Raw genomic sequence first — 144,179 nt, 5'->3', positions numbered from 1 at the left:
CATTCTGTGTGTCTATGGACTGTACTTTCCCTTCTAGCGTACGTCTTTACTGCCATAGACAATTTTTCCCTTTAAAAAAGTTTATCTTTTTTTTTAACAATGAAGGCCTGGATGCTAGTCATTTTAGCCAAGTATACTTTCAATTTTTTAATGAAAAGAAACATTTAAATGTCGGTAAATACACGCTAGAGGGACGTAATACAATCTGGGATACCATAAACAAATAGTACTAGATGAATTTAGAGACAACGACACAATCGAACACACACGAGAGCTTCGACACACGCCAATATTCTTTTATCATAGATATATTATGTACGTTATATGTTCTACGTTACTCGCAGTATAGAGAGAATTTTTAAATGTAAAGAACTGATTGTAAAAGTGCCACACACATTACGCGCTTCTTTTATTCTCTATATTGTTTTTTTTTTCAGATAAAATGAGGCACAGGTAAATGGGTGGATGGTAAACTGCCACAGCGAAAGCTGATTTATTATCTGTATAGCAAAATTTTGTCCGCCTATTTTCCTATGCACTTATTTTTTTTAGAATAGTTATTCGCCAAGTTCACTGATAGAAGGTTAGTTTTTAATATTAGTGACAACTAGTGTTAAATCGCAAGTTTACCGTAACTAAAAAAAAGTGTAAAGACATGTAGTGTGCACTGTACGTCACACACACGTTCACGTAATCTGTCTATTCGACTAACAAGTTGTTTTCCTCAATGCTCCTGCTTACATGGCGACCTTGCCAGGATCGCCAGCGAGTAGCGTTGATGCAAACAACTTGTAGGTTTAACGTATGATTTATTACCTTAACCTACGGATTATATAGAGAGATTACGTGAATGTGTGTATAAAGTACAGTGCACACTACAGACAAAAAAATCTTTGATCGACCACGAGTGGTCTGGCATGTTGTATTGTTATAAAACGATTAAAGAGAGGTTAGTAGTTTATCCACGATTACATTTAACTTAGAGTTATGGTAAAACGAAAAAGGGGTTAATAATATTGTTGAAAATGTTTTTAGGTAATTGATAATTGAGCTTTTGTGGAACCGCGTTGTTGAGAATAAGTTAGGTTTTTTTGCTGTTGGCTGTACAAACTGCCAATCGTCTCTATTGTTAAGATTATTGGGGACGAACGATTCTACATAGGTACACTGTACACTCGAGTTCATAAATACGTGTACAGTCAGAAATACACCTATGAATACAGCCAAAGTGCCAAAAGTATGTACACAGGACTTTATTGCTTGTACATTAAGGTAATGTATAGGTACATATTACTTAGGCTGTATTCATAGATGTGTTGCTGATAGTACATGTCTTCACCATAACTGATCGCAATAAGATGAAAAAAATTATACATATTTATAAACTCGATCGTACATTTTCATTTTTCTCTCTCGATTTTGACACGACACTGGAACATAATTTTAATGTATTTCAATCAGAGCTACGTTCCTACGTTTAATTTGTTTCAAACATTTGATTATTAATAGAATTAGGAGCAACAAAAAAATATAAAAAAATCAGTTTTTTGCTCCCAATTTTTACAATAATCCAAAAATATCAAACGAAAGGCGTAGCTATGACTAGAACTACATTAACATACATTAAATCATGTTAACCTCCAACCTATCTGGTGTTTCGGGTGTCCTTGGGAAGCTGTGACCACTTACAATTTGTCCACTCGTTTGCTTATCTTACCTATAAAAAATTCAACTATGTCAATATCAGGTAAAAGTACCAGTGCTCGACAGTGAACCAGTAAATCGTCACTACTTTTAAAAAATCTCGTATCTCATGCTGCTTCTCAAAGTTAAAACGCAGTAAGTCTATATGCATTCCATACATATACATACTTACTACAATTTTCTTTTCATTGACAGACGAAGATACAAGTTTTTTTTTAAGTAGTGACGAGATGCCATTTTAAATCTTAAATGATTGTCAATAAATGTGACATAAGGGTGTCTTACTGGGCATTAAGGTGTCGAGCACTAGTACTTTTACCTTAGGCACTGGTCTCACTAAAATCGAGTAAGCAATGAGCAGTCGGCAATAGACATATACATAACCCGGCAACCTTCAAATCAAGAGTGAACAGTCATCTTCTGGGCGAGCGCACTCCATCGTAGGCCACGTCTTTGCTTTTGGCTAGTCTGTGGCCAAGAGTAAGCCCATTTATAATAAAAAAAAATAGAAACGAACAAAAGATACTCACTGCCGGCGACGAACTATAACCACAGAATATCGTCACTACTTTTAAAAAATCTCGTATCTCACGCTGTTCCTCAAAGTTAAAACGCAGTAAGTCTATATGCATTCCATGTATGGAATGCATATAGACTACAATTTACTTATTACACTACAATTTATTTATTTACACTATTAGACTACAATTTATTTATTTATTTTTTTTTACTTACTACAATTTTCTTTTCATTGACAGACGAAGATACAAGTTTTTTTAAAAGTAGTGACGATATATAATAGTACAAGTACAGAAGGCCCACTGCTTTGATGTTCACGAAATGCCGCCTTTTTAAATGCCTACAGTTTTTTTACGAAGAAACCAGCCGCACGTGCGCAGCGTCGGATGATAGGGTTGCCTATGGATTAAAACGAATTAATTACTCAGATAAAATTTGATACTATTATATTTAAGTCTGGGTACTTTCTAGGTATAATATATATACAGTATTTTGATTTAAGTTCCAACATCACAAGCCTTATTGAACTTTTTCGTGGGACTTAATCAATAGTAGATCTGTGTATTTTATTCATGATGTCTATTTAAGTTAGTGTTGTTAGCCATTCCACACGCGGACATCGCATATGAACCTTAAAAAAAACTCGCGACGTAAAATAACAATAAAAGTGCGAACGTGCGTTCCGTGAGAACGTGCGCCACCCCTTATTAGGCCGCGAACTCGCGGCCACCGACATGTACTTGTAGCACGGCGATAGAATCGCGGAGTGAGCCGTCCCTGCTATAACGCTATTATCGCGTCTCTTCGGAGCGGCTATTTTTGCTCGTTTCTCTCTTTCGCTGGGACTTGGTGGGACCAGTGCCTTACATGGAGAAAAATGAAAATTTGAAAAACTAGTTTGAATTCGATCATCCCCTTTTATCTTAATCGGTTTAGTTCACAGTTCACGTAGTATGTAGGCTTCGCCTTTTTGTGTCCCGAGCTGTTATGTTTCAGAGGTCCGATTATTAGTTATGTATAAAGTTTAGAGGTAGACGTTTTGCCGCGGGTGAAAATGTTCTACCTAACATGTTGTTAAATAATAAATAACTACATTGTACCACCATGCTGTTGTTTCATTTACCCCTTTGGACACTAATATGTGAGCCTTTTTTTTTTCAAAGTTATCCACCCCACTTTTTTTGTAACTTGGGTATCTTTTACGCGATTCATACTAAGAATCGAGAGGTATTTCGATCCTGATAGGAGAAAAAAAATGCGCCAAGACGTCCATGCATTTTTCGAACCTTCCATTCCGTTACCTCCATACAAAATGTATTTAAAAAATGGTAACGGAATGGGAAAAAACCTTGGGACACTTTTCTCCTATTAGAATTGAAAGAGCTCGCGATTCTGAGTGGAAACCACATAAAAGTTTACAAATCCAAAAAAGTGGGGGGACAATTTTGAAAAAAAAGGCTCATCTACAGTTAGTTATGAATGTTATGATGGTATAACCGCTCTTAGTATAACCCACGTAATATATTGACTGGGAATCAACAAAACCGAATAGAAATAGTAGTTTAAGATACAAGTGCGGAAAAGAGGAAATTCAAAACGAGGGGCGATATATTAAAACACGTCCAAAGGGAGTGTTTTAAATCGACACGAGTTACGAATTACGTAGGGCGCAACTTTTACCAGATGCTTGAAAGCCTGCACTACTGCACTGCAATGCTGCATTTCTTATGAGACTGCGTCCATTGGCGACGCGTCGAATCACATTCAAATGTATGAGAACTCGATTCGACGCGACTCGAATCCGCCTTAGTGGACGCCAGGCTTAACTTACCTTATTTTCTTAAGCTGCGGCCAGTGAAAATAGTCTGACAATGATGATTATCAATTCATAACAGTATTATTATCTAACACATACATACAAATCATTCTTGAGAATTTCAGGAAAGCTAGTGTAATAGTTTAACCTATTGGCTTTTGCAGAAATTAAATGTCGATACTGACTCTACATGGTTGCAAAGTTTCATCATTGAGAAAATTATTAGGAAGGTCTGGGGCCAGGTTCTCGAAAGGTACAAGCCTTGTATTACAAGTGCGCGAACTGTCAAATCGTATGGGTTGTCATGGAAACACACTTGTAATACAAGACTTGTACCTTTCGAGAAACGGGCCACTGGTAGTTCTGGGCCATTAGCACAGTATAATAAAGAGTACTCCCGCTCCCCGCTGAAAGTGCCGCCCACCCCCTCTCGGTTACCTGACAGTTACCGCCTGTCAAAAACGCGAACAATCGACCTGTCATATCTCACTCATACAAGCATGTTACGCGTTCACCTACACGAACTTAGAATGTTTGCTAGCGCGCCTCTTTCATATATTTCATCGCCAGTGTCCGAGATGTGCCATTAGGTATAACTGGTTACGTAGCCGAATGGCACAAACGCTCACGAAATGCTCGTAGATATCTATCTCTTTCACTCGTGGGTATTGGCGCGACAGAGCCAGACTACCTTTCGCGGCATTTCGTTTTCGTTTCGAGTCGCAGAAATGCCATTCGGCTGCGCCACCTACAAAATGTAGTACTTAGGCCCACTTGCACCAACCTCTTAACTCAGGGTTAGTGGGCTGTCAACTGTCAAATTCCATATAAAATGGTGGGTTAACCCTCCATTTTCGTTGGTGCAAGTGGCCCTTAGTGTTTAAATAAGATAGCAAACAAAATCTTGCTGACCAAAAGTTTTATTAACTGAGTCTAAAAAAAACGTGGTGAGAATGTTCTATAACTTCACTATAGACACTTACTACAACATTTTCACTGAAGACAGTTCGATTATTTAATCATATTGCAGTTTCATTTCAATCGTCGGCGTTTGGCACCACTTCGCCGACAACAGAAACATGGGGGTAAACGGCGTCGGCGGCGAAGCATACATCGGCGTCGCCGACGCCGCGCGCGCCGATTCTTACTAGGTACTTGAATTCCTTCATTAGATTCTTTTCCTTCTACACTTACCGACTTTTCCTGTGTCGGTCGGTATTTCTCATCCTCAGAGTCACACTGCGTCTTCAAACGTTTTACCAAGGTTCCGAGAGAGAAGCGTTTACTATTACGACAGCTTAGTAAATATTGGACGACTATGTGTCCGATCGGTGTAACCAGGTTTTCTAAGTCTTCTAAATCGAGTTTTAGGTTTTCAGATATGTCTGTACTGGTGGTTTTTGCTGTTAGATTGACTTGGGAATGCGGGTTTGAAGTGGAAGTCATAATTTTGGTTTTTATGTTTTGCGATTTTTTTTGTCAGATGATAAATTCATTTTACATCTTGTGACGGATTAAAGTGACATTTTGATGACAGAAAGAAATATAAAAGAATATAAGGCTAGCCACACATGTCCGGTTAAGATGATCGAGTTATCTTCACAATTACTAAACTTGCTCGCCATGTTGCGGATTTTCTGGCAAAGACTTAGTATAATATATATGAGATTTTCTGGACGATTTTTTTTTACTGGCAAGGACGACTTTGACAACAGACGTCGAAAGTCATCGAAAGTCTAGAATTAAATATTGTAGATGTTCTAATAATGGATTTATCGGAAATACGCTCAAAATAATACATAAATAATAATTCTGAACGTGATAAATTGCTTTCCATAAAAAGGATCACAGCATTTCGATAACAATGTTCCGAAATCGGTTGTTGATATGAATACAACACAGACACTGACACTATAGTGCGGTTCTCCTGTATTGGTTAGTTGGTTTCGATTACGTAAAATTTTTTGTTTGTTCCTATTTAAAGGTGTAAAGGTGTAAGGTGTAGTTCTGTAATATATATGGAACGGCTTTCCATCATTGCCATACAAATTAAAAACAGATTAGAGAAAATAAATAAAAGTACCATCTTATAATAATATTTCTTTATTTTGTACAAAAGTATAAAAAATAATTACTACGACTAATAACATATTTAACAGCATTATTTCATACCCTCTTACCATCCAAAAACGTATAAAACTTCCTAAAACTTATCGTACTTATTGAGCAAAGTTCCGATGTTTTTCTAGAAATCTGATCTATAATTTGTATCACTTTGTATTTAACTATTTACTACCTATCTAGATACCATTTTAGTCTAAAAATGATAGCGATGACCAAACTTTACTCAAATTGTGATTTAATTCATCTAACAACGAGAGAACGTTTTCAAGAGCAGTTTCCAACAAGCCATGGTCAGTATTCTCACTTATTTTAATTTCTGCATCGTCCTCTGTTATTTTAGTATTTATTTCTATCCCTCCATCTTTGTGAGACTTGTGATTATCATGATCATAATCTGAAGACTTATCGTCATCATTATCGATAGCGTTTTGCATTTCTTTATGCTTCTTCAAAATTTTGCCGTATTTCCCATGTATTTCTCCATCCAAATCTATTTCATTTTTCTCAGTCTTGTCTTTTCCATGATTTTTATTGCTAACCAATAAACTTCTTTTCTTTCTCGAGTGAGAATCTTCTTCATCTGCTTCACTGAGATCTTCTCTGTTTCTGTAATTCCTTGAATTTCTTTTAGTATGTTTACTCATATTATTCTTACCTAATTTTCTTTGTTTCAGTCCTTTAATGCTTTTGGTTAAGTTCAGTTTCGGAATTTTACCCTGGATGTTGTTCATAATTTTCTCAAAAATGCCAGAACCAACTAGTTTATGTTCATGTTTGAACTTCCTGTCACCTTTTCTTAACGATTGTTTTCTCTGCTTCCTTCGGCTATCGAATTCTTCTCCAGAAATTTGACGTTTGACTCTGTTCGTTATCAGACTATCTTTCAGGTCAATCAAACCTTGAACATCTCTTAACCCTCTGTTTATGCCATCGATCCTGTTTCTTAAAGCTTCATTATTATTGATATCGTCAAATTCATTGATATCGATATCAAGATCAAAATCGCTTAAGTTAATCGATCTTTTCATTCTAATCTTCTTTTTAGTCTCATCAAGCTCTATTTCCTGTTTTGATTCGTATTCCTCACTGACCTCCTTTGTTTTGATTTCCTCACTGGCCTCCTTTGTTTGGTTTTCCTCGCTGATCTCTTTTGTTTTGTTTTCCTCGTGTACCTCTTTTGTTTTGTTTTCCTCGTGTGCCTCTTTTGTTTCGTTTTCCTCATGTGCCTCTTTTCTTTTGTTTTCCTCGCTGGCCTCTTTTCTTGTTTTTGCTACCTCACTCTTATTTTCTTCTACATCTATTTCCTTACTTTCTTTAACCTTGACAGGTTTAGCTTCAACTAGAGTCTCGTCCTTACTTTCGTCATCAAAGCAAGCGTTAACCTTGGTGTTGGCCAGGACCCAGAAGCCGAAAGACTTGGGTGGTAGATTGAGGAGCAGGGTCTTGAAGGGACGGACGCGCTTCACAACTGGTCGGATGTTGCCTTCGTAGAACATTGGGCGGCCGTTTACGACGATGTTGCTGAAATTGTAAAAAAAATGTTAATAGCACAATTTTTATTCATAAATTTCAGACCAGGAATTAAAATAAAAACAGTTAAATTACATAAGTATTATGTGAATGAACTATAAGAAACGATATTTTATCTTCTGATATACAATAGGAATCAGTTCTGATTCTTATTTGTGTTTGTTTTTAAGCCAAAACCTTGGTTTTTTTTGTAAAAATCTTGACAGTACAGGTGGATAACAAACTTGAAAGTACTTGAAGACTTGGTACCTAGTGACTGATGATGATAATGGTGACAAAAACTTATACAAAATTGACGTTGCATAAACACAGTACACCAAATATAAAGAATGCCGGGAGAATTTATTGAGAATTTAATCCAAATAATCTAACATCACCCTCAACAGGTAAAGCCTTGTAAATGTAAACCCAAGATAATCTCCCAACTCCGGATACATTACCCGCTATGATCATGCCCCAATATAAACTGCATGATATCACCCTCCTCCTCCCGCTTCGCCAGTTTCACCGAGAATCTCGCCGGTTCGCTATCCATGTTCACTCCGTAAAGGGTGACCGCGCCTGGTACGGGCTTGTGACGCAGCGATGTACAGTGTGCGAAGAGGGCCGCTTGCCCGTCGGATGGTTCCATGGTGAGTTCTAGAACGCGCTCGCCGACTAGGTTTTTGAAGAGTAGGGCCATGTAGAAACTCTGGAAGGCAAATGCAACAAGTGAGAATAGAATGTTGTATTTCTGTTGAGTTTATGTGTGAAGATACAAGAAAAGAAACATTTCAAAATTATTTCCTAAGATAGGGAGGGTTTGTTAGACAGGTAAATAAAAAAAAAACGTTTATTCAGAACGTAAAGCTTACAACCAAGCAAGCTTAACCCTATTACATATCTTCTGCCAAACCACTTTGTGGTTTGTTGGCAGACGAGGCTCCCATACACTTATCAAGCTAAAATACCTCATAGTTTTTAGATATATGTATAATATTTATAAATTGGGTTGGCACAAAAGTAATGACACACTCTACAAAACTCTATACATTTCCTTTCTTAAGTTAATTGTTTTCGATAATATTCTAGTATGTTGTAGAACATTCTAGGTACTTCTAATGTGAGGGTATATAAATCCGCCCTCGTGATTGGTTTAGTTAGATTGAAATAAAATGGACGAGCGACAAGTTCGAACACTTTACTTATACGAGTACTTGTTAGGCCACAGTGCGCGGGCTGCGGCTGACAATATCAACACTGCATTGGGCGCTGGAAGTACAAGCCATGCCACGGTGTCCAGATGGTTTGACCGTTTTAAATCAGGAGACAGGAGCCTTGAAATTCAGTCACGCTCAGGGCGACCACCTGCATTCAATGATGACGATTTACGCCGCGAACTACAGTCGAATCCTAATGCTACTACTCGTGAATTAGCGGAAGCACTTAACTGCAGTCACCACGCTGTGGAATACCATCTGCATGAGCTTGGGTATCGAAAAGTTTTGACTCGATGGGTACCGCACATCCTTACCGACGCCAGTCGTGCAGTCCGTGTCGCCATCTGTCAATCACTTTTGCTGCGACCCCGACGTCAAGAGTTTTTGACTGATCTGGTTACGGGAGATGAATCATGAATTTATTATGAGAACGATACACGTCGTGCTTTTTGGCTGCCTCGAGAAGAAGCGCCACCAACTCAACCGAAGCTGAGTCAAAAAACCGCTTAAAAGTTTTGTTTTGTTGTTTCTGGGACTCGCAAGGCATGCTGTTTCATGAACTATTACACAATGAAACTGTAAACGCTAACAAATATTCAACACAGCTCACCGAACTATCTTCTGCTATCAAGAAAAAACGAAGAAGACGAGCCACTGTAATTTTACTACATGATAACGCCCGACCTCATGTCGCATCTACCGTTCGCCAACAGCTTCAGAACTTGGGCTGGGAGACGATACCCCACCCACCTTATTCTCCAGACCTCGCACCATCAGACTTTCATTTGTTTAGAGCCCTGAAACGACATTTGCGGGGTAAACAATTCAATGATTTCCATGATGTACAGGTGGAGTTGAACAACTTTTTCGAGGCACAGCCATCAGGGTTCTGGGCGAAAGGCATCCAAACTTTGCCGGATCGTTGGCAAGAAGTCATAGATGCTAATGGTGATTACATCATCGACTAAGCTTTTTGTATTGTAATAACAATAAAAAATATAAAACGTAAACCAAGTGTCTCATTACTTTTGTGCCAACCCAATATATAAGTTTTTGCTATGCATACACACACATGTACATATATGTATACGATGCATGTATGCGTAGCCAAAACCTAGCTTACCTTAACCCTTTACTTCATGCGCTTTATGAGCGATTACCTCTTAATCTAGCAATTATGCGTTTCAGCGTTTACCTTACACTTACAGCGTTTACTTTACAAAAATAAAGCTATTACTTTAAATTAAATTCTATTTGCTTACCAAAGTGGGCTCAAACAGCTCGTTCTCAAGCAGTTCTCTGAAGTGCACATGGAACCCGTTCCTGGCAGAGTAGCCGAGGCTGGTCAGCCAATCTGCCGCACGAGCCTGGGAAATAAATAGAAATATTAAATATTACCCAATTAACCTCTAGCGACCCACCATACAAAAAATTTGCCAGTCAAATTTGAATCAATGGTAACTATAAAACAGGGCTGATTTTTTTTTTTAAATCGAACGAATCAAAACAAAAGCAACTCAATTCTATTTAACATAGATTCAAATTCCATCGTAGGTATTTTGTCCTAGTATTAGGACATAGAACCCCAGGAGGTTAAAGTTTCTGCAATAGCATGTAAAAAATGTTAAATGTTCAAGTATAGCGTCAAAGGGCTACTTATAAGTTTATAAGTGAGGTAGTTACCTCGGACGAATTTTCTAAATAGTGAGCCCACTGACTAAAGCCGTCGTATGTGCAAGGCGGTCATGGCCCCAAGGCCACTCATATCACCCTTTGAGGGGTTTCAAGGTAGTCTCAAAGCTCAAGATTTTTAAGGGTTTGGTCAAAAAAGGTCTTTTCCTTTACATTATTTAAGTTTTGACGTTATGTTCTCCCTTTTGCCCTTTGAGCCTCATCATCGCAATGTCCTGGCCGACTTCGACCACGTTTAACACTGGTAATTAGAGCGATGCTCATGAGTTCTCATGAGGTGGTGTCAGCCCTTTAGCAGTAAATGTGTGCACATTCGCTGTAGGTCAGCATCCCTCTGTACCTCAAAGAGCAAAGGACAGCATTATATGTTTATTAAGTAAGTAGATCTATCGATAACTGACCTGTTCGCTATGCTGCTGAGGTCGCTCCGTAAGCCAGAGGGCGTTACTGGTGCTGAGGACTCGTAGCAAAGATAGGCGAGAGGCTTCAGACATACGTGCTAACTCGTGAGAGGATGAGTTGCTGAAACCAATCAGAATTTTAGGTCAAAATCGCTCTAGAAAATGGTGTTATTTCCTGTGGATTTATAAAGGAAGTTTGAGTTTTCGATACATTTTCCTTCAATCCGTTTACATTCATTCATTCAGTCATCATCAGTTCATTCATTCATTTGGGGGTATGTCAAATGGCTTACCAATCTTACCATATTTCAGGTTGAGGTATGGTAAGGCACTTGCAGAGACAGGGATACCATCTAGAGATAAGGGGATACATACTGGAACTAGCTTACCCATTCAGTAGTACAGCATCCATACTGTCAGCAGACAGCGTCACATAGTCCTTAAAGTCGCTTTTAGAACCAGCTTCAAGACACGCCGAAATGTCTCCACCAACAACCTTCCAGTGTCGAGCGTCAAAAGTGTCTACCATCATGCGAAGGGTTTGAAGGTCGTTGAGGTAGTCTTCGAGGGTCTGGTTGTTGCATTCTGGAAGAAGTTTGTTGATTGAGGTTGGAAGAAGTCAGATAAAAAGCGTTTAAAACAGCCGGCTTAACGAAGGCATCAATCGCGAATTTGTGTATCTTTCTTCTATATTAGTGTGTCAGTGGCTAAATATTGTCTGACATTTTTATCACACTTGCTTAAATATCACAGTATTTAATCATGAAATTTCTTGTACCAAAATTTATCTTTTTACAAATTATTTTTATTGCAAGAGTGATGTGATGAAAAACATGGAGACTAAGAATATTGGAAAAGAGTCTTTAAATCGCTCCAGCGAGACGTCCCAATACAACTGTATTCTCGTTTGCAATATTTAACTTACGCCCCAGGTTGCACAATATAGGTATTATTTCTGTATTTATCAGAGTACCTATGAGAATCCTAATTATTACTAATAAATAAGTAAAAAAAACTTACCATAACCCAATTGCCAATAGATCTCTTGCATATCGTCCTTATCAGCAATAGTCAGCATGTTCAACGCAGGATTAGGATCCCACATACCATTCTCAGTCTTCTCACCATTATTTACAGCAAACACTAAACTAAAACCAGTATCTTTAGCCCATTTGGCGAACCTCTTCCATTGTCTATGACTCACTTCTAAATTATCTTTGGACAACCTTCTTAATCTTTTAGGCCGTTCTTCACTCTCTTCTTTATTGGACTTTAGTTTTGATAAGCGTCTAGATTTTAGTTTCGTTAATAAACTTTCATGGCTTTCATCTGCAGTTTCTCTTTCTTTGTCATAGTCTTTTGAAATCTTTTTATGTTTAGCTAAGGCATGAATCTTTGACTTCTTCAGTTTCGGTTTTAATTTTTCTTCATCTTCATCTAATGTTCCTTCTTGGCTGCCAGAGATTAACTGCCTCCTATGTCTTTTAAGTAGTTTTTCACTTGATCTTCTCAGTTTCGTAAGAATATCTTCATTGCTATCTTCATAATCGTAGTCTTCTTCTGTTTCTTTTTTGATTAGGTGTCTCTTTTGCTTATTAGGTTCTGGAAGGTATGTATCTAGATGTTCAATGGTCATGCTTTTATTATTGAAGGTTATGTGAGAGGTGGAGGGGCCGGCTATTCGGAGATACGCTGGAGCTAGTGAGGCGGCCATGCAAGTTGATTCTTTGCTGAAAATAGTATTAATAGTTAATAAAATATCGACTTTTTCTAAATGTTGACAAGCGTGCAAACAAAAATTGCATAGGCTGACTTAGGAAATATAAAAATAAATCACGTCATAATTTTGAAAAATGGCTTTCTGTTCCAAAAGCGAACTTAAACTTTTCCTCCCGCTAGGAGAGGGTGACAGTTTTTTGTTTAAGTATAGAACATTTTTTTGCTCAATTCTTTTTTTATGGTGTGAATCATTTAGAGAATCAGTACATTCAACTGCTTAAATCAGATCCATATACGGAGTTTCCGGATTTCCTAACTTTAAAGATGATTATAATACAAAATTCTACTTATGTCGTTTAGCAATAATTTAAACCAAAGATTATTTATTTAGGATTTACAGTCTTCATACTAAGAACCTCATTTTTTTAGCGCCACGTATTATATACTATCATAACTACACTGATGATGCCTACAAATTTATTTATTTTCAAAATGTGTATTGACGTGATATTATGATATTAAACTAAAGAATCATAATTATCATTTGTTTTTATAAAAAGTAAAAACACGCAAAAATATTTCGTTAAAATATGATTTTGGCCACTTCCAGGCTGCGAACAGCGCCATCTAGTTTTAAGCCTAAAAGGCCCATACATTTCAGAGGTACGCTTTTTTGTATGAGCTTTGTCGGTCCCGTATTATATGGTCCTTGATTTAAATCAATATCTCTCAAATATAAACAAACCTAAAAGACAGAAGTTAAAAGTTAAAAGTCTTAGTTTCTTATATAATTATGTAAATATGTTCATGTAAATAAAGAACCCAAGGTTAAAAAAAAAAAGTTCGATAAACTCACGCCCAATTCAGTTCCAAACACTAGAAGCAATGCACATAACGTACAGCAAATATAAATCATAACTCGATATCGAAATCGCTGGGCGAATAAATTTTATAAAGTGTGCATATATCGTGAGCGTTTGACTCAATTCTGAGTATTTGGTTGAAAAACTTTGCCTACATTTATTTATTGGCAATAGATGCTAATATGATGTTGTTTCTTGTTTTAGACGTGGAATTTGTATTGAACAAGCGAAAAACTCTTAAATTGAATCATGAGCGTAGTGAATGGGTCTAACTAAAATCTCCAGTCGAGCCGTATGCTTGTTTGCCACCATGTGGTATAAAAGAAGTTGGAATCTTGAGTATTGTGAGCGTTTTAAATCACGAGGGTTAAAATAAACTTTGCTATCGAGCGAAACATAATATAAAAACTCAATAGGTAAAATAATACCAACGCATTTAAAACGTTCTTATTAAAATCCAGATGATCGGTATCAATAACAATAAATTCTACCAGCCTATATCAACAAGAGGAAGCGACAAAAACGTTTCTTGCAATATTAACTTAGTCATTTTCTACTTTTGTGTTAATGACTCAAATAATATTAAAAATAGATAGAAAATAAAACACTCACCTGCTCAAATCATCGCTGCTACCAAACAAATACTTAGGATCTATCGTAAAACTAACGAATCTACTATCAACCTCGTTCACATGATTCTCCGTCGCTATTCTAACACTGAACGCTTCTCCGTCCACTTTACTAACTAAAAACAATAAAGCTGAAACTAAAAACCGCGCTAAGCCGCTCATTTTTTACTAAAAACTAAACTTTGAAACTAAAAACAGGCACTTGCAAACCAATACTGCTTCGAAAATGGAACTACAAAAACACGACGATGAAATGTAAAATTGTAAATGCAGTGTTAACAGAATGTGATGAGTGTGTTACTTTTTATATTCATAAATAAGGAAGTGTTATGGCATGTTGCGGTAAATATAAGAATTTAGAAGATCATGTGATAAATTGTCTAATCTAGGTTTTCTTTTTATAACAGGGGTATTTTTGTAGGTAAGTTTTAGTTTGTTATTTAGTTTTATTTATAGGTTAAATTTTATTCATAGGTTTAGTTTAGTTTTCATGTTATTGTTTTAGGTGTTACTAGTTTATATGGTTTTGTGTTTAATTTAATATTTAATAAATAAATTGAATAGATAATATCTAATTCTAAACAATAGTGTGTAAACTTAATGGAAGCGCTGGTGGCCTAGCGGTAAGAGCGTGCGACTTTCGATCCGGAGGACGCGGGTTCGAACCCCGGCTCGTACCAATGAGTTTTACGAAACTTATGTGCAAAATGTCATTTGATATTTGCCAGTCGCTTTTCGGTGAAGGAAAATATCGTGAGGAAACCGGACTAATTTCAATAAGGCTTAGTTACTCTTCGGGTTGGAAAGATGGCAGTCGCTTTCGTAAAACTACAGCCTACGCCAAATCTTGGGATTAGTTGTCAAAGCGGACCCTAGGCTCCCATGAGCCATGGCCAATGCCGGGATAACGCAAGGAGGATGATGAATGTGTAAACTTAGTACCATGGCCCAGTGGAAGATTTTAAAAACGCAGCGAGCGCAGCCATCACCTACTTGGAGGAATGTAAATTTAGATTATGAACTAGCTTATAGTGTATATACAGTGTATTGTAGTCTTAATTGCCATACGATAAATAAATAATACACCGGGATTATGGTTAGTATAGGGGTCAATCCGCGGTGAGAGTAACACGAGTCACGATTTTATGGCATGTTCCATTTATTCGCAATGCAAATTCAAGGGATAATCTATCTCTAAATAAGTGTTACTTTCCCGATATATGCATAGATCCTTTCATTTGCAGTTGTAGTTCAAATAAACACTCAATGAAGTCGTGAGTTCGTGACTCATGTTACTTTTACGTGGATTCACCCATAATACCTGTAGGACATGAGATAAAATTGATAACAACTAGGGAACAAATCAAGGGGGCAAAGTAGTTGTTTAACCGCACGTGCCAATATTGATACCCGAGCGAGCGAAAGATTCCAATATTGAACCGCGAGCGTAGCGAGTGGTTCAAAAAGTGGAATCATGAGCATTGCGAGGGTTTCAAGGCACGAAGGTTAAACAAACTTTGCCACCGAGTGAAACACAAAATTTTTCACCACACCAACTCAAACAAAATACTGACTATAAAACATGAAACTAAATCAAATCCATCAATTTATTCAATATTTATGATTCAAAATCATCATTTATAGGTAAATTCTACCTGCCAGCATAAGACATCAAGTTAAAATTTGTATGAAATTACTTTGCACTCTTGTGGATAAAATGCAATTTTGCTATCCGTTTTCGAATAGCAAAGAATGCCTTTATTAGTTGGTGTGGTGAAAATGATTTTATTGAATATTTTTGGATTTCTTCTTTTATCGAGTAGTCATATCTTATACTTTTAAACGAGCAATTCTTGTATATTTATTTATTTATTTATTTATATACACCGACGATCTCGGAAACCGCTCTAACGATTTCGCTGAAATTTGTTATGTGGGGGTTTTCGGGGGTGAAAAGTCGATCTAACTTGTCCTTAGGTCCCGGAAAACGCGAATTTTCGAGTTTTCATGAGTTTTTCTTCGCGCGCCATCTCGTGTGGAGTAGTTGCATTATTAAGACAGAATTCTTTCGCTCGATGTAGGTACTATTTATTGCAAAAACTAGATGGCGACACAGGTCAAGGCCCCGTATACGAAGCAACAAACATTGAGTAACTTATGAATCGCGGGTGAGGTGTAATAATTTTTTCAAGTCATTTCATATTACTGAAAAAAATACTTACCACGAATAGAAAATTACACAATTTTTTTTAATGACATTTTTTGTGGCGGAAGCGCGCCATCTCGTGTGGAGTAGTTGTATTGTTAAGACTGAGGTACTATTTATTATCAAACTAGATGGCGACACAGGTCAAGGATACGAAACAACAAACATTGACTAACTTATGATTCGCGGATGACAAAACTTGCGTATTCATTTAAGTGCTTTAATTATTATTACGAATTTTAAGCTTCTTCCGTTATCTCAGTAGTATTTTTAAAATTAAATACTTCAAACAGAAGTGCATTCTAGAATTATCCGGAAATAATAGGCACATACCGCCATCTGTTAATTGTAATCCGTACTAGCAAGTACTGTTATTTTAGAACTATGAACAAGTAAAAACGAGCAATTCTTGTATATTCCTTTATTTATTTATATAGACGTTCGCGGAAACCGCTCTAACGATTTCGCTGAAATTTGTTATGTGGGGGTTTTTGGGGGTGAAAAATCGATCTAGCGAAGCCTTATCGCCATCTCGTGTGGAGTAGTTGTATTGTTAAGAGAGAATTCTCGGGCGGCGAAATTAACGACCATATAGCTGCGCTTAGCTCAGCGATGAGGTCGATCTAATAATGTTCACAGACAGATCGCATGTGTCAGGGTTTCGAATTTCGGCCAGAAATTAAGTTTTTGTTTTTATTTTTTTTACAACAGTTTTTTTTATATAAAGACGTGATATAATAAAATAGAACCGAGCGAAGCTCGGTCACCCAGATATTAAATTATAAATTGAAATAGATATCATACACTAAAAAAACCGGCCAAGAGCGTGTCGGGCCACGCTCAGTGTAGGGTTCCGTAGTTTCCCGTATTTTTCTCAAAAACTACTAAACCTATCAAGTTCAAAACTATTTTCCTAGAAAGTCTTTATAAAGTTCTATTTTTGTGATTTTTTTCATATTTTTTAAACATATGGTTCAAAAGTTAGAGGGGGGGACGCACTTTTTTTTCCTTTAGGAGCGATTATTTCCGAAAATATTAATATTATCAGAAAACGATCTTAGTAAACCCTTATTTATTTTTAAATACCTATCCAACAATATATCACACGTTGGGGTTGGAATGAAAAAAAAAATCCGCCCCCACTTTACATGTAGGGGGGGTACCCTAATAAAACATTTTTATCCATTTTTTATTTGTGCACTTTGTTGGCGTGATTGATATACATATTAGTACCAAATTTCAGCTTTCTAGTGATAACGGTTACTGAGATTATCCGCGAACGGACGGACGGACGGACGGACGGACGGACGGACAGACAGACATGGCGAAACTATAAGGGTTCCTAGTTGACTACGGAACCCTAAAAACGGCAAGGCCCACTGGTGACCGAGCCGGGAATCGAACCCGGGTCTTCAGCTTACGCGGCTAACATCTTTACCACCAGACCACACGCCCGCCACCAGTGGGCCTTGCCGTTTTTTCTTTCGTGTACGATATCTACTTATTTCAATTTTAAATTGATAATTTGAAGGGATGCGAGAGTAGGTAGGTATAGGTAAATTGTGTCACAAGGGAACAAAACGAATTTTACGATGAGAGCATTGAATCCTGAACGCAGCGAAGTATTCTATAGTTAAATAGACGTCTAGAATTCAGAGCGTAGTGAGTGATTGACGAATAATAGTATGTTTATCCTTCAGAGAACAAAAAATTGCAAAATAGTGATATAATTAGTAATTTTGACATGGAAATCGGCATTATACGCAAAGTCGTCAACCAAAGTGGATTTATAAATTCCATTTCATTTTACATTGCAGTTAAATTCGATGTTTGAATGAACTTACAAATTGTACCGCTTTAAATTGTTGTAATGAAGTGATCCCGTTCCCGTTGCGTCACACCCGCAATGCGACGGAACGGCTTACATCGCTAGTTTACACAAACTCGCACAACAACAAAGAATTCAAATACATACATACATATAATCACGTATCCCATAAACGGACAGGCAGAGCACATTATACTACTAAGTTTCAGTGCCACTCTTGGCAAAAAGGGGTTAAAAAAGTCCAAATTGTGACATTGCATTGCAATATATAAATTAGTAGCTTTTGCCCGCGGCTTCGCTCGCGTTAGAAAGAGACAAAAAGTAGCCTATGTCACTCTCCATCCCTTCAACTATCTCCACTAAAAAAATCACGACATTTCGTAGCTCCATTTTGCCGTGAAGGACGGACAAACAAACAGACACACACGCTTTCCCATTTATAATGCTAGTATCACAGAACTAAATTATTTCTGTGGTTAGTATGGATAAACTGAAATACATACCATACACTAAAGAAAAAGCTATCAAGCCCACCGGTGGCGAAGCCGGGAATCGAACCCGAATCCCCCGAATCGGGCGGTCGTGGTGGTGTAGCGGTTTATCACGTCAGCCGCGTTAGCTGGAGAGTGGAGACCCGGATTCGATTCCCGGCTTCGCCACCAGTGGGCTTGATCGCTTTTTCTTAAGTGTATGGCCGTTTTCACACTATCCGATCCGATATCGGATGTCGGAAGTATTTCAATAGAAAAAATCCAAGATGGCGTCTGTAATGTATGGGTTATCGGTCCGACATCCGATATCGGATCGGATAATTTGAAAACGCACTATGGGTGTGTGGGTGGATGTGTGTGTGTGTGTGTGTGTGTGTGTTTCAGTTTATAATCTCCTATACTTATAACTCAGACGAAATGGCTTCTCAGCTCAGGTCAAATCTGGTTCAAAGCTGTAATACCTACCTATGTATTTTCATTTTTTTTTGTATTTATTGATTTTTGTGTAGGCCCCAGAACTCAACGCAAAAAATCGGTCAATCAAGCATTTAACCAATAATTTACATGAACAGTAACTGACAATAAAATAAGAGTAAGTAAATAATCTGCTGACTACGCTGCATGCCACGGTGTCTAGTGACGTGACTTCATGACGCGCGAATATTGTCACGTAAATATTGTTAGTCATGTACGCCAACCAATTGGAACCCTTACCTAGGCCACTGTAGAACTATGTCATAGTGACGTTATAAATCAGATTGTAAGAAATCTCTTACTGCTTGTCATTTTGACATGGTTGTAGAGCGGCCTAGGGTTCTAATTGGTTGACTATAGAGTCGCCGTCAACTATATCTGAGCCAAGGTGATCAATAATATCTGAACATGCATTGAAGACCGGTTGGCCTAGTGGATAGTGAGTATAGTGACCCTATATGCTAAGCTCCTGGTCCCGGGTTCTAATGGTAATTTAAGGGTGTTTTCACACAATCCGATCCGATATCGGATAATGTGAATACGCACTAAGGCACTCAATTTTGTTTGATGAGCAATTGACCACAGAGGTTTGTTCCCGATTCATCGGTATTTGCTATTTAATTTATGTTACATATATCGTTAGTCTTTGTACCCACAACACAAGCCTTCAAGTGTAACAAACAATGTGCTATTTTTTATTGTTCATCACACCAACTAGTAAAATCGAATGGCCGAGATTCAAAAATCTTTGAATCTTCGGCTATTCGATTTCGTGAAATTCGTTCAATAATATCTCCACTACTTGCGATTTAAATTCTACTAATAGAATCGAAAAGAGTGGTCATTACCACTAGTTTTAAAATTACTAGCCGTCCTTTTTCAAAAATAGCATTACGTCGTTTTCCTCAGACTTTCGAACGGCGAATTCGTGCGTTCGAAATTCAGAAATCGATCCCCAGGCTTTATTCTTCAAAACGGATGAAAACGTTGCATTTTATTTTATACACAAGAGTTTCGACACGGGAGACCAACGGGAGACTCTCTCAAAACGCTCAAGGTTCAACTTTTCGTTCATTCGGTGACAAAATTTGTTTAACCTTCGTGTCTTGAAACCCTCTCAACGCCTAACGCCTAAGATTCTACTTTTCGAACCACTCGCTATGCTCGTGGTGCAATATTGGAATCTTTCGCATGGTACGTCAAAAAGTAGTTAGGTATTTATCGGGACCCCAGAATTATTTTCTCATTTTCATATTTCACATTTGCAATAAGGTGCATTAGGGTAATTCCGAAAGTCGTCTAATTAGGAAAGTCGCATAAAAATCACCATTATTTCCATCATATCAAGATTCCCCTTTCGGATTTATCCGAGCATTTCTGTCATTCGGAATTACCCTAATGCACCTTAATTATATTTTCCTCATGTTAGTACAGTAAAATATCTTCCACTCGGAGCAAAGTTTATTGTCCAACCAACTTGCGTAGGTACTAATCCTCGCAACGCTCAAGATTCCAGTTTTCGAACAACTGGCTGCACTCGTTGTTAAATCGTCGAATAATTCAGCTTCATTGATAACTCCGGACTCTTTCACTTTCTTGGGGGGGTTTGTTGGGTTGATTCACTGCTCCGTAAAAATATCATCGTCATCAAAAACCATGTCATCGGGATCGAAGAAATTAAATGTTTTATCGTATAAGATCGGGGTACGTAGAAACGAAGGAGAGAGTTTGCCCAGCAGAGTGACCACAGAGGGACACTCTAGGCTCGTATAAAAAAAATGGTAGGTGTAAGATTAATAAGTTTCTACGCTTTCTCGAATGAAATGAAGTAGATTGCGTAACATAACAGTTACTTGGTGTCAGAATCATAACCCACGCTAATCAGACGAATGGAATGAATCATCGTCACGCTTGATAACGGTGATCAAATGTATCAGTAATTTTAATTTACAGTGCAAGATTGAAACATAAAAACTTTCTACTCAAACTTTGTCATATTATTTGGCTACTTAAACCGAACTAAGCGATTGAAAAAAAAATGACAGCTCGAGTTTCAAATTTCAATATGTTCGAACTACGTTATGTGTGTTGCTATTTTACAAATATTTCTTAAGCAAATAAGTACCTTATTGTATAGACATAAAATTGAATGTAGTCTCTTTGCAAATCCACGCAAATTATTAGAAATAATCAAATTTATTCTCTGACTAACATCAAAACGAGTCATACGATACGATTCTATGTACTCAAGCAATTATTTTTATCAAAACATTAACAAATTATCATCTTATCGACCCTTACCAACAATATTCGCGATCTCTGGATATCAGTGTTAATTACTATGACGTCACACGACCCTAACATGTGCATATTATGACAATTTTGCAATGCAAACTACTTAGTTTGTTGTCTAGCTAATTTTAGCTAGTTTCATAGCATGTTTATCTCTCCAAGCGTGGAAGTGCAGTGTTTTTCAATACAACATGGATAGTAGTAGTGAAACAAGTGATAAAAAAGTGGAGGAAGAACAAAGAAAGGAGTTGGCGCCGCATCAGAAAATTTGTCTAGTTTGTGGCGACAGAGCGTTAGGATATAATTTCAACGCGATATCCTGCGAGAGCTGTAAGGCGTTTTTCCGTCGCAACGCATTAACTAGTAAGGAATTTAAATGCCCTTTCTCTAATAACTGCGATATTACTGTTATAACTCGACGGTTCTGCCAGAAATGCCGCCTAGAAAAATGCCTGGCTATTGGCATGGTGAAGGAGTTTATCATGTCAGACGAGGACAAAGCAGAAAAGCGAAGGAAAATAGAAGAGAATAGAGCTAAGAAAAGACAGCGGGACCCGGACGAGGATATAAGTAGTTCGAAAAACTTTAAGCGGGATGATGATGGTAGAAGCAATTTTACGCCCCAAGAGTCTGTGATACAATATGACGTCCTTAACAGTACTACGTGTAGTCCTAACAGTACGGTACAATCTCCATTGAGCAATGAGGTTGATTCGTTAAGTTCGCCTCCGGGCTACGGGTCATATGTACCGGTGCAGAGCGCAGATCACCCGTACACGATGAAGGTGTACCCAATGGATGAGAAAACTCAATACGATCCGAGGATGATCGAGTCATACAATATGTGTGATAGTATGATGTCTATTGAGAGTACTATGTATGAACAGCCAAAACAGAATAGTATAAGGTAAGATTATGTGAATGTTTGTTTTGCAAGGGGACGTTTTTTGAATTACATTCAGGCAGCGTGGCGGAGACGTCCGTTGCACTCCGCGAGACATGCGTCTTATGAGTGTGGATGATAGCTTACATTTCAATGAAGAAGTGTTAAAAGTTTCATACACAAAATTATTTCCTGCGGTTTCTATGATGTCATCATTCCATCTTTTTCTTTGTTTCCGTATCACATCATACACACATCTTACATACATCTTTGGTAACAGTGAACTCTTTTAAAAACAGACTCGACAAATATTTATTGAATGGACAAAACACAAGTGCATCAGGACATTGACGTGCACGTATCAGCTTTAAGCTGCCTGTGCATTAGCAAATAATAAAAAAAAAAAATATACTTCACAAATGTAATTTTTTTATGATATAGGAAACAAGACAAACAGACAGATCGCCTGATGTTACGTGATGTATTTTTTAAAAATAATTATATTTAATATACATGTTTCAGGTCAATATTAACAAACGGCGACGCAATCAACCGGGAAGCGAAGCCGCTACACATGTGTGAAGAGCTGCCGTCCACAAGCACTGATCCGGATATTAATAAAGCTAGGGATATACTGCAGGATGTGGAAAGGTGAGCAGAAGACTAGCAAGAGTCATTCGAGAAACATTTTATATTCAGTGTTATTTATCATTTTGGGGCTTTTTTTGTCACAATGTATGTACAGTATGGCTCAAATTTTGCAAGTTAAATTTGACTGAGTTCCCGGTTTCTGAGGAAGCATAAAATTTGCAATATAATATTATTTAACATGTAACGCAGTCCCATTATGTTTGGGTTTTGTTAGAACTACTTTGATAAGACAAGGTAGACTGATGACCTGGTGAAGGTCGCAGGAGTCCGCTGGATGCGGGTGGCGCAGGGCAGGTCATTGTGGCAATTTTTGGGGGAGGCCTATGTCCAGCAGTGGACGTCTTTCGGCTGATATGATGATGATGATGACTTTGATAAGTGTACAGCCACACGCTAAGGCCGAGTACCTGGGTTACTAAATGGACTGAAATGATATGGAATCAAATGGTACTTAGGCGTTGCATGTGCCTGCACAGACTGCATAAAATAAGGTGGGAGGCGATAGCAAGGGATCCTATTGGCCTAAGTCCCTACTTCCCTAGCCCTAACTTATTCTATGACAAGGATGTCTGTACCGGGAGACCTATCGGTAACAGACGGATTCCCTACGGGGGGGGATCAAGGTGGTTGGATGGATACTTGCTGCCGATCGCCCAGGCTCAGACGACCGATTAAGGCTAAAGGAGTCTTATGCCACAGCAAGGGTACCTGTAGAAAGGTGGTGGATGGGAGTCTCTACTCTCAGAGTGTCGCCCTGAGCAAGCAGAGGTTTTAGGTATGGAGGTAGTGAAACACCAACGGACAATTGGTATCTGGTTATTATAAGAACAGTACAGTCAGCCAAAAAATCTTCTACTAATATGAAAATTTTAAAAAACTAATATATATCTTTTGATTATTTTTAACAGAATAGAGCCAAATTCCATGGAGTCCATATTATGCGAGGCGATAAAACTGGAATTCGAAGCATACACCTCCGTTAACAACTGCAGCGGGTCATCCAGAGAACTTAATGAGGTATCTATATTTTATCCTTTTATATAAAGCAAAGACATATATCGTCACTACTTTTAAAAAAACTTGTATCTTCGTCTGTCAATGAAAAGAAAATTGTAGTAAGTATGTATGGAATGCATATAGACTTACTGCGTTTTAACTTTGAGGAACAGCGTGAGATACGAGATTTTTTAAAAGTAGTGACGATATGTTTTTTTTTTTTAATTTATTTATTTAAAGGTAACATACATTTTACATTTTTAAAGTTCCTCGCCAAACTGCTCATGCAGTTTGTTGGCGAGACAGCGCTCATTTTTTACAAAGCTATGTACCGTTCTTAAGTTGCTATAATTCTAAATAATGCTTACCCTAAATTTAACATTAAATACAACAATTTAACATTAATACTCCGTATAGACGGATAACGTCTAAGAAAATAACGTACCTCAAAGCCCTAGACAAAAAGGTACAGTGGCCTAGATGGCGTTACACCTTTGGGGAACGCTCAGCTAGATGGCACTAATATTAATATTTGTCATTTTAACACATATCAAGCTAACAATATGGGCCGAATTGTCAAAACTGAGGTTCAAAAGTTTTAAGCTTGTGTCGAGAAATGGCAGTCTATGCACTGTGATTAAACATTTTACTTTGACAGTAACTCTCTATAATACTCGATCCTCTTTGATATAAAGTGATACAGTGGCATTGACCTCCAGCATTATGGACTATTTCGCGAAACTATCATAAATCGACATCTTCTGGGCGAGTTCACTTCATCGTAGGCCACGTCTTTGCTTTTGGCTAGTCTATGGCCAAGAATAAGCCCATTTATAATTTAAAAAAAAATGAAATTATTATATTTCATTAAAATCTCAACTCAACTCAAGGAAATAGATTAATTACTATTAATGATATTTTTTGAACTTCGACTCGCGTTTAATTTCAACTATCTAAATATTTTCCATGAATTACGCTTCCATTATTACACTTGAATATTAATTTACTTAAGGTTCATATACACCGTGTTTTGAATTCCGATAATTTTATTGGAAGATTATTTAGTTCAAATACAATCAATTTCTCTAAAAAAACTAGCGTCTTAATTTGGGATTAGTTGTCAAAGCGGACCCCAGGTTCCCATGAGCTGTGGCAAATGCCGGGATAACGCAAGGAGGATGATGATTATGTATGTAAAGGAAAAAAAAAATCGAATACAAAAAGCGATATATATCGTCACTACTTTTTAAAAATCTCGTATCTCACGCTGTTCCTCAAAGTTAAAACGCAGTAAGTTTATATACATTCCATACATACTTACTACAATTTTCTTTTCATTGACAGACGAAGATACAAGTTTTTTTTAAAGTCGTGACGATATACAGGCTGGTTCCTGATGATGAACCTAACTGCGTGTCGAATTTAACGGAAAACAAAAAAAACACGGTGTATTATGCCCAGTGAAGACGAGGGTCATATGTGACCAGTGGACATTCTATTTAATAATGTAAAAATTAAAAAAAAAAAAACAATAAGTTTCAATTACTGTACTTTAAATTACATGACTTTGATACCCCTTAAAAATGATATATATTCAGTGATTTCAGTAATAAAACTTCAGAAAAGCAAAAATATTTTAAAACAGAATTTTGTTTGTTCTAGGTGGAGCGAGCAAAGCTAAACGAGCTTATAGTAGCAAATAAGGCTCTAAATGCACCTATAGATGACGACATGTCACAACTTATAGCTGCCGACTGTACTTCCAACCTCAAGGTAATAAAGTAAGCTACCTAATACTGCTAAGCTAATAGTTTTGCTGATTGTACAAGCTCATCATCATCATCCTTGCGTTTTCCCGGCATTTGCCACGGCTCATGGGAGCCTGGGGTCCGCTTTTTGACAACTAATCCCAAGATTTGGCGTAGGCACTAGTTTTTACGAAAGCGACTGCCATCTGACCTTCCAACCCGAAGGAAGGCAATTTTAATTTTTCTTTCAGCCCATTATTTGCCAACAGGGGCACTGAAACTTGAGTAGTTTCATGTGCTCTGCCTACCTCTTTATGGGATACAGGCGTGATTGTATGTATGTCAACGATTAATTAATTATTTTACATTATTTGTTTTATCAGGACGGTGACGGAGTACACGACCCGCGTCTAGTAACCATTGTGAACCTTACGGCCATAGCAATAAGGAGGTTCATCAAGATGGCCAAGAAAATCAACGCTTTTAAAAATATGTGTGAAGAGGATCAGGTATGATTGTGCCAAATGTGGCACATTATGAATAATGTGCCACATTAGGAACACTTATATGAAAATGTTTAAAAAAATTCACTGTTAATACAAATATCGATACTTCTAGTTTTTATATTAAAGGAAAACTCAGTCAATCACAAACGGTTAAGACCGGCCGCAGATTCTACGGTTGATGCGGGTTCGAGTCCCGCCAGAAGCGTCATTAGTTTATTTTTTTCCTTTAATATGAAAACTAGGAATTATTGTATTGCAAGATACTTTCTTCAAAGAATGTCTATAATGTTATCGATATTTTTTCTAATGATTTTGAACCTGGTGTGTCTTTATAGATGGCGTTTTAACTTTTCTGTTTTTATAGGTGGCGCTTTTAAAAGGAGGTTGTATAGAGATGATGGTGCTGAGAAGTACAATGACATATGACGGCCAAATGAATCAATGGAAGGTAAGCCTAACTATCACTTTTGGAGACCACAGTATTCGTAGCTTCAAAACTAGTAGTACCTAAATATTATTTAGGCTTCTCCCTTCATTACCAAATAACCACAAAATAAAAATTTAGAAAAACCCCCGACCGCGATATCTAAGAACACTCCCGACTAACTCAGCTTTCAAACAAAAAAAAATCGAAATTGGTTCATCCGTTGGGGAGCTACGATGACACAGAAAGACACAGACACACAGAGAGACAGACAGACACGTCAAACTTATAACACCCCGTCGTTTTTGCGTCGGGGGTTAAAAAAGGTTACTTTAAAAAATGACGTCCGTTGCCATGCAAAATAGGGTTAGACCGAGCTGTATAACATGTGCAATTTAACACGTTCAATGCGGTAGGGAGTCTAAAAAATATGGCTACTGGAGCGATATATTGAGCTTACCCCGGGACTCAGTCCATCTGTGTGAGAATGCCCTATAATATTTATTTATGTATAAGGTATAGCAGCGCGAACATACATGTATGAAATTATGACGTTTAAAAACACTTATAACAACGAAACGATTAAAATCGCTACAAAAGTATCCAAGTGTAAAACTTATTAAAACCGAAATAAATTACGCATATGAAAAAAGCCATGTGGCGATGCCACCTATATGTATATACTTATAAATACGTATTATTTACTTATATACATAAATATCACATATAAATTACATATATACTTATATAGTACACGATACCTAATAAATACATCACATAAACATAATTACATAATTAAATATAACACTAAATTCATAATAGACACATACATAATAATTTACACATATACATACATACATACGCATTAATGTGGATAGATAAAATACATACTTAATCCTATAAATAACATAAACATCAATACCTACCAAATACCTACTCGTTCGAGTGCCCGGCCGGCCCGCCGGCACCGGCCGTGTCGGCTGCAGTCAGCTATCACCGCGCGCCGCTTCAACCGGTCCTGGATAGTCGCGGCCTTGGACGCCGCCCGATGCGCCGGCGCTCCCCGCCGCGCAGTGCAGATCTCGATCCCACGCTGAACGCACGTCGCTTGGCGCTCCGCCCGTCTTCGTATCTATCGCATCCCCGGTGAGTTCGCTTTCATTTTTAAGTGTTTACCACGTCGGGTGCCTTCCATCACTTCACTGGTGACCCCTTGTTTGAATATTGATCGCAACCTGTCTGAGAAACAGATATGGGTGATGGCAAAGGCGGTCCAAGCGGGGAGAGTGCAAACGCAGTACCACAAGCGAATGTGCAAGTCATGCAACCGGCCGCGCAGCCGTCTCTGGAATTTTCCACTGACCCGTTATCCACTGGCGCCGACACATTCCGCGTCGGAGTACGATTACCGCCATTTTATCGTCAAGATCCGGCGGTTTGGTTTGCGCAAGTAGAAGGCCACTTTATTTTATCTAAAATAACATCCGATGCTACCAAATATTATTATATACTGTCACAGCTAGATCACGAGTACGCCGCTGAGGTGAAGGACGTCATTGTCAACCCGCCGGCGGAGGGCAAATATGAGAAGCTGAAGGCAGAGCTGATCTCAAGGCTGTCAGCGTCCCGAGAAAAGGAACTGAAGAGGCTGTTGGTGCATGAGGAGTTAGGTGATCGCAAGCCATCCCAATTCTTGCGTCATCTTCAGCATCTAGCAGGCCCGCAGGTACATGAGGAACTTTTAAGGTCTATTTGGATTAATCGTTTACCAATGAACATCCAGGCAGCAATAGCGTCGCAGCCGACCCCACAGACGTTGGACACGTTGGCAAACACCGCGGATCGAGTATGGGACCTCGCACCCCCCAACCCCCAGGTAGCAAGTACGTCACAAACTTGTTCTGCGCCGGGGCCGCAAACCGCTTCAATGGACTACTTAGCTCAGCAGATAGCGGAATTAACCAAGGAAATCCATGAAATGCGCGCAGAAAGGAACACCAGATCGCGACCAAGAACCAGGGGTAAGGGATCGCAGAGGTATGGTCGCAGCCGTAGCCGTGGAACCAGTCAAGGTCGTTCGCAGTCCAGCTACCGTAGATGGCCTGTGTGTTGGTACCATTCCAAATTCCAGTCTCAAGCAACGAAGTGCTTGAAGCCTTGCGATTTTGTGTCGGGAAACGGTCAGGGCAATCTGTGATGGCGGCCAACAATTGCTCGAGACCAGGTCGCCTGTTCGTTACAGACCGACGTACCAAAATGCAGTTTCTCGTGGATACAGGAAGCGATCTCTGTGTTTTTCCGCACTCGGCTCTTCGTGAACATCGACCCAAAAGCAAGTATGAACTGTTCGCCGCGAATGGATCTGTAATCAATACTTACGGATATGTACAGCTACACCTGGATTTAGGTCTTCGTCGTGAGTACGGCTGGCAATTTACTGTAGCCGACGTCACCAAGCCAATCATAGGCGTCGACTTTCTGTCTTTCTACTATTTACTCGTCGACAGCCGTAACAAACGCCTAATTGATAATACGACCTCTCTGTCTGTGGCAGCCATGTCAGCTGAAAACACAAGCAACATAGCATCCATCAAGACGTCAATCGGAGAATCGAGGTATGATAGCATAGTACAAGAGTTCCCAGACATCACGCGGCCTCCAGGAGTTCATCGTGAGATCAAACACAGCACGGTTCACTACATAAAGACGACGGATGGTCCTCCAGTCCACTGCACACCTAGAAGGTTAGCACCTGACAAGCTTAAGATAGCCAAGCAGGAGTTTGAGTCCATGCTCAAATGTGGAACAGCCAGACCATCACTGAGCCCTTGGTCTTCGCCACTACATCTAGCGCCCAAGAAAGATAATGGCTGGAGACCATGCGGCGACTATAGGCAACTGAACGCGAGAACTGTTCCAGATCGCTACCCGATTCGTCACATCCATGACTTTTCTCACCAGCTCGCCGGATGTAAGGTCTTCTCGACAATAGACTTGGTTAAGGCCTACAACCAAATTCCAGTGCACGAGCAGGACATCCCTAAGACAGCGATTTCAACTCCGTTCGGGTTATATGAATTCCCGTTCATGACCTTCGGCCTCAGGAACGCAGGACAAACGTTCCAGCGCTTTGTCGACGAGGTCACGAGGGGCATGGACTTCGTTTACGCATATCTAGACGACTTTCTTATCTTTTCACCTGATGAAGCAACGCACGAAGACCACTTGCGACAGCTCTTCACAAAGTTGAGAGAATACGGTATGGTCATCAACCCATCGAAGTGTGTCTTCGGAGTTCCAGATGTCAAATTCTTGGGATACCACATCTCAGCCGACGGCACCAAGCCCCTGGAGACGAAGGTAGAAGCTATCCAATCATTCCCTACGCCCAAAACCGTAAAAGAACTGAGGAGGTTTCTAGGGATGATTAATTTTTATCGTCGGTTCATACCTCAAGCCGCCCAGCTTCAAGCTCCATTGCACGAGTTGCTCACTGGCTCAGTCAGAGGATCAGAGCCAATCAACCTGGCAGACCGTCAGACTAAAGCCTTCCTCGACTGCAAGGCCAGCCTCTGCCAGGCGGCAATGTTAGCGCACCCAGATCCTGAAGCCCATCTCGCGCTCGTCTGTGATGCTTCCGACACAGCTGTTGGTGGAGTACTGCAGCAATGGAAAGGTGATGCATGGCAACCACTAGCGTTCTACTCAAAGAAGCTCAGCTCGGCTCAACAGAAATACTCGCCCTATGACCGCGAACTGCTATCAATCTACAATTCTATCAGGTATTTTAGGCACATGCTGGAGGCGCGAGTATTTACTGTCTTCACAGACCACAAGCCGCTGTGCTTTGCGTTCGCAAACAACAAAGCAAATTGTTCTCCAAGGCAGTTCCGACACCTCGACTACATCTCTCAATTTACCACGGACATTAGACACATTTCCGGGAAGAATAACGTCGTGGCAGACACCTTGTCCAGAATCGAGGAGCTCCAGCAACCAGTAGATTTAACGATCCTCGCCAAGGCGCAAGAAACCGACCAGGAGCTTAAACAGATCTTGGAAGGAGACACCGGGTACAGCATCAGCCTGAAGAAGCTGACAATACCAGGTTCATCGACAGCGCTCTACTGTGACGACAGCACCACGACCATCAGACCCTATGTGACTCCAGAGTATAGACGGCAGGTATTCAACAGCCTACACTCACTCAGCCATCCGGGCACTAAGGCCTCCGCAAAATTAGTGGCCGAGCGATTCATATGGCCCGGTTTAAATAAAGATTGTCGTGAATGGGCTCGAGGTTGCTTAGCCTGTCAGAAGGCGAAGGTAACGAGGCACGTTCAAGCACCTTTGGGTACGTACCAGTTGCCAAAAGCTAGGTTTACCCACGTGCATATTGACCTGGTAGGGCCTCTGCCTCCTTCTCAAGGATACCGGTACTGCCTCACAGCCATAGACCGCTTTACGCGATGGCCTGAGGCGATACCAATCATGGATATAACTGCTGAAACGGTGGCGAAAGCACTACTCTCTACGTGGATCTCAAGATTTGGTTGCCCTATAGATATAGTGACCGATCGAGGGGCACAATTCGAATCGGCTCTGTTTAGTTACCTGGCGAAGGTCATCGGGTTCAAGCATCGACGCACAACTGCTTACCATCCAGCCTGCAACGGATTGATCGAGAGGTTCCACAGACAGCTGAAAGCGGCGATCATATGCCATGCGCATGACAGCTGGACAGAAGCCTTACCGTTGGTGCTCATGGGAGTAAGGAGCGCTTTTAAGGAAGAGCTGCAAACATCCTCTGCAGAATTGGTTTATGGTGAACCGCTCCGACTGCCTGGGGAATTTTTCCAGCCCAGCACTGACACCACAAATGACCTCACCGACTTCACAGCACGCCTGAAGAATATAACTACCAAACTTCAACCTGTGCCTACCTCAAGGCATGGTCAGAAGAAGACGTTCATATTCAAGGACTTGGCATCATCCACCCACGTCTTCTTGAGGGAAGACGCTGTGCGTGGAGCGCTAAAGCCAGCATACACAGGCCCACATGCAGTGCTGGAAAGAGGAGAGAAGATTTTTAAAATACGGGTCAACGGGAAGATCATCACCGTAACCATTGATCGCTTGAAACCAGCATACCTGTTAGACGAGTCGACACCTGGAAAAGAAAAAGAGCCTGAAAAAGAAAACACGCTGAAACCTGTGAGAAGAAAAAGAACAGTTAGTAAGAAAGAAATAGAAAAAGAACCACAGAAGGAAAATATAGTAAGAAATACTAGATCAGGCCGCCGTGTTACCTTCCCAGATTATTATCGCCCGTGAGACGGTCTCTGGGGGGGACTGATGTGGCGATGCCACCTATATGTATATACTTATAAATACGTATTATTTACTTATATACATAAATATCACATATAAATTACATATATACTTATATAGTACACGATACCTAATAAATACATCACATAAACATAATTACATAATTAAATATAACACTAAATTCATAATAGACACATACATAATAATTTACACATATACATACATACATACGCATTAATGTGGATAGATAAAATACATACTTAATCCTATAAATAACATAAACATCAATACCTACCAAATACCTACTCGTTCGAGTGCCCGGCCGGCCCGCCGGCACCGGCCGTGTCGGCTGCAGTCAGCTATCACCGCGCGCCGCTTCAACCGGTCCTGGATAGTCGCGGCCTTGGACGCCGCCCGATGCGCCGGCGCTCCCCGCCGCGCAGTGCAGATCTCGATCCCACGCTGAACGCACGTCGCTTGGCGCTCCGCCCGTCTTCGTATCTATCGCATCCCCCGGTGAGTTCGCTTTCATTTTTAAGTGTTTACCACGTCGGGTGCCTTCCATCACTTCACTTGAACTGTTTGCGCACTAGGGATGTTACTCTGTCGACATACAACACTGACGATGTTCGATTTAACGACTGTCGATATTTTTATATGTAGTTATACGCGATTAAGTCCCGATTTTAAAAATAATTATGTGTAATATTCGTGAAAGTTTAAATCAGTGTGTTGATCATCATCGCTTTTGGTGGGACGAGTGTTTAAGTAGCTGGTTCAAAGTTTCAAACAACTGTCAGCAATATGGTATAAATAAATGATGGTATTTTTGTTTAAATAGCGGAGAAGTTTGAACGAAATGAAGGCGTGAATGATGTCATTGTTTATTTATATATAGTTTTGATATCGTGTTTACGTTCGAATTTGCCTATAAGTTATTTTATGATAAATATAAAGTCTGGCAAAAAAATAATAAAGTGGCAACATTTTAGCGTCCCATTTTTTTATGTAAGATTTCTTAAATTAATTTTAAAGAAACGACATTACAGTGTTGCCACTTTTTAACTTTTACTTTTTTGTCTGTCTGTAGATAAAGTAATGTACAGTCAACCAATTGAAACCCTAGGCCACTCTCATCATCATCATTGGCCACGACATCTTAGCAGATGATTGTTGCAGTGATTTTATTGTGTGGTGCCGGTACATCGTCTTCGGTGGCTTAGTAGTCCGATGGCAGCCCGACACCTTTTGCCACATCTGTCACAGGTGAAACGCGAGTCAAGAGGTGGAGGAGCTCTGGAACGGAGCCTTTTCTGCTTAAGGTTGTCGAGCCAGGCTTTGTCGTGCTCCGTCACCCCGTCGGATAAGTCCCGGCGCCATTCAGGTCTCATGCTAGCGCGTGTCTCCCAACTGTCTAGGTTTATACTAAAAGATTGCATATCCCGTTTACAGGAATCTTTGAACCTTAACATTGGGCGGCCCACAGGTCTTTTGGCGTCAGCAATTTCCCCAAGCAAGACTTCACGCGGCAGTCTCTCGGGACCCATCCGGTAAACATGTCCCAGCCAGCGGAGTCGTCTCTGTTTTAAGATTGCTGTGATGCTGCTGCAGTTGGTCTTCAAGAGAACGGCTTCGTTGGTCATTCTGTCCTTCCACGTGACTCCCAGGATGTATCTTAGGCATCGCATATGGTAGGCATTAAGACGACGCTCTTGTTTGGCGTATGTAGTCAGCGTTTCCGAGGCGTACAGGAGAATACTTAGAACGCAAGTCTGGTATACGAGGACTTTGGTAGCAATCGTTAGTTTATTGTTCTTCCAAACACGTGAGGCAAGTTTGCCGAACGTCGCCGCAGCCTTGCCAATACGTGCATCCAGTTCCTTATTATTAGACAGGTTTGACTCTGTTATGGAGCCCAGATAGCAGAAGCTATCCACAGCCTGAAGAGTAGCACCATCGAAAACGATACTCGGCATCGCGTCTATGCCCTGAACCATAACAACGATCTTCTTGGTGTTAACACTCATTGAGAATAGGTCACACGCGCGACCAAATCTGGTTATTAGCTCCTGTAAGTCTTCCTCCGAGTTCGCAACTAGTGCAGCATCATCCGCATACAGGAGTTCACGGGCAATAACATCGTGGCGTTTTCTCCTCGACTTTAAGAGGCTGATGTTAAAAAGTCTTCCGTCTTTCCTCGAATGCAGGTGAACCCCGACTTCGCATTCTTTAAAGGCCACTAACAGTAAAGCGGAAAAGAAAATCCCGAAGAGCGTAGGCGCCAACACACAGCCCTCTACAACCATGTCAAAATGACAAGCAGTAAGAGATTTCTTACAATCTGATTTATAACGTCACTATGACATAGTTCTACAGTGGCCTAGTGGTTCCAATTGGTTCACTGTACGCGGAATGCTTACTTTTTACATAGCTCTGCCTAATTTCTTTGTAATTTTCTTATTATATAAAAAAAATGTTGTATGAGTATAAAACTTGGTAAACGAATCGATAAAGTGTAACGGTTGGGCATAGCTGTTTAAAATACACAAAGTAGGCTAGTTTCCTACTAGTCAAATCAGCTTCTTTTTAAGAACTGTCAAAACGATTTGCTAGTATGGAGTTACTATGAAATACTGAGGAGTGACGTCACGGTCAATTCATTTACTTTATATCTTTCTCTTTGACTTATTAAATAGAAATTATGTTTAAACATAACTACTGTCCATATTTTTCTTCTAATTATGTGGTGCTTTATTTCGTGCACTGCATAAAATATTTTATTTTAATTATAGGAAACTAGCCTATTGTGTAAAATTATTTTTTATAATGTCAATGGGAGGAAAGGAGAACTGTTTGTATGGAGAGTCCCCTTTCCTCTAAATATTCTTGTCTATTAAGGTCAATATTATGTATATCAGGGTTTTTAACTAATTTGTTACTTAATGTAAGTTATATATTATATGTTTACTTTTTTTTTTATACTACGTCGGTGGCAAACAAGTATACGGCCCGCCTGATGTAAAGCGGTCACCGTAACCTATGGACGCCTGCAACTCAAACAGTGTCACATGCGCGTTGCCACCCCATTAGAAACTTGTACATTCCCTTTTGCTGTGTTAAGTACACAGCAAAAAGGAGTGTACAAGTTCCAAGGAGGGTTCGGGTTGCCGACGACTCAAAGGACAATAAACGGAACAAGTTAGTTCCATAAGTCCTCCCGTCATCAGCACACCACACCCTCGTTGAGCTCTGGCAGCCTTACTCACCGACAGGAACACAACACTATGAGTAGGGTCTAGTGCTATTTGGCTGCGGTCTTCTGTAAGGCGGAGGTACTACCCCAGTTGGGCTCTGCTCTAGATTCGAGCGAGACGATATCCGCTGTGCTGTGCCCTACCACACAAAGCGGAATATCATTCGCTATGCCCTACCTCCTACAAACCTCCTACATATCGTAACATTACATCATGTTAAATGCTATTTTGATAGCAATTCAGTTATTTTATAAATTTAATTAACATATTACCGACTGTTTAATTAAATATTTTTTTACTACCTATCACATATAATATTCTTTGAATATACTTCATAATATTTCATAATATTCTTTGAATATACTTCTTTCCGACCGAAAGGTTTTTTTTTACCGAAACCGACGGTTCGGTATTGACTCTGTTTCGGCAAGAACCGAAACTTTTATGTCATTTGCCTTTTTAGGGTTCCGTAGTCAACTAGGAACCCTTATAGTTTCGCCATGTCTGTCTGTCCGTCCGTCCGTCCGTCCGTCCGCGGATAATCTCAGTAACCGTAAGCACTAGAAAGCTGAAATTTGGTACCAATTATGTGTATCAATCACGCCAACAAAGTGCAAAAATAAAAAATGAAAAAAATGTTTTATTAGGGTACTCCCCCCCTACATGTAAAGTGGGGGCTAATATTTTTTTTTCATTCCAACACCAACGTGTGATATATTGTTGGATAGGTATTTAAAAATGAATAAGGGTTTACTCAGATCGTTTTTTGATAATATTCATATTTTCGGAAATAATCGCTCCTAAAGGAAAAAAAGTGCGCCCCCCCTCCCCCCCCCCCTCTAACTTTTGAACCATATGTTTAAAAAATATGAAAAAAATCACAAAAGTAGAACTTTATAAAGACTTTCTAGGAAAATTGTTTTGAACTTGATAGGTTCAGTAGTTTTTGAGAAAAATACGGAAAACTACGGAACCCTACACTGAGCGTGGCCCGACACGCTCTTGGCCGGTTTTTAGTCATATGTACTATTTAATTCGACCAAATGCGTGTTGAATCTTATTTAAATGTATTTATCAATATTATCATTATATCGTGATAGCTGTAATTACGAAATAATTTATATTTGTAAATATAACCTTCATTCATTAACGTATTGAAATTACTAATAAAACTATGTGAAAAATACTACATATATCATTGGCCAAATGACATATTTTTACCGGCAGATTCCCATTTTTTTTCTACGTTATTAAGGTCCATTAAGAAATAGATCATATTTATGGCTATCAAGATCTCATGAGACAAATCACAGTTAAAATAAGATAAATTCATTATTTTATTAACGCTCACTATTTTTAAATTTCTATATTATTTTATATTAATGTTAATTCATTTACTCATATCACATTAAATACCTAAGTTATAGTTGTAATTGGCTTATGTTTATTTTTTATAGTTTTTGTAAGTTTATCTGTAACTAAAAAACATGTTATTGGACTATCTAAAAACATTTTAATTAATTAGTTATTAAAACAATTCTTTACATAAATTATACTTGAAGTCAATTACTAAAAATAAGTACATGGAGATGAAAATGCCAAAAATATATTAATGTTATTCTTAATTCGATTTCAATCAAAAAGAAAAAGTATTTCAATTTGGTTGAATGAAGTACATAGTTAATTGCTTATTTTAATTTTATTGTTGTGCCTATAACTTGTGTTGGACCGATTTTCTACCGAAACCGAAAGTTCGTTTCGGTCGAAAGCGAAATCTTCGGCTCAAACATATTTTTTATACTAAAATATAAGCTTTCATCATAATACCAGGGACTTGAACAAGTGATTATAAAAGATTCCTTAATTATATAATTTAGGATATTTTTATATTCAATTACATTCATTTTGTCTTTAATATTCAAGTCACATCGCGAGGACGCAATTTTAATGCAATTACGTATATGGGCTAGTAAATATTATTTATCACGTCTTTGAAGTTTAAGTAACGTACTTTTCAGTACAGATAGTGTTTTTTTACGCAGTAGTGCGAGAAGTGGTTCATTATATGCCAGGTCGAAACCACGGAGGGCTATCTGTACTGAAAAACGTCGTACGATACACGTGCGAAAAGGAAATTCCTTTTTAACGCACTTGTATCGTAATGTACTATTTCAGTACAGATGGTGCGTTTTTAACGCACTAGTGAGAGAAGTGGTTAATTTCATGTCAAGTCGAAACTTCGGAGGAATCGGAGGGCCATCTATACTGAAAAACGTCGTACGATACACGTGCGAAATGGAAATTCGTAACTCGTGTCGATTTAAAACACCCATCGGTCGTGTTTTAATTTATCGTCACCCGTTTCTAACTTCCTCTTTTTCGCGTTTGTATCGTAATATAATACGTATATTACACAATATTTATTTGAACTTGTATAATGTATAGTTGTCAGTAGAGTTTATATTTATAATTTAAAGAATATACCATTATACATATATATATTTATATATATATATGTATAATGGTCATATATGGAACAATAGGCGGCATAGGGTTTAAAGGCATATTTTTAGCAAATTTATCAAAAGGTTGATAAAGCCACATGAGAAAAAAATTGAGAAATGTTTTGGTTCGAATTAAATGATTGTAATTTTATTTTTTGACATTTTGTAAAACGTGATAAAAAATGTGCGTATTTTTAATCGTCTACATATTTGTAGTCATTGGAAAAAGCAGAGTCGTGAAATGTATGGGGTCCAACATTCCACGACTCTTCTCTTTCCGAGCTCTTAAGGTACAGCGGGGCAATTCCGACTGGGGGACAGATGCAACTGATCTAATTTTTCCATGTTTTACAATGTTTACATTATTAAGGCTGCTTTCAAAAAAAACGTCAAAATAATGTAAAATTGTTAGTTTTAGTCGGTGAAATACTACACTTTCCGTTATCCAATAGATTTATTTAATTCAAATTTCCGTTAGAGCATCTTACTATCTTGATTTTATAAGACTGGATTTTTGAAAACCAAGTCACTAAATTAATTATGAATTTTTCTCTAAAGCACGTTTAGAAAAACTCACGTATAGAGCTGAATTAGTCGATCTTATTTGTAAAATTTGGACAGTTTTGATTACTAAAACAGGTAAATTTATAATTCGTATACCCTGTACTACAAACTTCTCAGACTACATTTTTATTATAAGGTCATAAAAAAGAGTAAACGAGGCTAAGACGAAATCATTTTTTTTTTCAGAAATTACCTAAAATTAAGTGACAATTTCTTTGAAACTCTACATCACATCGAAATAATTTTTGTATTTAATGAATGAATCTGCAACGTTTACTTAAATTGCTGTTATGCCTTAGTGATTATAAATTGCTATTATTTATTTTTGGCAATTTTTTGAAAACGAGCCTTCACCGGTACAATTATTACCACTTTTGGACATTTTCTCATATTTTGTTAGACCAAGTAGAAAAAGTCCTATAATGTGATATATATTTGTAAACTACTCGCAAAGCCCACAAGCGCTCGGTTGCGATTTCAATGTTTTTCACACGAAAGCCCTCTTAATTAGAGTGTCCACTTGTTACATGTGGCACGCGATGTAGAACTCAATAGTGGAATAATGGAACGAATGGATCAGTTACAATTGCCCCCCCCCCCCCCCCCCCCCCCCCCCCTATCGGATTTGCCCCGCTGTACCTTATATGTAATGCAAAGTTTGGACTATATATTACTTGTGTAAAAGTATGATGAGTTATCCTGTTGAAGTAATTGAAATACTGTTGAGAATTATTTTTATAAAATATGTTAAGTATTGGGTATTACTATAAATAGTGCAATAATTATTTTAACTATTAACGAAATATATATATATATTGTAGTTTTATAAAACTGGCTTTTATTACGTACCATTTAGTAAAATCCATACTAATATTATAAATGGGAAAGTGTGTGTGTCTGTTTGTTTGTCCGCCTTTCACGGCAAAACGGAGCGACGAATTGACGTGATTTTGTGGAGATAGTTGAAGAGACGGAGAGTGACATAGGCTACTTTTTGTCTCTTTCTAACCCCCCACTTCCCTAAAATGGGGGGGGGGGTCGTTTGTATGAAGCATTCCGCAATTTTCGAATTTAACGCGAGGCGAGAGAAGCCGCGGCCAAAAACTAGTGTAAAATGTGTATTTGGAATTACCTATAACGAAATTTAAATTGTACCCATACTGTTTAGGTAGTTATACTAAAGTTAGATTGAATTAAAAATCTTTAATACAACGAAACATAATTTATTTAACATTAACTAAAAATAGCAACAAACATTTGAGAAAAAGAAAACTGCAAGTAAACATAATTACATTTTGACGTAAAAATAAAGAATAAAGAAAAAAAACAGAGAAACTCAACCCTTTGAACAACTGTCAGAGTAACTAATGATATTTTGGAAATTATACATATCAGTGAAAGGTTTAAAATGACTAGAGAATAAGTGCGTGTGTAAAAATATTAGGTACAACACAGCACAGTGTCACACATTTAGTTTTTGAAGTAGATAAAATAACTTTGAAGATAGACAAACACCTATATTCTATCAAACAAGTTTGTCAGTAAATAAGAACTAAGAAAACTATAGGTAACCTTTTCTCTAGCACCCTAAAGAAAAGGATGCATATAGTTTTCTTTGTTCTTATTTACTGACAGAGTATAAAATAAATACACCGCCAGTCATTTTTTTTTCATGGCAATACTGATTGTATAGATGTAGTGCAGAAAGCTTTTCGTTCGTGTTTTTACGGAAACATTCGTATTTGTTATCCGAGTTTAGACAGTGTTAATACATCTTGTACTGAGACTGACTGAAATGGCATGACACGTTCGTACGTTTCCCTAAAAATACGAAGCAAAATCTTTTCACTCTACACATGTAGGTACTCGGTATCTACAACGATTTCAGTAGCGACATCTATTCTATCCTTTCAGCCTCCTCATTATAAGCGTGTTTTGTTTTATTTCACTTTTGGTAATCTATTTCTCCAAAGCCTTATCAATGCCTAAAGCTATCTTCATTTCTAAAGTCATCGTCTCGTCGACTCTTTCAAAATCGTCCTCAATGACAGTTTGGTCCATACAGTCTTCAAACAGCTCATCTTCTCCCGACAAATAACTTGTCACATCAGTTTCTCTGCCATCCTGACTAGTATCATCCTCGTTTTCCGGATTATCTTCACCTTTGCTAGTGCTTTCTATTTGATAGTCTCCTTTAGCTTGATAATCATCACTTGCTTTATCTTTATCAACATCAACGTCAATAACCTTACTTACTTCAATACTGGTACCTGCTGCTTCAGCATCACCTTTACCATCATTATTGACTTCAACGTTGCTCGCATTAAGTTCATCATCATGAAAAGACTTATATTCAAGATTAGAATCATCAGCAATTCCAGAATCGTCGCATTCTCTAATAGCATCTAGAGCCACGTTCATAGCAATATTGCCATCGGTGATGGTTTCTTCAAGGTCTAGAGATGTGTCGCTAGGTAGAAAAGTGTGGTCATTATCATCGTCGATTTCGTCGTCAGAGGGAGTGGCTTGGATGTATGAGGGGACGAAGTTGCCAGCTCGCCAGGCTTGTTCAGCCACGTCCATATGGGCGGTTAGGATATGGGATATTACAGGGAGCTGGAAGATACAGAATACGTTAAAATACATTTTGTAGACATGAAATTCTGAGCAATACATCTTTGAACGTACATCGTACACCCACGAATTTATGATAGCCTATATTATTTTAAGCAAAAACGATATCATTTAGTCGATTTCCGTAATAATTAAATATAGCAAACGTATAATAGCATGCAGCCGATAGAAGGAGAAACACGCAATACATAAAATGACAACCCATACTGACAGATATGACTGTGTCCAAAATCGAAAGAAGAGGGAAATTAAATATAGGAAATAGACCCTGGGCTCTAAACATCGTTTAATTCAGCTGATGAGTGAACTCTAAAATTTCTGTAATTTTTTACAGAAGAAACAAATCAATCACACAGTCACAGTTTCGTTTTCTGCCAACCCCTTATTTGCCAGAATTGGCACTGAAACTTGAGTAGTTTCATGTGCTCTGCCTACCCCTTCATGGGATACAGGCGTGATTGTATGTGTTGTATGTGTATGTGTGAAACAAATCAATATATGAAAAATAACTCACCGCATGATCCTGCATCTCTTCAGTCATATGTTCCAACAGAACATTGGTCTGATTATCAATCTTGCCAGCGTGGCAAGTCAGCACGTCGTATTGGCGGTACATCTCCCGTTCTTCGTAGTGCAGAGTTCTGTCTAGTATCTGGGTTGCTACTGACTGCTCGATCCGAGCGTTTTCGGATACGTCGGAGTTTTTACCTAGTAAAAAAACAACAATCTTTATCACAAGATTCAGTTGGAAACTTTGCATTAGTTACTTAAACTTTGGATTACCAGCATATATCTTCAGGAAAGCTGACCCATCCCATGTGGCCTTAGGAAGAATCCTAGCAAATGGAAACATGGCCGACTTATTTCATTGGCCCTTAGAGGAATAACAAGATTAAAATGCAGTGCAAGATTAAGATTTGAACATAACATCCTCTAATACATGGCCCTTGTTAAAAGTTGATGTGTTGAAACCGATAAACTTTGTGTCCACGTGGAAAGAGAGAGTCGAGCAGTTTATCGACCTACAATATTTTAAATTTCTAACCTTGAGAAGGAAACCGATTATCTTCATAAGAGTTAATAGCGTCAATGATTGATTGTTTAGCTTCGCCGCGATCTACAAACATCATGTTGTTGTCATACGAAGTAGAAGCAGTTGGTACAGGCTCTCGAGCTGGAGTATCATCTGATTCATCATTATTTCTAATCGAATGGTCCTCAATTACACGACTTCCAGATGTTTCTTCATTATCGCGGTGAACAACAGGAAAATCTACATTAGATTCATCAATAGATGTGTCGATGTCATGTACATGATGGATATCTTCGCTGACAGTGGTATCGCCTGCAGAATTAAATAAGATTTAATGGCTTGACGTCTAATCGGCGATCTTAAAAGTAACTTAAAGACCTAACCTACGAATAGCTGTTTCATAAAATTAACATAACACTATAAACTTTTAATTATTTATAATACATTACATTACATATACTCTTTAGTAGGTACTTGTTTTTATTTTTATTGTCTTACCTTGTGATTTTAATATATTTTTCTGCTCTTGGTCAATCCGCACAACTGCAGCTTCTAATAACTTTTTATCCTCATAATCAGTCACAACTTCATGTACTGTAGTTACTTCTTCTCGTGTCTCAATTTCAGCTGTTTCCACTTCATAAGTACTGACTTTATCTGTCTTGTCTTTTTCAACGCTCTTAATGTTTTCATTGATAGTTTTCAGTGTCTGTGTTTGAAGGGAGATGCCCTCTTTCACTGGCAATGTTGACTTTTTCACGGGCTTAGTAATGCTCTTACCAATATTTTCTGGTCTTACTCTTGTAGGTTTCTCATTTGCTATTTTTGCTTTTTCGGGAGCCTTCTTAAGAGGTTCAGTTTTCTTCAGCGGTTCTCTTTTAATTACTTTCTTAGGATCTGTGGGTTTACCTTCATTTACAGCGGCAATAGACTGCCGTCTAGAGACATTAGCTTTAGTAGTTTTGTCTTTTTCGATAACGCAAATAGATTTACGTGAACTGATCTTCTCATCTTTTTTGCTCTTGTCATCTCTAATACTGATCCTTCCTCTAATCGGTCGATCAACGTTACTCTTCCCAGTTGCATTTGCCGTTTTGGCTCGAACTGTTTTAGTTTCTTTAGGTTTAGTAATTTCCGGCTTCTCTTCGTCTTCAGTAGTACCGCTATCCTTGTCACTCGGAATATGTATTGAATCAGTATCACATGATGACGCTGTAATTTTGGATATATCACCAATTATTTAAACAATAAACAAAAATATAAATAACCCATACGTACGTTCTGAATCGATCTTCTCTTCTCCAATCTCACATTCGACTTCTAAAGGTCGATGATCAATATACTGAAGTTGAATGGCTCCAGGAACATAAGTGAGTTTAATTTTCGACTCATCTGCAAACCAGATATTTAAACAAAAATTAAGTGAAATAAAGTACTATCTTTCTTAATAACAAAACTACCGTGAGACACTGACATATTAAACATAATATATAAACCGGGTGACTCACGTGCACGAAGTCGAAAAACGCTCGACATGTTTCGGTTCGTAACGAGGAGCATTTTCAATGAGCTCGCGCGATGCCGATGGTATCAGTGACCCGGTTTACATGTTTAATATTATCTGTCTGTGATATTATAATATTCTTTTCATTCTTACCAGGTTTTTCTCCACCAGTAAGCTGGCTCAGAGCGACTCTGTCGTAAGCGTTGTCGTGTCTGTACGTCGTGTATTCGACCTTCTTCGTTATTTTGTGAGCTGGGACCACATCCTCATGCTCTTTGTAGAAGTCATCCATGGGATTCTTGAGGTACAATTTCTGAACAGCGAAAAATATATTGAAGATCAAGCCGATGAATCAAATAATTGTCAAATTTCAAAATTAGAAGAAATTTCAGATTTGTAAAATACACAATGTTGTTAGTTAATCTAGTACAGGACCTACTCTGGTAGTTACACTATGAATTGTAATATTTATGTCATCAGTTAATAGAAATTTGACCCTAACCATCACATGGTGGGCTGCAAGATACAGGCCTAGCCTAGTTTGGCGTCCACCGGACATTGCCTGTGTGTAAAACTTTGTGTTTTTAATTAATACATTTACTTACTTACTTACTTTACATGCTCCCAAGTTCTTGGCCTAGTGAACAATTTATATACTTTACTAGCTTTTGCCCGCGGCTTCGCTCGCGTTAGAAAGAGACAAAACGTAGCCTATGTCACTGTCCATCCCTTCAACTATCTCCACTTAAAAAATCACGACAATTTGTCGCTCCGTGTTACCGTGAAGGACGGACAAACAAACAGACACACACGCTTTCCCATTTATAATATTTTTATGGATACTTATGTGTTCACTGGTATACTTAAACAATATGGTTTTAGTCAACTATAATGATGCTGTGTTACCATAGGATCTACAGGTGGTTCTCCGCGCGCTATTCTCGCTTCTCGTTCAGCCATATCTCGGTCCAATTCAGCAAATATCTCCAGGTCTTCAGCACCTGGCTTCAAATCCTCATCATCGTCTTCAGGGTTATTGGAGTTCACACTTTGCATGTAGTTCATGAGAGAGACACCTTCACCTGCCGCAGCTACAATTTAAACCAGGCTAATAACTATTGTTAAAGGATGACTGTTCCTGCTACCTACCTACGTACTACTACAAACATTGTTTATTGTCAATAGATTTTGGTCATAGACATAACTCACCACTTTGTCTTCTGTCCTCAATACTTTGACCTGGATTTCCACTCGATGCTTCCTTCGCAGTTTCTTCTGGCTTACTATCTTCCTGTTTTTCATTATGATCACCCTTTCCAGCAGTGTCAGCTTCGGATTTTTTATCATCTGATTTATTTTCATTGTCATTTTTAACATTGTCGCTTTCTGTTACTTCATGTTTTATTTCAGATTTATCGTCTGACTTGATTTCTGTTATCGATATCTTTTTGAATGGTTTCTTAGCAATTTGATCACCTGTTGTTTCTGCCTTAGCGTCTTCAGTGGGAACCTTTTCTTTGGCAATTTTTTTATCATGATCTATCACTAGATTATCTTCTTCTACAATACCAAATAATCTGGCAGTATGTAATCCAGATTTGTCTGTCTCTTCTTTAACAACAGCTTCTTTAGGTTCAATCATTTCAATTAACGGTTTTTTCTCAGCCTTAATATCTTCTACTTTATCTTCCTCCATAACTTCTTCTATTTTAACTTGATTTTTGTTTGCTGAAATAATATTATTTTAAAACATATTTTCATTCTTACTTTTACTTAATTCAAGTTGAGATTAATGAATGATGCAAATTATACCTGGTTTTTGAGGTTTTCTGGGCTGGTTGCCGAAGAGTAAGTTGTTAATACTCTTGAAATCATTTACAAAACTCCTGTAAAAAAATCAACCCGTTCTTATTTTGGACTTTCAGAAGCAAGAGGATAAACAAAACATGTTGATTTAAAGCCTGTGCAAGTGTATACTAACTACCCGATCAGATGCCAAGCAGCTAACGATGGATAGGTATAACATGGACGAAATTAATCTAATATTGAGCAGCGGATAACTTATGAAAGCCGAATTGAAATATTTTCAAGAAAAGTTTAATAATTCCGATTATAAAAAATATCTCTCTGACTAGAAATTGTTTACCATCTACTCACCCTGCCTCTGGATTCTGCATCTGTACCTTCAAGTCTCCCCTGTAGCCATACCAGTAGTCGTCAAGATGCTGTTCAGACACTGGAGGCTTCGGTGGTTCGTCCTTGATCTCTTGGATGTAACGGGAGCCTCGCATGAAGGGAGACCATTGGATGTCAGTGGTCATTGCACCTATTTGTGGAAGTGGAATTAACGTTAGATAGTATATTGTTAGTGTAGGTGAAGAGTTGAAATAAATTTGTCAAAGCGATTTAATGTTGAGGTTTCCGTAATGCCGGTATTCTGGAAAGGCTAAAAACATTTGCTATTTTTAAGTTAATTTGCTCACGTATTGTTTTGTGCATTGTTCATATTTTTCACGAGTAACTTAAATAAGTAGGTACGGGTATGTTGGTGCAATCGATACTTCTTGATTTTATTATTCAGCATTTAAGTACTCTTGTCTATTAAGTAATTGATTACCATTATCCTTTTCATTCTTTTTGCCTTCATCCTCGCTATCCTCACTATCTTCACTGGTAGAATCATCAGCTTCTGAGCCGGAAAGCATGTCGTCTACTACTCCTTTGGCTTTTACTTCAATTGGATCAGATTTCTCTGATTTGGATGCAGCTTCCAGTTCTTGCACTTTCGGTTTTATCTCATCAGTGGATTCTTCTTCCTGGTTGTTAGATTTGAAATATTATTTATGAACTGAAATAGATATCGACGACAAGGCCCACTGGTGGCCGAGCTGGGAATCGTTTTTTTCTTTTCAAAAGGCTATTACTAAAAATTTGCTACTGTGTTGAAAGACCTGAAAATATAGTCGCAAATTTCCTAAGTAACAATGGAAATATCAAGATTAGAAACAACCGTTTGTTCCTGATGGAATCCCAAAATTCTCATTCCGATGCATTGGAAAAATTCGTAATTTCAGAAACTTTCGACAAAAAACTAAAAACTTATAACATACAACAACAACAACAACAAATCCACTTTATTGCACAACCTCAGAAATGTACATAGGAACACACACATTACAATAAATTTTATTACAGAGGTAAACAACAGGCGGCCTTATCGCTAAAGAGCGATCTCTTCCAGGCAACCTTTGTAGTGGAAAAATGGTATTCATAATTTTAACTAATTAGGAGGTGCAAAAAAACTAAATTAAAAGTAATTAATTGTAGCTAAAAAGCATATACCTACATAATACATATAATACCTACACATACATATACATACATACTACTTACATATTATATACCTACATACATATATTATAATACATACAATATTTCGTGCCAAACGTGTAAGTGGAGAATTTACAGAGACACTAATGAAGGGACAAATAATAGTCTTTCAGATGGGATTTAAAAGTAGCAAGGGATTGAGCGCGTCTCAATTCGACAGGAAGAGAGTTCCAGAGCCGAACAGCCCGAAAAGTGAAAGAAGAATTGTAGAATTTGGAAGAGGAAGGAGGAACAGAGAGAAGCAAGTTTTGTGAGGATCTAGTGGAGTTTAAATAACTGAAACGTTCTTTTAGGTAACGAGGTGTGGTGGGATTAAAAAGTATATTATATAAGAGACAAAGAATATGAAAATTTCGTCGAAAGCGGATTGGGAGCCACTTGAGTTGCGCGCGGAAATGAGAGACGTGGTCAAATTTACGCAATCCAAATATAAACCGGATGCAGAGATTTTGTATTCGCTCTAGCTTGCTCAGTTGCTCCTCTGTGAGATCAAGATAGGAGATGTCAGCATAATCCAGTATCGGCAGAAGAAGAGACTGTGCAAGCGCAACTCTGGTGGCGATTGGCAAGAAGTTACGTAATCGCCTAAGAGAGCCAACAGCAGCAAACATTTTCCTACTAACCTCGCCTACTTGAGGTGCCCAAGATAAGGAGCGGTCCATAACAACACCCAGATTTTTCACTTGATGTGATAAAGGAATCTGGACACCGTCGAAGTATATGGGAGTAAGATTCGCAAAGTCTACTCTGGGAATGAGTTTGCTACTGCCAACAATGATGACTTGGGTCTTCTCAGGGTTCACTTTCAGACCATGACTGGTACTCCATTTTAGAATACTACTTATAAACAACTTCTTACTTTAGGAGGTAATCCTAACTTCTCCCTTTCTTCTCTCTCCTTCTTGTCACGCTCTGCTCTCTTCTCGTCACGCATGCGTATCAGGTAACGCACGCTCTGCATGGTTTTCTCATGGTCTTTTGCTATCCAGCTGCAAAAACATAACGTTTCAAGTTTCAGTCATGGTTTAAGAACTCTCCACTCATTTCTTGACCTTGACTGTTAGGTACCTTACGTCAACTATGGTCTATTAAAAGAAAGCTTGCATTGAGAATTGAAAACTTTCTTCTTTGGTCGATCAGGTAGAAATTACGAAAGATTTGTAGGCGTAAAGCATGATCGACTGTACCTGTTCATAAATATTTTGATTTTGGTGCTTTTCAGTGACAGAAATTGTTGGTAAGATTGTTGCTTAATTTCATAATTTGATATGTTATTGATCAGAATACTTTATAATATAAAAATCAACTATACAGGAACCAGTCTGCCTTCTGTATCAGTCATACATCAGCGTCCTTGCGTCATCCAAACTAATATTATAAAGGCTGCTGCATACAGGCTGGGGAAGTGTGTCTCTGTTTGTTTGTCCGTCTTTCACGGCAAAACGGAGCGACGAATTGACGTGATTTTTTAAGAGGATTGACGTGATTTTGTCTCTTTCTAACGTGAGCGAAACCGCGTGCAAAAGCTAGTAACTCATAAACCAGTTAAGTCCTAAAATTACATCCGAATACCAATTTACGAATACGAATCCTACATACCGTTTCCTCTCCGCGATTTCCTCGTCAACCCCTCCACGCTGCCACGCCTCAGCACAGGCGCGGTCCCGAGGGAACACGGGTCTGTTGTCAAGATTCAGCAGCTCCTTCAGGCGGAGGGTTAACGTCTTCCGGTAGGCAGGGATGGAGCGGATTACTGGATTGCCGGTTAACACCAAAACTGGAAACAGCACAATATTTTGATGGTCTGAGCGAAGTAAGAATCCTTAGCTCCATTGTATGGTTCAAGAACTTTCATACTAGTTGTGCTCGGCAGTCAGCAGGATAGGTATTTAATATTACAGGCAAACACTTTAATCGTTCATAATAAATTACGTAAGTATGAAAGTTAAAGTTGGACTAGTTGGAGGTGAAGATTTTGTGAAATCATAAAGGAAAGAATCAACGACTGAAAAGAGTTGATGATCTGATCGGGATGAAAATACGTGTTTGATATATACTACTTATCTGGATAAATCAAAGTTACTCGTATTTTCTGTCAAGCACGCAGCCAGTAGATTATAGAGCAAAAGAAATTGGACATGTTAAATTTCATAAAAACCTTTTAGTATTTTCATAGCCTCAAGAACATCCACGATAAGAGGATCCTCAATGCGATTGTAAGAGAGGTCCAAGACTGACAGATTGTTGCAAGACTTTAGCTGCTCCAAATCACCTAGAACATAAAAAAAATTTAGTTACAACCAACATTACATAAAATACAAATGAGGCGAAAGTAAAATCAGCTGAGGAGGCGAAAATGTCGACCTCAAAAGATTTTACCTCCTAGGATCTTTCGCTTCTCAAGTGCATGTTGCAAAAAAGATAGATCTTTCAGTAAGTTGATCATGATCACATCAGATCAGTGCACAGGAAAACAGTCAAAACTCGTATCATGGAAAACTGATACATATTATGAAATACTGGCGTTACAAAGTACACTTACTGACAGAAGAAAGCATATTATGAGCAATACTCAAAGTATGCAGATCCGGTACCGCGTCTAAATTCTCAATCTTGGGCACAAAGTTATGATCCAAATTCAAAGTGTCCAACTTCGGGCATCCCGTTAAATTTTCGATTTTCTTTATAATGTTGTAGTGGAGATACAAGCATTTTAATTCGGAAAGTGTATCAAGGCCTTCTATGCGTTGGATCCCATTGTTTTCCAGAAAAATGCACTTTAGACCAGTATATTCTTCCAAGTTTTCGATCCTGGAGAAACCCTGAAGAAAAGGCAAAATATGAAATATTTTGTCAAGATCGTTTATAGTTCGTAGTATCGTTTGTAGTTTATTTTAAAAATCTCGTTTTCGTTAACGAGAATGTCTGTTGCAGGATTTCATATTATGTCTAGATTTTGTATACCGTAGTTTTGACAAAACTATCTCATAGCACCTACCACTTTATTAATGATGTCAATGACAATCTTACCTTGAAATGCAAGTACAAAATATCATTCAAGTACGGAGTGGAATACAATCTGTGCTCCTTGCAATGCTTCTTGATAAATTCCTTCGTCATCTGTGGGCCTCTATTCATTTCTTCGAGTTCCTTATCTCTCTTTTCCTTAATCAGTCTTTTCCTTTCTTTCTCCTTTTCTTCTTCTTGTTGTTTCTTTTTCTCTGCTGCGAGCTTAGCCCTTTCTGCTTGAATGTCTTCATCGGCTGTAAAATTGAACCAAAACAAGTTAGATAACCATAAATGATCCCTTAAGCCATTTTTTTTCACTTTATATTCATATTAAAGGAACTGGAGGTACAACATTTTCTAGCTGAACATACCATCGAAATCATCGAATATCTAAAGTAGTTTGATTACTTTTATGGCTATAGCATAAATACTTACATTTAACATCGCCGATGCTTGATTCGTCAGCTTTTTCTGGTAAAACTTCTATTACATGTTTTCCAGCATAGTCTCCTTGTGCTTTCATATCGACATCATTGGCATCATCTTGACCTTTTCTTCCATCTCTTCTTAGTAAACTATTAGCCAACCGTAGAACTTCTTTATTATCTTTCATTTTATTTTTGATGTCACACAAAAGGTTGTCGATCCTCTTATTACGTTCGATATCTTTAACTTTTAAATCAGCTAGTTTTTTAGCTAAATCGCCTTTCGGTTCAAGATCAGTATCCCATAATTCTTTACGTCGTTTTTCAGTTTCTTCTTTTACATCTTTGCTATCTTCTTTTATAGGAGCACTGATTGCTTTATCTTGACAATCATCTTTCACCTTTTTCTCATCTTGCTTTTGTTTAGATTCTTGAAGTTCCTTGCTTAAGTCGCGCAGCGACTGCGTGGGATGTAGAATGCTATTTGATTTTTTCATCACTTCGTCAACTTCTTTAATAAAATCTTTACATTCTTTACTTCGCATGTCATATCTTTCCTTACTTTTGTTAATTCTATCTTCATGACCTCGTATTTCAGAGTTCAATTTACCTATGGCGCTAAATATTGAACCGATATCAGCATCTGTTACAGAGCTTATTGCCTCATTCTTAGCCTCCCCTTCGTCCTCATCTGTATCATTAGTTAAATCAATTATTTCAGTAACATTTGTAGTTTCTGGAAGCTGTTTTGATTTTATAGCGCCTTCGTCCTTTAGCTTCTGATATGCTTTTGTTGATTTTCTAGATTTTTCTAGTGCTTGATTCACATCATTGAGCAATTCGTTCATGCTATTGAGTTTATTTGTTATATCTTCACGAATCAAAGTACTAAGATTTTCAGCACCTTCAACAATGTTTCGAGCTAAATGCTTCATTTCGTTGTATTCCATTTCATTATTATCTATATTTTCATCGTTACTTATTTGTAATATACCTTCCAGAGCATTTTGTAGAGTTCGCTCCATTCTTTCATCAAAACGCTGTGTATTGGAAACCGTATTTTCCTCACTTTTATCATTATTATCACTTTCTGTTATTGCTTCAACTGCAATCACGTCACAGTTTACATTTTCTGTTATTGCTGCAACTGAAATCTGATCATTATTATCATTTTCTGTTATTGCTACAACTGCAATCTGGTCATTATTATCATTTTCTGTTAGTGCTGAAACTGCAATCTGATCATTATCGTCATTTTCTGTTATTGCTGCAACTGCAATCTTCTTATCATTATCATTTTTTGTTATTACTTCAGCTTCAATTTTGTTGTTACTTTTAACTTTTGCTTGATCAGATTCTTTCGTCATACAACCTTTGTCTAACAGCGTATTAATATTTTTGCAAGCATTTTCTGTATCTTTTAGTCGTGTTTCAAACGTTTTAGGTGTGTCCTTTGCATCATCAGTAAAATTAGAAATAATTTCTAGATCACTTTTTATGCGTGTTGAGGTTTTAATGGTGGCTCTCTTAACTACAGCGTCTAAATCGGGCGATACTGGGTTGGAAATATTCAATGCTTCATTAATGGCAAAATCTTCCTGAACCTCTTGCATAGTTGTACGTTTAAATTCTCCTTTAACAACAAGACTAGACGATTCTTTCAAAATTGGGTCTGATAAGTCAAGTGTCTTTCTGTCCTCTGGTTTAACATTAGGATCGTCATAATAATCTGCCATTTTGCTAAGCATGTCCTTAGTTTCCTGGAACCTTGTTTCATAAGACTTGTCAGTAAATTGACTTACCATATTCTCAATAGCTTCAAGTTCTTTATCTTCTGTGTTAGTATCTACATTTTTATTTTTAGTAGACACTTTCACCTCTTTATTCTTGTCGAGTTTGATCTTATAGTCTGTTACCGACTGGCATAAAGCTTGCATGTTTTGGTATTTTATCTTATTTAGTTTTTCTTTATCACCTTTGGCTCCTTCTAATTCTGTAGTCATATCAGTGTAACTCGCTATATGTATGTCTTCTAGAGGGATGGACATACCTTTATTTTTGTCAGCTTTAGACACTATTTGAATTTGGCGCGCCTTTTCTGCAATGATCGGGTTGTCATTTATGATCATACGAGCTTGTTCACTTGTCAGTGGCTTCGTGTGGTCTTCGACATTAGTGAAAGGCTGCCCAGTCATCACTTCATATTCAGACCTTATTCTACCAGGGTATGATGCCGCTATATAAGGCCTATCTTTAAATTCTTTCAAGGTAGTTAGTTCGTTTTCGATGGCTTTCTCAATGACATCCTTGGGCAGGTTGGCATTTTTAAAGAATATGCGTAACTCTTCTCTCTTTTTTTCTATATAAGCTGCTTCACTCACCGAATTGTCCGAACTACCGGGTTCTTCCATTTTGACTTACCTGTTTTTTGAATTATTCGTAATTATTTACTAGTTCACCTTGACACTAATACATTAGACGTAGACAAACATCTTCTGCTTATGTATTTCCATGGTTACCTATTTGAATCTTTTGTTTGGTCGAAATTTAAAAATCTCTGGATAGAACAGGTTGCTAAGGGAGTCATTGAGGTTGATTGCAAGAAGTGTTATTGTATAACTCTGTGAAACGAAACGCGCAATGTAGAGTAGGAATAGAATAGTATTAAATGAATAAATGAAAAAAACATAAATAAATTAACAAATAGTTATAATAATAAAGTCATAAAATTAAGATTCTTTAAATTATGATTTAATTTTTCCAAGCTCAATATTTGCTCAAAATAAAAAGTTGCTAATCGATTTATAAAGAACACGTAGCGTAGAAATAACCTCAACAGCTGTCAATGTCAGATGTTCAATGACAGATTAATTTATGGGTTTCGATCCCTTGTTCAATGCCGATTTCACTATGAAATTTCGTTAAAATATGCCTGAAGACGCGGTTTCTAGATTGAAAATGTCTGATGAGCGGAATTTCCGTTCATCATACTATGAAAAGGTCGGTTGCCGGGGCGTAGAGGAGAAGAAATCCTTAGAGATACTTATGAAAGAAAAGCCGTGGGATAAGTTGAAGCTGAAACAATTCTGCCTTCGGTTTACTGTGCCAGCTGCTTATAGGAATTTAGTATGGAAGGTTCTACTTGGTGAGTAAACATTCTTTTCATATAATAATGAATAATATCTCTATTTACGTTCTTAAATAGGGCGTTGGTAACTGGGCGTATTGCTACTGGACTTCTTTGTTTGAGAACTCGTTGTTTATTTATTTATTTTATTTTTGGAACGAATCCCTATTTTTAACGGCATCTTTATAATCAGCTTAAAGAGAAATAACGAATGAAATCGAAAATTTAAAATATATAATGTACCTCAAATATTAGGAATCAAAAAGAGAAGTTGTTAATTTTGCAAGTTAATTATAGAAACTAGGACTGAAGAAAAGTTAGTTATGACCTTTGTTATATCAACAGTTGCTATAGGTTCTGGAGAGGATAAGTAAAAGCTGTACAGTTCTCAGACTGAGCTAAAATGCACTTAAAAGTAAAACTTAAGTAAATTTACCAGTGTCATGTGCTCTGCCTACCTCTTTTACGGCGAGCTCACTCCATCGTAGGCCACGTCTTTGCGTTTGGCTAGTCTGTGGCCAAGAGTAAGCCCATTTATAATAAATAAAATAAATTAATAAGTAATTGCATGCCAGTGCACAGATTGAGTATTCTGAGTATCATGGAGAGCACTGGTGATGTGACCAAAGTCGTCATGTCCCTCTGCCATAAGGAACAAACAATGAAGAAAACGAAGAATTGTCAATAAGTTATTTCTTATTTACATAATTCCAGACATCCTCCCAGTGTACCCTGATTCTCACACATTCGTAACTCAGCAACGAACGGAGCAGTACCAAGACCTCCTGTACGCTGTGGAGATGCTGGAGTTAGCGGATATGTCGGGGCCTCGGAGTCAGATCTTGCTGCAGATGTGGCTCTTGGAGAATGAGGAGACAAGGCCGCTGCTGTTCCCGGAGACAAATTGTTGTGTAAGTAAATTGGAGGTTCTTTCATTTACAAATTGGTTTATTCATAAAATCAGTACATCTGTATCGAAATAAATTACAAATAAGATATTGTATGTAAAAAAATCTGAAAATCCATACTAATACACTAGACAAGCACATCACATCTACAACTCGGCTATGATTACTGTCACAATGATCACTGGATACAGGCTATATCAGTTCTTTAACTGCCTGCCTGCTTATTAAATAATAATAATAATAAACCCCCAGGGCAGCTTGTGGCGAGCTGAATGGGAAGTGGCGTCCCTTGGGTCCCATGCCCCCGAGAGTCGATCAGATCCCTCCCTCCAGCTTGCCTTCATTGGCCGGCCGGAGTGAACACTGAGCAGGGGTCGCAGGACTCTCACCTCTGGCTTGCCTTAACCGGCCGTCCAGAATGGGGTGCCAGAGCTATATGCTTGCAGGGTGGAAGTGAAATATGCATAAGACGCGAGTTGGCACAGTGGCTGTTTCGTACAGACTGGGTAGAAAGCGGCGCACACCTCTCCACACCCTGAGTCGCTCACGCTATGTTGTGCCCTTGTCGCTCCGTGCGAGCGGCCGTTTTCGGGGACCCATATAGTGAGTTGGCGAGTCACCGCCTGCCTATTTTGTCATGTTTTGTAACATATGAGTAAGGCAGGTGCCATAGTTTTTCCAATAGCACCGGTTACGAATCCACTAGCAACTCAACATAATAGCCCGGTTTCTTTTTGTACCTTTATCTTACAATAGTTCTACACTAACCGGGCTTGTCCTTGGGTGCATTACTATAGTGCGGACAGGGATAATCGCTGGTTTGTGTCACATTACATTTAGATTAAACTGTTCTAAAGGGCCTCTGCGCTGTTGGCTTCGGCCCCACGTATGCCTTACAAAGGTCCGGGACCCCATGGTCCCGAGATATGTAAAGAACAAACATAATAATAATATTATAAATCAACAGGGCACTTATCCACACACCTTACCACCTAAATGCTCGCGCACCGTGTGGTTTCAGAGGAATTTCCTCCCACGAACGCTCTGGCTGTGGAATGAACTCCCTGTCGAGGTATTCCCGATGAACTACAGTATGGGGTTCTTCAAAAAATGAGTGTACAAGTTTCTAATGGGTCGGCAACGCGCACGCCTTGAGTTGCAGGCGTCCATAGGTTGCGGTGACCGCTTTCCATCAGGCGGGCCGTATACCTGTTTGCCACCCACGTGGTATAAAAAAAAATGTGTCTGTTTGTTTGTCTATCTTTCACGGCAAAACGGAGCGACGAATTAACATGATTTTTTAAGTGAAGATAGTTGAAGGGGTAAAAGGGGGAAAATGACATAGGCTACTTTTATCTCTTTCTAACGCGAGCGAAGCCTTGGGCAAAGCTAGTTAAAAATATTTTAAGATTTAAAAAATAGCATAAGCCATACAAGATTTTTATTGCTGATATTAGTAAATGTTCTTACTTGCATACCTGTAAAAATTTAAAACTGTTGTGTAGGGGCATAAGTTTTCCCTGGATTTTTGTAAAATGGATGAGGAAGGTCACTCGTCATGTCTACATTGGCCAATTTCCACACGAAGACATTGCCCTTATGTTGCGTCATCATAGTCGTCATCATCATTTGCTTGCCCTTATCCCAATTACTTGGGGAGGTGCAGCATGTATTTTATTTCCATATCTGGGCATTTTCACGAAAAACCATTCAAAACCTTTTTTTTTTTCCAAAAAAGTAAACTTAATGTTTTTCCTACTCAGAATCACGAGCCCTTTCGATCCTAATAGGTAAAAAAAGCGTCGCAAATTTAATTTTTCCACTTCGTTACCATTTTTCAAACACTTTGTAACAGCAGTTACAAAGTGGAAAGTGTGCAAATAGAAAATTTTGGGACCATTTTTTGGTCTCCAGTTTTTTGTCCTAGATCGAAAGGGCTCGTGAGTAGGAAAAACATAAAATTTACCTACCTTAGAAAAAATATTTATGGTGATAGTTCTCGCGAAAATGCCCGTCTTTGTATCGGAATTCGGAAGTCGCCCCATATCTCTTGTAGACTCGCCTAACGATTTTTTTTCTTATTTTTTTTTTTATCATTATGGCCTGTATCCAAGTCCTTTGAGCCAATTTTTTTTTTCAGTCCTCAGACACATTCGTCCCAATCGCCGAGACGCTCTCCTCACTATACTCCGACGAGGTCGATGTATACTGGCTAAGCAAAGGGCTCGCGGACGTTGTCAGGCACATGCAAAAGGACCTCGTCAAATTGAAGGAAGCGTTCCAAAGTATGCTGGAAAAGGAGGATCAGGAGTTGTTTAAGTAAGTGTTTTTGTAATTTGTCCACTTTGTCTATGTACAGCTGTGTTTGTAGATCCAACAGAGATTATGTGTACCAGCTACCAAAGACATATCGTCACTACTTTAAAAAAAAACTTGTATCTTCGTCTGTCAATGAAAAGAAAATTGTAGTAAGTATGTATGGAATGCATATAGACTTACTGCGTTTTAACTTTGAGAAGCAACGTGAGATACGAGATTTTTTAAAAGTAGTGACGATATGTAGGTAACTCCAGATAGACAGATTTATAGAGTCTAAGAAAAAAACGTACCTCAAACCATAGAGAAGAAGGTATGGTGGGCTAGATAGCGTTACACCTTTGGGGAACACTCGGCTAGATGGCGCTAATATTAACATTTGACAATATGGGACAAATTGTCAAAACTGAGGTTTAAAAGCTTTAAGCTTGTGCCGAGAGATGGCAGTCTATGCACTGTGATTACATATTTTACTTTGACAGTAACTCTCTATAATACTTGATCCTCTTTGCAGCTACATAATCATTTTACTACAAATGTAGTTTTTTTCTTTTTCAGCCACTTAGCTGATATCTATGCACTGGATGCACTACCTCTAACAAAATGGTTCAACTGTTGCTTCGCTGGCGTATTAGACGACACTTCTCTAGCAAAGTAAGAAATATTATATTTTAAATTGTGTTTAATTCACTCTTACTTTTTCGAAATACTCTATTTTACTTGTTTCAGGATTTGGGACAAAGTATGCAGTGGTGCACCTAAAATACTGTCATTTGTTGCTGTGATGTTAGTTATTACGCTACGACGAAATATATTGAAAGCGAAGAATTCGGAAGGAGTATTAAATTGTGTTTCCGAGGTAAATATGTTAAACCTTTTTTTAAACCGCTTGGCTGTATGGCTTTACTGTCACAGCTCAATGAAATATTAAAAAATAAACAAAAGTGTTGCTATAATTAAAAAAGGCATTATCATAGTAGTTTTATTCTGATAGTTGTAGAGCGAAAATTAATTATTGTTTTTTTGTAGATTCCTGAGCAGTGTGAAGAAGTAGTAGCTAATAAAGCAATAGAACTATGGCAATATTATGGTGCTCAGCCGCAAAGCGATCAACTGGCGAAGAAATGATGTATGACCTTCTAATGGGTATAACCCATTAGAAGTAAAACGGAAGATTATTTAAAAAAACTACCTATTCGGGAAGAAACGAGCTAAATTTTAAATACGGCTACTTAGGTGGTGGCTTTATAAATTCGCACTGTATTTGGATCTAAGTGATAATCGTTGTTTATTAGAGAGTTTTAAATACATTATTATTATAATTATGATGTTGTTTTATTCATATTTAAATAAGTACGTTGTATAATGGTAGTATAGCTACTAGGTGAAATATGACTTATATGATACTTGTCATACTCTCTCTGACAAAAATACGACTCACTTTCGGAACTCCGTTAGTACTTAGTGTCCTGCAGGGCCTGTAGGATTGATACAAATTTCCGCTCCGCACTTACCGACTAACAGACGTTAAGCGCCATCTGCTAGATGATTGTTTCACGACTTTGGCAGTGACAGAGAATACGCCACATAACTGTGGCTCCCTAATAATAGTTATTTGTTATACAAGGGTACAAAGTTGTATTTTAACGCCGAGTGTGGAATTGAAAAACGAGCAAGTGAAAGGATTCTATAGTTGAGAATAGAAGGTTCGAGAATAGAATCCTGAACTAACGAGTTTTTTAATACACGAGAAGCAAAATACATTTGCACCCGAGTGTAACACAAAACTTTTCCCCTCACTATAGCGAGGAAAGTACAAAGCAAAAAAGCGCGTTTATCACTGCTTCCAGTAGTTCCACAGGTGGTAAATCATCGTCATCACTATATTTTTACCAATTTTATCAATTTTAAAGCACAACAAATTACTATATTCAAGGTCAAATTACTTTATCCACTAGTGGATAAAATGCGTTTTTACCCGCTGGTATTGAAGGACAAAACAAGTGTTTCCGAGCTAGTGAGGGGAAAAAGTAATAATTTCCTCCCTAATAAAAGTAATAATTTCGCGCCTTTGTTTTTGACAAACCGGGTTTGTTGGAGTATGCGATAGGAACTAATTAAAAAAAATATCGGTGTTCAGTTTTGCCCATCATTTTTCGGATATTTTTTCATGTTAACTGTGGCAACACTTTGTCACAGTTGAAATTCGAATATTAAAAAAAAAAACGGTTGCTCTGTCATGCAATTGACAGAGCCAGTACGCAATAGATTCGCGAACAGTCACCATCACCTTAGCCAGTCTCGCTATTTCTCGCAGTGATTCATTAAAAGCACCATCATCCGTAGTTTAATATCATTTCAATAAGTGTTGTGTATCGGAGAGCGCCAGGATCATCCGTGGAGAGAACGTCGAAGGTCTAAGTTGAAAGCTCGAAGGTAACGGTTTTACGCTTCCTCTAGCTTGCGACAAGGAGCTGAAATCACCGCCAGCGGGCCTACAGCGCGACCAACGACTCAGTCCTCACATTCCCGGACTGTAAGGTAAACTTCGCTTACACTTATTTCACACTTAGTCGTCTAACATCACATTTATCATCTTCACTCCATACCAACTTCCTTGCTGACTCGGCCCTAAATTCCACTCTATCGTTTTCCCCTTTTCGCCCCCATACAGTCCATTAATTGTCGAACATTTTGGCCTTCGAGCCGCATACTTTGATAAAGCGCCTATGATTTGTCGTTTTCGTTTTAAATATTCGCTTTCTCAAATTTGTATTGTCATTTTTCGCACTTTAAAATTTAGGGTAGACTTGTTAAAATTTTGTGGGTAAGCAAGAAAGTTGGTCGGGTAATGGTGCTTTAACAAAAATCATTCACTCACTTTTCATTTTATTGGCAACAATTTTGTCAAGTGTCACCTGTCAGCTGACACCTGTCACTTCTGTCAGTGTCAATCAACCGACTTTTGTGTGGTTGTGATTTATTCTGTGAAGATTAGTTTTGTTGTAATTTTATATTAATATCGCCGTTTTTAGTGTAATTTAACGCCGTAATAATGACGAATGGCGATAAGTCTGTCGGAACCGAGGTTGACACGGTGATGATTGCGCGTGACTATCAGGTAATGAGAATTGAATATTTGCAAATGTTGTCGGACTCCGAACTTGCGCTATGTGACGAAAGTGAGCTGTGTTCTATAGCGAAGAACTTCCATGAAGCGCAAATAAAGTTATTAAGTAGTGCTCCTCGGTCCGAACACAGGGAGATCTGCTCACATACCGCGATGTTCGATTCGAAAGTAAGGGCAGTACGGTCGAGGTTACAGAATAAGAAGCCTTGTGCTGGGACTTCGTCAGTCTCGGGCGTGCCGCAGCCGGTCTTGCCTAAGTTACCAAAACTGCAAATTAAAGCATTTGATGGGAAAATTGAAAATTGGGTAACATTTATGCAGTTGTTTAATTCTTTGGTGGACAAGCGGACTGACATTGCTCCGGTTGAAAAATTACATTATCTTTTGTCCAGTGTGCAAAACGAAGCTTATGACCTTATAAAGAATTATCCTGTTACCGATGACAACTATAAGGTAGCATATGAAGCGCTGTACAAGCAATATAACAAAACTAGATTAATTGCTACTACATACTATGAGAAGCTTGTACAGTGTGAGCCGGTGAAGGCATCCCGCGCTAGTGACCTGCAGTGGGTTTATAGGGTTTTTGCTGAGAATTTGTCGATTTTGAAAGGTTTCAACTTACCGGACAAAAATTTCCTTCTCGTACAACTACTGTGGTCGAAGCTTGATAGGAACACTAAAGAGCAATTCGAATTAGAACATAACTCTGATGACATTCCTGAGTTTAGTAAATTGCAGGATTTTATTGAAAAGCGACACCGTGCCTTAGACGCTGCAGTGGCATCGGGGTTTGTCGCAAGTGCTCCGCAGCCAAGTAGTAGCAAGCCATCTAATAAGCCAAAAGTAGCCTTGGTAGTCTCGGCTCCTAAGTGTGAGGTGTGTGGACAGGCCCACAGTCTTACATCCTGTCCAACCTTTTTGAGTTATGACCCCGCTTCTCGGTTTAAATGTGCAAAAGAGAATAAGTTGTGTATTCTGTGTCTGTCTGGGTCACATCCTATGAGGTCGTGCAAGTCGAAGCAGCGGTGTGAGCAATGTCGGTTCTCTCACCATACGCTGTTGCATTTTAATAGTGGTAAGGTGCCTGTACCCCGGCAACGGATGTGGATGATTTGAAGCGTCCATCGAGCTCAACAAACCCTCTGGTGATGGTAGCCAATAATGTTGCCGCTTCATCTCTATTTTCGACTGCGAGAGTATTGGTGGAGAATGCCAGAGGGAATTTAGTTGAGGTAAGGGCCTTGCTTGACTGTGCCAGTGGTTGTAATTTCATAAGTGAGGCATGTGCACAGAGACTTGGTCTCCGGGCAGAATATGGGAACCATGCCATCACTGGTATCGGTGAACTTGTGTCGAAGCCTGGTGGTACATTGTCATGTACCATCACACCGAGCGTTGGGAAGGCTGATACTAGCCTCTCATTTCAGGCTTATTTGCTGCCTAAAATTTGTCCTGAGATGCCGCCTGAACTTGTCGACCTGTCATCATGGCAACATATTAGGGGCTTAGAATTAGCTGACCCCTACTGGCACATTCCAGGACCTGTTGATCTATTGTTGAATGTCAATATTTTCGCTTCTTCGTTGCGCCCAGGTTTAATCCATGGGGCCCCGGGCCAGGCGACTGCCGTCAACACCGTTTTCGGGTGGATTCTGATGGGAGACGCAGGCGACTGTACTACGGACATTTGTCGTTCTCGGTTCCGTAACAACAGTTGTCAGCTGGTAGTGGGCAAGTTATCGCTTGACGACTCCATTAAGAGGTTCTGGGAGTTGGAAGATGTCAACTCTCCGAACACCGTCATTTTATCGAAGGAAGATCAGCTGTGCGAGGAATACTTTCTCGCTAATTTTCGTCGCACAGAAGAAGGTAGATTTGTCGTTCCTTTACCTTTTGCTGATACTTCTAATAAACCTATCTTCTCGGGCTCTCGAGCCATCGCTCTTAAGAGATTCTTGTCGTTGGAGCGGAAGTTATTAAGTAACTCCGACTTCTACCAGAACTATGTAGCCTTCATGAAGGACTACAAAAGCTGTCGCCACTTTGAGGAATGTGATCCTCCAAAGGTGGATTTGGGGGGGTTCTTTTACATACCCCACCATGGAGTGTTGAGGCCCTCGTCGACCAGCACTCCTCTTCGGGTAGTCTTCGACGCTAGTGCCAAGGACAGCCGGGGTGTCTCACTAAATGACGCGCTACTGCCAGGGCAGAAGCTGCAAAACAACATCTTCCACTTGCTCCTTCGTTTTCGGTGGCATAGTGTTGTGTTCACAGCAGATGTCAAACAAATGTATAGGCAGATCTTAGTATCCCCGGAAGATGCTGAATATCAGCGCATCCTGTGGCGTCCGTCTGTCAATGAGCCTATCCGGGACTATCGGCTGTTGACCGTTACTTACGGCGTGTCCTCAGCTCCCTACCAAGCTCTTCGGACAATAGCTCAACTGGCGAAAGAATCAGGAGAAGAATACCCTTCTGGCTCAGCAGTGCTAGACCGAGACATCTATGTCGACGACGTGGTGTCTGGAGCTCAGTCTGTCGAAGAAGCACGGAAGCTTCGATCGGAGTTGTCTACCATCTTAGCTTCTGGTGGCTTCCATCTACGGAAATGGACGTCCAACCACCAGGAGTTCTTCGAGGGTGTCCCTTCCTCAGACCTATATTCCGAGGACTTTCGGGAGTTCAACTCCATTGGGGACATCTCACTAAAAATTCTCGGCCTCTCGTGGTTACCCCAGACGGATGACTTCACCTTCAAAGTGTCTGTCGAGGATCGACGGTGCACTAAACGCACTATCCTCTCAGAGATCGCTCGAATTTTCGACCCTCTGGGCCTCCTCTCACCTGTGTCGTTCTTCGCGAAGTACCTCATGCAGTTGCTCTGGGTCTCAGGTGTTTCATGGGATGATGATGCGCCAGAGAACCTTGCATCCGAATGGCAAGAATTCAAAGCGCAGCTTCCTTCGTTGAAATCGGTGTCTGTCCCGCGCCGTATGGTCAAGGATTTCGTCTCGCTCGAAGTCCACGGTTTCTGCGACGCCTCAGAGCGAGGGTATTGCGCGGTGGTCTATTTACGGACGTCAGGTGAGGATGGAACGCGATATGTTCATCTGGTCTGCAGCAAATCAAGAGTGGCACCTCTTCGTAAGCTGTCGATACCCCGTCTAGAGTTGCTGGCTGCGGTTCTACTTGCTGACTTGATAGCATCTGTTGCAGAGGCTCTGACGCCCCTCCACAAGATTTGTGAAATTTGTGCGTGGTCTGATTCCAGCGTTGCTTTGACGTGGATAAAGTCTTGCCCGTCCAGATGGCAAACTTTCGTGGCTAACCGCGTGAGTCACATTCAGGATATCATCCCTCCAGACTGTTGGCGGCACGTGAGGACTGGTGACAATCCTGCAGATTGTGGATCGCGAGGACTCTTGCCAGATGACCTGGTTCACCACAATAACTGGTGGCAGGGCCCATCTTGGCTAGGTTTGGATAAGGTTGACTGGCCTAAGTCCACGGTGGCAGTGGATCTGGACGTTCTACACGAAGAGCGCAAGGTCACTGTGCTCACTGTTTCAGTGAAAGAATCATGGACAGACAACCTGATGAATAAATTCTCGTCGCTAAGGACACTGCAACGTGTCCTTGCATACTGTCGCAGGTTCGCATATAACGCGAGGAATCAGAAGATGCCCAACAACTTGTTGAGCGGTCCCCTGACACCGCTAGAACTTAAACAGACCCTCATGTTCCTCGTGTGCCATGTGCAAAAGCACCACTTCGCTTCGGAGATCGAGAAGGTGACAAGTAGTCTTTCGAACTCTCTCCCGAAGGCATTTAAAAAACTGTGCCCATTCCTAGATGACGCGGGTCTCTTGAGGGTGGGCGGACGCTTGTCGCGAGCCTCTCTCGAATTCGATGTTAAACATCCCCTTTTGCTACCTCGCGACAACCGTCTGACCTATCTCTTGATTGACGAATACCACAGGCGTTTTATGCATCCGGGCATCCAAACGCTCCATAATTTGCTGGCGCAGCATTTCTGGATCATGAGTCCTAAGCGGGCTATCTACGCCGTGGTCTCAAAGTGCATGAAATGCTTCCGGGTTCGCCCGCTGGGCGCTCCTGCGCCATTCATGGGAGACCTACCAGCTTATCGCATCACTCAACTGAAGGCTTTTTCGAGCTCAGCGGTCGACTTTGGTGGACCTTTCGATATCGCCCTTGGTCGTGGTCGCGGGAACAAGACGTACAAGGGCTACATCTGCGTCTTCGTTTGCACCGCGACAAAGGCGATACATACTGAGCTGGCTACGGAGTTGTCCTCAGACGCCTTTCTGGCTGCGCTCCGGCGTTTCGTCGCCCGTCGAGGTCGGTGCAGTCGGTTAGTCTCTGACCAAGGCAAAAACTTTGTACCGACAACGTCTCGTGGAGGATGCTGCCGCACGCGAAGCAATTCATTTCGAATTTAACCCGCCAGGGAGCCCACATTTCTCGGGACTCGCTGAAGCCGGGATCAAGGCGGTAAAGACACACCTCTCGCGCGTCATAGGGAACCAAAGGCTGACGTACGAGGAGTTTTCGACGGTCTTAACTCAGGTCGAGGCTTTGCTGAACTCAAGGCCACTCACTCCTCTCAGCTCCGACCCTAATGACTTTTCAGCCTTGACTCCGGGTCATTTCTTGACCACAGAACCCCTGTCGGTCGTGCCTGAGGAGGATCTGGCAGACGTCCGGGTTGGCCCTCTCCAACGCTGGAAGCTGCTGCAGAAAATGCACCAAGACTTCTGGAGCAAATGGTCTAAGGAGTACATGCATACTCTCCAACAGAGGATGAAGTGGCACGACAAAGAGTCTAACATCCAGGTCGGAGCACTCGTGCTCGTCATAAACGAGCAGACGAGCCCAATGAAATGGCCCCTGGGTCGCATCGTCGAGACACACCCCGGATCCGATGGAATCTGTCGTGTGGTTTCCGTGCGCACTGCCACAGGGTTGTACAAACGGCCTGTGGTCAAGCTGTGCCCATTGCCGGTGTAGCTGCTGCTCTAAAGCGGTTCAATTGTGTCGTCTATTTTCTTGTTTAATTTTAATGTTTTCGTATCCGTATCGTTTTCGCCATTTTTTTTTTATTTTTTTTTTTCGCACTACGTCAAAATACTAGTGTATTTTGGTGGGCGGAATGTTCAGTTTTGCCCATCATTTTTCGGATATTTTTTCATGTTAACTGTGGCAACACTTTGTCACAGTTGAAATTCGAATATTAAAAAAAAAACGGTTGCTCTGTCATGCAATTGACAGAGCCAGTACGCAATAGATTCGCGAACAGTCACCATCACCTTAGCCAGTCTCGCTATTTCTCGCAGTGATTCATTAAAAGCACCATCACCCGTAGTTTAATATCATTTCAATAAGTGTTGTGTATCGGAGAGCGCCAGGATCATCCGTGGAGAGAACGTCGAAGGTCTAAGTTGAAAGCTCGAAGGTAACGGTTTTACGCTTCCTCTAGCTTGCGACAAGGAGCTGAAATCACCGCCAGCGGGCCTACAGCGCGACCAACGACTCAGTCCTCACATTCCCGGACTGTAAGGTAAACTTCGCTTACACTTATTTCACACTTAGTCGTCTAACATCACATTTATCATCTTCACTCCATACCAACTTCCTTGCTGACTCGGCCCTAAATTCCACTCTATCGTTTTCCCCTTTTCGCCCCCATACAGTCCATTAATTGTCGAACAATCGGTGTAATCTATTAGTAGAAATTTTAATTTTCCAATGGCAACACTAAACCCCTCGCCATTTTGCGAGAATGTCAGCCAAATCATCAGCTTGGATTTTTCGTTAATTTTATGTTGTTTTACATTATAGTTGCAGTGATTTTTGTTTGAAAAAGTTATTGAACAGTTAAATAAACAAAATGGATCGTTTTATAAGCATGTGGAAAGTGCGGGAGCTGGCGGATAAAGTGTAAGCTGTGTTACGGTTTATTTCGCTTTTATGCAAATTGTATCCATCTGTGTGACAAATACAATAGTATAATGAACTCATTTGCTTATTAGGATTCTAATACACTTAAGTTTCCATGTGCGTTATTTCCGAATTCGTCTTAAACGGCAATTTCAAGTGGCCTTCCTATAAGTAACTGGTTTTACCAAAAATTGCTTGCGAAGGCCAATTTAGTGGAATAAAATCGGTCTAGAACGTGGAAATGGGCTATAATTGTTGATTGGCGACCGGTTTGCAAGTTACCATTGAGCTGTCATGTCATTTAGCGATGTAAACCGCTGAAAAAGCGAGTTTCATCTTACGAAATGCCTAAGTGTGTCCAGTTACTTAACTGGGTGGGAGAGGCTATCTTAACGACTACTATTACTTGGATCATTGTCTAATTATGTTTTAAAGACTCTTAAAGTATAATTTTGTCTCAGCTTACTAAATATTTAATACACACAACTTACATATTATAAAATATTACATCTTCATTCTTATAGGATACCAATTGTTATGACTTTCCTGAAATTTAAGACATTGTGCTTCCCATTGTAATAGTAATAATAGGTATTTTATTATTTTAAAATATTAATGTTTTCATGTATTATTAGAGTTCTAACAACATAAAAAAAAAACATTTCATTCTACCACAATCTTGATATCATAACTTTTTCATGAGTAGTTTTTCAAAAAGTACAAGTACTATAGTTTAAATTTGACTGAAGTAACACATTGTGAGTTAGTTAGCCCCTCGTGAGGCAAACTCCAATAGGAGGAATGTCTATTTTATAAGAAGGTTAAAATCCCAGTAAATCTAAAATAATTGAGAAGTTAACACTTTCGTAACCATCAACCTGTCTGGTGGGCGCTCATGAACTGCTCAAATGGCAGTTTTTGACATAGAGCACCATTGTTCGTTTGGTAGTCAATGTGATAAAACTAGAAAAGGTGGCAAATAGGCTGATTTATGATCAATAATTGGTGAATTGTAAATTGTGAACTAATTATCATCATTACTTCATTACAAATGTTAATGTCTAACTGACTGATCACTTTCCAAACTCACTGCATGAGTTAATGTTATTGACTTGTATAAGTTGGTATCACCAAAGAAAATAACTAGAGTCAGTAGAAGATAATTAACAGGTTAATAAGCCATTTTTGTTGATGTCAACAGGAAAATTAATTAATAAAACAATTAATTCATTTTATTGCATTGGATTTTGTGGTTAGCTAATTAGATAGATAAAGGTGCAAGGTTTTAAAAAACAACTTCTATTTGCTCTACACAAACTCAACATTTAGGTGTCTTTGATGTTTGACACAAACCCCATTAGACACACTAGTTTTTAACTGTTTGCTGCCATAGTTTCTGCTGTGCAGCAGATTTCATCCACATAAGATATTTTTCCTCATTTTTCAAATGTTTATCTTCTTATCCAGGCTTTCTATGATGCTATGCCGCTGCAATTCCCTGGTTTATTCCTAATTTTAAAAGCCTGTCTGAGGAAATGGCCACATAAGGTTTCAAAATATCTCTGATTAAAAACGGGGATCTTTTTTTTTTTTAAGTTTCATCTGCCATTGGCTTTCTTAGCCATAATCAGATTATATGGTACTATTAATAACATTTTCCCGGTGGTGGTCCATTAACCACCATTCCTTTTATGTGGAGAGAGAGGGGCGTTATTCTCTCTAGTCTAGTTCCAAGATCTTCCACCTTTTGAGTCTTGTGTTGTTACTGTTTTCATTTAGTAGGTCTCTAGCAAGTTCATTCTCATGGATTGTGAGTCTTCGCAAGTTCATTCTCATGGATTGAATACAGAATACAGAATCATTTATTTGTCCAACATAGGTGTACATAAGTTGTTACATTACATTTCAGTTCAGTTTCACTATGTGGCACCTTACGGCATACAAATTTGAGAGCATGCATGTCAAACTATAAATTAATAATTACCTACATAATGAGGAATGAATTGTGAGGGCATCTTGGTTTTAAAATGTATCTGATCAAAAACAGGCACTATGGCGTTATGTCTAATGACGAGGGCAGTGTAACAAAAAATTGACAACATTGATTAAACTAAAGAGATTAACAAATTTTCAGCCATTTCACCTGATAGCCTTGCTAGTGATATAAACCAGCCGTATCTTATCTCATACTGTTTTTACTCTGAGAGTGATACTCCTATACAACTAAAATTTGCTTTATATATATAGTCCTCCATGTCGTATCCGACAACGGCGACCTTTACATTTTCCTCTGATGAGCACGTATATGGCTCGCGAATCCGAACTTGGTCTTAAATATCCGGTCGCACTGTGCGCAGTAAAGCTGGCCCTGTTCGTTGTAGGTGTATGCGTAGGACGGCTTGGGTCGAGACTTCCGTTGAAGGCGCTTTTGGTCTAGGTGTTCTAGTCGAGCTTCTTCAAAAGTAGCTACACCTTCTCTTACCTTCTTGCGCCATTCTGGTCGCCTGACCGCCAGCTCCTCCCAACGCTCAGGTGAGACATTGCAGGCTTTAAGGTGGCGCTTCAGTACGTCTTTAAATCGCAGAAACTGTCCCCCGTGGCTGCGTTTTCCATCCTTGAGTTCCGAATAGAAAACGGATTTAGGGAGTCTACAGTCATCCATTTGCTTTACAATGTTTATGATACAGTAGTGTTTTTACAACCCTTTGATGAACCCAACTCCTCGGGTGCCGGACTGATTTTTGAGCCATTGGAATTTGGATTTTATTCTAATTTAAATTAAATTTGATTGACGTAATCGCCCGGGAGTCGACCGGCCGACACTCCAAGGGTTAAGGAGATAATCTGAAATAACTAGCAATAAGGATTAAGTGGCTTTATGCAATTTCACAGCTCACTGCACCTTTAGTATACATTAAGTCGGCCTAAAAAAATGGTGGTGGTTAAAAAGGACTTATCCCTGAAACAGATCAGTTCCAGTTAACTTATCTCATCCACTTTACTGGGAATGTTTAGGTATCCAGTCTTTATCAGAGAAGTTTAAAATTTTCGTTACTTTAACTTTTTGACGAGGAGTTTGTTCGGATACTTTGGATTACAAAGACCGCTGGTTTTGCGAGGGTCATATTACAAGGCTATACCTTCTTTTGAGTCTCATACCTACTTGAAAAGGGCTGTAAGATTTTTCCCAGTTAGATGAAGATGAACCATGAAGATCACAAAATCGAATAAGATTAAATATTTCTGGAATGTATTTTATGTTCAAGCTTCATTGTAAATATCATATAATTGGTTCCAGTCTTACTTATCCAACAGAACACAGTTAGTCCAAGTAGAGTATCATAATTCACAAACTAGATTAATAGAAAATGTACAATCAGAAAAGAAAATCCTGTCGGGCTCGATACCACAGGGAAGTAACCTTGGATGTCTCCTATTTTTAATTTACATAAACCATCTCCCCAAAATATTAGATCATTCGTGTGTTCTTTTCGCTGATGATATCTCTATAGTTTTCCCTTATTCTGCTAATAATAATAACTTAAACTCTACGATACACAATACTCTATCCAAAGTTGACAACTGGCTCCATCTTCACAACCTTGAATTGAATCTAGATAAAACAAAAATTATGCAATACAAGCCACACCAAAAAAGTAATTTACATATTGAGTTTACTTACAATGACCAGGTATTAGAATGTATAGAGTCATCAAACCTTCTCGGACTTGAAATTGATACAAATATGAACTGGAAATTACATATACAAAAAATAGCTTCAAAACTATCAAGCTTTACTTATGCCTTAATGGAAATAAAAAAACATACTGATCTCAAAACAGCTTTATGCGCCTACCACGCATTTGCCCACTCTAGGCTGCGGTACGGTATTATTATATGGGGCAACAGTACAAATGTCGACGATCTATTTTTGTTGCAAAAAAAATGTATACGGATATTAGTAAATATAGACCAAATGGATAGCTGCAGACCACATTTCCCTAAGCTCAACATCATGACACTAACATCCTTGTACATATTTGAACTATGTAAATTTTTAAGAAAGTATAACCAGTTTTTCCCAGCAGCAAAAAATCCTTCAAATATTAACTTACGTCCTAGAGATAAAATTCCATTACCGCCATCTAAGTTAAAAATGCATGCCTCTAGTCCACACTTAATGTGTATAAAGGTGTACAACAAACTCCCAAAGTCTATAAGAGACGAAGAGGCCAATACACTATTTAATAAAAAAATTAAAAAATATTTAATAGATAACTCTTTTTATACCCTGAAAGAATTTTTTGATAGTTGATGTAGTAATAATAGTAAATTTAAGTGTTTATATAGTTGTGATACTGTAATTTTAATAATATTTGTTACGGTTTTAAAATTTTGTGTATATATGAATGTCTTGTATATTAGTCATAGAAATTTATTAACATCTTAAGTCATAGCATAAGTTAGATATAAGTTAAAATTGCAGTGCCCTACAGGGTTTCGTAGCAGACCAAATATAATGTACCACCTGTATAACCTACGAAAGCAATAAACATACTGATTACTGATTACTGATATCTATCTAGAATATAAACACAGTGCAACCATGTTTTTTATCTTTACGTAATCAACGTACACATACTGGATGTGATCCACTAATGATGATTGTAATGATGCTATCCTAATAACAGGTATTTAATCTATTCTAAAATTAACTGAAACGAAACTAGTACACACAAGCAATTAAACTCACAACAAATAAATTAATAGTTTAAAAAACACTATAAAACACGCTTTTATAAATGCACGTAAAAGCCAAAAATAAATTATGGATCGTTCAAGTTGTCTCTATTTGTGAGCTGAAGTTTAAAAACTATGTGCTTTTAATTATAATATTTGATTGTAAAAGCGTGGGGCGCTGGAACAGGAAAGACTTTTTGTATAACTTGCTGATAAATCAAATTATGCTATGTTACGGGAAGGAGGTTACACAGATTGACGCGCTAACTGGAGTTGCAGCATCACTAGTAGGTTCTTCATTAAACAGTCAAATCAATTAAAAGTCAGTGTTCAAAGTAGGTACCAGTTTGTCGAACTCAGACAAAATATGCGCTAGTAGCGAGGAGAGTCGACAGTCACCGACACTTAGAACGCCGCTTTTTTCCGGTAATCAAAGTACAAATGGGGAAAGTGTCTACAGTGACAGGATGCAGAGTTCTTGTTCGTGGACGAGATATCTTTGGTTCTCTTTGGTAACCCTTAGGCGGCATATGTAAACGTTATGTTCTTATGCAACTTCATTCGCCAGGAAGTTCGGATTAGTATTTGTTTACAAGAAAGTCTTTCCTGTTCCAGCGCCCCACGCTTTTACAATCAAATATTATAATTAAAAGCACATAGTTTTTAAACTTCAGCTCACAAATAGAGACAACTTGAACGATCCATAATTTATTTTTGGCTTTTACGTGCATTTATAAAAGCGTGTTTTATAGTGTTTTTTAAACTATTAATTTATTTTATACTTTTTAGTCATTAATAATGAAATACTTTTAACATTTATACATAAATTTATTTCAAGTAGGCGGATTTTACATGCCATTTGTGGCTTAACGTGTACTTATTGCTAATTGCTACTTAATAATAACTAGCGGCTACCTTCTTATTACGGTATTATCATAAAAATGTTTATACCTAGTAAGTTATCCGTAAAAGATAGACAATATAGACATGTGCCATCGCGGACTTTTTGAAGACATTAGAGAGACATACTTTCGCCATACATTGTTTTGAAGCTCTCAGCTAGTGGGATTTTGTTTGACTCGATTAGAAAATATTGTCACATTTCAACTAATTCAAACAAAATTTAAGTATTTCTTTTTTGCCGAGCCCCCTTTATTTGCTCTTAAGGGTCACAGGAAAACCATTACCCAACTTATTTTAAATACAACGTTGATCTTTCTTTTATGCGGAGGCTTCGCCCCCCGAGCCCCCTTTGTTTGCTCTTAAAGGTCACAAGAAAACGCTAACCCAACTTATCTTAAATACTACGTTGATCTTTCTTTCATGCGGGGGGCTTCGCCCCCCGAGCCCCCCTTTGTTTGCTCTTAAAGATCACAAGAAAACGCTAACCCAACTTATTTTAAATACAACGTTGATCTTTCTTTTATGCGGGGGGCTTCGCCCCCCGAGCCCCCCTTTGTTTGCTCTTAAAGGTCACAAGAAAACGCTAACCCAACTTATCTTAAATACTACGTTGATCTTTCTTTCATGCGGGGCCTTCGCCCCCGAGCCCCCTTTGTTTGCTCTTAAAGGTCACAAGAAAACGCTAACCCAACTTATTCTAAATACTACGTTGTTCTTTCTTTCATGTGGGGGGGCTTCGCCCCCGAGCCCCCCTTTGTTTGCTCTGAAAGGTCACAAGAAAACGCTAACCCAACTTATTCTAAATACTACGTTGATCTTTCTTTCATGCGGGGGGCTTCGCCCCCGAGCCCCCTTTTCTTTACCCTTAAGGATCACAAGAAAACCTTAACCCAACTTATTCTAAATACTACGTTGTTCTTTCTTTCATGCGGGGGCTTCGCCCCCGAGCCCCCCTTTGTTTGCTCTTAAAGGTAACAAGAAAACGCTAACCCAACTTATCTTAAATACTACGTTGATCTTTCTTTCATGCGGGGGCTTCGCCCCCCGAGCCCCCCTTTGTTTGCTCTTAAAGGTCACAAGAAAACGCTAACCCAACTTATTCTAAATACTACGTTGATCTTTCTTTCATGCGGGGGCTTGACCCCCGAGCCCCCCTTTGTTTGCTCTGAAAGGTCACAAGAAAACCCTAAACCAACTTATTTTAAATACAACGTTGATCTTTCTTTCATGCGGGGGCTTCGCCCCCGAGCCCCCCTTTGTTTGCTCTTAAAGGTCACAAGAAAACGCTAACCCAACTTATTTTAAATACAACGTTGATCTTTCTTTTAAGCAGGGGCTTCGCCCCCGAGCCCCCCTTTGTTTACTCTTAAAGGTCACAAGAAAACGCTAACCCAACTTATTTTAAATACTACGTTAATCTTTCTTTTATGCGGGGGCTTCGCCCCCGAGCCCCCTCTTTTCGTTACTCTTAAGGGTAACAGGAAAACCCCAACCCAACTTATTTTAAATACAACGTTTATCTTTCTTTTATGCGGGGGGCTTCGCCCCCCGAGCCCCCCTTTGTTTGCTCTTAAAGGTCACAAGAAAACGCTAACCCAACTTATTCTAAATACTACGTTGATCTTTCTTTCATGCGGGGGCTTGCCCCCCGAGCCCCCCTTTGTTTGCTCTGAAAGGTCACAAGAAAACCCTAAACCAACTTATTTTAAATACAACGTTGATCTTTCTTTCATGCGGGGGCTTCGCCCCCGAGCCCCCCTTTGTTTGCTCTTACAGGTCACAAGAAAACGCTAACCCAACTTATTTTAAATACAACGTTGATCTTTCTTTTAAGCGGGGGCTTCGCCCCCGAGCCCCTTTGTTTGCTCTTAAAGGTCACAAGAAAACGCTAACCCAACTTATTTTAAATACTACGTTAATCTTTCTTTTATGCGGGGGCTTCGCCCCCGAGCCCCCTTTTCGTTACTCTTAAGGGTAACAGGAAAACCCTAACCCAACTTATTTTAAATACAACGTTTATCTTTATTTTATGCGGGGGGCTTCGCCCCCCGAGCCCCTCTTTTCGTTACTCTTAAGGGTAACAGGAAAACCCCAACCCAACTTATTTTAAATACAACGTTTATCTTTCTTTTATGCGGGGGGCTTCGCCCCCGAGCCCCCCTTTGTTTGCTCTTAAAGGTCACAAGAAAACGCTAACCCAACTTATCTTAAATACTACGTTGATCTTTCTTTCATGCGGGGGCTTCGCCCCCGAGCCCCCTTTGTTTGCTCTTAAAGGTCACAAGAAAACGCTAACCCAACTTATTTTAAATACTACGTTAATCTTTCTTTTATGCGGGGGCTTCGCCCCCCGAGCCCCCCTTTTCGTTACTCTTAAGGGTAACAGGAAAACCCTAACCCAACTTATTTTAAATACAACGTTTATCTTTCTTTTATGCCCGGCTTCGCCCCCCGAGCCCCCCTTTGTTTGCTCTTAAAGGTCACAAGAAAACGCTAACCCAACTAATCTTAAATACTACGTTGATCTTTCTTCATGCGGGGGCTTCGCCCCCCGAGCCCCCCTTTGTTTGCTCTTAAAGGTCACAAGAAAACGCTAACCCAACTTATCTTAAATACTACGTTGATCTTTCTTTCATGCGGGGGACTTCGCCCCCCGAGCCCCCCTTTGTTTGCTCTTAAAGGTCACAAGAAAACGCTAACCCAACTTATTCTAAATACTACGTTGATCTTTCTTTCATGCGGGGGGCTTCGCCCCCCGAGCCCCCCTTTTCTTTACTCTTAAGGATCACAAGAAAACCTTAACCCAACCTATTCTAAATACTACGTTGTTCTTTCTTTCATGCGGGGGGCTTCGCCCCTCGAGCCCCCCTTTGTTTGCTCTGAAAGGTCACAAGAAAACGCTAACCCAACTTATTTTAAATACTACGTTAATCTTTCTTTTATGCGGGGGGCTTCGCCCCCCGAGCCCCTCTTTTCGTTACTCTTAAGGGTAACAGGAAAACCCCAACCCAACTTATTTTAAATACAACGTTTATCTTTCTTTTATGCGGGGGCTTCGCCCCCGAGCCCCCTTTGTTTGCTCTTAAAGGTCACAAGAAAACGCTAACCCAACTTATCTTAAATACTACGTTGATCTTTCTTTCATGCGGGGGACTTCGCCCCCGAGCCCCCTTTGTTTGCTCTTAAAGGTCACAAGAAAACGCTAACCCAACTTATTCTAAATACTACGTTGATCTTTCTTTCATGCGGGGGCTTGATCCCCGAGCCCCCCTTGTTTGCTCTGAAAGGTCACAAGAAAACCCTAAACCAACTTATTTTAAATACAATGTTGATCTTTCTTTCGTGCGGGGGCTTCGCCCCCGAGCCCCCTTTGTTTGCTCTTAAAGGTCACAAGAAAACGCTAACCCAACTTATTCTAAATACTACGTTGATCTTTCTTTCATGCGGGGGCTTGACCCCCGAGCCCCCTTTGTTTGCTCTGAAAGGTCACAAGAAAACCCTAAACCAACTTATTTTAAATACAATGTTGATCTTTCTTTCATGCGGGGGCTTCGCCCCCGAGCCCCCTTTGTTTGCTCTTAAAGGTCACAAGAAAACGCTAACCCAACTTATTTTAAATACAACGATGATCTTTCTTTTATGCGGGGGGCTTCGCCCCTCGAGCCCCCCTTTGTTTGCTCTTAAAGGTCACAAGAAAACGCTAACCCAACTTATTTTAAAAACTACGTTAATTTTTCTTTAATGCGGGGGCTTAGCCCCCCGAGCCCCCCTTTGTTTGCTCTTAAAGGTCACAAGAAAACGCTAACCCAACTTATCGCCCCCCCCCCCCCCTTTTTTCTGTTCATATCTTCCGGCACCATCATCAGGCCTTGAAACCTAATCGTAGTCATAGTTCATTACAAGGCTTTTCTAAGAAGCCCAAAAACAGCTGTGATACGATGTTCCATCATGTAGTTCCAGTTCATATCTTCCGGCTCCATCATCAGACCTTGAAACCTAATCGTAGTCAAAGTTCATTACAAGACTTTTCTAAGAAGCCCAAAAACAGCTATGATACTATGTTCCATCATGTAGTTCCAGTTCATATCTTCCGGCTCCATCATCAGACCTTGAAACCTAATCGTAGTCAAAGTTCATTACAAGACTTTTCTAAGAAGCCCAAAAACAGCTATGATACGATGTTCCATCATGTAGTTCCAGTTCATATCTTCCGGCTCCATCATCAGACCCTGAAACCTAATTGTAGTCAAAGTTCATTACAAGACTTTCCTAAGAAGCCCAAAAACAGCTATGATACGATGTTCCATCATGTAGTTCCAGTTCATATCTTCCGGCTCCATCATCAGACCTTGAAACCTAATCGTAGTCAAAGTTCATTACAAGACTTTTCTAAGAAACCCAAAAACAGCTATGATACGATGTTCCATCATGTAGTTCTAGTTCATATCTTTCGGCTTCATCATCAGACCTTGAAACCTAATTGTAGTCAAAGTTCATTACAAGACTTTTCTAAGAAACCCAAAAACGGCTATGATACGATGTTCCATCATGTAGTTCCAGTTCATATCTTCCGACTCCATCATCAGATCAGCTCAACAGTACCATATTATTGTATTGTCATCGGAACTACATATAGCTGCCAATTTTCATTACGCTACGACTCCTGGAAGATGGTTAAATTAGCCTCCGCAGATTCCATTACATAGTTAGTAGGGATTGCAGTACCGGTACTGTTTTAAAGAACCGGGATTTTCGGTACCGAAGCAATATGGAACCGGGATTTCCCGGGATTTTCGGTACTTTCGGGACTGGTCTAATTATTTCGCTTTTTCGAATACAACAACATTTTTTTGGGATTTTACGTCTTTTATTATTATGTTATATTACTATAACCAAGCCGCCCCGGCTTCGATCGGCGTATTATTTTATCTGTCTTTTTTTATTACTTATTATAAATCGGAATTCGGGAGAACAAGCAAAAAATCGTGAGAATTCCGCCTAAATACGACCCCGACGTTTTGTGAGGTTTTACTGGCAACCATACCATGTGGCACTAATGGTTACTGTTGCAATACATTGCTCCGATTAAGCGATCTGCCATTACTGGGAGATGTTTAATCGCTTAGTAAAAGAAATAAGACAAATACTACTAAAGAAATATAATAACTGATTATAGACGGGCAGTAAAACCTCACAAAATTCCCCAAACACGTCATTTGAAGCAAAGGATGTAAACTAAAGGAAACAAAACGTTTGACATAGTGCACTATTATTTGCTAGTCAGAGGGAACGTTCTCGGGAAAGTTGGTAATTTTCTGGAAATTTCTTTGGAATTCTGCAATACCACATTATATATAAACCTTTTTTAAAGCAGAACAGTTATCCTTATAAGCCATTGCCGACTTTTTTCTAGACCTACATGTGTATGTGTATAAGAGGTACAATTCCACCATACATTATTTTGTTATATGTCGATCGGTATGGGCAGGGTTTTCGATTGAAGCTCTTTTACCGACTTGATTAGCACATATCGTCATGTTTTAATCAATTTATAATAACAAAACCTTAAACCTTTGTAATGGCATATTAGCCACTTTCTGTGTTTAGCAGTAATACAATGGTTTACTGCGACATAACGCATATTGCTTGGTCAGCGACAACCCAAACATGTATATATAGGGGATTGATTGAGATTCATTACTTTACGCTTTACCTACTACTCGTGTTTATCATTTGACGACACCTTATCCCGTGAAGCTGCCCATCCACATCAGTAATAACATATCTTGTTATTACATGGCGACCTTGCCTCACTGAACCAGTGAAGAACCTTCAGATACGCAGTCAGACCGGGTTCACAGTTCAGGCACACTGTGGACCCGGGGAACCGGAGAACGTCGAGAGTGAAGATTATTTATTCCACTGAAGACTATTAGTGAAGATCGGCGCTGAAGAAACCACTTTTAAGAAGAAGATGTCCTACAACCGAAAGCAATAAGAAGACCACGAAGAAAGAAGAGCGTTGTCCAGGGTTTCCCGGCTCGCAAATGAAGAGGTGTCCAGGGTTATCCCGGCCCATGTTCGAGGGAGTCCAGGGTTAGCCCGGCCCGCATCATCACCCGTAGCAGAGCATCGATCATGTGCAGCATCAGCAAGAGCTACGTGGAAGAGGACGATGTTGGAGCCAGCTCGAAGCAACGGACTTCTAAGGAACGCGGCCATCATCATCACCAAACAGGGTCCCCTATCCAGTATTTTTCTTTTCCTTTTCTAATTCAGATAATTATTGTGTCAAATCGTAATTTCCTAATATTTTTCGTTAACCTTATAACGTATTCATCTTATATTTTTACAAAATTTTAAGGTTGTCGCTAAAATCTAAAGAATCACTATATTCATACATAGGTGAAAAACGTATGAAAATCCGTTTAGTCGTTTTTGAGTCTATCGCAAAATTAGCGAACACACAGACATACGCGTCGGGAGACTTTGTTATATAACATGTAGAGAAATGAGTCAAATGAGAAAATAAATAAGATTGAGAGAGAAAAAATAAATACACAAATTCACCAAAAACCACAAAAAAAAACCTTCACCAAAAATACAACCAACTAGCGGGACTAGCTAGGGTATCACGGTGACTACGGCAGCCAGTTTACCACTGCCACCCGCTATTAAATTGTGATTAGGCGCTTGTTACTGTACCTACGCCCATTTTTTTACTAAATAAATAATAAAAACAGAAATACATAAATTTTGTAGCAAAAAAGTCACTAAAAAGTATTTCCCGAAAGTACCGAAAGTACCGGGATTTTTCAAGTTGATTTCCCGGTTCTTTGCTCGGCCAAAAATCCCGGGAATTCCCGGTACTTTCGGTACCGGTATTTCCCGGGAGCAAACCCTAATAGTTAGTTACATACACGACGACCTAATAAAAGCGTGTTAAAAATAAGTTCAATGCACATCCAAACTACCTATAACCTTCACTACAATACTGTTGAAAATAAACTAAAGTTCAACTAAAAACGGTCAATTATTGTATCTCTTTAGGCACTGGTCCCACCAGAAGCGAGTAAACGACAAGCTATAGGTCATAGAAAAGAACAAAAGATAGTCGCTCCCGTGTAAATGAAAGAGACGCGATGATAGCGCGATATAATTCGTCTCCGAGCGATGATTATAAATGGCTCGCTCTCTATTTAGTGTAACGGTCCAGCCACGACATTGGTCTAAGCGCGGCAGCGGTGAGCGGCAGCCATACGTGCGAATGAAAAGTCCCATCGCTGTGTCTCACTCCAATGAATGGCCGCCGCTCACCGCTGTCGCGCTTAGGCCAATGTCGTGGCTGAGCCGTAAGACACACGCTCATATTGGGCGTGCAGCGGAGCGGGCAGTGCGGCGTGCATGTCAAACAATTGAGGTTCATACAAGTGTCCTGAGTCGACACTGCACGGTGGCACAGTATAATAAAGAGTACTATCGTACAGTATGGCCACTCCCGCTCCCCGCTGAAAGTGCCGCCCAACCCCTCTCGGTTACCTCACAGTTACCGCTTGTCAAAAACGCGAACAGTCGACCTGTCATATGTCACTCATACAAGCATAGTACACCTACACGAGCTTAGACTGTGTGCTAGGAACGTGCCTCTTTCATATATTTGATCGACAGTGTCCCGAGTTGTAACGGTGGGCTGGATGGCTCGAAAAGAGGACATTTTTTGAAAAATGCTATCCTATAGAGAATTATATAAGGTATAATAAATGTGGTATACATTTTTTCGAAATAAGGCATATTGACAGCAGAAAAAAATAAAGTCTAAATTTGTTTTTTATCATGCAGAAACGTCTGCGAGCGATATTACATATTTTTAAATTAAAGGAAAAATGGCCCCGGCAAGGCCAGAGGTCGCAGGTTCGAGTGCTGCCGGAGATGTGTTTTTTACCATATATTTTTCCTTTAATTTAAAAATATGTAAAATAAAGTCTGTTTTTTGTATGGGACTACGCCCCACCCCGCCAAACACTCCGCACCGAGCATCCACTCAGGCCTTACGGCCCAGCCACGACATTGGTCTAAGCGCGACAGCGGCGAGCGGCAGCCATACGTGCGAATGAAAAGTCCCATCGCTGTGTCTCACTCCAATGAATGGCCGCCGCTCACCGCTGTCGCGCTTAGACCAATGTCGTGGCTGGGCCGTTACACTTACACGGGAGCGACTATATTCTGTTCGCCTCTAGCTCATAGACTTCTCGCTTTTGCGGGGACCATGGCCTTAGATGCATTTGTTAAAAAGACCAGTTTATTATGAGCTCTCGTTACAAATAAAGTTGTTAAGAATCGAGGTCAAATGAATATGGTAATTTGAGACAATTATACTAGTGGCCTTGAAATCCTTTCTCTTGCGTAACTTTTGTGTGAATGTAGTCACGTTTTTTGTAGTGGTTTTTTATTTTATATGCGGGCGTTTTTATAGGAGAAGAAGAAATTATGTGGTTTATGTATGCTGGTATAATGTACATTATTTACAATACATAATTACATATTGTCATATATAATAGTTTCGGGCTTTTGTATGTAACTATGTATGTTAGCTATGTTTGATTTTTGACCAATTGGGTGGTCGAGGGTGCTGATATAATAGACTGCAGCACGGGTAGCATGGTCGCGCGGTAGACGATAAAATATCAGGCCGTCTCTATCGCACTATTAGTAAGTGCGATAGGGACGGCCAGATGTTTTATCATTTATCGCGCGACCATAATTGCCTGCCAGGTCGTCTTAGGAACTATATGATAAAAACAGCGCTATCTCATTAAAACCCAGACAACAAACTACTTAAGTACTTATTTGAACATATGCCATAATGCCACAGACATTTTTTATCAGAGACCGGTGGACATTTTTTTTATACCACGTCGGTGGCAAACAGGTATACGGCCCGCCTGATGGAAAGCGGTCACCGCAACCTATGGACGCCCGCAACTCAAGGGGTGTCACGTGCGCGTTGCCGGCCCATTAGAAACTTTAATATATATACCAGTTTTACTTTAATATAAAATAAGACAAAGCTTGACATAAGTGCGAAGTTTTAGAATCGGCGACACCCTTGGAGTTTCCTGTGTCCATAGGCTGTGGAGACTACTTACCACCAATCGGCCCAAATGCTTGTTTGCCACCGACGTATTATTAAAGCAAATCTTATAATCGTTTTTCTTGTTCACAGTACAAACGTAGTAATGAACTACACAGAGGTCGAAGGCAAGGTCCGCGAAGCGACATCAGACGAGGCCTGGGGTCCGACCGGGCAGCAAATGCAAGAACTGGCGCTCGCCACTTTCACATATGAGCATTTTCCTGAAGTCATGTCTATGCTTTGGAGGCGGATGTTGCATGATAACAGGTCACACTGGAGGAGGACCTATAAGGTTGGTCATTAATTTTGAGTAAGGCTCGGAACCGGTTAAAACCGGTTTATTTCGATTTTACTCCGAACTTTGTAAAGAACGCGAACGTTATGAGAACTTTTTTTTTTCAGCGTTTTTTTTGTTTGGTTAGAACAGTGTATTACCTATCATGCTGCGAATTATATACCGGTTAATCGAACGAAACCTTTATGAAAGCGTTCCCCTAAAAACCGGTTTAAAAATAGCGGTTTTTCGAGCGGAAACGAAATTTAAAGGTTTTGCCGCAAGTACATGATAACGGTTTGAAAATTGAACCGGTATCCGAGCCCTGATTTTGAGAATCTAAGTTGGGTGATGTGGGAAGTATACCTATTTTATCAATATACTGTTTCCGGTATCAAAGTGAAGCGATGTCTCTTGGTCTGAGTTACTCGCATAATAGTTGATCAAAGCAATCACTCTATACGTTTTCTCTCATAATAACTCTGTAACCTATTTTATCTTCCAGTGCCTACTCCTGCTAAGCTACTTGGTGCGAAACGGGTCAGAGCGAGTGGTCACATCAGCCCGGGAACACATATACGACCTGCGCTCATTAGAAAACTACACGTACGTGGATGATGTGGGCAAAGACCAGGTGAGGGTTATTACAAGCTTTTATATACTTTCACCCAAAAACATATATAACTCCGTATAGACAGATAAAGTCTAAGGAAAAAACGTACCTCAGTACCATACAGAAAAAGGTACGGTGGCCTAGATGGCATTACACCTTTGGGGTACGCTCAGCTAGATGGCGGTAATATTAATATTTGAAATTTTAAAACATATCAAGCTAAGAATATGGGCCAAATTGTCAAAACAGGTTCAAAAGTTTTAAGCCTGTGTCAAGAGATGGCAATCTATGCACTGTGATTACACATTTTACTTCGACAGTAACTCTCTATAATACCTACTCGATCCTCTTTCCTTTCACCTGTCCCGTTGTTTGTCTATAATCAAATCTTGCATGTAAAATTTGACCCACTTCCCGGTTTCCGATTGAGCTGAAATTTTGCACAAATATGCAAATCACGTGACAATGCAATATTATGGTATCATGGAGCCGATACGATGATGGAGCAGAAAAGTGCTCATAGGAACTCTTATTAAACGTCGTATCCCCATCGAGTAAAAGGTTTTTAGAAACGTCTCGGAAAGCAGTAGCTGGCTGTTGAAAGAAAGGTACAGTTGGCGATAAAAGCTTGTACCAAAAATGAATTTTTTGCAAAAAAAAACCTTATTTATGATTTTGGACGTGTTAGAAAATTACTACGACTTTGACTCTTGGTTATTGTCATAAAAATAACGTTATTTTTGTTATCCTTTCAGGGTATCAACGTTCGTCACAAGGTGCGAGAACTGATCGACTTTATCCAGGACGATGACAAACTGAGAGAGGAGAGGAAAAAGGCTAAGAAGAACAAGGACAAATATATCGGTGAGTTAAATCAATTCTGGCTTTTGAATTTCAAATTTAGGTAAGATTATTTCGATTTAGACCCTCCATCATCATCCTCCTTGCCTTATCCCGGCATTTGCCACGGCTCATGGGAGCCTGGGGTCCGCTTTGACAACTAATCCCAAGATTTGGCGTAGGCACTAGTTTTACGAAGCGACTGCCATCTGACCTTCCAACCCTATGTGTAACTAGAAAGACCTTATTGGACTTAGTCCGGTTTCCTCACGATGTTTTCCTTCGCCGAAAAGCGACTGGCAAATATCAAATGACATTTCGCACATAAGTTCCGAAAAACTTAGGGATCATCCACATATTACGTCACACCAAATTTCAGGTTTTTGGACCCCTCCCCCCTCCTATGTCACGCTTTTTTGTATCCCTTTAACAGGGATTGTCACACTTAGTATGACCCCCCCCCCTTACACTGTGACGTAATATATGGATGACGCCTTATTGGTGCGAGCCGGGGTTCGAACCCGCGACCTCCGGAACGAAAGTCGCACGTCAACTACCAGCGCTACTGCTAGGCTACCAGCGCTACGCTAGGCAATTAAAATTTAACGAAAAGTCCGTCGGAATATGATCCAGTTCCGGATCATTAAACACATACAGGGGTTTAAGTGTTTGTGGTTAACTTAATAATTTATTTATTTAACACAAGCTTTCTTGAGGTTACCGTGGTACAAAAACTAATTCATAAACGTTTACTAAAGTTGACTAGACGTTAAAACTTGTTTGTCTTGTTCTTCTTTTTTCTTTGTATCTGTTTGTGCTTTCTTTATGTATTAATTATAGTTAGTAATAATATGACATTTAGAGACTTCATACATCTCTAACTCTATATCAGTGTATAGCTACTTTGCTTATGATTAATATTTTTAATTGTTAATATTTCTATTAATTTAATTTGTTTAATTCTAATTAATACTTTGTAATGTTGACATGTAAAAGTGCCCCCGTGGCCTATTTGTTGAATAAATGATTTTGTATTATTCCCTTTCTATAATACAAAAGACATATATAACTCCGTATAGACAGATAAAGTCTAAAAAAACGTACTTCGGAACCATAGAGAAAAAGGTACGGTGGGCTAGATGGCGTTACACCTTTGGGGACCGCTCGGCTAGATGGCGCTAATTAATTAACATTTATTTTAACACATATCAGGCTAAGATGGGCCAAATTGTCAAAACTGAGGTTCAAAAGTTTTAAGCTTGTGTCGAGAGATGATTGTCTAATAATGTCTATGCACTGTGATTACACATTTTACTGTGACAGTAACTGTCTATAATACTCGATCCTCTTTGATAATACCAATACATCTGAAAGGGACAAACGATTATATTAGCATCTTTAGTCAACGTAATAATGAATAAGGGCCAAGGGAGTTAGTCAATTTGTGTAAGGATGTCCTTATGATACATTTTTAAATTTTTTTTCTTTTGTAGGCATGTCATCGGAGGCTGGTGCCATGGGCATGCGTGGTTCAGGAGGTTGGGGCGAATACAGCGACCGCGGCGGCGGCGGTGGCAATAACTGGGGTAAGACAGTATACTTCGCTCTTTTTATTCTATTTTTAACCCCCGACGCAAAAACGACGGGGTGTTATAAGTTTGACGTGTCTGTCTGTCTGTGTGTCTGTCTGTGGCATCGTAGCTCCCGAACAGATGAACCGATTTCGATTTAGTTTTTTTTGTCTGAAAGCTGAGTTAGTCGGGAGTGTTCTTAGCCATGTTTCATGAAAATCGGTCCACTAGGTCGCGGTCGGGGGTTTTTTTAATTTTGTGGTTAGGTTATAGTTATAGTCATATAAAATATATGCAAGGTAGGTCTATGTAAGGTCTTCTCAGATGGTTTTTGAGCAGTGGCACATAATCTGGTAGCTGCTCTCACTGACCTATTATCAAAATACACCTTACAAATAAAAATTGTCCTCTTTATAAGAACAAATTAAATTATTTTCATAGAAAATGAAATAAAACTATGGAAACGGATTAAATCGTGTATAATGAATTTAAAATTCATCCCGACGTTTCGAACTCTTTACAGCGTTCGTGGTCAACGGGTGACTGAGGAAAAATTACAATGTGCAAAAGCTACCCACATACAAGAAATATTAATGAACCATGACCACAAATAATATAGGCATAATATTTTTAAGGCAGGTTTAAATACTATTAATAAGTTATGCAATATTCAAAAAAATTACCGAAACGTCGGGATGAATTTTAATTTCATTATACGCGATTTAATCCGTTTCCATAGTTTTATTTCATGAGTATCTATCGCGGTAACCGAAGACAATGTTTCATAGAAAATATTTTAATTTGTATTTTATGTAGTCACACTACTATTATACTTCGTAAACATTAAATAAATGTCATATACCAGCGTCCTCGGTCTCCGGTAAACGTAGGACGCTGGTTCGATTCCAGCTCAGGACACTTGGAGGCCTTGGTCACTTTTTCTTTGTATATTACATTTATTTCACGTTTATTGTCCTCTTTCTTGATTTTTATCCCGCCTCAAATTTTGTCACCTTAATTAGTTTAGGTAATTAAATCCCCTTTCTTCCCGTGGGTGTCGTAGAAGTCGACTGTGGGATATGGGTTAAATTGTGGCGTAGGCGAGGCTGGCAACCTGTCACTGCAATGTCACAATTTGGATTTCTTACAACCCCTTTTTGCCAAGTGGCACTGGAACTTATTAGTTCATGTGCTCTGCCTACCCCTTTATTGCGTGATTATATCGTAACTACTTTTAAAAAAACTTGTATCTTCGTCTGTCAATGAAAAGAAAATTGTAGTAAGTATGTATGGAATGCATATAGACTTACTGCGTTTTAACTTTGAGAAGCAGCGTGAGATACGAGTTAGTGACGATATGTATGTAATTAAATGTTATTTTGTCCTATTTTTAGATGAACCAAAAGAAAGACACGACGAAGACGATTACGACCGGGCAGATGATTCCGATGGCGACTACAGCCATGGGCCCAGCCACGCCAGCGCACGGAAAGCCAACAAGTAAGTATTTACCCCCTTATTCATAAACGTATTCTAAAGTTATTAAGCCGATGAAGTTCGTTTGTCCCTTTCCGACGTATTGGTGTGATAGAAAAGGACAAACGAACTTTATCGGCTTGATAACTTTAGAGTACGTTTATGAATAAGGGGGTTAAAATTTTCTTTATTGGCATCAAATTTATCGTTCTAGGAAAAGTTGGGCTGAATAAAATATGTGACAAGTTCAATCGGCTTTCAATTACTTATAACCAGCTTTTGCCCACGGCTTCGCTCGCGTTAGAAAGAGACAAAAAGTAGCCTATGTCACTCTCCATCCCTTCAACTATCTCCACTTAAAAAATCACGACAATTAGTCGCTCCGTTTTGCTGTGAAAAACGGACAAACAAAGTGACCCCCCCCCCCTAACACGTAATGTGGGGAGTGTCAACCATAACGTGTGATATATTGTTTGATAGCTATTTAAAAGTGAATAGGGGTTTACGGAAATATTTTTTTCATATTGTTAATATTTTAGGAAGTAATTGCTCCAAAAGTTTACAAAAATGTGACTGTCCCCCCTCTAACTTTGGAACCATACGTTGAAAAAATATGAAAAAAATCACAAAAGTAGAACTTTATAAAGACTTTCTAGGAAAATTGTTTTGAACTTTTGAACTTGATAGGTTGAATAGTTTTTGAGAAAAATACGGGAAACTACTGCTCTTGGCCAGTTTTATTTGTCTGTTAGTGAATGTGTTCCTTGTAAATTTCCATCTTTAAATTTATTATTGCTAATTCAATGTTTTATATTTTCAGAGAAAACGTATACCGCGACGATGGTGCGGGCAGTCCTCCGCCTCGCTCGCTCAGCTCGCGCTCCTCCGAGCGAGAGAGAGAGCGCGATACTGATGGCTACGTCAGTGCAGCCGGCCTGGGTTCTACTGGCCTGGGCTCTACTGGCCTGGGGTCTGCGAATACGTTGAATATTAGTTTGAAGAGCCCGGCTAAGACTAAGAGCAGTACGCCTAGCAAGAAAATTGATTTGGGTAAGATTATACTTATTATTGCCTGTGTGGTGACGGGTTAAGAATTTCACCACCCCCTTTCTTCCCGTGGGTGTCGTAGAAGGCGACTGTGGGATATGGGTTGAATTGTGGCGTAGGCGAGAGGCTGGCAACCTGTCACTGCAATGTCACAGTTTCGGTTTCTTTCAACCCGTTACTTATTTGCCAAGAGTGGCACTGAAACGAGTAGTTTCATGTGCTCTGCCTACCCCTTTATGGGACACAGGCGTGATTATATGTTATGTTATACTTATTAATATTTGTCTAGATGGGCCATTTTTTTTTTTTTTCAAAGTTGTCCACCCCACTTTTATTGTATCATGGGTATTTACGAGATTCTTACTTAGAATCGCGAGGTCTTTCGGTCCTGATAGGAGAAAAAAAATGTCCCAAAATTTCCATACATTTTTCAAACCTTCCATTCTGTTCCCGCCATACAAAATGTATGCAAAAATGGTAACAGAGTGGGAGAAAAACCTTGGGACACTTTTTTTCTCCTATTAGGATCGAAAGAGCTCGCGATTCTGAGTGGAAAGCACATCAAAATTTCCAAATCCAAGAAAAAAATGGGGTGGACAGCTTTAAAAAAATAGTCCATGTTTAATGATGAACTAATTGAGCGGACTGTAATTTAATAAAATATCTTTAAGACGAAATTGACAAAGATAACTCGAAATTTTAGAGATTTAAACAAACACTTACTGGGGAAAAAACAGTGCATATGTCACATACCTTTTAGCATGAGGTTCCAGTGGGTTGGTTTCAGCTCGCTTACCATCAGCCTTGGTATGCAAGGCGCACGTGCGGGCCCGGCTTACCGTCTCCTCGAGCCCAGAACTGTTCTTGGAGCAGAGCTTTCTTCCTGTCCACTTTGATAATGTGACTAGCACTGAGTTTAAACTTAATTTAACGATAATTGTTGGGAAAATGTGACTTTAACTATTTAATTAGCAATAAATGGCAATTTTAATGCAGCGACGCGTTCGCAAGTTAGATCGAGAGCGAAAAGAATGTGAGGTAATGGCTACCGGAAATGATTAGTGCCGGGCTAAACACACCGGAAGCTAAAGACAAAATAGTGTTGTTTCTTTAAAAAACCGATATTCATACGAAAGTTGAACATACCGCTCACCTAAGGGCCTGGCCACATGGGCGCGTTGCGGCGACGCACCGCAAAAATTCTGCGTTGCGTTGCCGCGCCGCCAGTTTTTGCGGCAGGAAATCTGCGGCGCGGCACCGCGACGCAAGAACTCGCGGTGCGTCGACGCACCGCAAAAACTCGCGGCGCGGCACCGCAACGCAGAATTTTTGCGACGCGGCGCCGCGTCGCCAAAACTGGCGGTGCGTCACCGCTGCTCGCAATTGTGAACTGTTGTGTTCGAATTAAACTTCGTGTCGTTTATATTTAACCCTTCTTTACTTGGTGATGGATTTTTTTCCAAGCATCACAAACATTGAATCAATCTTAGATTTAGTACAGTTTTTCACGATAAAATACTAAGCAATATTCGAATTTTTCAATATGCTATTAAAAATTATCTTTTTTTAGTTACGTTGTTTCATATTAAAAAAATGGTGATAGATTTTTAGGGTTCCGTAGTCAACTAGGAACCCTTATAGTTTCGCCATGTCTGTCTGTCCGTCCGTCCGTCCGCGGATAATCTCAATAACCGTTGGCACTAGAAAGCCGAAATTTGGCACCAAGATGAATATCAATCACGCCAACAAAGTGCAAAAATAAAAAATGGAAAAAAATGTTTTATTAGGGTACCCCCCCTACATGTAAAGTGGGGGCTGATATTTTTTTTCATTCCAACCTCAACGTTTGATATATTGTTGGATAGGTATTTAAAAATGAATAAGGGATAAGATCGTTTTTTGATAATATTAATATTTTCGGAAATAATCGCTCCTAAAGGAAAAAAAGTGCGTCCCCCCCCCCCTCTAACTTTTGAACCATATGTTTAAAAAATATGAAAAAAATCACAAAAGTAGAAGACTTTCTAGGGAAATTGTTTTGAACTTGATAGGTTCAGTAGTTTTTGAGAAAAATACGGAAAACTACGGAACCCTACACTGAGCGTGGCCCGACACGCTCTTGGCCGGTTTTTTTCATTATTTTTCCAGTGCTCAGCATATATACCACCATTCATGGTGTCATATATCTGTAAATTGTTAAAAAAAGTAAAATCATGCAATTAAGGGTTTATTGACATTTATGGAGTGCCTCTCTAATTTATATTTCCGCAATGGGTTTGGGTATATCGATGGGTAGATTTAAATAATAACATTTTTAACCCCCGACGCAAAAACGAAGGGGTGTTATAAGTTTGACGTGTCTGTCTGTCTGTCTGTCTGTCTGTCTGTTTGTCTGTCTGTCTGTCTGTCTGTCTGTTTGTCTGTGTGTGTGTCTGTCTGTGGCATCGTAGCTCCCAAACGGATGAACCGATTTAGATTGATTTTTTTGTCTGAAAGCTGAGTTAGTCGGGAGTGTTCTTAGCCATGTTTCATGAAAATCGGTCCACTATGTCGGAGTCGGGGTTTTTTTTTCAAAATTTAATTAAATTAATAATTTTATGACTTTTATGTAATTCCCAAAAGATTTGACAATTTGTAAATACATAGGTAAAGAAAATATTCGTTCTATCTGAATATGACGATAGGTACGTACTTACGTTAAAAATAGAGCGCTTTCGAACTACGTCCGATCCGAATCCGATAAATTCGTGAAAATAAAATTACGCACTATTATGGACTATGGACGGAAATCTGGCAGGATTTTGGAGTAGGCCCTTGAGGCAACCTGCTAAGATGCTTCTCTTATCATAGTCAACCTCAGGTCTGCAAGCTGGCAGCTGCGGAGCGGGGCTAAATCGACAATCGATTATATTTTTAGACGATACAGGACGGTTCAATTTCCATACCAACGCTCTCGACTATTTCCTCCCTTTTTTTCTCTCCCTCCCGTTTTTGAAGGTAGACTGATTTTTTCAACACAGATTATTCTATAAATTGAAATAGACATCATACACGAAAGAAAAAACGACAAGGCCCAAGGCAACAATTAGTGCTTGCACCTCCTATATGAATCCTTTTGCAGCATTACGATATAGCGAAAGACTATTTTTAACCCCCGACGCAAAAACGAAGGGGTGTTATAAGTTTGACGTGTCTGTCTGTCTATTTGTCTGTTTGTCTGTCTGTGTGTGTGTGTGTGTGTCTGTGGCATCGTAGTTCCCGAACGGATGAACCGATTTAAATTTAGTTTTTTTGTCTGAAAGCTGAGTTAGTCGGGAGTGTTCTTAGCCATGTTTCATGAAAATCGGTCCACTATGTCGCGGTCGGGAGTTTTATCAAAATTTTAATTTTGTTGTTAGGTTATTAAATAACAAATCAAAAAAATATTCAATAAAATAATTTGATTTGTTCCCAGTCAGATTGTTATTAATTATTAATCTTATCTGTGTTGGAACGTTTTGATATTTTTATTTTTAAAGACGCTCGAGTCAATCAAAAATTTCCAAAAAACGGCCTTTTTCATTATGGACAAAAAAAGTGATACTCAAGATTGGTAACAATTAGCCAAAAAACCTAAACGGTACGACATAGATTTGATGAAAAACGTGTGACCTGTGCCTTTAAAAAAGTAAAACAGAAAAACGTACGTCGTTTTCGTACGTGTTTTCGCTACGATCAATATGCAAATGGATAATTTAGTAGGCAAGTTTTATTTAAATCGATTAAATCGTAAATAGTGGCTTGCAGCTAAAAATAATGGAAAAACCTAGGTACGTTTTTTCGCTAGAATCTACATTTTAGTAGGAACATTTCTTAAAAATAGATTAAAATTAAACTGGTACAGATTTTTTTAATTAGCCCGTTATAGTGCCCTACTGCTGGGCAAAGGCCTTGATTTCCTCAACTCCCTCTGGTGTTATTTTTCCGGCCATGCAGTCACTCATAAAGGCGTCCAAGTCGTCTCACCATGCATGCGACAGACCAGACGTGGCATGCACAAATACACTTCAGCATGGCGGTTTTCTTCCCTACTTACTTTAATATGTACAGATCATTTCTGTCGTAGATCAATTTTAGCTGTAGACCACCGTTAACGACTAACTTACGAAAAACTAAAAAATGTTTACAGCATGTCGGTGTGTACCTTAAACAAACCATGAAAAAAAAACCGCCTCCTAAAAATAAGCGCGTTAGAAAACACGGAGAAAAAAGGAAAAAAAATAATTTTACATTGCAGCAATAATATTGATTCCGTTTAAATAAGTTTTGAAGGAGGAAAAAGAGCGGGGGTAGAGCATGGGGAGAATTTTCAGAATCTGTCAAATTACCCCATTACACACACAAACACCCTTCACTCACACTACCTCAATTTACTGTGAAAGGTCAGTGACCCTAAATTTTTTTCAAGAGTGTTATTTTGAGTTTGTAGTCAACTACTGACCTCCTTGAGAAATTAAAACTGTAAAAAAGGTAGCATACAAGAAGACAGAGAAAAAATACGCATCATCTAGCTTTCCTTCTCTGTTCATGTCTCATGTGACTTAAATTTACCTAAATATGTAGATAACGTTCCTTATTCAATTGATTGTTTATCTAGGTGTATTTCAAATTACTTTGCACTTCATTTTGCGTTACTTTTCTATACTTAGATTAAAAATCGTCAGCCTGCCTATCCCCGCAAACATTATTCAAAGACGTGTGTGAAGGGCTAAAGGCCGATACCTCCAGGCAGACAATTATGGTCGCGTGATAAATGATAAAACATCAGCCCTATCACACTATTTGTAAGTGCGATAGGGACGGCCCGATGTTATACCATTTATCGCGCGACCATGATTGCCCTGCCGGTCTTCGGAGGCCTGTGCTGTGCATTACGTATATGCGGGGTGTATTAAATTTGATACAAAAATAAAGTATGTGTATAAAATAAAAACCTAATGAATAGAGTACAGCTATTTAGCAGCAGTCATGTCAGAGACACAAAGAAAGACAGGGAATATCGACGCATATCTTATCTTATCCAATACTGCCATCGGCATCTGCATCAGACTCTTGATCTTACCCAATTTCCGAGTCCCTTCTCTTAATTTCAGTTCCTTGAGTTGAAAATGTTGAAACTCATACTTAGTATTAAATAAACCACAAATACATATAAAAATCACAATATAATTTTAAATTATGGCTTAGGCCCTGTACCAGTTGCAGTCGCCACGTCTGTAAAGCCCCTTGTAGTTTCTTTTAAATGGCTAAATACCTAGATGTCATGTCATACACATCTGTGATGTAACTGAAAATTAAAAAACATCGCTCAGAGATAAGGTTCAAATTAGCATGGCAAAAAATTTAGTGCAGTCAAAATACCATCAAAATACGAAAAAGCATATGTCAATGTCAATATCACTGCCGTATGCCGTATTTCAGGCCATAAGGGCTGTTTTCTCAAATATGAAAAAATCTCAAAAGCAGAACTTTAAATAGTATTTTATGCAACAGGCGTTTAAAGGAGATCAAAAAAGACGAGTGGCGTGGGTAACAATTTGAGGCGAAGCCGAAAATTGTTATTAAGACGCCACGAGTATTTTTTGACTCAGTTAAACACCGTTGCATACAATACTTTTTCTACGACCATGCACTTAGTTTTTAATAGGTTTCTTGAATAACTTTCGTGAAATTCACACTGTTTCCTGTATTTTGACGCAAAGGTTTGCACTGTCAGCTCAGCTGCCCAAAGCCTTCCCGCGCACGCGCGCCGTATCGTTATAAGGCGATGCCATGGTTACAGAGCCAAACAATGCGTTTTCAGTTTTTTCGATACTGCGCGCATGCGCGGAAAGCCGGCGGACACTGGCTTTGGGGAATAGACTTTTATGTAGGGTTTTAAAGATCTATGCACGACCCTGTAAATGACGAATAATAGTTCGGGAGTAGAAAAAAGACTTTCTAGGAAAATTATTTTGAACTTGATAGGTAGAACAATTTTTAAAAGTTGTACAAAAAAAATCTGAACTAAGTTTGTAACTATATGAAAAGCATTTTTTATCTTAGATTGCATATTTTATATGCATATTATCGTAACGAATTTTCTTTCAAATAAAAAGAGAATTATTAGAATAGGTTGACGGTGTCTCCGTAAACTGGGGTTACATTGACCAATTTGGGAATTTAAACTTCTCTAGTTTCTACATTTAATGGGTAATTTTTACCCATTAAATGTAGGAGTTAGAGAAGTATAAATTCCAAAATTGGTCAACGTAACGTAACTAAGGAAGAAAAAAAATGGGACCATCAACTTTTTCAGTCTTTTCCTGCTAAAAATCTAAAAAGGTAACAAAATAAGTGATATCAGGATTATTGTTTTCTGTCACGATGCCTGCACGTATGAAATGTTTCTTTTTAACCCAGTGGTTGACTGGTAGAGAATGCCTTAAGGCATTATGTCCACCATTTGTACTTATTTTTTTATGTGCAATAAGGAATAAATAAATAAATAAAATAATGTACGCAAAAAAAAACGATGTGATCAAACATAAACTGACATTGGGGTTACTTTGATACACTATATATTTTTTTAATGATAATCGAATGTAATCCCTTACAAAAGTATTTTATGTCAAGAAAAGATAAAAAAAAATGGTTCGCAGTCAAATATTACAACTCTTTAACGCTATTTTGGGGTTACTTTGATCAAGAATAAAAATTAACATCTTCGAAAAACTTTATTTGCAATTATTTCAATATTTATCACAAGAAGCGATCAAATTATCAGCCTCAACAAGTACCGTGACAAAATCAGACAATAATTAACTGTGTCATTATGGTCAATGTTACCCCATGCAAGTGATCAAAGACACCCCACAGAGTAAATCATTAGTAGTAAATACCTAGTTTGACTTTATGATACAAAATTCAATACAATGGTATAGCTAAACACATTTCTGGCAACCTAATATTCACTGTGAACCTTTTACTTTAATACCCACTACGTTAGTTTAGAAGTTTATTTAAACATGAAAAATAGCAACAAACTATGCTTATATTTTGACACGTTATCCGCACTGCCCACGACCATACTTACTTATTCACCGCGTCAGAGCACCATCTAACTATAAAGGTTGGTTAAGGGTTATCATAATATGTGTAGATTTCATTACCGACCACTCATAACATATTAAATCCTTATTTTTTGGTAAAATAAATATAATACGCTCGTGACAGGTCATATTTTGTTCGCAATCCGAAAGAGTCAACCCTTTTCCCTATTCACCCCCTTCCCGACCCTATTCACTCCAACGTTAGGGTGAGCGAAAATTACTAAATAAAACGACATATTTTCAAAGACAAACCGAAGTTCACACTGCCGGAAGATTTTTTGTGTAAAAAATTAGCATGGCACATATAAAAAAACTGCTATCGACGTTCAAAAGTCGGTTTTGGCCCTATTCACCATAAATTACGTTAGTTTATACCCGTTCCGACCCCATGAACCCAAAATCTTCAGAAAACGATGTACTATGTAGCCCAATTTTATTTGGTATTTTGGAGGTAACTAGTAAAAATAATTTAGTTTTACAATTGTGCGAAAATAGATTCTCATTTGGCCGGTTTTTTTAACCTGGCCTGGTGGCCACTGGTAATAACGTTAGCTGCGTAAGCTGAAGACCCGGGTTCGATTCCCGGCTCAGCCACCGTGGGCCTTGTCGTTTTTTCTTTCGTGTATGATATCTATTTCAATATATGTATGTATGTATGTGAACACTTTATTGTACATAAGACAAGTTAGGACATAAAAATACAGTATAGTTATGATGTACAAAGGCGAACTTATCCCAATAAGGGATCTCTTCCAACCTTTGAGCGAATTGAAAATTTATTATTTATATAAACTTGAAAAAGAACAAATCAAAAATGATTCAATAAAATAATTTTATTTCTTCCCTAGTTGTATACTTTCATACTTATGATTTTTATTTTAAAGTAATCCGTCTATATTATAGCAACCATGGGTGATTTTTGCGGACTTAAGTAGAAACGTGGAGGTAGACAGAAGTGTGATTAACATTTCTAAGTGTTAATTTCTTGTATCTAGTCTAACTACGAAGCAATACATTGACGTATAAATTGCGTCCATATACAGAGAGGTCATTCATAAAAATACCACTTTAGGTAAGTTATATATATTTTATACAATGTGACAAGCATTGACCACACATCCCAATTCACCCCTCTTCCGACCCTAATCAGCCCCTTCGTAAACCTATTCACCCCCTTTGCGACCCGATTCCCCCCATTCCTGATCCCAGTCACCCCTCAGGCCGCGGATATTTATTCATCCCGTAAAAATTCCCCAACACAGTTGCATCGCTTTCTTCATGAAAACCATTATAAAAATGAAAATATATCTTATGATTTTCTGTCATACATAAACTTTAGAAGTGTATACACATTCAAAAGGATAATGAACGATTAAAATGAGTAAAAATCCAATAAATTTGAACGTCAACTTTGACAGACATGAAACTGTAAATAAAAATGTGTGGCTTGCACATTTTCACTGTAATTTTAAATATGTAACACATTTTTTTTTAGTAACATATTGTGTATAATACTTTTCACTCAACAGATAACTGTTATTGGCCTAAGACTATGTAAAAATACCTATGTAAGTTGAATATTTACGGCTGTTGTCCTAAATACCAATAATAATAATAATAAAAAAAACATAATATATTATTTTCCTACTTTGATTGCGGAAAATAGAAGGAATATGTCAAGAAATATTATTATAATAACATTATATACCCCGGAACCCTTTTCACCCCAAATTACGGTATTTATTAAATTGTCATTATGGAAAATGTCGGAAACTACGGAACCCTACACTGACGCGCTCTTGGTCGATTTTTCTTCTTAATGCTATGTAAGAGATAATAAAAAATTACACCTCCCAATTTATAATAAGTTTTTTTTGCAAAAATAGTACATTACTACAGAGGCCGGGACAAATCTTGAGGCGGGACAAACCCCATTTCCCGCCGAGGTATGTATAGTGCTTTTCTCAAACATGGTATGAAATAAATAGAGTCTGCTGTATCTCCTAAACGGTGCGTCGTAGCGCAAAAATAATCGAATTTTCGTTCCCCTTTAACACCCCGTATACGCATATAAAAAAACAAAAAATTCAAAAAAAAATTAAAAAAAAAGACGAAAAAAATTTTTTTTGTATGAAAACGCACCCAAAATCAAATATTGTCTAGGGCCTGTACCAGTTGCAGTCGGCACGTCTATAAAGCCCCTTATATAAACCATTTTTTTTTTTAATTGGCTAAATACCTGGATGTTATGTCACAATTATCTGTGTTTGGAAATTAAAAAAGAAGACTTTGCCGGCCTTGGCCTGCAAGGTTTGTATGAAATTCCATTATCTATCAATCGTCTTAGCCGCACCTGCAACGTCATACTTCGCTGCCAATTATAAGGCACATAACATCAATATTTCATACCATGTTTGAGAAAAAATATTTATTGCTCTCCGAGACATTTTTAAAAACTCGTGACTCAATGGGGATACGACGTTTCATAACAGAGTTCCTATGATCACCTTTCTGCTCCATCATCAGATTAGATCCATGATACCATAATATTGCATTGTCACTTGATTTACATATGTGTGCAAAATTTCAGCTCAATTGGAAACCGGAAAGTGGGTCAAATTTAGCTTCTACGTTTTGACTCAAACTAACATACCTACTAACAAGGCAAGTTGAATAAAAGCTTGTACCTATAAAGGCTTCTGATACTAGATTTGCAATAAGTTTACTTGTCATAATTTAAGAACAGATGAGACAGACATATCCAATGACACAAGTCTATACCGTTTTCGTGAACTGTCAAATCACCTCATACAATTTACGGCTGTAAGGCAACCAGGTAGGGTTTATTATTGCACTTTAATTACATATTAATGATTTCTAGCCCGTAAGATATATATTTGCTTTAACAATGGATAGATATTTATGCAGGTGAAAGTGTAATTTAGGTTTTTATAAAGAATCAAATATTTTTAAGCGACCCGATCAGATATGTATGCGGATCCCTCCCACATCTACCGTCTTGCGATCGTAGCGTCGGGCCAACTGTATGGCTAAGCCGCGCTGACGCGGCGTCTTTTTCCATACAGTTGGCCCGACGCTATACGCTCGCGAGACGCTAGAAAGAGAGACGATGTTTTTGCCGGTCACGGAGCATCACAAATTTTTGCCGGGATCATGTCGTCATATACTTATGGCCCACTATAGAAAATCAGATATTTTTGCACGGCTGTTCATAGTCATTTATGCTGGTCACCAGCTGGTGTTCCATGAATATTTGGTCTAGTTGAGTGGAGAAGTGCCATTCAAAACAAGCGCTTTGTAAACAACGATGTATTTAGGTGATTTATAATTATTATTGTTTTCAACTTACGGTTACGTGTTCGCGGTATGCACAGAGTAAATCTTTAATGAAATTGAGTCATTTTTTTATATACACAATTAAATTTGAACCAGAAGCACTATACCTATACCCGCTCGCATTCCCCTTTTTTCTATTCTAAGTAAGAATCGATTAATACGTATCTGAATATGTATGAATAAATTAAATTGTAATTGTTTACATACAACCTGTGAAGTTTGGTTGACAAAATTTGACGTACTGTCATATATATTTTTAAAATGACGTACTGTTAATACCAGCGTAATGAAAATGTATTCCAATGAGTAAAACAAAACATGAAACTTTTTTAAATTTAACCGAACTAGAATGAAATCATTTATACTCATTCGGTTGTGTTCGTTATTTTCTTTAATAATGTGATATATTTTTATTTATTTTTTATGCACAAGCCATGCACCTTTAAATTTTAAATGAGATTGGATCTCCACCTGACATATTTGATTTACCCTATTTATTTTGAGCACAGTTTTACACTGGTATGGTTTTTCGTGTACGTACACTATTTTCTGTCAAAATATTTGTCAAATTTAATTGTCAACGCGGAGCGACCGGCGACACGTCTGCCTCCGATGAGCCGCTCACGGCATCTAATCGAAAGGAGAATTCTGACAGCAATGGCGAATGTATGGAAATTTTACGATAGTTTAAATTTAAGGTAAAATTTCTTTGTTGCCTTTGAGAGGAAAAATATAAAAAACCTCAAAACTTCTAGTCCATTTATCTGGCTTTTAGAATCACTTAATGTTATAACTAAAGTATTGAATTTTTTTAACAAAGTTTACTAAACGGCGACATACGTTTTTCTCATTTTAGGTCAACTTTGCGTGGGTTTATTTATTATACCTTTAATAATTAGAGATTCTGAATAGTCAAAAGTTGTAGACACACTCTTTAAGATAATAACTCCATTTATTTTATTTCATTTAATTTAGAAATGTGAGCAGCATTTGTTAAACGCCGAATGCACTTTTCGAGGATTTCGTACGACCCCCTCTTAATTTAAATTCCGTTAGGCCGTTTACACATTATCCGATCCGATATCGGATGTCGTAAGGATTTCAATGGAAAAAATACAAGATGGCGCCTGTAATGTATGGGATATCGGTCCTACATCCGATATCGGATCGGATAATGTGAAAACGCACACGATTCATTAAGTTTTGAAGGAGGAAACAGTCGAGAGCGGAACCTCGATTTTAAAGATTTTTTTCGCAATATCTTTTAACTGAGTTGTTCTGAATGGACAATTTTTTTCGATAAATCTAGTTAATAACACCTTTCCTTTCCATTTTCGCTCCTGTAGCGTCTTAAATACCTAAAAGTACTTAAACACCTAAAAGTACTTAAATACCTAAAAGAACAACCAGCGAATCACGCGCGCACACAAGGGTAGCTTAGCTAACAACTGCGACACGGCCGGCCGCCGCGGCACGTTGCCGTATCGTGCAAATGCCACATTGAGCGGTGTAGGGTTGCCAACCGTAGGTAGTATACACAAAGACAGGAAAAATGCTCTGAGGAAAATGATATGATATATAGTATTGTAAGTAATATATTATTTTGGTTCAGCGTACTGTAATTATTTTTAATTTCTGTACGATTTTTTTTGTAGGTACTGTACTGCACACAATTACACCGTCATATTTAAAATAGATACCTAAATTAGATAAGTACTCGACACCGATAGCAATAAGAAGCTGCAGGGCAATCATGGTCGCGCGATAAATGATAAAACATCGGGCCGTCCCTATCGCACTTACAAATAGTGCGATAGGGACGGCCTGATATTTTTATCATTTATCGCGCGACCATAATTGCCTGCCTGCTGTCTATAAGGCTGTCCTTTCGTCCTTCGTTCACATTAGAGATGGGCCGAATATTCGGTAAATATTCGGTATTCGGCATATTTAGTTAATCCCAGCATCTCCAGAGTTCCGACAGGTTTTCTAAATATATATTGTTTTTTTTTATTCGAGGTGAGATTTTAAAGACCAGTTCTTCGAAACTTGCTACTGTCATTCTGAAATATTCTTTGAACTTCACTTCACTTGTCTTTAATGCCACATATTTCCTTTCAAAATGAGTTCCGTCATTATTCATTTTATATATATATGTATATATATGGGTTGACCCAGCATCTTCTTTTCGTCTCCTTTTTTTTAAGCGCCTCCGTAATACGAGCAAGAGCAGAATGCGCGTAATGGGATCCATGTCTGGACTCTGGATAAAGACTGATCGTGAAGTTCTGCACTGTGTATAGTTATCGAGGCGCGGCGACGCACCGCCAGTTTTGGCGGCGCGGCGACGCGCCGCAAAAATTCTGCGTTGCGGTGCCGCGCCGCGAGTTTTTGCGGTGCGTCGACGCACCGCGAGTTCTTGCGTCGCGGTACCGCGCCGCAGATTTCCTGCCGCAAAAACTGGCGGCGCGGCAACGCAACGCAGAATTTTTGCGGTGCGTCACCGCAACGCGCCCATGTGGCCAGGCCCTAAATATGCAATATTTACTCTACAAATAGTGCTAGAGTTCGACAAACTACTTAAAAACTATAATGTTAAACTAAGTGATAATACTAGAACGACGAAAGTTAATTTGAAAGTGGTAAAGGACACAGCTTCACAACTGGTCTTCTGTACTGACCAGTAGCAGTTTGAATTGTGACCACTCTACAGACACCGTCAACTCCGGGATGTAGAGCAACGATGCGCCCAAGAGGCCATTTTAAAGGGCTTGTCTGTTCGTTAATCAACAAGACCAAGGAACCCACGACAATGTTTGTATTTACTTTATTCCATTTAGTCCTCTGTTGTAGAGTATGGACGTACTCAGCGTGCCATCTACGCCAGAAGTCTTGATGCATTTTCTGTATCATTTTCCAACGATTACAGACACTTACTTTTTTATCTACAAGATTTTCCTCTGGGACAATCGACAACGGTTCCAGAGTTAAAAAATGGCCTGGAGTTAAGGCTGAGAGATCACTAGGATCCGAGCTAAGAGGTGTCAATGGACGAGAGTTGAGCATAGACTCAATCTGAGTCAGAATTGTATAAAATTCCTCGAAGGTTAACCTTTGATTACCTACAACCCGTGCGAGGTGAGTCTTAACCGAGCGTATCCCGGCTTCAGCTAATCCGTTAAAATGAGGCGTACCCGGAGGGTTAAACGAGAATTTAATTTCTTGGGCATCAGCAGCACCTTTCATGAGTGAACCAAGATAGTTACTAGCGCCCTCAAAATTCCTACCCTGGTCAGAGACAATGTTACTGCATCGACCACGACGAGCGACAAACCGTTTAAGAACACAGAGGAAAGCTTCTGTCGACAACTCTGAAGCAAGCTCTATGTGAATGGCTTTGGTACTAGTACATACAAAAACACAGATGTAACCTTTGTACGTTTTCGCACCACGGCCACGACCGAAAGCGATATCAAATGGTCCTCCATAATCAATGGCGACACTCGAAAAAGGTTTAATTTGCGAGACGCGAAAAGTAGGCAAATTTCCCATAAGCGGCGGAGATGCCGCAGAGGGATTGGCACGAAAGCATTTCACGCAGCCTCCAATCACTGCCTGAATTGCTCGCTTTGGCGACAAAATCCAAAACGTTTGCGCAAGTAAATTTTGTAAAGTTTGGGCACCTGGATGTAAAAATCTTTTATGATATTCGTCAATTATTAAAATAGTGAGTCGGTGGGAGCGAGGCAATAAAATGGGATGTTTGACAGAAAATTTAATAGGAGAATTTGCCAAGCGACCGCCCACCCTGACAATACCCTGACTGTCAATGAATAATGAAAGCTTGCGCAAACCCTTTGGCAATGCGTTCAAACGATCCTCCCTTAATTGATTGATCTCTACACTGAAAGAAGTGAGCTGCACATGTTTTACTAAAAACATGAGAGCTGCAGTGGTTTCAGCTGACTGTAGAGATCCGACAACTTTTCCATCCTTAGCTGACCGTAAAAAACGGAAACAGTAGGCTAACACACGCTTTAATGTGAAAAGCGAGGAGAACCTGCTAAGGACTTCATCAATTAAGTTAGGATCGGCCGTCACGAGTAAGCTACAAATACGTTGTTCCTCTACAATACAGTCATTGCTTGGATCGTGCAAAGGTGAGCAAGGCCAATCCTTCTCTTCCTTTACCAACCACGACGGACCCTTCCACCAAATATCACACTCTACCAAATCTTCAGGCAGTAACCCCCTGGATCCTGCATCAGCAGGATTGTGGTGTGTACTGACGTGACGCCAGCGATCAGGAGCAACAAGATCCTGGATATGGCTCACACGATTTGCAACAAATGTTTTCCAGCGTGAAGGGCACGACTTGATCCAAGCTAACGTTACGGTCGAGTCTGACCATGCAAATATTTCCTGAACAACATAGAGAGGTTTTAATGCCTCTTGTGTTGACTGCATCAGGTCTGCCAACAACACGGCAGCCTGCAGTTCCAATCGAGGAATTGATAATTTACGCAGAGGCGCAACCTTACTTTTGGCACAGCAAAGCTCTACAAAAGTAGAGCCTTGTGTGTCATCGACACGACAGAAGACGACAGCAGCGTAACCACGCTCCGACGCATCACAAAATCCATGCAATTGTAATGAAACAAACGAATGGATGATGCGACGGGGAATAACGACAGATTTCAACGACGGAAGTTGATCGGTAAATTTCATCCATTCTGATGTGATTGCTTCTGGAACATCATCGTCCCATTGCACCCCAGATGACCACAAGACCTGCATTAAATATTTAGCGTGAAACGTGACAGGAAATAAGAATCCTAGCGGGTCATATATGCGCGCTATATTCGATAAAATAGTACGTTTAGTACATTTCTGATCACGTGGTGTTGCAACCTCAAATTGGAACGAATCTGTTTGTGGACGCCATAACAATCCCAATATTTTAAGGGACAAATCCGAAAGTTCATCAAAATGTTTAAAATCACTCGAATACAACTCAGAAGATGGAAGGTCAACGATAAAACCTTTATGGTTGGAGGTCCATTTTCTCAAATGGAACCCACCCGACGACAAAATTTCAGATAAATCTGATCTAATTTTTAAAGCTTGCTCAATAGAGTCAGCGCCTGTCACGACATCATCAACATAAATGTCTCTCCCAAGCACTTGTGACCCTTCAGGATAGGAGTCAGCAGTCTCCTCCGCTATCTGTGCTATTGTGCGCAAAGCTTGATACGGAGCCGATTTCACACCATAAGTTACCGTCCGCAAACGATAGTCTTTAACTGGGCCGTCAGTCGAAGGTCGCCACAATATCCGCTGATACTCAGCGTCCTCGTTTGGCACGAGGATTTGACGATACATGGCCTTTATGTCACCCGTAAAGACTATTTTATGCCATCGAAACCTAGTAAGGACATCAAAAATATTAGTTTGTAACTTAGGTCCAGCTAGTAGTGTATCATTAAGCGAAATCCCATTGCTGTCACGACAACTTGCGTCAAAAACGGCTCTCAGAGGTGTACTGACAGATTCGGGGCGCAAAATACCATGATGTGGGATGTAATTAAAATTCCCGACACTAGAGACAGGCGGCGCAACCTGCTCCATATGACCACTGACCTCATACTCTTCCATAAAGGAGGCATAAGCTTTACGAAAATCCGCATGCTTTGTAAGCTTGCGTTCCAACGAAAAAAATCTCCGCATTGCAATTTCACGAGTGTGCGAAAAGGTAGGCTTGTTCGAAGGATCGACGAAAGGTAGAGGTACCTCGAACCGGCCTTCACTCGTGCGACAATAATTTGCACGGAAGTTATCTTCACATAGTTGATCCTCTTTCGACAAGATAGGTTTACTCGGACCACAAATATTTTCTAGTTCCCAGAACCTTTTAAGAGAATCATCCAACGACAGCGACAAGTTTGATTGTGAAGCATTCGACACGAAAAAACAATCTTTCCGACAATTAGTGAAAGATTGTGTACGAGAGGCATAACAGTCACCCATCAGAACCCATCCGAAAACAGTCTCCAAAGCCTTTGACTGCCCCTTCCGGCCCTCCTTCTTACCACTTAAAATGGAAGATGCAAAGATCTCTGCATTTAAGAGTAAATCTATTGGGCCCGGCTTCGCAAAGTCAGGGTCAGCGAGAGGTAGACCTTGAATGTGATGCCATTCCGATGTATTGACTCTATAGTATGGTTGCTCCGGACAGATAACTGGAAGCACTGACGCTTGGAAGTCAAAATTAACCATTTCTGATCCAATAGGTTTAACAGAGCATGATAACATACCCTTAGGTGCAACTTCAGATAGTCCAATTCCAGTAATTGGCTCGCTAGTATCATCTACCTGTAAACCTAATCTTTGAGCACAGTCATGGGAAATAAAATTGACACCACTAGCACCGTCCAAAAGAGCACGAGCTATTTGATAATTACCTGAACTATCCCGAACAGCTACCCGAGCAGTAGCAAATAAAACTAATCCATTACTTTGGACCGACGTCAAAGTCACTTTGCTATTTAAACCGCTCACCGTTGGCTGAGGTGCTGGTTCAGCCTCTGGTGAAGCCGGTTCCTTTTTTTCAAAGTGTAACAAAGTGTTGTGGGAACAACCGCATATACTGCACCGACAATCCGATCGACATTGTTTAACTTTATGAGTTTTGGAGAAACAACAAACACACAAGCCCTTGTTTTTCACCACCTTGAACCGCTCCGAAGTGTCTAAAACTTTAAATTTTTTACAATTTTCTAAGTTATGCAGTTCAGTACAGAAAACACATATATTTTGTTGTGTGGCAACTAGTGTTACCTTGCCTTTACCTTTAATGGCACTTGTTACGGGCTTAACCTCCGTTACTTCCAGAGCGCGGACTTGTTTTTCAACAAACTCTTGTAGCAATTCAAACTTTGGAATTTCATTGGAATTGAACTCGAGGAGGAAGGCCTCCCGAGTCGCCTTGTCCAATTTTCCCCACAACAGATGAAATAACATAAAGTTTTTATCGGGTAAGTCGAACCTTTCTAACACTTGTAATGTTTCTCTAAAAACACGATGAACTTTTTCTAATTCAGTTGAAGACTTGGTCTTCACCTGTTCACAAAGTAAAATCTTTTCATAGTACCCAAAGGCAATTTGCCGTTTTCTATTGTAAAAATTGTTTAAAGCATTGTAAGCATCCATGTAACTGTTGTCCGAAATTGGGTAATTCTTAATCAAATCTAAAGCCTTACCTTGACACGATGTCATAAGATAATGCAGCTTTTCAATGTTCGAAATATTCCTTTTATGAATTAAGGAATCAAAGAGTTCCTTAAATGACAACCAATTGTGCAAGGAGCCATCAAATGGTTTCACAACAATTTTAGGTAACTTCGCTGAATTATTATCACTACTATCTTGTTTGTCAACAGTTTCATGTTTGCTTGTAATGACAGGCTCAGCTTTCCTTAACCTTGTCAAGATTGACTTTACTTTTTGTTCAAAATCGACAGTAACCGAGAACTCCGTATTTACATCCTTTGTTTTCTTCATTATAGCCTTTTGGGCACGATGAAAGTCTTCAACTATTGGGTTTAAGTCGGCCGCGACATAACCCTCTAAATCTATACAATCAAAGATTAACTCTAACCGCATAACCGCGTAATTGCGTTCAACCCTATCCATGTCAACGTCTCTATTGCTCACATCAATGTCCGACATTTTTCACGTAATAATCACTGTTGATTTATCGAAAAACGAGAACGAAAATATAAATAAACAGTTTACGTTACTCAATTAAATTAACTTGTTGACTTTGACAATGACAGATGAGATGACAACCGAATTGTTGCCATACACCAAAGCATAGACTAAGACCGAACGAGATGAGCGGATTGAACGAACTGTCACACTGCTACCAACCTAACTAAATTCTACTATAAAAGTCACACTTCCGGTCAGCCATTAACCGAATCGAGAATTAAAAGTTTTACCCACCAATTTATTAGAAAAATATTACGACACGACAAATTTGATATTTTACTAAAAATAGGTAACTTTTCAACGGATCCGGCCGAAGGAACAAATGTTTAATGATGAACTAATTGAGCGGACTGTAATTTAATAAAATATCTTTAAGACGAAATTGACAAAGATAACTCGAAATTTTAGAGATTTAAACAAACACTTACTGGGGAAAAAACAGTGCATATGTCACATACCTTTTAGCATGAGGTTCCAGTGGGTTGGTTTCAGCTCGCTTACCATCAGCCTTGGTATGCAAGGCGCACGTGCGGGCCCGGCTTACCGTCTCCTCGAGCCCAGAACTGTTCTTGGAGCAGAGCTTTCTTCCTGTCCACTTTGATAATGTGACTAGCACTGAGTTTAAACTTAATTTAACGATAATTGTTGGGAAAATGTGACTTTAACTATTTAATTAGCAATAAATGGCAATTTTAATGCAGCGACGCGTTCGCAAGTTAGATCGAGAGCGAAAAGAATGTGAGGTAATGGCTACCGGAAATGATTAGTGCCGGGCTAAACACACCGGAAGCTAAAGACAAAATAGTGTTGTTTCTTTAAAAAACCGATATTCATACGAAAGTTGAACAGTCCAGATAGTGGGGAGTCAAATACAACAACAAATCGTCACTACTTTTAAAAAAACTTGTATCTTCGTCTGTCAATGAAAAGAAAATTGTAGTAAGTATGTATGGAATCAGGGTGTCCACTTTCTGGAAAGTCAGGGAAAGTCAGGGAAAAGTCAGGGAAGCTCATAGTGGTCATGGAAAGTCAGGGAAAGTCAGGGAAATTATTCGGAGGTCAGGGAAAAATTTGGCACCAAGAAAAAAAATCAAAAAGTATTGAAAAAAATTATATGATTTCTTGGGTTGGCCACATCCATGACACCAAAGATGGATGCCCGGTAGTAATTTTAAGGCAACTTAAACTAAAATCCATAATCCTACGGACCAAATTGACAAGTAAGTGTGAACAAATGTTGCCACAGTTTGGCCAGTGTCGTTCTTATCGATATTAAAATTATTATTACACCGTAGATTTAAGGTGCACCCAGACGATACAATCAAATTGGCAATTTGATATTTTAATCAATATACCAACTTTTTTTGTGATTTCGACAGATCGAAAGGTCTGTAGATTCCTAATTAGATATAAAATGTTAATTTCAAACCAGCAATAATGTAAATGAAATTTATATATTTATTATGATAGTTTATTGAATCTTTACAAATGAATTATTACAATAATTATTGTGTTACAGCCGAAAGACGAAAAGATTGTGTAAATCACATAATAAAAACCGAGGACAAAATGTTACAACTCGACCATTTAGTGTACAATGTCTCGGATCGTTTTATTATAAATGTAACTGATGATGATGATGATGATGAAGATGACGAAATAACGGAGCTTGGAAATGAATAATATTTTATAATAAAGACTACTCATTGTCGGACAACATATTTTTTTTACTTACTGGTTTGGATACCTTTTTATGCTATAAAACTAGTGGGTAAAAACGCATTTTATCCATCCACTACCTCGAAAACCGAACAAACCAAAATGTTTACCTTGTATTTAAAAGTAACATTCGTATTTTTTTGATTTAAACTAGTCTGTTATTTGTAGTTTACAACTTGTCGATATATTGTTATCGACATATACCCTTCACTATTTTTATTTCACTGTTCCTGGTAACATTTCATATGTCAGTCATTTGTCAATTTAGTCCGCAGAATTGTGAATTTTAGTTTAGAATTGTCTCTTTAGACTTTTTATGATAAATAAATGTAGTCCATCCCAGTGATTGCTAATGAGGGATATCTTCATGCTTGACCTTAATTTATCAGGCCCAAAATCCAGTTTTTTTTACATTGCGTGCCCCACCCACATATTCCAAAATGGCGAGGGGGTCGGGTATGAATTCAGTTATTGTGATTCAGATTAACTGGAAAGGTGCTTTTGCTAGGGCGACGTGAAAACGACAAAGACAAAGTTATGTCGCTGTCCAAATCCTAAGTATCTAATCTATCCGATCCGACAATCCAAAGCGGAGTTCCTTAAAAAGCCAATGGCCCAAAATGTCACATAGATGCGCAATTTTGTATTAGTCAAAGGAGCATAGGAGGATAATAAGCGTGATGATTAGAGAACTTTAAAGCACTTGGAAACCTAAAGGCATGTAGTGGCAAAACACCTAAATGGGCATCCCGACGCTGACAACAGAGAAAAAAATTCGCGCTCGCTACGCTCGCGTTTACTATTTCTACACAGGTTATATATTTTTGTTACTTAGTCAATACTTCGCACTCACTAGACGCTCGAAATCTCGTTTTCATTTCAAGCCTGCTTTCCTGACTCTGCTCTGATAGGTTAGGTACCCCATTTTGTTTGCACATAATATATGTATGTGTATGTTGTATGTACATAAAAACTACTATCAGCCCCAGGGCCGTATAAAAGGGGAAAAATTTTCGCGCTCGCTGCGCTCGCGACTTTTTTCTGCTTGGCCTATCCAAGGGCGCCGAAACTCAAACTCACTTTACCCTGATATGCCTCATTGAGAGTGCACGGGCCGGCACTGGTATAGCCAAAAGTAAATGGCGATAATTCCAACTACATTTTATTTCATTAAATACCAAGAACAAATTAAATTACTTTCATAGAAAATATTTTAACTTGTTATTTTAAGTAGTAACACTACTATTATGTTCTAAACATTAAATAAATGTCATATACAAAGAAAAAATGACCAAAGCCTCCAGTGCTCCGAGACATTTTATTTCGTTAATGTTAGTCTTATAAGACCAAAAATTAAAGTTTAATAGTTAACATAAGCTGCCAGAGCTCAACGAGGGTGCGGTGTGCTGATGACGGGATAACTTACGGAACTAACTTGTTCCGTCTATTGTCCTTTGAGTCGTCGGCAAGCCGAACCCTCCTTAGAACTTGTACACTCCTTTTTACTGTGTACTTAACACAGCAAAAGGGAATGTACAAGTTTCTAATGGGGTGGCAACGCGCATGTGACACTGTTTGAGTTGCAGGCGTCCATAGGTTACGGTGACCGCTTTACATCAGGCGGGCCGTATGCTTGTTTGCCACCGACGTAGTATTTAAAAAAAAAAAGGAAAATAAACCCCGGGTATAAAAGTATGAACTGCCTTGCAAATTTTAATATTTCGTACTTTAGAAAACAAACATATTCCAGAAAAAAATTGGCTGTGACAGACGGACAGACAGATGCACGAGTGATCCTATAAGGGTTCCGTTTTTCCTTTTTGAGGAACGGAACTGTAAAAAAAATGCTTTTTTTCGGTTTTTTTTTAAGACAGAAAAATATGTTTTTTGCAACCCTAAGCAAATGTCATCGTAGAATGAAAATAGTCAGGGAAATTTTCTGAAATGGTCATGGAAAGTCAGGGAAAAGTCAGGGAATTTTTTTTGGGTTTAGTAGTGGACACCCTGGGAATGCATATAGACTTACTGCGTTTTAACTTCGAGGAACAGCGTGAGATACGAGATTTTTTAAAAGTAGTGACGAAATGTACAAGTAGTCTTCCAAATGATCATAAATTATCTTATTGTAGTTTGACTGTAGTTTGGCGTTGAAACTTGGAGTTTAAAAATCCCTAGATAGGAAAAAGATTGATGCTTTTGAGATGTGGTGCTGGAGAAGAATACTCAGGATCCCATGGACTGCTTTTAGAACAAATGAGTCAATACTGCGAGAACTGAATATCACCAAGCGGCTCTCAACTATTTGTCAGAAGAGAATACTCAAGTTCTTCGGGCATATCATGCGTTCTAAACGGCACACTCTTAAAGGAACATTATGCTCGGCAAAGTCGAAGGCCGACGCTCCAGGGGTGGAATACCGCTAAGGTGGGCTGAGACCGTGAAGAAAGCTTGTGGTTCCATGCAGATGGCAGTCCATATGGCACTAGACCGCGTCAAGTGGAGAGAAATCACTGTTGGTCACGATCCTCAGCCATGAGGGAACGACTGAGAAGAGAGTTTGACTCATTGACAATTTTCGTATAAATAGACATGTAAATTTTGTTCAACGTAATTTAAAGTAATTGTGTTTTAAATGTGGTACGTTTTGTTTAAGAACGCCACAAACATAAACATAATGGTTGAATTAAAGATATTTCCGTTTCAGGCGCTGCCGCGAGCTACGGCAAATCCGCTGCCGCCCCCGCGCCCGCGCCCGCGCCCGCTCCAGTAGCAGCCACCACCCAGTCGCAACAACTATTAGACGACTTGTTCAAGACCTGTCCCGCGCCCGCTCCAGGCAGCGAAACTGCGACACAGGGCGGACTTCTCGAGGATGACTTTGATCCCAGGTATTAATTTAAAAAAAACTTTAGAAACTTTCTTTATAGTTCAGTCACACCTCGGACACTAGCGATCAAATGTATGAAAGAGGCGCGTTCCCAAACACAGTCTAAGCTCGTGTAGGTGAACGCGTACCGTGCTTGTATAAGTGAGACATGACAGGCCAACTGGTCGCGTTTTTGACATGCGGTAACTGAGGTAACCGAGACGGGGTGAGGGACACTTTCAGCGGGGAGCGGGAGTGGCCATACTGTACGATAGTACTCTTTATTATACTGTGCCACAGAACAGAACCAACAGAGACTTAAGTCTCTCAAAACTGTTGCGGACTTCTTGAAGATGATTTTGATCCCAGGTAATATTATTATTCAAATCTCAAAGTATAAGCCAATTATTAGCCGTACATTAGTAATAATAATAAGGTTCAAATGTGGTGTCATAGCCCAGTATTTAGTCCATCACTTTCATCCAATAGCCCAGTTCATTTTAGATTCTATTAAGTCTCAAATAGTCCCATGATACGGGCAAGGGCAACATCCGCTCGGTGTACCCCTTACATTTCATTAAAGTGTCAAAAGGGGCTCTACGCGTTGGCTTCGGCTCCGCGCACGCCTCCCAAAGGTCCGGAACTCCATTGTTCCTTGATAATGATGGGAAAGGTTCAAATGTGGTGGCACACACCCAAACACGACAAATCAAGATATATCCCGGGTAAGATAAATAAAAACCAAGAAAAAATTATAAGAAATTTAAAATATAGCACTATCTTCGCTGGATGGACATGTTGAGAAGACCAGTCAGAGATCTACAGTAAAATGGACAGCTATGGTGCACAAAAAAAATTGTAGTTTGATCAAACCACGTATTATTATTCATATACAAACAAAGAAAAAGAAGTCATAAACCATCTAAAAGTTTTAGTCATGTGTCAAAACATGGCAGTAAATGTACTGTGACTATCACTTGGTCAAACTTTAAAAGTAATCTTAAATTTATCCCACCAACTTGCCTATTCCAGAGCCGAAGACCCAAAACCGGCAGCACCCAGCTCCACCGAGTTTGGAGACTTCACCAATGCCTTCGGGGCCCCCGAACCTGTCTCCAATGATGGCTTTGCTGACTTCAGCAACGCCTTCACCGGAGCACCCACTAACTTCACACCTGCCTTTGGAGCCCCGGCTAGCAATAACTTTGGAGCTCCGGCTAGCAATAATTTTGGAGCTCCGGCTAGTAATAACTTTGGAGCTCCGGCTAGCAATAACTTCGGGGTGCCCGCTAGTAATAATTTTGGATCTTCTATGAGCAACAGCTTTGTGGGAAATGTTACTACACCGGTTAATAATAATGCTGGTGAGTACTCTTTACTTACTAAGGGCCACTTGCACCAATGAAAATGGAGGGTTTTTTTTTTCTTTCTGCTTTGGCTTTTACTCCCTGCCAATTGCACAGGGTGAATTTGCCAATGTCAGTGTTGGCTTGGTGTTACCGTATTGTTGACTTTCACACGTGAGGAGAATGTTCGGTATTTTTTTTTTTTAATTTATATTTTTTGATGAAGGATGTGGAGGGAAAACCTTAAACAAAACATTTGTTATCACTGACAAACACATGACAACACTTACACAAAATGATTAGCGAAAAAGCGGGAAGCGGATGACAGTAGTTAGTAATGCCATGAAGGAAATGGAAGAAAAGAAAACCATATTATATGTATAATAGAAATAAATGAAATAATAGACTAGAGAGAAATTGAGTTAACATTATTCATAGAACCCATCATTTTATATGGAATTTGACAGTTGACAGCCCACTAACCCTGAGTTAAGTGGTTGGTGCAAGTGGGTCTAAGAGTTTGTAATAAAAATAGAATAAATCGCTTATCATGTGATTTGCTTGTGTCTTTTAATCTTTATACCGACCTATCAAACCGATAAAGTGTAACTTTTTCCTAGGAAACGAAACAAATGGTCGTTTGTGGATGAAAGTCAAGGGGAAATTCAAAATATATGATAGATGGCAGCACCATCTCTCTCGCTATATCGTGCAAGCACAAATTGCTCTCCCTTAGAGTTGGTCAAAGGCGCCTAGCCTTCAGAGATAAGAGATTAAACTAGCAAGACAAATCTAAGTCCTTTTGTTATCCATGCGTTCCTGGTAGGTTTAACACTTTCGAAACCGGGCTCTACGCGGCGCTACGACATTTTCGCTACATACGGGGAAACCCATGTAATCGGCTACGCTTCTACGAGCGGTGTGCCCGACAGTCGGGTTCTTGGTAGCGAAAGTGTTAATTACATGCTTGATTGTAATAAACGGAAAACAGAGACAAATACGAACAAGACAAACAAACGCAACGGAGCAAGACAAAGACGAAGGAAACCCTTTTTGCACTACATCTGTATAAAATTGTTAATGACTTACGTTTCAACCTCAACTCTATTTAATTATTGTCCCATACTGACATTTAAAAAAAAAAATTCCATTTTTCAGCACCCGCCCCGGCATCGAACCTAGACCTGCTGAGTGACCTGGCCCCTCCTCCGATGACCCCGATGGGAGGCTTTACCGACCTGGACTCCCTCTCATCACAGCTGTCTGAAGTCACACTACAGCCCACACCGACTGGTGAGTTGTACACTGATTTCAATATTATTATAGTCGGTCAACCATATCTACATTAAAAAATAGGCGGCACATTAGAAAAATGTTGAGCTCACTGGGCAGCTGGCTTTATAAATAGCTTGCCTTTTTAAACCTTGTTGTTGGTAGAATCAGGGGCGGCTCACTCCGCGATTGTATCGCCGCGCTACAAGTACATGCCGGCGGCCGCGAGTTCGCGGCCTAATCAGGGGTGGAGCGCGTTCTCACGGAACGCACGTTCGCACTTTCTATTGTTACTTTACATCGCGAGTTTTTTTAAGGTTCATATGCGATGTCCACGTGTGGAATAATGCATAGTTAAATAGACATCATGAATAAAATAGGACAATCTTACACAGATCTTATTGATTAAGTCCTACGGAAATGTTCAATAAGGCTTGTGATGCTGAAGGCTTAAACAAAAATATAAAAATACTGTATTGTATACCTAGAAAGTACCCAAAACTTGAATATAGTATAACATTTTATCTGAGAATTAATTCGTTTTAATCCATAGGCAACCCTATCATCCGACGCTGCGCACGTGCGGCTCGTTTCTTTGTTAGAATTTTGTAGGCATTTAAAAAGGCGGCATTTCGTGAACATCAAAGCAGTGGGCCTTCTGTACTTGTACTATTATATATTCTGTGGTAGAATCATCAACGACCCAGGCTAACGGCTCAGCCACGACATTGGTCTAAGCGCGACAGCGGTGAGCGGCAGCCATACGTGCGAATGAAAAGTCCAATCGCTGTGTCTCGCTCCAATGTATGGCCGCCGCTCACCGCTGTCGCGCTTAGACCAATGTCGTGGCTGAGCCGTAACACTTAAATATTGATTGAAAATATAATTCCCATCGAAAATTTGAATTTCGCGCCTTTTTTAATGGCAAGATTTGGTTGACCTGTACATAACTTATTTTTATTTAGAGAAATGGGACTTGGTAGTTTGAAACTAACCTCCGACGTTTCGAAGGCGTTGTCCCCGTGGTCTTGGAGTAGGTTGTTATCTCCGAGACCACAGGGATAAGATTGTCCTGAAAACGTTGGTGGTTCATTTCAAAACGTAATTGTACGCGTTTAAGTCCCATTTTGCTAAATCGGTATCGTCATTTTCTCATTCGTTTTTTGCAAATTTCTTAAATTCGTCCCATTTTGCTTTCATCCACCATCAAAATTTAAAAAATATATATTCGTATGTAGTTTTACATAATCATAAAAGCAATTTTTTGTAATTGCTATCTTGCACTCATGTTATTTTTAAGATCATCCTTAACTATTTCGTTTACTTTCTGACGCTCAAAAGTACAATAAAATCAATAATATTTATTTACTGACTCAAAAATATTTATTTACTGAAACAATTTTATTGGTGTTAAATGTTACATTTGATTTAGGTTTAATTCGTACCAAAATTAAACAAAAAAATCTTTGATGTGAGAACCTGCTTGCTGCTTGCGACTTTACTTATACATCTATTATTATTTTATAAATTTATACGTTCAAAACATACTTGACTCCAGTCTGCATGAAACGTCACATAAATGTAACTAGTGTACATACAGTTTTGGGCATATTCAGGTCTTTTCCATTTGCAGACAATGAAAAAAAGAAAATCGACCTCCGCAGAGAGTTACGAACACTAGTAGACGCTTTACATGGACTCGAGCGAGTGAACTCAGCCAGCCAAGCGAAAAACCTGGCTTTGTACCTTGAAGATCTTCTCAAGATCCTCCCCGGACCCATCACAGTGCAAAAGCTAAGCCGAATCGATGAGAAAACCTTCAACGATGAAGTTCTGGAAGTGTTTGTGCAGTGTTTAAGCAGTGTAGTGCGTGTTTTAATATCATCCTGGCCGCTGTTCAAGAACGAAATCTCAAGATTGTTCACCGTTGAAGAAAGTTTTGAGGTTAGTCAAGAAACACTTGCAGTTTTATGCGGATTTTTGAAAAATGAAATGAACGAGGTAACTTTAAACGCTTTGGCGTCAATTTTGACTGATTATGTTAAAAGTGATGCAGTTTTGACTGCTATTATTGACTGTAGTAGTGTCAAATTTGATGATAAAAGTGAGCAGTATAAACTGCAAAATGAATGGGAGAGCTATGTTCAACTTTTAGTTACATTACCAGAAAGAATTGCTAATAAATTGGAGAAAAATACGCCAAAGAATTTCTCGCATGAGAACTATTCTTACAATTTGATCTTTCACATTATAAGAGCCATGGATTTCATGACTGAGTCCAGTTACGCACAAAACATACAGTATGATATTTCATACTTGTCATTTTTAGTCTCGAAAGTGATTATTAATTATAATATGAGCGGAAATTCAGACGCCATATTCAAATTTATAGACACACTTATCGCTTGGTCGACCAATGAAACTGATACTATGTTTATTAGACGAAAACTCGTACAAAAAATGTTCTTTCATCTAAACAGACAAGCTATAGATTTTATTTCACTAACTTTACTACACAGATCACCCATAGACTATAACAAGTCGGAACAAGCAATCTTGCATGTCCTTGGAGACAATTTCGATAAAAATAAAGACTGGAAAGAAATACTAACATATAGAATACCATTATTCATTCAACCCAAAGACTACAAAGATACAACTATACCAGAAAACTTGATATATTATCTGTCTACTACAAAAGACAGCAAAGTTTTGACTGAATTAGTTTTGAAATTAAGTAGAGTCTGGTCTGACGTGAAACACTCAAATGTAACTAACATAACACAACATATGTACACATCACAGTTACTGATTCTTGCTATCAAATATTGTGTTCTCATACATATGGAGAACAAAGAAAACTGGTCGTTAAACGAATTAAAAACAATCCTTTATAAAGGCATGTCAAAACATCTTGATGTGATGTCGCAAGAATTCAGATGTATCGGCATGGCCACTATTGAGATTATACTAAAATTATTCGCAGAAATAGACGATAGTGATAAAGCAGCTGAAAAACTAAGCTTTGATTATAAAGAAATGGGACCAAATTGCGTTGAAATATATAATCAGCTCAAAGAATTAACGCATAAATGCATAACAGATAGTAAGAAAAAGATTCCTAAAGATTTCAAGCCGAAATCCATAGATTTGAAAGGGATTCTTGATCTGATTGCTTTGAAAGTGATTGATGAAAGCCATAGATCAGTCCATAATAATACGATAATGACCTGTGCTGTTAAAAGCCCGGAGCAAACTAAAGAAATCGTCAAAACGATAATTTCTGTCAAACTTGATGCATTAGATAAAAGTAAGACTTTGTCAGAGGATCTAGACTCGGATGACGATCTACAGCCGTATGATATGTCAAATGACATAGCAATAGCTGATAAGAATAGACCAGCATATGTCAGAGATTTAATAGAGCCCATAACTGAAGCTAAAGATGCAGAAATATTCGAAACAGCAGTAGAATCCGCTGAAGAGTTAATCACTAAACAGCTTAAAAATGAAGATCCAAAATTAGCCGTAGAATTCCTAGATCTCTTCATACATTTGGATGCGAAATTCCATGTAGACGATTTTGATAACATCAAATTTAATACAGCAGTTGCTGTACTCTGCAGTCACCCTAAAATTTGCGCTGAGCATATTTGCAAAGAGATTCATACTGATGTTGGAAGATATTCTATTGCGACTAAAATATTTATGCTAGATGTACTTTCTGAATCAGCCAATAGGATCGCTGATGTCAGACCTCAAAGTGAACCAAAATTGGTTAAACCTGATGCTGTAAATCAAGAAGAAGAAAATATATCACCAGAAGAAGTTATACGACGCAGACTTATACAGAAAACTAGGTATTTCCACTCAAAACGACCACATCCTTTTGCTAAAGCTAAAAAGAACCAATTTGCAGCAGTCTCTGACAGTTTTTTCTATCCATTAGTCGGTGGATTTGGAATAAGACAGCTATCCCTAAGCCATCAAAATCAAAAACAGGACATCGACAATATACTTCTATTCAAATATCTATCCGTGATCGGGAACATAGTTCTAGCATCGAAGAACTGTCCGAAATGTCCAAGTTACTGCTGGGATGTCGTCCAAATGATTCTATATCTCCGCTACACACCGGACCCAAAAATACAGTCATGCGTCATGGCGATGCTAGCGAGTGTGCTCATAGTATTACCGCAGTCTATACTTCGAAGTGAGTTTGTAAAACCTATGACAGAGCTCCGCGCCTGGTTAGACGATATGATCCAATTTGAAGTAACTTCCCGTTTAAATAGCCCTAAATCTGAAACAGCTATATTCGCTGCCCAAGTGATGTCTTTACTTGATAATAATCTAGGTGGTGTAAGTTTGTTGGAAGATTAGAGTTTGTGTACAGCTTGGCCAGAAACGGTGGAGGATAAGTGCAAGCAATGCTCGCGGTTGCTAGGCAACTACGAGGTGTTTTGGACGCATGATATGCCGATTTCGTCGTATCGTAAGGTGCGTAAGTAAATTCGTCCGGGCTGGTTTTGGAGACAAAACAATATATTAATTTACTTTTTACATGTGTAACTATGATGGTTCATGGCCTAAAATCGAGAAATTAAAACTATTTAAAGCCATTTAAATATACTAAATTATAGAAAAAATGGGTGCTATGAAAGTTTTAGAGATGTTAATTGAATGTTTTTCGTAAATAACACTCAAATGAGAATATTTTTGGTATTAAATTTGAAAATTAACGAAATGAGACAAAATTTTACTTTTTAAGTATTATTGTATGAAGTATTAAGCATTAACAAGAATTTTATTTCATTACAAAAATAGTACTTAGTATTCCACCGATGTCACGATTTCTGTTCCGAATAAAAACAATGTTCTATCAAAAGTATGGTTTTTAAATATTTTTAGGATTCCGTACCTCTAAAAGGATAAACGGAACCCTTATAGGATCACTCGTGCGTCTGTCACATCCAATTTTTTTCCATGTTTTGTCTCGACCACCACCGCTCCGCTACCGTCGACCAAGCTGTACTATAATGATAGCTATTATACGCCATGCTGTAATAGCAAGCTGCTGGCCCAAATGTCTGATGTCTAAAGACTCTGAATTTATCGCCTAATGTAATCTAGCTGTAAGAAAACTGTATTTTGTGTGATTGTACAATAATGTAAGACATTGTCATTTAGTCATTTATAAATTAGTCTTAATATTAGAACTGTGTAGTAGAAATTCTCATATTGTTCCATATTTGGCCGTTATAAAGTCTACTGACAACTATTGTCGTTCGAATTGAACAAATATTTTATCCATACTAATATTATAAATGGGAAAGTGTGTGTTTGTTTGTCCGTCTTTCACGGCAAAACGGAGCGACGAATTGACGTGACGTTTTTAGGTGGAGATAGTTGAAGGGATGGAGAGTGACATAGGCTACTTTTGTCTCTTTCTAACGCGAGCGAAGCCGCGGGCAAAAGCTAGTATGTCATATGCGGTAAAAGGTTAACCCTTTGATCGCCAAAGATGTCAACGGAAGCCTACAGGCGTAGAAGTAGGATGTCAAAGAAATATCAAAAGTGCGACCAAAACTGGAACAATTTGCGTTTATTGGACTAGGTTCACGAGGACGGGCTTAACGTTCAAAGGGTTAAATTCTATAATGTAGTAGTGTTTTAAAAATGTTTGGAAAATGACTGAAATTAATGTGATGGCTATTTGGAATAAAAATTCATGTTAATTTGTTTTACCTTCAAGAATTATGTGTGTGGAATCTGTCAATCAATGTTTAAATTAAGTGAGATACGGTTAATGTTTAGAAATATGCAAGTTTTCAATTAAGGTTCAATGTTAAACATTACAATTACATAGTGTTCTGACCCAGTGTTCATCTATCCACTTTACACATTTTGATAAATATAGACAAAGCCATATCGGATCATTAAAGTTGACGCGCGGTTTCATAAGATACGAGTTAAATCGAGCGTCTCTGTGAATGAAATGATAATTTTGTTTGCCTTCTTACTGCAAAGTTAGCATGGTTAGGTTTCAGTGAAATAGTAAAGTAACAATTTTGGCAAAATAAATGTTATTTCGTATACAATTGGATCGTTAGTACGTACAAAACGTACGTTAATACGTATTTAAAAAATTGGTTGTAATATGATACTAAAATTTAAAAAAAGGATGTTGTGATTTTAGTAAATAAGGCAACTTACGTTGAAACTAAGATAAAAAAGTGTGAAATAAAGCTGTGTCCGGTCTAATATTGCTAATATAAAATCTAAACGGTAAACATTTACAATAATGTCTTGTAAACTTGTCACTATTTTAAATGTGACAAAAGTAATTCTTAAATTCTTCATTTTTATTGGTATAAACCCTGGGACGCCGCTGTCGAAAATTTGTTACTGAATGAATAAGCTTCAATTTGTTAATTTAAGTTTAAATTAGGGATGGGCCGAATATTCGGTAAATATTCGGTATTCGGCATATTCGGCAAAATGTTTAGTTAAACTTAAGTTATCCTAGGGTCCCTCCACATCTAGCGTCTCGCGAGCGTCGCGTCGGGCCAACTATATGGGCAAAGCCTGACGCCGCGTCGACGTCGCGTCGACGCGACGTCTTTTTCCATACAGTTGGCCCGACGCGACGCTCGCGAGACGCTAGATGTGGGGGGACCCTTAATTATCAGTGGGTAGTAACCAAGGACCATTTAATACTAGACTGATATAGCCCATACAAAAAAGCGTACCCCTGAAAAAAGCTTAGTTTTTGCTTTAAAACTAGATGGCGTTGTTTCGTAACCCGGGAGTGGAAAAAACATATTTTCACACATATTTTTACTTGTTTTTATATTATACTATGAATAACTATCAAAAAACTTTATTTTAATATCAAAATATTGGCTCAAAACACAATTTTTACAAATTATATTTTTTGGTCGGCCTCGACGTAGTTGTGATCGCTTCGCTGGCTAAGTTAGTTCGCATGTTGTCTAATTATTGCCAAATAAAATGACTAGATGACGTTGGTGGACTAGGAAAATGTCACATCCGTTTCGTTGTTCATTAATATAATATACTTAGTGATAATAAACCTATATGTTGAGCTCAAATACGTTCAACAAAACGCAATCATTGTGCCAACAGATCTGACATCTGACATCCATGTCACATCACAAATGTCATTGTATGATTTATTGAATATTCATAATATATGGATATTAAATATTTTAGAATCGCAGCAGCAATGCGAGTAGAGATACATAATTAATAACTGTATAAATTAATAATTGTATGACCATTGACCAATGACCTCATACATAAAATTACCAGTTTAGGTGACAGAAGGCGAATCCAATTTGTAAACATTAAATGTGCTAAGGAAAAGAATCTTTCCGATTTTCAACGGGACACGGCTGAAGGGGCGAGCTGGTTTCGACTGCGCCCATGCATCTCAATTGTCCAGAAAGTTCATTCGAAGATCATTTTGCTTATAATAATCTGAGTAATCACAGTGAATGGTTTGACAGTATTTCAGCTAACATGTAGAGAGACTTGCTAGCTTCGTCGGTCACCACGGTCAGGCTTCGTCTTGGACACAACGCGGATAGTTAGGCCGCCAGGTGTGGCACTTTGGATTACGTTTTTATAATAAATTAATGATAGTTTGTATTGTTTTGGTAATATATTTTCTACTCGTATACTACTCGTTTGGTACTCGTATAAACCTAAACTGAGATAATAAATGAATAAAAGGAAATAATTAGTGAAACTCTGACATAAGTAATAATTAATGAGACTAAATGCGTTTTCACATTATCCGATCCGATATCGGATGTAGGACTGATACCCCATACATTACAGGCGCTATCTTGGATTTTTTCCATTTAAATCCTTCCAACATCCGATATCGGATCGGATAATGTGAAAACGGACTAAGACAATAGATACCTTGTTAGTGTTATATACCTATGCCTATGTATATCCCACCAAAAACATTCTGTAAAAAATAGCCGTCTCGATGGAGCTGCTTGTTTATCTCTAAAAAGTAATGAAATCTACATAAAGTTCCTTACTGCGATTTCTTTATTATTATAGTTAACTAGCCTTTGCCCGCGGCTTCGCTCGCGTTAAATTCGAAAATCTCTCCACAAACTTCCATCCTCCATTCTAAGGAAGTGGGGGGATATAAAAAGAGACAAAAAGTAGCCTATGTCACTTTCCATCCCTTCAACTATCTCCACTTAAAAAATCACGTCAATACGTCGCTCCGTTTTGCCGTGAAAGATGGACAAACAAACAGACACACACACTTTCCCATTTATAATATTAGTATGGATGTTGTGTGACTTGGCCGTTGAAGTGTAGCGGTGCTGGCGACAGATTGGTGCAATGGTGTCATGGAGCACCTGGTTATAAACTTCTTTATACCCTTGTGTATAAAGAAGTTTATAAGTTTCATATTCGATGGTCCGAGCTAAGGTTCGTACAGCCATGAAGCCGAGCTGATAATTATTGACGCTAAACGCCGATCGAAACGCAGTCTGAAATGGGTGATAGACGTACGATACGAGCAAGTATGCGTACTTATGGCTCGACGACCTTTTTCGATTTTGTGTCACCCTAAGTACGCGTAAAAACCGCCGCGCATAGTAGTCGACCATCCAACGCGTACTTGCTCGTACGCCTATCATTCACTTGACGTCGCGCCAACACTTTATGGAAAAAGCGGGTTTTCGACAACTACCAATAAGATTTTAGACATTAAAAAATCTTCAATAATACTCAACTGTTTCGGTCGCACTCCTTCAAATATAGGATAGGATTGGTGTGAGCGAGACGGTCAGGAGATTGATTGTCAACATGATATCTATCATAAACACCGTTCGAAATGGCCTCATTAAAATCTAAATTTTAAATATATTGAAAGTAATATTACTAATCATTGACGTCACGCTCAAAATGAAAGAGATAGAAAATTTGACAGTATGGTACTCTTTTGCATGATTGTCATAATTCAAAATAAGAACGATGGCTTGCGTTGTAAACAGGGACACGACACGGGCCCCTAGCGTCATCTATATACTTTTCACTGTATCACTTGTAATGCCGTTGAACAACCGCGTGCGTATTTTAAAAAAAAACGACATTTGTATTCAAATGACACTCTTAGTGACATCTAGTGACATAGATTTACGGCTGCCAACGAGGTACGGTATTTAGTATGGACTCTGCTGGTCCTTTATAATCGTCCTTGGTAGTAACGTATGTAAGCTAGTTTTAATGTAGGTATAAGAAAAAAACATGCACTCGTTTAATTATTAAAAATGTTATTACTAATGCCTGGCCAGAAATGTATGACAACGCGCCATCTTGCGGAATTTCATTAGAACTATTTTCTTCATACTATGTATATTGAACTGTCACCAGAGTAACAGCGCCCCCCTGACAATAGTCATATATTTCTGGTCATGACTTGGATACTTGGTATAATTTTAATGTGTTTTTGTTTTATATAAAACTAGCGACCCGCCCCGGCTTCGCACGGGTACTATACCTACATGTAAACCTTCCTCTGGAATCACTCTATTTATTTAAAAAAAACCCCATCAAAATCCGTTGCGTAGTTTTAAAGATTTAAGCATACATAGGGACATAGGGACAGAGAAAGCGACTTTGTTTTATACTATGTAGTGATTGATAAATTATGTCACGACTCACAGCTGATAATGGAATGTAATTTTTTTCCAATAGGTATGTTTAATTTAGCGTTTTTTAGTTAAGTAAAAACATGATGAGTATAGACTTTGTGATTGTCTTAAAGATAATTGTAATAGTTATTAATTGTTATACAAGGGGGCAAAGTTGTATTTTAACGCCGAGTGTGGAATTGAAAAACGAGCAAGTGAAAGGATTCTATAGTTGAACCACGAGCGAAGCGAGTGGTTCGAGAATAGAATCCTAAACTTGCGAGTTTTTTAATACACGAGAAGTAAAATACATTTGCACCCGAGTGTAACACAAAACTTTTCCCCTCACTATAGCGAGGAAACTACAACGCAAAAAATGCGTTTTCACTGCTTCCAGTAGTTCCACAGGTGGTAAGTCATCTTTATTACTAGATTCACCTACTTTTATCAATTTTAAAGCAGTTAATTTGACTTTATTCAAGGTCAAATTACTTTACCCACTAGTGGATAAAATGCGTTTTTACCCGCTGGTATTAAAGGACAAAACACGCGTTTCCGAGCTAGTGAGGGGAAAAATATATTAATTATGAAATAAGTAGTTTTAAATGTATGTCAGGGTTGGTGTCTATAAACTTAAATGTCAGAATAAATGTGATGATTAAAAAAAAATGTTACACTTCGATTTTGTTATAAACTGTTTCTTATTGGTTATGAAAGTTTTACTTGAGAATAATTGGTAGTTTTTAAAATGTGCCCACCGTGTTTTATTCAATAAAGACCTTTTAATTAAACGTCTTATTTATTTTTTTCTCTTCGCTTTTTTGGAGTCTTGTGTGTTTTGAGTATGTACTTTTGAGCGTTCTTAACTTGCGTTATAGTAATCTTTAATGTTTATTAACCCCCCAAACGCCTTGTTCCAAATCTGTTACAGATAATTTTAACTGTAATTATTAAAATGTTATTAATTCAGTAGCAAATTTCTGACAACGGCGTTCTAGGGGTTAAAAATCATAATTTTGGTAATTTAGTGAACGGGTATCCTTGATAACATTCATTATACACCCTGTTTTTATTGAATTCCGTTAACTAGCGTCTTAACTCTTACGGTTATCGAGTTATTAAAAAAATAAAGATCTTTATTTTTCTCATTCATCTTTGTCATCCTTTACCAATTCCTTATGTTATTTGTTTTGACATGTGCCGTCAATCACTTGACACTAACTTGAATGTTATTCTCTCACACTAATAATTTCATTTATTATGTATGAAAATGATAATTTTTTTTTCGCGAATTTAACTAAAAGTGATATACAGGGTGGTTCCTGATAATGAACCTACGTGTCGAATTTAACGGAAAACAAAAAAACACGGTGTAGATATTAAGTAGTCGCTCTAAAATCTATATCTACAATTATTTATTATAAAATAAATAGGCATCCTTTTTTTATTGACCTATTCATATCCGTTCACAATTACCATAATTTTAAGTTGTCATTGTGTATTGTAAATATGCTGTTGAAATACATAAACTAAAAAGCGGAGTAATTGACTAAAAAACAGCCTATTTATCAAACTCTCCTAAACAGGTCTGCAACCAACGCCCGTCGACCAACCGGCAACCAACCAAACTACCAAGCCGGCGACCAAACTCGGGGCAACCTGGGCCGACACCACAGGATCCATCAACCTAGATTTAGACAACCTACTAGCCCCCAGGTCGCCTAAAGCGGGCCCCGCGCCTACCATCAACCAGTTGAAATCCAACCCTAATAGCCCCGCTAAACAACCTGTTATGCCAATGTCGTTTCAATACCAACAACCTATGAATATGAATAATAATTTCGCGCCGAACAGGGCTCAGTATAATCAGAATCTATTGCAATGATATTGGGTAATGGCCGATCCATGCCAGAATGGTTAGGTTGAGCGATTAAATTTGATATGTGCTCAATTTTGTGCTTTTATAAACCTACTTGATTTTATGTATCATTTTCATTCCTGGATTTTAATTTTAGTAACAATTTTTAAAAGGAATAAACGAGTTTTCCTTTAAACTGTAAGATTTCCTTTCGTTGCTCTAAAATCAAAATTATTTTAAATTTAGAAATTGGAAAAGGGGTTTTGGAAAGTTGAAATGCTTGAAATTTTCTACGGTTTTGATATTAATACAAGACCTCGACTTAGAAGTGTAAAATGCCAAAATATACTTAATAGACAAACCTAAAGTCTAAAAATTACCGAGATGTAGGTATGAACCTACTGGGCGTCGTAAAATAGTAGAAAACTAATGAGATCGCTACTTTTTCTGTAACTGACGTACTTATTTTTGATATTAACCTCTGGAACACCATTGTTTAAAACTTGCTACTGAATAAATAACCTTCAGTTTATTACAGTTTAAATTGTCTAGGACAGATCTGGAACAAGGCGTTTGAGGGGTTAAGTTCGTAAACATGGCAACAATCCTGTATTGAAATTGTTTATTTTAACATCTATTATATAATGTTACATATAGGTACATAGAAGAAAGCTATTCTAAAAAGTTCCTAAATCATCATTGCTTGCATCTCAAAGGGACGGCCCATACGAGTCGCGACTTCACAAAAAATCACAAAATTATTAGTGAGTTGCATCAATAGTTTTCTCTACACATAATATGCACATGACGCGGGATGACCTTTTGATATGCGAGGAAGGTACATAATTACATTTCACCCCTCAACACCCACGGAACAAAATTCACCTACAAAAACTTGAGAATTTAAACTTTAAACAGTCGTAACGTTTTTTTTTTGCTCAGAGTTCAGTGGGAAGCAAGCGGTTAATGATTCTTAATTTGAAATATACGACACTCCAGTTTTGTCACTTTTTTAATTTTAACTCTTTTTGTCAGACTATAAAGTGTGGGTTCAACTGATTGATTATCTGCGTAAATGCTGCAATGATATGATTGGCAAAAAATATGCGCGGAAAAGGTGCATCGTTGTTATTAAAGTAGTATTGTAAATATAGTTCGCCAGTGGTGCATATCAGCCTATATCAGAAGATATTACGTAGGCATGTACATATGTCATTCGCGATGTGCAATATGTATGGATCTTGAACTTTTTCTTTCTTGGTTTAAAATGCGTGTAAATTTACGCTCTTGGGTCCGATATGACCAAACTGATATAGATCGAAAACGACATGTTTTAATAGTAAAATGTGTCATTTATTTGATTGAGCCAAATTTACAAGATTCGATCAAAAAATAGTTAATAAAATTGACTAATGTAAATGTCTGTATAATTGCTACAATCGCTATATATATACGCTGTACTGTACATTCCTTGAAATTTCCTTAATACTGATAAAAACCTTTATAATTCACGTTTTATTTAAACCTGATGTGTCTTGGTAATTTTCTAAATGGTTTAAATTCTTTATGATAGTAATAGGGAGAAAAGGCACGATGTAGATAAAACCTATAGTCCTCTCAACATGCTAAACACCATTTTTCGACCATTGGTCAAAAGCTTGCAAAGATGGTCTTTATATTTCGATTTTCGATGCATGTTAGTAAATAATAGCGTATACTGCCATATTAAAAGATAATAATCTGACGTTCTCATGCATGACGAAAATTTTTACATCAAATAAACTCATTGAACATTGTCTATGTGTTAAAAATGATTGTGCATGAGTACATACCGAAACTCTTGAAGATATTATTTTCAATTGAATTTTGATGTAATTTTTTGTGCGAACCATGTTTATTACCACCCGTCACGATTATTCGCTCATGTACAGTTAAGTTTGTTGACATTTTTATACACACCAACTTGAACAGAACTTTCTGAACATGCTTTTGTGCATATTAGAGTCGTGTGTATAAAGGCACTCGATTCTAAAATAACTAAGTGGAGAAATGGATACTTATACCACCACATTATTAGATAGAAAATAAAATATACAATACGAGCATAATTTGAAAGCTCAAACTCAAAACGCGATCGTTGAGATTTTGATTTTACTAAATATAGAAACCGTTTCTATGATAGCGAAGTTAATGTTTTAGATGGTTGTAACTTTTGAATATTGTTAGTACCAATAGTTTCCCGAATTATCATTGGCTGGTTTTAGCTTTTACTATTGAAAAAAAAATTTTTTTTTTACTTGAGATATTACAATCAATGCATTTACGTTTTCTCGAGTTTATTGCAAAATGGGTCTTTCTATTTGTTATAGAAGAATAATTGCATAAAGACGGAAATATTGTGTAAACAAATACTTAGAAATTCGAATTTGCCCTAAACTAAAAGAGGTCCTTAATATGGACCAAAATGAAAATCAAGTGATAACTTCATGCGTGGAATAATGAATTAACTGACCCTTGTGACGCCAATGTCAAAAATTTGTTACTGAATAACTTTAAATTTGTTAATTTCAGTTTAAATTGTCTGTGACAGTGACAGATCTGGAACAAGGCGTTCGAGGGGTTAAGTTATAGTGTCGTTGAAAACATGCTACTTTGTTCGTATTCGTATAAAAATACAATCAAATCTCGTCATTATGGTAAGTGACAAAGTGAGACATTTGACTCCACTTCGACACATAAGATCGCTTTCACATTATCCGATATCTTATGTAGTACCAATATCCTTTATATTAAAGCCGCCATTCTTGATATCTGTCTTTTAAAACATCACATATCGGGTCGGATAATGTAAAAACGCACTAATGGGGCGTACTTTGTGCAATATTATATTTGCTCAGTTTCAGCTTATGCTCTGAATTTTACTGTTTTGCTTAATCCGGTATGAAATAAATTTAAATTAGTCAAGAAGTACCTTTAAGGAGGTTGTAGCTTCGACTAGTTGATGTTACGATAGAATATTTTTATACCAGCTTCTGATAATCTTAGTAGTGTCAAAACGTAGAGGTAAGTAAAAATAAGTGTTGTTGGGTCTTAGTGGTACAAATAAGTTTAAATAACTACCGAGCGAGTTTAATGACAAAGGTGTAAAGTTGTATGCCTATACTCTGTAATTTTAGGTTTTTAAAAGAAGGTAATCAAATATTTTTTTACATTTTCGACAGGTTTAACAGTTTTACGGAGCCTTTTGAGGGTAGATTTTGTTTACATTTATTTAAATGGATATTTTCAGAATTTGGGACCCCCCAATTAGTCAGTTATTGTTTTTATGTTAATTACATAAACTTTAAGCGATAATCTACATTCAGAATGTGAAAAAAGTAAATTTTTAGACAAATTTTATGTTGTCTTCACAAAACTGACAGCGAGTTAATTTTTGTTAACAACTTACGCTAACTGAGGGACCTCATATTCTGAAAATGTCCATTTAAATAAATGTAAACAAAATCTACCCTCAAAAAGCTCCTTAAAACTGTTAAACCTGTCGAAAATGTAAAAAAAAATTTGATTACGTTCTTTTAAATACCTCAAATTACAGAAAATGCAATCATCAATTTCTGAAAATGCCCAAATACTTAAAGATACAGACTAGACATACCCTGATGTTTATTTCTTATAGACAGAAAAATGCTTCTAAGAGTTAGGTAGTTTTTTCTAAATTTATTTGACATTAAATAGACCCCTCTTTTTAAGGTATTGTAAAGTAAATTATAAAAATGGTAAAAGAATGGTGTGAAATGTATACTGAATGTACTTATTTAGTTAGACTTTGTTTATAATTTTATCGAAATGTATTATATCGCCATCCTACATTTTTAAGATATTTTCTGTTGGGGGTGGCTTTTATCATTTAGTTTCTTATTTATGAGATTTTACATAATATCTATTGTATGTTGAAAATTCCACATTTTTCTACACAATTCTGATTTTTTGCATTTATCTACTCTCATTCCAAATGTAGAATTTTTGTAGAAATGTGTTGTGTACTAGGCAGCTATAAATACTATTATAGTCCCAATTATGTTCTTTTACAACTACTTTAATTTGTAGGAGTTCAAAATAATAACAAAAAAAAATGATTTTGACTACGGTCAAAATTGTTTAAAAATAGTAGGTAAGCTGGCTTGAATGCCGATTTTATTTGCACGTCATATCTTATTATTTAGATACATGTTCCTTATAGTTCGCTTGCTTCTGCAGAATGCTTTCTAAACAACACGAATAACGAAAAAAAAAAAGAGTATAAATGGAACTAATTTTTTTTTATAATTGCAACACTTTTCTCATACAGAAGTGTCAAAATAGTTGCCACATGCAAAGCGGTTTACATAAACGGTGGCGCCCCTATTCTTTTCTACTCTTTTTTTTTCCAGGCTGTAAGCGCCATCGTAGTGGGGGCCGCGTAGAAATCGCCATTGGGACCAAAGCTCAAAATTGCAAAGTATATTTTCCTTGAAAGTAGTAACCCCCCGCTCTGTACGGTGGTTTAAACCTATTATATACATAGTTACATTTATTTTAAAACATCCTAACCATTCCCGTATTTTGTATTTATTATCTCTGGATTTTAGACGAAAAATATTCAGCCAATGAGGTACAGTTATTTGCGAAATTGCATGGAGAAATTATGAACGAAATCATAGATAAATTCGCCATGCACTTTATATGTAGGTACCTCATTTTGTATCTATGGCTATTAGCCAAAACACACGATTGTCACGATTATTATATATTTAATACCCACTTTAAATAGTTTTTTTTAACCATGTTATGGTTATAATATGACGTGCTTTTTGTAATTACTGGTGCATAACTCGTTTTAAGAATTATTTGTGGCATTCCTTAACAGAAGGAACCTATGCTTGCAACTGCATCTGTTTTCATTCAAAATTCCAAGAGAAAATATGAAGCATTAAGGTCCATTCATCCATGGGACGCCACATTTTTCATCTACTACTTATTTCAAAAAAATAATAATTTTACTACTTAATAGTACCTACATTACGATATAAGTGCGTAAAAAAGGAAGTTCGAAACGAGTGGCGATACATTAAAACACGACCGAAGGGAGTGTTTTAAATCGACACGAGTTAAGAATTTCCTTTTCGCACGTGTATCGTACGACGTTTTTCAGTACAGATGGCCCTCCGAAGTTTCAACCTGACATATAATGAACCACTTCTGGCACTAGTGCGCAAAAAACACCATCTGTACTGAAAAGTATTGTTAAATTAAAATTATGGCGATTGAATTTATTAATATTGTATAATTTACAAAAGGTTCATACAATGTTGTTTGTATTGAAAAGCCCTTAGAGATTTGAGTTTATTTTAAGTATCTAATTGTGTATATAACTTTTATTAATTTTGATAGCTCTTCCACTTATTTCAATTGTATGGATATTTAAAAGCAATAATTACATTTAAAATTTATTTGTAGTTGATTATTATTAATATTTTATTTTTAGTTTAGTTTTCAATGTTATGCAGTTACTGTCACGCTTAATGATATAGTTTTCTAAAAAAAGAACTTAAAATAATTATTGTTGACAAACTTTGTGACTCGACCTAAAATAATTAAATTATGGCTATGTGCAAGGTTTCGTGGGTAGTAATATAGATCACAGTCTTTTGAAATAAATGTACAACATAAGTAACAACGCCCGACCAAATCGTACACATAGCCAATAATATTACATTTTCTATGTTTTACAACCATGTTAAAAATTTCGGGTTGAGTAACTCTAAATAAGTGATAGTCACTAGGAAACAAATGGTTGATTCGAAATTTGGTTACTATATCATTAAACATTGGCCGTATTCGCACAAAATATCAAGTGTATGTTTCAGTGGAGTATATTAAAGTGGTTATCATAAAAGTAACGAATTTTTAGAGTAACTAGCATCACATGTTGGTTGGACCGATGACGGTCTGAAGGGCGTTTATTGTAAATTTGAGGACAATTATTATATTAAATATACATGAATAAATAATATAATACCCATCAGAGCATTTTTTTCTTATCTGCCTTATTTTGATATCCTTAAAATTTTATTAGGTACCTTAATTTTAGTACGAAATAATATATTTGCTTAACCATTTTCCAGACCCCGCTAATCTAGAAAGTGTGACGCTTTAGCGATAGATTTTAAGACGAGTCACTTTTTGAAAAAGTGCAATCTAATTTGTACCTTGAATTGCAATGTTTAGGTGTACATCGCGTTGACACGTAACCACAGAATATATAATAGTACAAGTACAGAAGGCCCACTGCTTTGATGTTCACGACATGCCGACTTTTTAAATACCTACAAAATTCTAACAAAGAAACGAGCCTCACGTACGCGGCGCCCGGCGATAGGGTTGCCTACGGATTAAAACGATTTAAGAGCGCTATGACAAAAAAAGGCGATATATTGTAAAATGCACAATATTTATCGACAAAATTGTACACTTTACTCATACTAAAAGACAGTGAAAGTACTTGTTTCAGTTAGAACATCTTATTAACTGTCGGTTAAATAAAAAACATATGAAAAAAAAAGCTTTTTCAATTAGTAATGATTGTTTTTCTGATGCTCGTTTAGGAAAAACCGCGTGAAGCACAGAATTCGGAGCTCTTATTATGTACAATTTGATAAGATCACTCTCATAAATGAGGTAAATTTAAGTTCCAAATATCTTGTACTTAAGGCCCATTAAACAATATTTATCATTTAATCCTTTGAAATTGAGAAATTGAAAGTAAAACGAACTCAATTTTGTCTTGAAAATACATCGAAACAAGTGATCATTTCTCCGAAAATCTACATGTTATCGAAGTTATTTTAGTATATAAATAATCTGCACAATGTGCTTAAACTGCTGTTATCCATTTGTCGTTATAATATTTTATCATGATTTTTTGCCAATTTTTTGAAAACTAGCCTTCCTGTCGCTATTTTACCGGCGACGGACGCCTGCGATTTCAGTGCCGCGCCGGAGCTCGAGCAGGTAAGACGTATGTCGCTTTGGTCTCCGAGTTTTCATCGCAAACGTCGAGAATATTTATTGTTGTGTGGGTCGGACGCCTTGTTTCTACACGGGCTATCCTCGCATTGTGTGTGTGTAAACAGCGACCAACGATTTTGATCCTAGATCCGTAAATATTTGCTTTTGTAATACTTTGTTATGTTTGAATGTTAAAGTATTACAACGTTGTGATGATAAAAATGTGAAAATTACAATACGGTCAAGATGATAAGACACATCAAGATGGTACTCGGGATCTGATGATGGAGCCAGAAGGTGGTCACCAGTACCAGTGAACCATGTAAGTAAACGACTTCGTGTTTAGGCTCGTTGGGTTCGTCTCAACAAGACCTTTGACAAGAGGTGGTACTCAGGGTCTGATGATGGAGCCAGATGGTGGTCACCAGTACCAATGAACCATATAACTAAACCCAGAGATGGGGAAATCGTAATCGATTCCGGATTACACGATTACTTGATTTTACTTTGTAATCTGACACTACTGGGTGTCAGATTACTTGTAATGTAATCAAGTGAAACGGTAAATTACCATTACATGTAAAGGAATCACTAATCATCTATACAATCATTACTATTACCAATAACTCGGAATCATAGTCGATTCAAAATAACTGAAATTATTGACTTGATTACTTTCAGATTACGAATATGTAGTACCTCAGATTGCCGACTGTCACTTTGACACAAAAGTCATCATGGGTGTCGTAAAATAGGTTTTAGGGGGTGCTGATTCCAAAATTAATGACCAATGTGGAATCTGACATTGCTGACTGTCACTTTGACACAAAAGTCGTCATGGGTGTCGTAAAATAGGTTTTAGGGGGTGCTGATTCCAAAATTAATGACCAATGTGGAATCTGACATTGCTGACTGTCACTTTGACACAAAAGTCGTCATGGGTGTCGTAAAATAGGTTTTAGGAGGTGCTGATTCCAAAATTAATGACCAATGTTCAATCTGACATTGCTGACTGTCACTCTGACACAAAAGTCGTCATGGGTGTCGTAAAATAGGTTTTAGGGGGTGCTGATTCCAAAATTAATGACCAATTTGGAATCTGACATTGCTGACTGTCACTTTGACACAAAAGTCGTCATGGGTGTCGTAAAATAGGTTTTAGGGGGTGCTGATTACAAAATTAATGACCAATGTGGAATCTGACATTGCTGACTGTCACTTTGACACAAAAGTCGTCATGGGTGTCGTAAAATAGGTTTTAGGGGGTGCTGATTCCAAAATTAATGACCAATGTTCAATCTGACATTGCTGACTGTCACTCTGACACAAAAGTCGTCATGGGTGTCGTAAAATAGGTTTTAGGGGGTGCTGATTCCAAAATTAATGACCAATGTTTAATCTGACATTTCTGACTGTCACTTTGACACAAAAGTCGTCATGGGTGTCGTAAAATAGGTTTTAGGGGGTGCTGATTCCAAAATTAGTGACCAATTTGGAATCTGACATTGCTGACTGTCACTTTGACACAAAAGTCGTCATGGGTGTCGTCAAATAGGTATCCGGAAGTGTTTGAAAACTAATGACCAATTTGGAATCTGACACTGTTGACTGTCACTTTGACACAAAAGTGATCATGGGTGTCTTCAAATAGGTTTTCATGGGTACTGATCTCAATATTAATGATCAATTTGGAATCTGACATTGCTGACTGTCACTTTGACATAAAAGTCGTTATGGGTGTCGTCAAATAGGTTTCCAGGGGTACTGTGCAATGTCAGGTTCCAAATCGGTCATAACTTTTTAAATCATTTCATTAATTTTGGAATCAGTACCCCTAAAAACTATTTGACTACACCCATGATTCCTTTTGTGTCAAAATGACAATTAGCACTGTGAGATTCCAAAATAGTCGTTAATTTTGGAATCAGCACCCCCGGAAACCTTTTTGACGACACCCATGACGACTTTTGTGTCAAAGTGACAGTCAGCAATGTCAAGATTCCAAATCGGTCATTAATTTTCAAATCAGCACCTCCGGAAACCTATTTGACGACACCCATGATGACTTTTGTGTCAAAGTGACAGTCAGCAATGTTAGATTCCACATTAGTCATTATTTTTGGAATCAGCACCCCTAAAACCTATTTTACGACACCCATGATGACTTTTGTGTCAAAGTGGCAGTCAGCAATGTTAGATTCCACATTGGTCATTATTTTTGGAATCAGCACCCCCTAAAACCAATTTTACGACACCCATGACGACTTTTGTGTCAAAGTGACAGTCATCAATGTCAGATTCCACATTGTTCATTAATTTTGGAATCAGCACCCCGCAAACCTATTTGACGACACCCATGACGACTTTTGTGTCAAAGTGACAGTCAGCAATGTCAGATTCCACATTGTTCATTAATTTTGGAATCAGCACCCCCGCAAACCTATTTGACGACACCCATGACGACTTTTGTGTCAAAGTGACAGTCAGCAATGTCAGATTCCACATTGTTCATTAATTTTGGAATCAGCACCCCCTAAAACCTATTTTACGACACCCATGACGACTTTTGTGTCAAAGTGACAGTCAGCAATGTCAGATTCCACATTGTTCATTAATTTTGGAATCAGCACCCCGCAAACCTATTTGACGACACCCATGACGACTTTTGTGTCAAAGTGACAGTCAGCAATGTCAGATTCCAAATCAGTCATTAATTTTTAAATCAGCACACCCGAAAACCTATACTCGTGGTATATGCACTTGAAATGTGAAAGTGAAAATGCTAGAATGACATGTAAACCACGAAGTTGTATAGTCATATTGTTCATTGGTATTGGTGACCACCATCTGGCTCCATCATCAGACCCTGAGCACCACCTTGAAGTAATTAGAATTGTATTTGTCTTATTTTATCATCATATTAATATATACTTTACTCTAATACTTATCATATAACAAAAGCAAATATTTGGGATGGGATCTACTTTTATAATTATTACTTTAATTTTTTAAATAAATTTTAACATAATTGATATTATTTCGCGCTATATTCTCGTATTTTCGTACAAAATAATGTTTATTAGAAACCAAAAGTTTATATCGAGATAGTAGATTGTGGTTGTTATCAAAATTCCATAGAAAGGATCAAGATTGTTTTGTCCATTATTGTAGTGCGAGCGAGTGATAAGACGTGCTAGAAAGGGTCGGCATATTGGGCTCGCGCGGCGGGTAAAATACCTAATTTCGCCCGACGCCGAAATGTTATAACGCTCTTAATACTCAGATAAAATGTTATACTATTATATTCAAGTCTTGGGTACTTTCTAGGTATATATATATGGTATTTATATATTTTTGTTTAACACTTTCGCTACCAAGAACCCGACTGTCGGGCACACCGCTCGTAGAAGCGTAGCCGATTACATGGGTTTCCCCGTATGTAGCGAAAATGTCGTAGCGCCGCGTAGAGCCCGGTTTCGAAAGTGTTAAGTTCCAACATCACAAGCCTTCATGAATCTTTTCGGGGGACTTAATCAATAGTAGATCTGTGTAAACATGTCCTATGGTATTTATTTTATTCATGATATCTATTTAACTAAGCATTATTAGCCAGCGTTCCCACTTAAGCGTCGCGTGTCTCGGGGCGCGCAACGGACGTCCGCGCCACGTCACCTGAGTGTAATTCAAAAAACGTCTTCTCAGTACATTTTGTATAGGAAGGACGTAAGACGCGCCCCAGGTGGCGTGGCGCGCGCCGCTCTGATGTGGCCGGTCCCTTAGACATTCCACACGCGGACATAGCATATGAACCTTAAAAAAAACTCGCGACGTAAAGTAACATTAGAAAGTGCGAACGTGCGTTCCGTGAGAACACGCGCCACCCCTGATTAGGCCGCGAACTCGCTGCCGCTGGCATGTACTTGTAGCGCGGCGATAGAATCGCGGAGTGAGCCGCCCCTGACGTAACGTACACTGTCTGGAACAGGGCTATACCGACTTTATCATAATAAAGATGTTTTTTTTATAGAATAGGGAAAACAATAAAATACACCAAATTCATTAAAGCCATTTATTTGAGAAAATTGAGCGCATAAAACTAAGCCTAACACAAAAATCTTAAAATTATCTATTGAACTAAAATTATAATTTAATCGATAAAACTGTTCATTGTCATAGTGATCACTTAATCGTTATTCTTGAGTTCATTAATTATATCATTAATAATCATTAAAATCACTTAAATATTGTAAAAAAATATTGATCATTGTTACAGTCAATCTTGGTAACTCTGAACACATTTTTTACTAAAAGTTTCATTTAGGTATTTACTTAATACAATCTCATAGTTTTTGTGACGTATGAGCTTTTTTAAATATTAAAATATTTAAACAAATAAAAAATGTTCAAAGTTCATAGTTACCAAGATCGGCTGCTTGATATTAAAACAAAATATTCGATATTCAGTCTTTTAAATTAAATAATAGAGAGGAATCGGCATAATTGGAATGACACAATCATTAAAATAATTAAAATTGCAACCACGGATTAAATAGAGAAACACTTAAAATACGAGGGTAGATCAACATTTGCTCGTCGTTCGTTGGTAGTTAACACTCGCAACCAAGAACTCGCCTGGTAGGCACTCGTGAACTTTGCTCAGATTCCGGCGGACCCACTGGGCGGGTTGTCGCCATACAAGCGGACGGTTATAGATAACGTTCGGTTTCTGACGTAGTGCGACTAGTGCGCCATTTTTTGTCCGGTAGTGAATGTGTGAACCAATCATATGTTCTTATTAGAATTGAAAAGCAAACTGACATTTTATCATGCCAAGTGGCGTTACTGTAACCACCTATCACAGTCAAATCACATACATTTTCCCAAGACAGGCTCCGGAAGTTCAGCAGCTTACAAGTAGAAGGTATTTTTTTTTGTATTAATAGTCTTCTGGCTAACGAGACAAAAGAAAGTTGATCCACCCACGAACACTGGAGATTCATTGTATAACAATCACACAACCAAGTTGGATGGAAAACAATACTGATCATTCATTATCTACAGTAAAATTACCTAACTTATACGCAGATTTGTGATTTTTACGTATGGTTGCGTAGTTATTATAAGAGCTTTAAATATTGTTTAAAATATTTTAATTAATACCATAAAAGGAAATTCACATTATTAAATATTTTGACATTAACGTAAAACAATACTGACAATGATATAACTTAAAAGTGACAAATTTTACAGCGTTATTTACTGTCACAAAAATTCACATTAAAATCATATTAATGTATAAAAAACTCGAATCAGTCCGTGTCCTAATAAAATGCGTACATGTAAAAATTTTAATTGTGTACAAGTGCCAAAATTCCTAGCTATGACAAGCCAATTTTTTTTATTCTTTAGCAAAAATTACATTATAATTAATATTTTGTTAGAAATACCGTAACGGACAGACAGACAGACACAACCTAACAATCATTATTGTCTCTCTTTACCACCTTTATAGATAATATTTGAACGGACAAAGTGATTTAAAATGTGTAGAGTCTATTATGCAGTGATTGTCTCCTGGGCAACTTTTTGTTACTCAGTGGACATTTTATTTTTAGAAATCTTAAGACACAACTGATATGAGATATCATCTCAATTCAAAATTAACCTCTCGTATGCTTAGGAACAGATCTGCTCCATATTGTATTAACTTCAACATGTATTTATTATGACTAATATATGACATTTTTTTGACAGGCGCATACGAAAGGTTAATATAATTGAGGTGCTTTTAAGAGATATCCTTGAAGTAACCATTTTCATAATAAAACAAAAGTTACTTTTACAGTGAGTCAAGTATGTATATCCGTTCAAATATTAAAAATTATTCCATATCGACTGAACCAGTGATTTCAAGGCAAATAAATGCCAAAATTAAAGGCAAGGTACATTTTTGAAACCTTATCACTCCAATACTTTCCAAAATTGATTTAATATTAAAGTGCTTTGAATAAAAGTGACTTAACATGTGATTATTTTAAATCAGTGTATGAGCAACGTAGCTGCCGTTTTAACCATTTTAGACTATTTCGTATAGAATAAGGTCCAAATATGGCTTCTTTATTGAGTTACACATTTTAAACAAATCCGTTCAGTATATAGTACTGCATAGGCTAAATTTAACAGTGAAATTAATTCTGTTTACCGATGTAGGTACAGAGTTCACTTTTAGTACAAGATGGCCAGTTATTGGAAGGGGACCAGTTACTGACGATTTATCCTACTAGTTGAATTGAAATTTAGTAATAAACGTGTCAAGTATTCAAAGTTAATTCTATCACTTTGAAATAGAGTAAGTGGGAAATATATGCTCTATGCCTTATTTAGCCGTACTAAACTGTTACTTTGTCTTAATCTGTAATATTGTCCGTTTTATAAAAATAAAATAAGACAAGGCTTAAACATTATATGTATGAATTTTCACAAAAGGTCTTTTAAGTTGGGTACTTCAAGATTTGTTCAAAATGTGTAAAATATATCTTATTTGAATCCTAAGGCACTTGACAGATTGTTCCTTGTCTACTTTCATGTTAATTGAGATTAATACTTATAATATTAGATCACAAATATTGTTTTAACGTCGAATCGCATACATTGAAGCAGTATTTTGTAGATCGTTTTACTATTACACTCCGTAACCCCAGAGACAGCCATCTATAATGTAGTAAAACCAAATTCATGTCATATTTCTATTACGAGATAGATATTACACAGCTCCATCGGTACGTATGGAATTAGTACATTGCGATACAAGTGCGATTAAAAACGAGTGGCGATAGTGTTTTAAATCGACACGAATTACTTATTCGCAATTTGTAAAAATTCTATTAGTAGTAATAATTACTTACTAGATACATAAGTAAGCAATTTTTATTTATTAGGTTCTGCATATTTTTTAACATTTTTATTGTTAGTTAGTCTAAGGGCCAGTTGCATCAACCACATTTGACAGACACATCATCATCACGCAGCAGATGTCTATAGACTTCCCATACAATAAAATTTAACGAACGCTTTAGCGGTGACAGACGGTTTCATGCAACCGGCCCTAAGCCGTGTATGTTGTGGGTATGAATAAATAATTATCTCTCGATCTAACAGTATAGTGTGTGCTGAGTTTAATTAGTTAAGCTTTTCAAAATGTATGCGACTCGACAGTAAACTCACTCAGTGGTTTAGCGCGAACATGATGGAATCAGGGAAGGTGGCGGCCACGGTGTAGTTCTTCGTGAGAAGGAACTGCGCAGTCTGGTTGCGGGCTAGCTCGTCGTTGGAACGGTACTCGATCACCTGCGAATTATAAATAAATAAATATTATAAGACATTCTTACATAGATTCAATCATCAATTGTTCACATGATGCGGATCACGATTTCAATATCACGCCGTATATTTCTGTGGCCAAACATTCCAACCTGACCCAAAATACATATTACAAAGTGTGAACCAGGAGGCAAAAAAGTCATCTTATATGAGTAACACAGGAGACATTCCAAACTCCACCTAGGATATCGTCACTACTTTAAAAAAAACTTGTATCTTCGTCTGTCAATGAAAAGAAAATTGTAGTAAGTATGTATGGAATGCATATAGACTTACTGCGTTTTAACTTTGAGGAGCAGCGTGAGATACGAGATTTTTTCAAAGTAGTGACGATATGAATCATCCAGGACACACAATTCAAATAGTGACCCAGAAGAAGTATTTTTTAATAACGTAGGCACTTTAGAAGGGACACTTCTCAAAGAGTTACCCAGGAGACATATTTGGTGGTAACACTGGTAACATTAGTAACCTAGGTGAGACATTATTATGCTGATCTAAGATAAATATAACAAATCGTGACCCAAGACACATATTTTAAGAGTTACCCAGGAGACATATGTGGTGGTAACATTAGTAACCTAGGTGAGACATTATTATGTTGATCTAAGATAAATATAACAAATCGTGACCCAAGACACACATTTTAAGAGTTACCCAGGAGACATATTTGGTAGTAACATTAGTAACGAGTTGATAAAATAGTGTCAGACACCAACCTTGAGCTGAACCTTGTGGAAGGGCACATGATGTAAATGAGGGGGCCCGCCGAGGAGTACGTAGTGCGCGCGAGTGGCCTCCGCTGCGAGTAACACGGTGTATAGCGGCAGGCAGAGGACGCGGGATCTATACAAAAATAGTTATTTGTTATACAAGGGTGCAAAGTTAACGCCGAGTGTGGAATTGAAAAACGAGCAAGTGAAAGGATTCGAGCGAAGCGAGTGGTTCGAGAATAGAATCCTGAACTTGCGAGTTTTTTAACACACGAGAAGTAAAATACATTTGCACCCGAGTGTAACACAAAACTTTTCCCGTCACTATAGCGAGGAAAGTAGGTACAACGCAAAAAACGCGTTTGTCACTGCTTCCAGTAGTTCCACAGGTGGTATTGTAAATCATCGTCATCACTAGATTCACTTCACTTTTATCAATTTTAAAGCAGAAAAAATGACTATATTCAAGGTCAAATTACTATATCCACTAGTGGATAAAATGCGTTTTTACCCGCTGGTATTAAAGGGCAAAACACGTGTTTCCGAGCTAGTGAGGGGAAAAATATATTAATGATTATAATATAACACACACATCAAATTCCATTTACCACGTTACAAATATTGTGTTCAGTGTGTATGTAAGTTTACATTACAAATTTCCATGTCATCTAAACAATAAATAAATAACTATTTCAATAACCGACACCAATTTTCATGAAACATGGCTAAGAACACTCCCGACTAACTCAGCTGTCAAACAAAATAAACTAAATCTAAATTGGTTCATCCGTTCCGGAGCTACGATGCCACAGACAGACACGTCAAACCTATACCACCCCGTCGTTTTTGCGTCGGGGGTTAATTAAAATTGAACATTTACTTTATAAGAATGACATCAAACAATATTGATAATTTTGTTACTTACCTAAAGAAAGTATCGTGTTCATCGGATTCATTGAAGGGAACCTGAAAAAAAAACACACAAATTGCGATTAAAATTATTTAATCTGGAACGATGTATAATAGAAATACCCATGTTGTGGATATTAAAGTAGATATAAAGACAAAATTTTAAATTGCCAGAGAAATTATGAAATTCAAATAATAGATGTATTTCAAACTTTAACCAAGCTATCTGGTAGTGCACTGTACTTAATTTTATTCAGGTTTTATGTAAACCACAGCCCATGGTCGACCAAGACTAAACAGTTCATCAAGGAAGTGTCTCGGTGTTATCTCTTATATCTCATCATCCTCCTTGCGTTATCCCGGCATTTGTCACGGCTCATGGGAGCCTGGGGTCCGCTTTGACAACTAATCCCAAGATTTGGCGTAGGCACTAGTTTTTACGAAAGCGACTGCCATCCGACCTTCCAACCCGAAGGGTAAACTAGACCACGATGTTTCCTTCACCGAAAAGCGACTGGGAAATATCAAATGACATTTCGCACATAAATTCCGATAAACTCATTGGTGCGAGCCGGGGTTCGAACCCGCGACCTCCGGAACGAAAGTCGCACGTACGTACCGCTAGGCTACCACCGCTTACCGCAGCGTGTTATCTCTTATATCTACTGCAGTTAATAAAGACAAAGCTTACCTGAATAGGATGATCGAGGGGGCTCAGACAAGCATTCAGGGTTCTCGCAGAACCACCTAATTCCAGGTGGTCTCTCAGGGCAGCCCTAATAGCTAGGCCACTCCAGCCACTCTCCACTTCCAAAAACAGGCTGCTAGTGGCAGTGTTTTTGAATTATTACAAAAGCAACCATTCTGGTAACTGTAAGGCACAAGGCACAACATACCTGTATAGGATGATCGAGGGGACTAAGACAAGCGTTTAAAGTCCTCGCTGATCCACCAAGTTCTAGATGGTCTCTCGGGGCAGCCCTAACAGCTAGGCCGCTCCAGCCACGCTCCACTTCGAGAAACAGGGTGGTAGGGTCACGATGCCCGCGAGGAAGGATCTCGACGAATGTGCCATTGTACTGAAAAATAAATAGTTATTATGTAAATATCTATGAAAACTAATCCTCTTGTGACATTCATTCTTCTAATAACCTAACCACAAAATTAAAATTTTGAAAAACCCCCGACCGCGACCTACTGGACCGATTTTTATGAAACATGGCTAAGAACACTCCCGACACAGCTTTCAAATAAAAAAAACTAAATCGAAATCGGTTCATCCCTTCGGGAGCTACGATGCCACAGACAGACACACACACACAGACAGACAGACAAACAGACAGACAGACAGACAGACAGACACGTCAAACTTATAACACCCCGTCGTTTTTGCGTCGGGGGTTAAAAAGAAAAACACAAAGTAGTAATGAAAATTTCTGTTCAATTTTCATTTTTTCTGCTATAATTCAGGCAATTCAGGTATTATTTAAAATCAGTATCATATCACAATCAGTCTAAAACGAAAAAAAAACGACGAAACTCCGCGTATGCAACTAGATAGTCAAACTCTTCGACTTCTGAAAGCAACCCAGGAGACATGTTTAAAAGTGATCCTAGGAGACATTTTTGAAGAAAAACCCAGGAGAAAAATTCCCGTGACCCAAGAGACAAGTAAAAGTAACCCCAATGGAACATTCTTAAAGCACAACCCAGGAGACATATCAAATGTTTAATAAAGGTTTTTAAATTGAAAGACTTACCACTTCTCCAAGCAGCTGATCCAACACCTTAGCCTGGTCTGTATAGATTGGTGCAGGAGTTTCTTTGTTGGGACGAGGTCCAAGATGCCACTGACGCACGTATGCGACCAGATAGTCGGACTCTTGCGGGATCTTCAGTTCGTAGTCGCGACTCATGTTCAAACGGAACTGCTGAGCGCCTCTCGCTGTAAACATCATTTTAATGTTCAAATTCATAACAATAGTGACATTGTTATAATATAAATACTATGTAATGTAAGTTTAAAATAAAAAATATTGTGATACAATTTAAACAATTCAACGTAATATAACCAGATAAACGTCAGTAAACATCAGTTCTTTGCAAAGAGTGACCCAGGGGACATTTACAAACGCAAAAGATTTTTAAGTGTGACCCAGGAGAAAATTTCAACTAAGTTGTACTTAAAGTACTTAGAAGCTTGAAGAATTAGCTAAGAGATACTATTTAGGAGCATTGCATGGAAAAGTCTACTGTGGCTGGTACAAACGCGAATTTTCTGAAAATTGAGGCATTTTTCTGTACAAAAAAATGATCGCCTGCTTTAAATGCTGAATAAAATATCGCAGCACACGAAATGTAATGCGTTTGTATGGGACAGCCCATGGTGCCTTTTCTGCCATGACCCTTATCAGGTTAGCCAGGAGCCCCGAATGTGAGCCAGAACAGCATAGTCGGGAACAGCAGCCTACAAATCCTGCGGAGCGGTCTTCTTGAACAATGGCTTCGGCCCTGGCGCCCTCACGAACGGCAGAGAGGATGAAACGCCGGAGTGGGTTAGTGGGTAGGGCCAAGTTTCCCCCCTCTCACTAGGGGAGGGGAAAGAAACGGCGAGTCCCACACATCGTGCGTAACAGCATTCCCACTCCATCAAAAAAAAAAAGGCTCCACTTACAGTTCTTAAAGAGTATTTAGGAGTATTTCTAAATTAAAGACCTATGAAATTGAGTAAAGACATCTTCAGTTGTTTCCTCAATGCTGAGGATTGTGGCATCATATTCTGTTGAGGACTAGGTCCCTCCATAGGCATCTGTTCCTAGCCAAGTGCATTGCCTCTTGCATGAGTGCGGTAATTTGAACGTAGGGGGAGGGGCCTGAGGTCTTGTGCCTTCAACTTTGCCAACAAACTTAGAAGCTAGGAAAGTGAGCCAGGAGACACTATCAGGTGTGACCCTAGAGACACTTACCAAAAGTGTCCATATAAGTAAGCAGCATCGTCATAACTGTCACGAACGTGAGCAAGAACAGCATAGCCGGCAACAGCTGCCTATATAAGTCCTGCGGAGGGGTCTTCGTGAAGGACGGCATGCAGAAGCGGGGTTTCGGCTCTGGCTTGGGTTGAGCGGGCTCCGCTGGCTCGGGCAGCGGATTCTCTTGGATCTTCTGAAAATCACAGATGTTTTAGTTAAAACTAGATTTTTCCCGCAGCTTCGCCCTGCTACTAAAAGTATAATCGTAAAGTATTCAAATGTTAAACTTTTACCCCCCTTTGGATGTGAATTTTAAAAAATCATTGAAATGAAATGAATGAAGCATTTCTTAGTGCTCCTCTACAGCTCTAATCCTTATAAGGAACCTACGTGCCAAATATGGAATCTCTAGGAGCAGTGGTTTTGGCTGTGCATTGATGGCAGTCAGTCAGTTTCTTCTTTTATAATATTTTGACAACGCCTCATACCAAGTTCTCCCTGCTCTACTGAATGTATGCTAGAAAATCCACAGCTCACTATTAAAACGCAAATTAAAATGAAGAATAGAGCATATTTCGATTTATATGGCCTAATACAGTCACGACAAATAAATGGATCGTATAATAATAGCACTTAAAATTTCTTGTTTCACAATAATCTGAACAATTTTACAATGGCACCTAACCTGATACATGGCTTCTCATGATTTCATAATTTCATATCACAAAGCTGATTTAGAACGTCAAAACTATATTTATACCATTTATTTCATTATTTATTTAGAGAAACACTTACAATTTCATTACGAACCAAAATGATTGTGATTTATCATGACAGAAGCAGGTGTTGATTTTTTTTTTCTATTTGAAGTAGGAGAAAATGTGGGAACTTTTTATAAACACTACGAAAGAGGTTTTATTACAAAAATAATCCATAAAATACACTTTTACTTACTTTTTCTGCCATTGTACAGCTTGTGTATATCCGTCTATGGTAAAAAAAACAGAGCAGGTGCAATGCAACTTCACTGCAGTTTCACTCGCATTCAAATTACAACACAGTGAGCTTCACTACCGTAAACGATTTCTGAATGCATTGGTCTATTATTAATAAAAACAAAAACACATTTTGAAGTTTAAAATAAGAAAAGTCGAACTAAAGAAAAGAAACATGAGTCAGTGACCGCAATGTTTCACACGAGCGACGCGTTATAAATTTTCTACCATTTTGGTAGATTCTGGGTTGTCATGTAGAACTTTTCATTTATGATTAGAAGTTTCTGATTTTTCTGCAAGTACACTTATTACACTTATGGAATTCCATATATATGTTAAAATTATAATTTCCTTATGTAATTACTATGTAATAAATATATTTACTTATGTTGTATTTTCTCTACAATTTGGCAAAAAAGAGTAGAAATGCAAAAAGTGATGCAATATGTGTGATAAATGAGGAGGCACACTCAAATATTATGACAAATGGCGCCACCCTATTTGTCCATTGCACAGATAAATAATTTCATACGAGAGAGCGAGATGTTTTTTTTTCCTCTCACACGTATGCATGTCAATTATAAAAATTATTATTCAATTATCATCTCCATGTATAGAATTATATTAAGACTAATTTTACTTTAGTTTTAGTTCACTAAGTAGTCCTTAAGATTATTGCCATGCCCTAACAGGGTATCATGTACCTACCTTATAATATTTGAATACCATCCTATGTAAAATGAACATGATTGCAATAAAGAAAGAATGATA

General features: G+C 38.4%; 9 protein-coding genes across 13 annotated transcripts in view; 5 read left to right on the top strand and 4 right to left on the bottom strand.

The window, feature by feature from the left end:
• The window catches only part of LOC125238264 (complexin), a 618,857-nt gene extending 616,646 nt beyond the window's left edge, over positions 1–2,211 (top strand). For all 3 annotated transcript variants that reach the window (XM_048145543.1, XM_048145542.1, XM_048145544.1), the window contains one exon: positions 1–2,211. This exon is cut by the window's left edge and continues 4,226 nt beyond it. The gene's annotated coding sequence lies outside the window, so the exon portion shown is untranslated.
• A 3,947-nt stretch (positions 2,212–6,158) lies between these two features.
• Positions 6,159–14,452, bottom strand: LOC125238402. Its single transcript, XM_048145714.1, has 7 exons — positions 14,180–14,452; positions 12,006–12,715; positions 11,375–11,570; positions 10,986–11,106; positions 10,155–10,259; positions 8,134–8,384; positions 6,159–7,684 (listed from the first exon to the last, which is right to left on the bottom strand). Exons 1-7 carry the CDS (start codon positions 14,356–14,358, stop codon positions 6,352–6,354), a joined length of 2,895 nt encoding a protein of 964 aa, XP_048001671.1. The 5' UTR covers positions 14,359–14,452; the 3' UTR covers positions 6,159–6,351.
• Positions 14,453–21,420: 6,968 nt separating this feature from the next.
• LOC125238177 (nuclear hormone receptor family member nhr-8) lies at positions 21,421–29,063 on the top strand. Its single transcript, XM_048145451.1, has 9 exons — positions 21,421–22,394; positions 22,893–23,021; positions 23,930–24,038; positions 25,680–25,790; positions 26,149–26,274; positions 26,636–26,750; positions 27,946–28,094; positions 28,215–28,421; positions 28,974–29,063. Exons 1-9 carry the CDS (start codon positions 21,679–21,681, stop codon positions 29,061–29,063), a joined length of 1,752 nt encoding a protein of 583 aa, XP_048001408.1. The 5' UTR covers positions 21,421–21,678.
• Positions 29,064–33,210: 4,147 nt separating this feature from the next.
• LOC125238175 lies at positions 33,211–34,332 on the bottom strand. Its single transcript, XM_048145450.1, has one exon. It carries the CDS (start codon positions 34,330–34,332, stop codon positions 33,211–33,213), a length of 1,122 nt encoding a protein of 373 aa, XP_048001407.1.
• Positions 34,333–39,661: 5,329 nt separating this feature from the next.
• On the bottom strand, positions 39,662–52,754 carry LOC125238174. Its single transcript, XM_048145449.1, has 17 exons — positions 50,354–52,754; positions 49,940–50,172; positions 49,452–49,731; positions 49,068–49,181; positions 48,509–48,686; positions 47,769–47,898; positions 46,137–46,335; positions 45,677–45,845; positions 45,332–45,405; positions 44,729–45,247; positions 44,426–44,610; positions 43,673–43,832; positions 43,294–43,407; positions 42,514–43,227; positions 42,028–42,327; positions 41,497–41,690; positions 39,662–40,964 (listed from the first exon to the last, which is right to left on the bottom strand). The coding sequence occupies exons 1-17, from the start codon at positions 52,752–52,754 to the stop codon at positions 40,308–40,310; spliced, it is 6,621 nt and encodes a 2,206-aa protein (XP_048001406.1). The 3' UTR covers positions 39,662–40,307.
• A 440-nt stretch (positions 52,755–53,194) lies between these two features.
• On the top strand, positions 53,195–58,019 carry LOC125238436 (TBC1 domain family member 7). The gene is made up of 6 exons (XM_048145781.1): positions 53,195–53,488; positions 54,185–54,381; positions 56,519–56,697; positions 57,253–57,348; positions 57,424–57,553; positions 57,724–58,019. Exons 1-6 carry the CDS (start codon positions 53,272–53,274, stop codon positions 57,820–57,822), a joined length of 918 nt encoding a protein of 305 aa, XP_048001738.1. The 5' UTR covers positions 53,195–53,271; the 3' UTR covers positions 57,823–58,019.
• A 1,730-nt stretch (positions 58,020–59,749) lies between these two features.
• Positions 59,750–64,858, top strand: LOC125238173. Its single transcript, XM_048145448.1, has 3 exons — positions 59,750–59,815; positions 61,120–64,189; positions 64,299–64,858. The coding sequence occupies exons 1-3, from the start codon at positions 59,750–59,752 to the stop codon at positions 64,856–64,858; spliced, it is 3,696 nt and encodes a 1,231-aa protein (XP_048001405.1).
• Positions 64,859–65,625: 767 nt separating this feature from the next.
• LOC125238435 (clathrin interactor 1) lies at positions 65,626–125,234 on the top strand. 2 transcript variants are annotated; one of them, XM_048145780.1, is made up of 11 exons: positions 65,626–65,788; positions 80,655–80,856; positions 81,344–81,472; positions 82,207–82,315; positions 83,785–83,877; positions 85,257–85,362; positions 86,159–86,388; positions 109,066–109,249; positions 110,260–110,591; positions 111,732–111,866; positions 123,124–125,234. In XM_048145780.1, exons 1-11 carry the CDS (start codon positions 65,739–65,741, stop codon positions 123,420–123,422), a joined length of 1,869 nt encoding a protein of 622 aa, XP_048001737.1. In that variant the 5' UTR covers positions 65,626–65,738; the 3' UTR covers positions 123,423–125,234. The 2 variants fall into 2 exon arrangements, with proteins under 2 accessions (XP_048001737.1, XP_048001736.1); XM_048145779.1 differs by lacking the exon at positions 123,124–125,234 and adding an exon at positions 113,479–118,339.
• A 12,044-nt stretch (positions 125,235–137,278) lies between these two features.
• Positions 137,279–143,599, bottom strand: LOC125238394 (protein Star). Of its 2 annotated transcripts, none has more exons than XM_048145705.1 (7): positions 143,368–143,599; positions 142,411–142,606; positions 141,205–141,389; positions 140,341–140,523; positions 139,461–139,501; positions 138,542–138,668; positions 137,279–137,789 (listed from the first exon to the last, which is right to left on the bottom strand). In XM_048145705.1, the coding sequence occupies exons 1-7, from the start codon at positions 143,377–143,379 to the stop codon at positions 137,667–137,669; spliced, it is 867 nt and encodes a 288-aa protein (XP_048001662.1). In that variant the 5' UTR covers positions 143,380–143,599; the 3' UTR covers positions 137,279–137,666. The 2 variants fall into 2 exon arrangements, with proteins under 2 accessions (XP_048001662.1, XP_048001663.1); XM_048145706.1 differs by lacking the exon at positions 143,368–143,599 and adding an exon at positions 143,099–143,223.
• Between the last annotated feature and the right edge of the window lie 580 nt (positions 143,600–144,179).

Source organism: Leguminivora glycinivorella, chromosome 23 (genome assembly GCF_023078275.1).
Source record: "Leguminivora glycinivorella isolate SPB_JAAS2020 chromosome 23, LegGlyc_1.1, whole genome shotgun sequence".
NCBI classification, from domain to species: Eukaryota; Metazoa; Arthropoda; class Insecta; order Lepidoptera; family Tortricidae; genus Leguminivora; species Leguminivora glycinivorella.
This window is presented reverse-complemented; position numbering and strand designations above follow the sequence as displayed.

Bases quoted from the DNA above. Each gene is read 5' to 3' on its own strand.
- LOC125238435 (XM_048145779.1), top strand. From the start codon at position 65,739: ATGGATCGTTTTATAAGCATGTGGAAAGTGCGGGAGCTGGCGGATAAA. The intron at 85,363-86,158 runs GTAAGTATTTAC...TTATATTTTCAG, and splicing joins AGCGCACGGAAAGCCAACAA to AGAAAACGTATACCGCGACG. The intron at 110,592-111,731 runs GTGAGTACTCTT...TCCATTTTTCAG, and splicing joins ACCGGTTAATAATAATGCTG to CACCCGCCCCGGCATCGAAC.
- LOC125238175 (XM_048145450.1), bottom strand. From the start codon at position 34,332: ATGGTTGTAGAGGGCTGTGTGTTGGCGCCTACGCTCTTCGGGATTTTC.
- LOC125238174 (XM_048145449.1), bottom strand. From the start codon at position 52,754: ATGGAAGAACCCGGTAGTTCGGACAATTCGGTGAGTGAAGCAGCTTAT. The intron at 48,687-49,067 runs GTTTTTATGAAA...TGCTGTTTCCAG, and splicing joins GGCTATGAAAATACTAAAAG to TTTTGGTGTTAACCGGCAAT. The intron at 45,846-46,136 runs GTAATCAATTAC...TTCCACAAATAG, and splicing joins AAAGAATGAAAAGGATAATG to GTGCAATGACCACTGACATC.
- LOC125238173 (XM_048145448.1), top strand. From the start codon at position 59,750: ATGACGAATGGCGATAAGTCTGTCGGAACCGAGGTTGACACGGTGATG. The intron at 59,816-61,119 runs GTAATGAGAATT...GCATGTGCACAG, and splicing joins TGATTGCGCGTGACTATCAG to AGACTTGGTCTCCGGGCAGA. The intron at 64,190-64,298 runs GTCGGTGCAGTC...TTAACCCGCCAG, and splicing joins GCGTTTCGTCGCCCGTCGAG to GGAGCCCACATTTCTCGGGA.
- LOC125238177 (XM_048145451.1), top strand. From the start codon at position 21,679: ATGGATAGTAGTAGTGAAACAAGTGATAAAAAAGTGGAGGAAGAACAA. The intron at 26,275-26,635 runs GTATGATTGTGC...CTGTTTTTATAG, and splicing joins ATATGTGTGAAGAGGATCAG to GTGGCGCTTTTAAAAGGAGG. The intron at 28,095-28,214 runs GTACGATTACCG...ATACTGTCACAG, and splicing joins CCGACACATTCCGCGTCGGA to CTAGATCACGAGTACGCCGC.
- LOC125238394 (XM_048145705.1), bottom strand. The intron at 138,669-139,460 runs GTAAGTAACAAA...ATTTTTGTATAG, and splicing joins GAACACGATACTTTCTTTAG to ATCCCGCGTCCTCTGCCTGC. The intron at 137,790-138,541 runs GTTGGTGTCTGA...TATAATTCGCAG, and splicing joins TCCACAAGGTTCAGCTCAAG to GTGATCGAGTACCGTTCCAA.
- LOC125238436 (XM_048145781.1), top strand. From the start codon at position 53,272: ATGCCTGAAGACGCGGTTTCTAGATTGAAAATGTCTGATGAGCGGAAT. The intron at 53,489-54,184 runs GTGAGTAAACAT...ACATAATTCCAG, and splicing joins AGTATGGAAGGTTCTACTTG to ACATCCTCCCAGTGTACCCT. The intron at 54,382-56,518 runs GTAAGTAAATTG...TTTTTTTTTCAG, and splicing joins TCCCGGAGACAAATTGTTGT to TCCTCAGACACATTCGTCCC.
- LOC125238402 (XM_048145714.1), bottom strand. From the start codon at position 14,358: ATGAGCGGCTTAGCGCGGTTTTTAGTTTCAGCTTTATTGTTTTTAGTT. The intron at 11,107-11,374 runs GTAAGCTAGTTC...GATTGGTTTCAG, and splicing joins GATGCTGTACTACTGAATGG to CAACTCATCCTCTCACGAGT. The intron at 8,385-10,154 runs GTAAGCAAATAG...TTTGCCTTCCAG, and splicing joins AGCTGTTTGAGCCCACTTTG to AGTTTCTACATGGCCCTACT.